The sequence below is a fragment of the Cinclus cinclus genome, chromosome 15, assembly GCF_963662255.1.
Source record: "Cinclus cinclus chromosome 15, bCinCin1.1, whole genome shotgun sequence".
Lineage (NCBI taxonomy): Eukaryota > Metazoa > Chordata > Aves > Passeriformes > Cinclidae > Cinclus > Cinclus cinclus.
The window spans coordinates 14091271-14232439 of NC_085060.1; the positions used below are offsets into that span (position 1 = coordinate 14091271).

Here is a 141169-nt window from a genome sequence, read left to right on the forward strand (position 1 = left end):
CAAAATGATTTATTTTTAAAGAGGGAACAAAGAGGGGGTTCTGGCTTGGCTGCGGGGCATGGTGAGGAGGGACAGGGAAGGAAGGATTGAAAGCTCCCATTGAGTGCTCCGACCTCGGGAGAGTTCTCAGCTGTGGGGAAGCTCAAGGAGCACGTCTGGGCACTCTGTGCCTCCCCCTGCCCTGCTGGCTCCCAGGCTGGAGGGCTCCTGCCCCCCACAGCAGCTGCTTTTTCCCAAGAGAGCAGCATCCTGCAGCATCCTGGGGCAGATCCCACTGCTCCCACCCATCCCAGGACCACCACATTCCTGTTGTGGACCCTGCAGAGGGAGAGGCAGCCCAGCCCCGCAGTGGGAGCTCAGCCCCATCCCCTGCCCCACACGGGGGTGTCACAGTGGTGGGATGAAGGGACAGGAGAGCAGTTCCAAGGTGACAGAGGTGGCTGTGGGGCACTGGGAATGTCATCCCTCCAGGGATCCATGCAGGTGTTGCTGGAGCCAGTGGTCCGTGCTTCAAAGCATCCATGTGATCCCAACAGCACGGAAAAAGCTGCTCCCACACCTGCTCCCAGCCCTGATTTATCTGCTGAGGTTTCCCCTCAAGCCTGGCAGGAAAACAAAGAGGGAAATATGAGCACGATCACTGAAATAACAATCGCTTTAATGCATTATCAGGCACAATGATTTCCTGGTGGCAAAAGCATGATGGAGTGAGGCCGGCAGGGATTGTGGGAAGGCAGCATGCAGCATTCCAAGAGGTAACAGCATGGCTGGAACAGCCTTGGAAAGACCTTGAGGATGGGAACTACCTTGGGACTGACTCTGGAGAAGGTGCTGCAGCAGGGGCTGAGCCAGCTTTTGGGAAAGAAATGCAAGGAAAAGCAGTAATGTGAATTCCACTTGGAAAGCAGGAACATGGGTGGAGAGGGAGACTCGCTCCCTTGGTCTCCATGCAGAAGATTCCCAGAGCCAGCTGAGCACTCGGGAGCAGCAGCAGCTCACCAGCAGGTGAAGGCAAAACCGTGGAAAGAGGAACAAACTCCCCAAAAGCCTGGAGTGCAGAGCTCCCAGCGCTCCTGCAGCAGGCTGCCAGAGCCCGGGGATTCCCCTTCCTGTCTCCAAGCCAGCTCCTCAAAGAGCTGATCCCTGCCCTGGTGTCTGCTGCTAGGGAAAAGCTGGATGCTCTGCACTGGTTGTTGGCAAGAAGGATGGGCAGCCTGGGAAGGGCTGGGCATGTGGAGAGGGGAACTTGCCGCTCTCTTCCTGTTCCTTACTGGGACCAGCAGCACAAAAAGGATGGAATCAGGGATTGGAGATGCCTGAACCTGCCTGCGGGCAGGATCTATCCCAGTCCCTGTGGCTCATTCAGCATCTGGAAGCTCCTGCTGGGAGTCAGGATAGGAGCTGGAGAGGTAAAATAGGAGCAGAGAGGGCAGCCCCAGGGAGTGCCAAGCTGGGAGGTGACCCCAGGGGGAGGACACAAGGTGACCAACAGCACACTGCTCTGGGTGCCACTGCCAGCATTACCCCATCCGTGGGGATGCTGCACCAGGACACTGGAACTGTTTCCAGCAGCTCAGGATGGAAGGAGGTGGGATCCAGGCTTCATCCCAGAAAAGGGTTTGGATGTGGTTGTGAATAAGTTGAGTGTCCCAGAGAAGCTGTGGCTGCCCCTGGATCACTGGAAGTGTCCAAGGCCGGGTTGGATGGGGCTTGGATCAGCCTGGGGTAGTGGCAGATGTCCCTGCCCATGGCAGGGGATGGAACAAGACGAGCTTTAAAGTCCATCCCAACCCAAACCATTCTGGGTTCTGTGACTTCTCCCATCCTGCTCCCCCATGGATGGGTCCCTGGATCCCATCCCTCCCCACATCCTTGCCAAGGCTGATTTGCCCCTCTGTGGTGCCATTGCCCCCCCCTGTGACCCTCACACACCTCCCTCCACCTTCCCACCTTGGCATCTCCCCTGTCAGCTCTGTCCCCTGTCACCGGGTCACATTGCACTGACTCCCTGCCCCATGGAGATGCTGCATTCCCAGCCTAGAGTAAAGATCACGGAGCTGCTCTCCAAGTCACCATGTTTTCAGCGTGGATTCCTTTTTTCCCTGAATCCAGCCCTGAGAGTCTGTTGGCAGGTCAGGCCCAGGCCATGCCAGCCCTGCCAGCCCCTTGCCAGCTGCCTGCTTGCCACCGGCTGCTCCTGCTTTGAGTAACCCAGCTGGGCACATTCCAGTGGAAAATGCTTTTCTTCCCCTTCCCCCTCCCAGGAGCCTCCTTTGATTTAGTGCTTGTGAAAAGCTGCAGGACACAGCCCCGAGCCACAGTTCAGGTCCAGAGCAGCCGAGCACAGCACAGATTGCTCGGGATTAACCTGCCTGGGAAAGGTGCCCGAGCATCCCAGCCATGCCAAGTGCTGCTCCTGTCCGGTACCCAATGGAGAGCCAGGCTGGGAGCAGGAGCATCTGCTTCAAATCCCATGGAAAAGGGTCTTGGATGCCCCAAATGCAAGGGAGTTCCAGGGATCCATGTGGGGAGAGGGGCTCTTCCTGTTCCAGTGTTGCAGTTGGATCAGGACCATGAGCACCAGGGAATATCTCCCTGTTTTGAGTCTCATTTTCCCAATTTCCCGAAGTTTTTTCATTGAGGAAAATCTTCCCAGAGCCTGTTCAAATTCAGGAAGGGAATGAAAATCAAATCAGCTACACCTGCAGAGACAGAGGAGGGGACCAACTGTCTGGCCTTAACACAGGCTCTCATCTGGAATTCAGTGGGATCAGATCTGGATTTGGAACAAAAGCCAGGAAAGCTGTTCTGAGTGTGTCCCCAACATTGTGAAGGCTGCAGATGCCCCACAGCTGGGAGGTCCCATACCCAACTGCTGGGATGGGCAGCAGGGCAGGGAAGGATGTAGGGCAGGAGCATCCCTGCCTTTCCATCTCCTGCTCCATCCCTGCTGCTCCATCCCTGCTGCTCCATTCCTGCAGCTCCATCCCTGCCATTCCATCTCCTGCTCCATCCCTGCAGCTCCATCCCTGCCATTCCATCTCCTGCTCCACTGCTGCTGCTCCATCTCTCGGCCTTCATTCCTGCCAGCCCATCCCCATCCCTGTGTCCCTGCAGCTTTATCCTTGCCATCCATCCCTGGGATTCCATCCTTGCCTCTCCACCCCCATGTTTTCATCCCTGTGCAATCTCCAGCCCAGCTCTGCAGCTTGGAGGGCTCAGGATACTCCTGAAACAAAGCCACACATCGAGATGATGCTTCAGAGCGTTTGAAATTTGACCACCGTGAAGGAAAAGATGAGGGAACCAAAAAAAAAAGAAAAAAAAAAAAAAGGTTAATGTGAAAATAATAAATTGCAAACATTCCTGTGGTGGAAGTGGATTCTCTCCTCCTTTTATCCCTGCATATTGTCCTCGCAGCAGCCGTCTGTGAAATTGCACTGTTATTGAAGTAATTCTGGGGGTAATTAGAGTTAATAATTCAGTATTTTATTTCTATTCTCCAGTTACTGCAGGGGGAAAAACACACAGATCCATAATCCAAGGAGCAAAGGCGCAGTTCTCCTTTTCATGGCAAAAATAGCTTTGGTTAGGTCCAATCCTTCCCTCTACCCACCCACCGCCCACAGCACCCGCTTCCTGCTGCTCCCTGCCTGGGGAATTCCTATCCCATGGACATTCCACAGCCTTTGGAGCATCTCTGGGTGGGATTGGGGTTACGTATGGAGCTGGGAAAGAGGGTGATTCAAGCACTTACAGAGCACAGCCCCAGCGAGTTGGGGTCCCTGTGAAGAGCTGTGTGATCCCAACATCCCTGGGAAAAGTTGCCTGATCCAGAAGTTCCTGGAAGGTGCTGCCTGATCCCGGGATCTCTGTGGGGGAATGCATAGGATCCTTGTGATTGGATGCCTGATCCCAGAATTCCTGCAATGGGCTGTGCCCCATCCCAAGATCCCTGTGAGGGAATGCCTGATCCCAGGATCCCTGTGAAGGAATGCCCAATCCCAGGATCTCTGTGAGGGAATGCCCGATCCCAGGATCCCTGTGAGCGAATGCCTGATCCCAGGATCCCTGTGAGCGAATGCCTGATCCCAGGATCACTATGAGGGAATGCCTGATCCCAGGATCCCTGTGAGGGAATGCCTGATCCCAGGATCCCTGTGAGGGAATGCCTGATCCCAGGATCACTATGAGGGAATGCCCGATCCCAGGATCTCTGTGAGGGAATGCCCGATCCCAGGATCCCTGTGAGGGAATGCCTGATCCCAGGATCACTATGAGGGAATGCCCGATCCCAGGATCCCTGTGAGGGAATGCCCGATCCCAGGATCACTATGAGGGAATGCCCGATCCCAGGATCCCTGTGAGGGAATGCCCGATCCCAGGATCACTATGAGGGAATGCCCGATCCCAGGATCCCTGTGAGGGAATGCCCGATTCCGGGATCACTATGAGGGAATGCCCGATCCCAGGATCCCTGTGAGGGAATGCCCGATCCCAGGATCACTATGAGGGAATGCCCGATCCCAGGATCCCTGTGAGGGAATGCCCGATCCCAGGATCACTATGAGGGAATGCCTGATCCCAGGATCCCTGTGAGGGAATGCCCGATCCCAGGATCACTATGAGGGAATGCCTGATCCCAGGATCACTATGAGGGAATGCCCGATCCCAGGATCCCTGTGAGGGAATGCCCGATCCCAGGATCACTATGAGGGAATGCCCATTCCTGGTGCGCATCCACAGGGTGCCGGGGCCCGGTCACCACCTCCTCACATTTCCCCCTTTGAAACATTAAAGGAGTTTCCCATTCAATTATTTGGAATGAAGTTTGGCAGCGGAGCCCTTTGGGAGGGATCAGATTGATTTCCTCAGTGAAATGACTTTGGAGAGGACTCGGGCTGGTTCCTCGTGCTAATTATCCCAGGCAATAATTAAGCCGTCAGCAGCTGGGGGGCTGGGGGTTTATCTGGGGAGGGAAGGGGAAGGTGAGCCCACCCCAGGGGCTCAGCCCGGCCCAGGGCTGGGCTCAGCCTCTCCAAACAGGATTAGGGCAGGAGACAGACCCAGCGCAGGAGTTATTAGAGCAGGAAATTTCAAATTATATGGAAATAATCTTCGGAGTGTGAGTTTATTTTGGAACTTTAGACTTAATAATTCAGCACTTCTGGGATTTGGCATGTGAAGTGACAAAGATTAAAGGCATATTGTCAGGTTCACAATTCCGGGTTTTCCAGCATCCCAGGCTTTACCTGGGTTACGAACACAGCGGGATGGGATAATCCTCATGGATTCCCTGTATTCCTGGGCTCCCTGTGGAGCTTCAGGGATTTCAGAGCCTGGACAGTGCTGGAGCAAGGACTCAGATTACCAAAATGAAAATATTCCTCAGAACATGTGCGAGCACATTATGAAGTCTAATCATAAATAATTAAAACTTAGCTACACTTGTCAAATAAATGAACAAAGTACAGTTTGTGCTGCATTATCCTCGCCTTCCCCCGCCGCTGTTTGTCACCAGCTCCTCGAACCAGGCAGGCTATTTATAGCAAACAACTTATTCCAAGTGTTTTGCCCTTTTTTTTTTTTTTTTTTTTCCTTTCTTCCTGCCTGGGAATTGTTCAGGAACAGCCTCTGATTCTTTACTAATTTCTCTGGTCTCCATAATTGCTCCAAATCCATTTCATGTGCATTGACTCCAGTGCTGGGGTTGATTGCAAACAGCTCCCTGCACATCCCAGCACTGGGTTTGCTGCTTCCAGCTTTGGAATTGCTGTTTCAACCCCCAGTGCCACAGGGAGGGACCAGAGTCATGGTTTACCTGGAAGCTGGAGCACGCTGCAGGGGATTGAATGCTTTGGTCTTAGAGATGTTTTCATTTTGTAGAACTGGCCCTGCTGTGACCCCACGAATATTGGAGATGGGAAGGAGGGGAAAGATGACATAAAGAGATATCCTGGTTTATTGCTGAGGTGTGTGAGGGAAGAGAGATGCAAATTCATGCATTTATTTTTTAATAGCGGTGGAGATTGGGAGAACAAATTCCCACTTCGTGTCATGTTTTGTAACAGGGAGGAAGGGAATTCATATTTCAGTGTTTGGTACGGAGGAGGAGTTGGAGGGTAAATAAGTCTGTTGATATTTTAGACTTTGTAAGGAAGATTTCAGAAGGGTTTGTTTATAGAGAACCATGGAATCATAAAATGAATCACAAAATCCTAGAATGAATCACAGGAGAGGTTTGGTTGGAAGGGACCTAAAAGCCCATTCAGGGGCACCCCCTGCCATGGGCAGCGACATCTCCCACTGGACCAGATTGTTCCAAACCCCATCCAATCCATCCTGGACCACTTCCAGAATATAAACCTTGTACCTTACAGGTCATAGTTGCCTCCACTTGCTGTTGGGGAGGTGGGCAGGGCTTTCAATTCCCACCAGAATGGCCAGGGATAGAACTCCAACACAAATCCCTGTCCCAGCTGCACCAAGCTCAGCCTCTCCATGAGAAGCAGCATCTCCAGGGACAGGTGTCCCTTGTCCACTGGGCAGGTTCAGCCCCCCCAGCCCACTCCCCATCCCTCTGGATTCTGCAGGCTGTGAGGCAGCTCCCGCTGTGCCGTGCCGGGAAGCGGTGCCAGCTGGGATAACACAGCTCAGGGCATGGCTGCTGTGGGCTGTGGCCACTGGGGCAGGATTTTACATGACCCAACAGCTCCTTGTGGCTGCTTTTATGGTAAATATGCACAACGAGATGCTGGAGTTGGGGAGAAAAGGAGCTCAGAGCCAGCGTGAGCCTTCAGGTGGTTCCTCGTTCCCGGGCTGGGTTATTTTCCTACGGAATTACATTGTTTTGGTTGGGGATTTTTTAATAAAGGAGAAATCACCTTCAAAGAAGTGTTTCCGTTAACCCCTTGTTCCCTGTGAGCCAGAGCCTAGGGTGGTTCCAGCATGGAATAAGGCACTGGGGCAACAGGGATGGTTTTGGTAGGAAAAGATGAGGAAGTATCCCTGAAAAAATCATCCACCTCCAAAAAACTCAAATGAATACCCTAAAACTCCACACTGGTTTCTGCTGCTGAGGGACCATTGGAGCATCCAAGACAAGGACAACGAGAATCTTGGCCAGCCGGGGTGGAATGGGACCATGGAGAATCGCTGCAGTTTTAGCATCAGTTTTCAGTTTTACAAAAAAAAAAAAAAAACAAAAAAAAACAACAACAACAACAAAAAACCCTGTAAATATAATTTAATAAAAGAAAACACAATTAAACCAATTCAAGGCACTCTTCTGGGAAGCCAGAAGATGAGCAAGGCAGTAGGCAGGGGAGAAACCTCTTCCACTGCCGTGTTCCAGATACTTCCCCGGCGGCAGGACCAGGCGATGTCGGATGAGGTGGCACTGCCAGCTCTGCCCTGGCTGCTGCCAGCGCCGCGTGAGCCTGGAGTGACTCAGGGGATGGGAGCCAGGTGAGCCGGGCTCACCTTGCCCGGCGGGAATGTCTGGGAGCTCAGCTCCTGCAGGGAAGTGTGGAGCCCAGCACCCCCAACCCGCGGCCCCGAGAGCGGCGCTGGGGGTGGGGGAGATGAAAGCGGGGCACGGGTGGCACCCCCAGACAGAGGGGACCCCACCCCTGCCCTCCCTTCCGGCCCGGGGCCACACCCAGCCGAAGACAAAGAGCCCGAGCAGGAATTTGTCCCGGGGCTGGTGTCTCGTCAGGGCTTCGTCATTCCTGCCTTGTCTGGGATGTGCTCGGGAAATTTCCAGCCGGGTCTCGGGAGGAACGTGGCACCTCGCAGCTGCCCCGTACCTCCCTCATCCCATCATCCTGCGGGATGCTCCGTGCCCGCTCTGCAGCCCCCGCTCCCCCTCCGCAGCAGCTCCCCCGCTCCTTCCCAGCTCCAGACAGGCAGCTCCTGGAATTCTCCTGGTATTTCTGACGTGTCGCTGCCCCGAGGGAGCTGGGGACCTTCCAGCTCTCCGGTTCCTGGGGTGCTTGGTCAGGAATCGCAGCCCCATCAGTGCTGGGAGTCACGAACCATCCCCGGGAGTGCCAGCTCCAGGCTCAGCCATGCCAAGGGATTTGGGAGGATTTTAGGCCTTTCTGTGTCTTTCCTAAACGCAGAAAATGAAGAGGCACTTAAGAATCTGCTGTTTATATTGAAAGCCAAAATCCCTTTAGAATTTAATCTCCTGGTGATGGATTTAATACTGTTACAGACAGGCGAGTTCTTTTTATATCACAGGGGTGCTGGGAACTCTTTGAAGCAGGATTTTGTTGCAAACAGGGTATTTGTCCCCAAGGCCCTGTCACGGTGATGTCTGGATCTGTGGGTGACAAGAGTGGCCAGGGAGGGGAGGTCCCACAGGGGACATTCCTGCACGGAGGTCACGCTGTGGTTCCCTGGGGTACAAGGTGACACCTCAGAGTGTGTGGTGTCACCTTGGGGTACACGCCAGAGACCATCACTGCCAGGACCAGACCTTTGCTCTGCCCGAGGCCTCCTGGAATTCCAGTTTTCCCGGGGAGGCTGGTGATGCTCTGGGCTCAGCAGATGCAGCACTGGCACACGGAACTGCCCAGAGCTCCCAGGGCTGTGCTGGATGTGTGGCTGCTGCTCTGGGATTCTCACTCCCTCTCTAACATAAAAGCAATCCTTTAAACTATAAAATATACCCCATTCTTTACATTTCCAGCAAAAAGGGGATGGCCCAAAGGCCGGACCTGCAGCAGCAGAGCTCCCCAGCGCTGCTGAATCAGCCCTGGCTCAGAGGGAGCAGCCGGCACCCTCTGAATCACCGGCCCGGTGCCGCGAGTGCCGGCCCGGGTCCCATCGCCCCCACCGCTCCCACCGCTCCCATAGCTCCCATCGCTCCCATCGCTCCCATCGCTCCCATCGCTCCCATCGCTCCCATGGCTCCCATCGCCCCCACCGCTCCCATCGCTCCCATCGCTCCCATCGCTCCCATCGCTCCCATCGCTCCCATGGCTCCCATCGCCCCCACCGCTCCCATCGCTCCCATCGCTCCCATCGTCCCGGCTGACCCAGTTCCCACCTGAGGAGCCGCGGAGATTTTTCCACCCCGGCCACCGCTGCTGACAGAGCGCTCACGGGCGAGGGAGGGCTGGGCTCATCCTGACGCAATGAGAGGCGAAGGATGAGGGAGAAGGAAGGGGACAGAGCCACGGGATGGTCCCCGACCTTGCTGCACGCGCCGGGGGATGCTCCCCGCCACAACAACGGCACAGCGGCCACGAGGGTGGAGAAAAACCAACACAGAATGGATGGAGGGAATAAAGGCATATCCAGCCCTCCATCCCAAACCAGACCCGTGTCCTTACAGTGGAACACTGCTCCCCCTCGTCCTGGAGCATCCCCGAGCCGGGGAAGTGCAGGGCTGGCTCTGTGTGTGCTGCGGGAACCTCGGGAGCGTCCCTGGCAGCTGAACCTGGAGCAGAGCTCCCGGCCCTCCTCGGCAATAAACCTGCCGGCAGGAGCCACTGACCTTGTCCCCATCTTTCAGCTGCTGTTCCAGGAGACCGAGAGGGGACACACAAGGTCACTGTCTCTCGCCGGCAGCGGCTGAGTGGCCGTTTCATCACCGAGGAATAGGCTGGTGCTGAAGAACGCCCGGGCCGGGGAAAAGAGCTGACAGACGGGCGGGGGGCTGGGACAGCGGGGAGGGGGCTGCGGGAAAGCTGAGACACTTTGTTTAAGCTCCTGCCCCGTGGAGGGCCCTGACGCAGCCCGGCCGTGGGGCACAAGGGCTCCATCCCCGCACAGCTCCTTCCCCTGCCCGAGAAAAGCAGTTTCAGCCTCAAATCCCTCCTGACGTTTCCCTGAGCGTCGGAGCTTCCCATCGGAAGCTGCCTCGCTACCATGCATCTGTCTCGCTGGAGACTTTCTGGAATGACGTGCTCGAAAGAGCTGTCAGATTTGGTTAAAATTAGGCAGCAGACTCCAAGTTATTATTGGAGGACAGATGGACACTCTGGGGGTGCGGCGTGTGCCCAGCAGTGCTGGAAAACCGAGCCCCAGCCACCGCCGAGAGACGGGGCTGGGAGGGGCCGGGGGGCGAGGGGGTCTGTGAGACACGCCGGGCCGGCCCTGGCAGATGGTGTCTGTGGCACAGGGGCTGGAAATTGGGCTAAAACCTGTCCTGGGGGGAGCTGGCCCCGCGCCGGCCCAACAGAGCCTTGGGTTGCTGCTTTCCCCAGCCGGGGGAGCCGAGAGCTCCAGCGAGAAGGATGCTCCTGAAATCCTTCAGAGAGGAGCAGGAGAGGGACAGTGGCCACCACCCAGCCTGGCAGCCCTTCAGCAGCCGCCCTCAAGGAGAGAACAAGCTGCTCAGCAGAAAAGCTGTCATTTGAGAAGGGGACTATGACCTCCTCCTGTTCCTTCCCGGGACGGGAAGGACAAATCCCATGTCCGGCAATGCCCTTGGACAGGCAGCGTGTCCCGACCGTCCTCTCCAGGGCCTGAGCCAAGCTGCTCAGGAGGCACAAAGGAAGAACCAGGGGAGCGTCGTGACAGCCCAGCCTCAGCTGGAAAATCCTTCCCTGTGCTGGAGCTGCCGAAATTCCCGAAATTCCCCTCATGGGAGACTGTAGAGGTTCAGGGTGGGGGGGAGGCTCTACCTCAGGGCTCTACCTCAGGCAGGCTCTACCTCCCTTCTCCCAGTCCCTGAGGTCTCCCCCGATGCTGGGCTGTCCCTGAGCCTGTATCCATCCCGGTGAGCATTCCCAGGGCCGGCGGTGCCGCTCTCCCTCGCAGGCAGGTAATTACCATGTCCCCGACTCGGCTGTAATGAGCCCAGGTGCTCGTTTGCCATCCAAGCAATTTACTGGCAGCTCCTCCAGCAAGAGCCGAGTCCCAGGGAAGGGCCGGGAGAGCGGCTGTGCCGGTGATGGATGCACAGGACACGGGAGCAAAATTACCTCCTCCAGGGGGAAGAGAAACAGCTGATGAGGAGAAGAAGAGACAAAGGAAGGAAAGGAGTAGCGAAGGGGACAGGTGGTGGTGAAGGAGTAGGGAGGGCCAGGGAGCATCTCTGGGACAGCAAAAAGAGAACCAGGATCCACAGCTGGTACACGGATGCTCCACGCCTCGGGGCTGAGGGATGTTCTGATATTCCTGTGGGTGACATTCTCTGTGTGTGACATTCCCTGCTGTCCCATGCAGACAGCAAACCCTGGCTCCCTGCCCTGGAAGGTCAGAGCTCTGTTCACTGATTCCAGGGGTGAAGGAATAAAACCCCACCATAATTCATACAAAAATTAATCACCTCCCTTCCCTGTGTTTGATGTTTTCATGTCCAGCAGCACAAATGCCTCCATAAAATTCCAGTTCTTAAAGGAGACATGTAGGAGAAGTGGGGACAGTGATTTGGACAGGGACTGTGGTGACAGGCCAAGGGAAGGTGGTTTAAAAATAAAAAGGGAAGATTTAGACTGGAGATAAGGAAATCAATTTTTTTACTATGAGGATGGTGAGAGCACAGGGCGCCCAGAGAAGCTGTGGCTGCCCCATCCATGGAAATGTCCAAGGCCAGGCTGGATGGGGCTTGGAGCAACCTGGGATACTGGAAGGTGTCCCTGCCCATGGCAGTGGGCAGAATGAAAGGACCTTTAAAGTCCTATTTCAACCCAAACCATTCCGTGATTTCTTTGAAATCAACTGAGCTCCTTTCCACACCCTGCCAGGCTCTTTTCCCCAGGGACTGCTGCAAACTTCCACCCATCTCCTGGTTAGAACCTTTCCCTAATTCCCACCCTAAATTAATTCTTCACCAATTTAGAACTATTTGATCTTGCACTGATATAACCACTGGGGTTAAATTCCTTCCCTCCCTATTTGTCTTTTTCTTCCCCAAATTTCCAGGGAGTCATTCCACCTCTTCCCAAGCTCCATTTTGTGGAGCTGAGCAAACCTCTGTCCCTGTGTCCCCTGTCACCAGGCAGATCCGGTGACACAGAGCCTGGAATCAGCTCCCAGAGCCACAGGCAGGTGCCTGCAGCAGCCCAGGCTCAGCAGGGTCAGGTCCGAAGTTGCTCTGAGCATTTACTGCCCTAGTTCTGCTCTGCACATTTATCTCATTTGCAGCTGGGCAGCTGATCCAAATGTGAATGTACCCAAAACGGCCAGTTCAGCATCCCTGCTCGCTGGAATGGGGCTTTTCCTTGTGCCTGTGCTGCAGAACAAGGGATTGGAGCTAACAGAGGGCTGGGGAAGGCCCAGGCAGAGATAAAACACCATTAAAAAAACCAAATTATCTAAATGTTAAGGGAGGAAAAACTTAATATATTAAATGTAAATCTATTTTTGTTACATCTGTTCAGATCCTTTAAGGAGCTTTAGGACAGCTGTTCCTATATCCCATTTAATCTTGATGTTATTGTAATGAGCTAAGGCTTGGGGGCTGAGCTGATTGTCTCTCCAGGCGAATTCCTGAGCACCAGTGAAAACGCTGCTCCCAGCCTGGAGCCACTTCCCCAGCTCCCATCCCAGGGATGGTTGGGTTTTTCCAGGCCAGGAGGGGCTTTGTCAGCCAGCAGCCCCTCAAAGCCCAGGGGACACAGTGGGAACACACCAGCCCCGGCTGATGGAAGTGGGGACCCCCCCCCTGTGCCCGGGGCTGAGCTCCAGCCCCACTCCCGCTCCTGCAGGCAGGGAGGGAAGGGCAGGGAAGAGCTGCACCAGGTGCCTGTCCCAGCCTGCACACCCAGCACGCCCTGGGGGCCAGGGCTGAGCCCCCCACCCTCCAGGCTCCCCTCCTTCCATCCCTCCTTCCATCCCTCCCTTGTTCCGTCACCCCTCCTGGGAGCGAGGAGCTGTGGCTTCTCCTCTGATTTCCCAAGTTGTCACGTCCCCCTTTGCTCCTCAGCTCTTCCCCCACTTTGCTGGCAGAGTTATTCCCCTGACATGAGAGGCTTTGTTTTTAATTTCCTAAATTACAGCATAATTTAAGCTAATTATTGCTTTGTCCCTCTGATCTTATTAAACCTTTAATCCCTCGGTGATTCCCCACCCAGAGCAAAGTCTGCTTTTCTCACATTCATTCCTGCTCAGGGTCTGCTCTTGCCTCTTGCCCGGGGCAGCCTCACCTCCCAAACCAGCTGCTAATGCCCTGGATATTCCCTCCCTGGCTCCCTGTCCTTCCAATGCCATGGGATGCCCTTCCACAGGCAGAGAGAAGCTTGGAATGAGGGCAGGAACCCCTGGGGAAGGATGTGCCACCCTAGGCCGGCCAATATTCCTGTCACTGGAATTTTAAACCTCCCTGTTTTTTTCCTGCAGGACGATGTCCAGCCGCCTTTCGATCCCAGGCCCTCTGGAGTGGCACATCCTGCTGAGCACCATGGAGACCTCGCTCCTCCTTTCTCCAACTGGGTCGAGGCCAGGCTGCACAGGGCTTGGTCCAGTGGAAGGGGTCCCATGGCAGGGGGGTGCAATGAGATGAGTTTTAAGGTCCCTTCAAACCCAAACCATTCTGGGATTCTGTGATGGCAGCCTCTGTCAGGAATCAACCCCCTTCCCTCCTTGCCAAGTCTACAAACAACTTTTAATAACCCCTTCCTGCCCCCCACCCAATTATTATTGACTTCCCAAAGTCTGGAAGGTTCCTGTGGGCTGCATCTTCTCAAGCTACCCAAGGTTTTCCATGCTGGGATGTGCAGAGAGTTTCACCCACCCGTGGGCACCCAGGGCCACCAGAGCCACTGATTCCCAAGGAACAGACCACAGGATGAGCGGAAGCAGCCTTAAGCTGTCCCAGGGGAGGTTTTGCTGGATATTGAGAAAATGTTGTCATGGAAAGTGTTGTCAAGGCCTGCCACAGGCTACCGAGGGCACTGGGGGATTTAAGAGACCTGGGGATGTGGCACTTGGGGACACAATCAGTGGTGGCCTTGGCAGCACTGGGGAATAGTTGGTCTTGAGGATCTCAGAGAGCTTTTCCCTCAGGTGACCCCCAGATGGATCCAGCCAAAGCGCCAGCATGGAATGCTCACCTTCATTTGCTTGGGCAAAACAGATGATGGAAATTTACTTTTTATAGCAACAAAGTTGAAGGATTTTCTGACCACAGGCTGCAAAAATCCCCTTAATGAAGCCCCAGAGCTCTCCAGGGCTTTGGGAAGAGCTCTGGCCCCTGGCCCCCCTTCTCCACTTGAAGTATTGTTTCTGTCTTGAGTCTCCTGCCAAGAATCTCTTCAGCTCTGCAGCTGGATTTGATACAGGAGTGGGGAGAGGAGCTTAATCACAGCACTAAAGAGAGAAGCAGTTCTGGGGGAGTCTTTCAAAGAGCAGAGTTGAAAGAGCCCCTGAGAGTGAAGGGGCTCCCACTTTGCACTGCCCAAACAGGGGGAAAAAATCCACCCCAGAAAGACCAAACAAAACCTCATCCAGGCTGTGCTGCCTCTAATTCATCACAGGCCCTGGATTAAAAGTAGGTCATTAAAGCAGCTGCAGGAAGGGCTGAGGGCAGCCCTGCCCGTGGCACTGAGATGATAGTGGTAAATCACAGCCCCACAGAGGCTCCTGTGCCTGGACAGCAGCCCAGCTCCCAGCTGGATGTGAGAGGCACCACAGCAGCCCCAGGAGAAGGCACAGAGTGGGTACAGCCACAGCAACCTTCCAGCATCCACGGCCTGAGAGGATCAGGAGGAGGGTGGGGAGATGCAGGGACCAGCTGGGATTGAAGTGGAAGCAGGACAAGGATGCTGTGACCTGGTTTTGAGGACTGAGCTGGAGGTCCAGAGAGAGCCAGAACACTGCTGGCTTCCCATCTCCTGCTCACCTGCATGGGGCTTGCAGCTACCTGGGATAGTGGGAGGGGTCCCTGTCATGGCAGGGTGTGGAATGGGATGAGCTTTAAATCCCTCCCAATCCAAACTGTTCCAGGATTCTACAATTCTATGCCCTGGTATTGCTGAGTGCTGGACAAAAGCTGCTGCCCAGAGTTAAAGGCTGGGATGAGGAGTGTTGGTCCCTCCTCACAGGATACCTGGCATTGGTAATGATTTCCAGCTCAAATGAATTCCAACTTTGGTGCTGCCATCATCCTGGGCCAGCAGAACCCAAAACCCAGAGAATCTGGAACAGAATTCATTTTCCTGTCTCCAAAATCACTAGAAGGCCAGGGCTGCCTTTCCCACAGCCTCTGTCCCAGCTCTGTGCATCCCCTTCTGAGGCTTCCCCATGTTCATCCTGCTCTGAGGGTACCAGGAGGGATCCATGCCATAATCCTGCCCCAGCACCTTCCATCCCGGGAGCAGGACCCCAGTACCAGCAGGAGGGCAGGCTCAGAGGGTGACAACACAGCAGCACATGGCTCTCCCATGTCTATTATTGCTGTCAAAATTTTTGTGTTCCAGGAAGGACTGCGACAACTTTGCAGCTTGAAAAAGCCTGGGGGAATGTATGTCCTGTGGTCCCTGTGATGGCGCTGGCACCTTTCCCTTCAGGGGATGTCGGGGCTCAGTGGCCACACACCAAGAACGTCACAGTTCCTCTTCTCCCAGGATGAGCAGAAGCTCAGGGAGCCCCAAGGGAGAGGAGAGTGGGGGGTGGGAGACAACAGTGGGGGGCTAAGCCCCAGATCAATACTAATACTAATACTAATACTAATACTAATACTAATACTAATACTAATACTAATACTAATACTAATACTAATAAACTGTTTGCCTCAGCCATAGAAGGAAGAGCCTGTTGGATGCCATCAGCTGAGGCTCCCGATTCAAGACTCGCTCTGTGGAGCTGCAGGGATCAGAGGAGAGGCTGAGATTCCCAGTAACACTGAATACAGTGAGCACGGAGCTGTGGGAGGTGCAGGAGCTGCCACATTTCCCAGGGCTGCTCCAGGTCTCTCACCCTCCTCACCCCCCACATGCTGCAGCCCTGGGCTCTTGGTGAGCTCTGAGATTTGCCATGAGAGCTCCTGGCTGGATCTTCCCAGGGCTCAAGAACCCACAGGAGTGGTGTGATGCTCCAGCTGAGAGCTGGACCCACTGACAGATGGATGAGACCCCATGGCACAGATGGGAACCACGGCACAAGATGTCCACGTGGGAGCATCCTGCTCTTCACCTCACCCAGGGATGTCAGCAAAGGGGGGGGTGACCTTGTCCTGGGACATGATTACTCCCCAAATCCCTCTTGCCAGTGCCAAGAGGACCCAGCCCCCTCCTCCACCATCCGTGCACGTGCAAGACATCCCAAGTGGGGAGACAGGATCCAACCCGCTCCAAACCAGGCTGATTCCCATCATCTTCCAGGTGGCCAAGCCACCAGCCAAGGAGGATGCTGAGATCTGCAGGACCCTTCTGCTCTTCCCGGAAGGAACCCGCAGCCTCCCACCAGGCCCGAGCATTTGGAGGCCGTGGAGGAGGAGGGCTGTGGCGGCTCTCCATGCCTGGTGCCATCCCCCTGTCCCCACCATGGGGGACATAGCCCCTTCCCGTCCCCTGCCAGCTGATGTCTTGTCCCGTGGCCAGCGGGATGGGGCTGCCTCCGATGAATATTTCATGCCAAGTCTAACCAGGCATTGAGGATCTTCGGCTGGCCATGGACACCCCCCTCACCATTCCAGCTCCCTGCTCCCCACCCCGCGCCTGCCGCCAGCCTGGGGCGGGAGGATGAGGGGACAGGGAGGATGGAAATGGCTACAAACGCCTCCCTGAACCCGGGTTGGTTTGGAGGTGTCTTTACCCCAGTCTTGGGGGGTGATCCCTGGCTGGCTCGGGGGTCTCTCCAGACCGGAGCTGTGCCCGCGTTCCAACATTCCAGGAGCACGGACAATAGCGAGGAAGAGCCGGCTCCGCTGGCGCCGCGGATCCTGGGCTGACGGACTCGCCACCCACGGCACAAAAGCAATTAAAAGTTGCACACAGAGGCCACAGTGAAGAATGAGGACACGTAGCTGTGTCACCACCACTCCGTTCACGCCTGTCACACCAGCCCAGCCGGTCCCGGGGGAGCAGGCGGCACAGGGATGCCGGGGAGCTGCTGCTCCAGCAGGGCCAGTATCTGGGAAGCAGTGAGAAGCAGGGAAAAGGAGTCTTTGGACAAGCAAAATTTCCTCCCCCACCATCCTCTCCGTCAGCCACGGCTCGCTGCTCGCAGCCCACAAGGCCAGTGACCGGCAGAGCATCCGCAGTGACCGGCACAGCATCCCCACGGAAAACCCCACGGAGCGGAGCGGGAAGCGGAGCAGCCGCCCCGGACGAGGCACGGCGGTGTCCGTGGGGGGGTCCCGGTCCCCGCAGCCCCTCCCCAGCACAGCCCATTGTGTAACGTGGCCAGGCCGTCAGGACTCATCTCGTCACTCGAACGGCCGCGCTCCCGAGGAGCCGGAGGCGGCGGCTGCCAGGACACATCAGGCAGAGCGGGCACGGAGTGGGCAGGGACGCACAGGGGGAAGGGGAGCAGGGGATAAGGCTCAGCTCACACAGGAACCCCCCGTTTGCTCCCCAGAGAGCATCACCAGCCGTCCAGCTCACAATCGACACGGAATCCTGGAATTACTTAGCTTGGAAAACACCTTGGGGATCTTCCAGTGCGCCCTGAGGAGAGAGTGAGCAGGTGGTAGAGCAGGACAGATCCCTAGAGATTTGCTTTCCACGGCTCCCATGGCGTCCTCTTGGCTTTGCTGCTACAAAATCCTCCCGGCCCTGGCACAGTCGCACACTAAAAAATCCTAAAGCACGCACCCCAGAAACAGCCAACCACCCCACAAGGGTCCATCCATGGCAAGCAACGCCCCAAATCCCTCTTCCTGCTGGTGGGTAATGGGAAAGTGCTGGAGAAAAACTTATGGCAACAAGAAGCGTGAAAATAATGGATTTGGGGTTTCCTTCAGAGAGCAAATAATAACAAAATCCAAATCATTTCAAGGATCCCAGAACAAACAAGAAACACCACAAAAGCAAACGCCGTGGTCTGCAGGAGAATAAACAAACAATCCTATGTTAAATACAGCCAGAGAAAAGGCCAAGTTTGTTTAGGAAGGCAGAGTTAGGTTGGAAAAAATGTTTTTAAAAGTGCTCCCTATGGCTTCACCTGATCTCCCAGTTCTGACTCCAAAGGCAAAGCCAAAACATTTGATTTTTAAAATGTTGAAGTGAGACATTTTTATATTTTTAAAAATCCGAGTTTTTTGGCCATGAACCCAGAACGAATGAATAGTCCAGGCCAGTCCAAAACTGCATATTTTTGTTGAGCACAGCATTAATCGGACACATTTCACCCCACTCTGGTAGAAACAAAGCGAGCACGGCAGAGCCAGTTCCAGGTTTTTTGTTGGAACTGCATGCCCAGAGGACATGGTGAAGTGGGAAATGTTAATTATGTGACTTCTAGGGCAAAACCATTCCTTTAAATACCTGCTGGAGGGGAAGGAATGGTTTCCCCACTTTGCTGATGGAGGGTGAGGGCCAAGCTCCCCCAGGGCCCTTCACTGAGGCTGTCCCAGCACCCCCCAACTCCAGGGTGAGCTGAGACCACTCGCTGGAGCATTCCTGCTCCTGGTGGGATGAATCCCATGCAGCTGAGGAGCCTTTTGCTCCACCAGAATCCCCTGATGCTGGAGACAGGAGGGGCTCCAAAGCCGAGGTGCCCATCCTGGCTGGAAAACCCCACCTGCAGTGGGAGCAGCCCCAGTGCCAGGTCAGGATGATCCAAGGGGTCCAGCTGCAAGGCCTGATTTCCCAGAAAGCCTCCACCTTCCCTTCCCCCAGAGATTTTCCTCGCCCTGGGGCTCAGCAGATCCCGCCATGCTCCAGCTCCGTCCTCCTCACCCATCCTGCCAGGGCCGTGGGGCCTCCCCGCTCCGGCCGCACTCCGTGCTTGGCTGCACTCCCTGAAAGAGCCTTTCTCTCGCATTCAGGGCAGGATTCGCCCGCCTGTCCCTCCCCGCCTCTCTCCTGCAGCCAGCGGTGGTGCAGGGAAGAGCAGAGGGAGCGCAGGATGCAGTGGAGATGGAGCATCTCACGGAGCATCTCACGGAGCATCTCATGCAGGATCCCATGGATCATCCATCTCATGGAGCATCTCATGGAGCAACCTGTGGAGCATCTCATGGAGCATCCCATGGAGCAACCCATGGAATAAACCATGGAGCATCTCATGAATCATCCATCCCATGGAGCATCCCATGGAGGATCTCATGGAGCATCTCATGGAGCATCCATCCCATGGAGCATCTCCAAGCAGGGCAGACCCACCGCCGCTCCTAGAGAGCCTTTTTGGCTCCTGCCAAGCCCCCTGCCCATCCCCAGCTGCATGAGGGGGTTCCAACAGACAAATTGCATTCCTGGTGAGAATTCCTGCATCCCCCTCATATGCACAGGGGTTCTGTACCTGGCAATCCACCTCCAGCAGCTGGGATCATGGGGAAGGTGCAAAACTGACTCTGGAAAACCCTGCAGGATTTTCTTTGCTGAAAGGGTGGTCAGGCCCTGGAACAGGTTGCCTAGGGAAGTGATGGAATCACCATCCCTGGAAGTGTTCAAAAAACACGTGGAAGTGACACCTGGGGACACAGAAGCCCCGGGAGAATGGTTGGATTCCATGATCTCATTTCCCACTTTAATGATTCTGTGATCCTATGATAAGACAAGGAATAAAACACCCAGCCCCAGGCTTCACTGCCTCTGCCTGAGCTGTGAGTGAGGTGTTCATAGCCTGGGATTTCCTGGGATTCGGGATGAGCCCCCTCGGCCTCGCTGCCCCTGCACGCACACCCCACCCCAGCCCTCTGCACCCCCCAAGGACACCCCGGCTCATCTTTCCCGTTTATTAGGAGCTAATGACCCCTCTGCTGGTTTTGAGAAGGATCGAGGGATGTTTGGAGGCTCAGCCTTCTTTAACCCTTTTCCCCCAGGCTGGGACGGGTTTCCGGGTGATCCGGGGGGCCGCAGACACTGCGCCTTTGTTCGGCTGCTCCGGCTGCCGGGATTTCGGGATATCGCCTTACGAGCCGAGCGCTCCGGCCCCACTCCCGCGTCCAAGAGCAGCAAAGCCCAGCCGGCACCGGGATTATTGTTGGAAGGCCAGGGAGGGTGAGGAAAGGTGTCAGGCTGTGGCCGGGGTGCGGCCAGGGAGGGGTGGGATGGACACCCCAACAGGACCCACCTCTGCCTGCTCAGAGCTGCCTGCTCAGAGCTGCCTTCTCCAGCTGGGATGAAGCTCAGCCCTTTCCCCTGGGAAACCTTTCCCCGGTCCCCTCAACGCTCACTGTCATCCAGTCCCTGCAGGTCCCCCTAGCCCAGCCCTGTAATGTCCATAATTAATGGCCAATCCCATTTTACATCAAACAGTTGGAAGCCACAGCTCATCCCACATCCACCTCACAAGCTTCTCTCTCATTTCCAGCCAGGACAAAGTGATGGATGCAGGATGGGAGCTGCCATCCTTCCAAGTTCCTGCAGCCCCAGCACTGGAGTGAGCAGGCACAGCTGCAGCTGGGGGGACTCCAGGGGGTCCCACGGGGAGACCTCCAACCCATTTTTCCAAGGGCAGTTTTCCCTGCTGGCACAGCAGGAAAGCTCCTCCATTGATGAAAAGATAAATAACCCCACAGGCAGCTATCTCTGTGTTCTGGCTGTGGGTTCACCCACCAGTTCATCTCCGCAGATCCCTCCCCACCTCCATCTGCACTAGGAGAAGCCGATCTCCAGCTGGGGCACCTCCTGGGCACCCAGGGAAGCCCTTTGCTGGTGCTGGGCATGGCTGGCACCTCACAGCGCCCCATCTCCTGCCCCCTGCTGCAGGGATGATCCCACCCCAGCTCTCAGCAGGATTCAGGGCTTTTGCCACCTGTCTCCAGACACCAGCTGGGCCACGTCCCCACATGAGCTCCTCCAACCCCCAGGTGAAGGGGAGTGGAACCCCCCCAAGCCCTTTGGAGTCTCCAGCTCACTTTTCCTTCTGGCTCAGCTTCTCTACAAAGACCCCAGAGCCACAGCCAGAGCCAATTTCCAGCAGGAGCCTGGTGCTGGGCTCGCTGGGGAGGATTACACCAGGCTGCAGGAATTAGGGGGGAGCTCAGCTGAAACCAAAGCCTCGCTCAGCCCTTCCCAGCCCAGGGCAGGCCCAAGACTGGAGGCGATCACTGGGATAGGAGCAGGAGCTGCAGGATGGGAACCGGAGCCCAGTTTGTCCTGGCTCTGCCCAAATCCCATCCCTGAGCTCTGCTTGCCTTGGGACACAGCTCAGCCACATCCCTCCATGGGGCAGGGTGAAGCAATGGGAGCCTGGATCACACCTCCTGGATCACACCTCCTGGACATGTCCACCCTGCAGTCATGGTGTCCTTATTCCCTGTCTCCTGGGGAACAGGGGAGAAGCACAGAGAGACCATTGAAATGGGGCAACCTCCCAGGAGGACCCTGGGGTGGCTCAGAGGAGGGAGAAGCCCCTCCACAGGGTCCCAGGATTAGTGAGAGGTAAAATAAGCTCCTTCAGGACCCCAGGCTTGCTGAAAAGCAAGACAAGCCCCTGTCAGGATCCCAGGATTGCAGAGAGGCAGAACACCCCAACACTAGTGGGATCCTGGGCTGGCTCAACAGCAGCTCTCAGGGTGGCCACAGCACTGATATTTCCCATTTTTCTCTCATTCTCCATCAAAAACAAAAGGAAAAGCTCTGTGTTTCCTTCAGACCCCTTTCCAGCAGCTGGGGGACCCTCTCCAAGGGTTGTGTTTCAGGAACATTAAAACCTTGCACATAATTAACTGATGTTTGCTGTAGAGCTGTGTTCATTCCTTCTTAACGAACCAAAACCTACAGGATTTATCCTGAAGCTCCCTGTTTCACTGGGACAAAGTTTCCTCCTTGCTCCCCCATGGCTTCCCAGCACACTCCTTTGCCTTTTCCAGCCCTGTGAACCCTCCAGCCCAGCCCTTTCCTCAGGGTTATCCCACTGGGTTGCTGGCAAACCCAGGGAGGTCATTCACGGGAGCCCCTGCACATCCCGGCTGGCTGGGATATGACCAGGGAAGAGCTTTTTCAGGATGTTGGAAGCGCTGCCAGGGGAAAAAGGCTGCAACCATCCCTGCTGGCTCCAGGCCTGCCTGTGGAGGAAAAACCTTGGCAGCGTGTGACGCTTTTCTCCAAGCACTTGAGCTCCGCTGGGTCCAACTGCGGGGCCTTTGTGCGAGCGGCGCCGGGCCCGCTCTGCCCGGATCTGCTCCGCCTCGGGCACAGATGGCTGTCCTGGCACAGAGACGGGGCTGGCAGTGGCACAGAAACACAGGGAGAGCGCTGGAGCCCGACCCGCCACTTGCCAGCACCAGCTGTGCTCTTTTCCTCCTCTTCCTCACCCTTCTCCTCCCATCTCATTCAGAGTATAACACCATCCACATTCCCATCTCCATCCCATCCCCTACCCGTCACCATCCCCATCCCATCCCATCCCATCCCATCCCATCCCATCCCATCCCATCCCATCCCATCCCATCCCATCCCATCCCATCCCATCCCTGTGACAAAACGGCCCCCCAGTGCATTCCCGTTATTGCTGTTATTACAGAGCCTGTGGGACTCGTTGCATTCCACGACAGCCTAATGGATCTTCCAGGCTCCTCTCCTTGGAAACCAGGTGCAGGACAGCCAGTGGATGAGGCAGAAAGCCTGGCTGTGGGAAAAGCCCGGTGCCTCAACCAGGAAAACCTGTTAGTTATTTTGGATATACTGTAGGGAAAACAAGGATAAACTTTCCAATCTTAGTGGCCACAGCTGGTCCAGCCAAGGTTTATGAACAGGAATTGCTGTTATCAAGTCCCTTCCAGGCTGGGGGGTTCAGATGTTCCCCTTGGAGTGGGAATGCTGGAGGAAGAGGTAATACCAGAGGGGAAGGGCAGATGAGGCCATGAATGGGCTGCAGCAATGGGAGAATGGGATGTGATACTGGAAATGAAATCTGGGTTACATTGTCCTATTCACCCTCAGCCCTGCTGAGATGCAAGGAACAGAGCCAAGGCTGGGAAGAGCAGGGGCTGGAGGCACTGGTGCTTCAGCTCCATCCCTGCTGCCTCCCAGGGCCAGCTCATCCATGGATGGCCCCTGCTGCTCAGGGCCTTGAGGGGAGTGGGAAGCTCCAGGGATGGCAATGCCTTGGCAACACTGGGATTAGGAGGGAGAGGATGGTTGGAACAGGGAGAGCACCCTGTCAGCACCGGTGCCACCAGCACAGCCCCAGCACACAGCCCCAGCACACAGACCTGATGCCCTGAGAATCCTGGGGGTGTCCCTGCCTTGTGCTCCCCCACACCAGAGGTCATCCTGAGCCCCACAGCAGCCCTGATGTCCCATCTCCAGCTGACCCTGGTCTCAAACTGGAGCTGGAAGTGCTACAGATCCATCATTCCTTGCTCATCTTCCTGCAAGGGGCTTTGAACTTCCATCCCTTAACGAGGCCATACAGGTGCTTCCCATATGGGCTCCCCTCCCATGGGGGCTCCATCCTGGCCATGACACAGAGTGGCACCACTCCTGCACCTGGGGTGACCCTGCCATCCTGATCCCCCAAATGTTCCTGCACCAAGAACACGATGCCCTCCAGTACACCAATCGCCCCAAATGTTCCTGCACCAGGGACATGGTAACCCCCAGTACCCCAATCCCCTCCAAACATCCCTGCACCAAGAGCATAATGCCCTCCAGTGCCCCAATCCCCCCAGATGTTCCTGCACCAGGGACATGGTTACCCCCAGCATCCCCTCAAATGCTCCAGCTCTGCCGGCCTGGCAGAGGCCCCACTCCTGAATGGGATCCAGCCAAGGGCGAGTTAATAAACTCGACAAAAAGCTCCTTTATGTGAAATAATTAAAATAACTCCTCCAGTCCTGATGGACATCCAAAACCATCAGCAGCTCTGCAGCTTTAATGAACTTTCCAGATCCAGAGGCTCCCGGGTAGGATCCTGCTGATCCCTCACTGCCAGCCAGCCCCTGGGAGTGGAGCGGGGCCACCGCATGGCCTCGGCTCCCATGTCACCGTGGACACTGGCACCAGGGTTTGATGTCCTCTCCCAGCACAGACACGGACAAGAGTGCTCCCAGCCAAACCTTTCCCAGCACATGGACTTCTGCAGGATCTCGCACTGGGGTGGGATCAGGAGGAGAAGCAGCTCCAGCACGTCCCTGCCCTATGGGAACCTCTCTGCAGCTGCCTCGGGACACACAAGGAGCACCAGGAGTGACTCCGTGGGGCTGGCAGGCCCTGCAGCCCCCAGCCCATGCTGGTCCCACCCAGAGCAGCCCCAGAGCTGGGGGGACCCTCCCGCACTCCTGCTCCAGGCCGGGGGTGGGTTCCAGGAACCTGTTAAAGCACTTTTCCCTCTGCTGGCAGGTCCCAGCATGTTTGGCACTTCCAGCTCTCCCTGAAGGCATCAGGGCCCAGTGAAGCTGTTTAGAATTAAAAGCCTTATTTCATTCCCACTGGGATCAAAGCACACAGAGAGGGAGGATTTTCAAACCAGCAAACCACATTTGAGCCCGGCTGGTGCACCCCAGGGTCCCCCCCCCCATTCCTGACCCCATCCCTGCATTCCCTGCTCACTCCAGCAGGCTCTTGGCATGGTCCTGGAGGTTTTGGTTGTGCCCAAGCAGCTCTGAACTATCCTGCTGTGTTCCATCTCCAAGGCTCACCTCATCCCTCTGGTCTGGATGGGTTTTCTCCAGCCTCTCTTGGTTGATGCCTCAGCCCTATTTTAACCCTGAGATCCCATAAACCAGACCCATTCCCCCACATACCCCCATGGTGACCCCAGAATCCAGCACCCACAATTCCTGACAGGACAACCTGGACTGGAGAAGGTGTGCTTTGCACCAGGCAGGAACTTCCATGACTCCATCCTCTCCTAAAGCAACTCCAGGGTGAGGAGGACCTGGCCTTACTCCCATCTTGCTTTTCCCTGTGCCTGTCTGGAGCAGCCTCATTCCTGCCAGGAATGGGACATCCCTGTCCCGTGCCATCCACCAGCAGCTCCCAACAGGCTCTGCCTACTCTGGAGCACAGGAGCAGCTCAAGCCTGAGGGGAATCCAGTGGCCCCCAGGAGCCTCCAGCTGCAGGGATAGAGTGATGGAAACACAGAATCATTTGGATTGGAAAAGATCTTCCAGACCCCCAGGTCCAACCATATCCATGGAGTGCCCAACCATATCCATCCATATCCAAGCCTGAGTTCATGTAATCCTGAGTCCACGCTGTAAATAATGGACAAAAATCTCCAACCTTTTCCCGCCAGGTGCCTCTAGGACTAGCCAGTGAGGATCTGTCCCAGCCAGCTCTTCCCAGATCTCCAGCTCAGGCTGCAGTTTCAAACCTGGGGCAGGAAGAAAGCACACGGGAGACAGCCAGGATTCCATAGGAAAAAAACCCTTTTATTTAACAATATATCAGGTTCCATCACGGCTCCATGGAATTCAGCTGCCACAGAGCTGTTACCGATGCCGATGATATGCTACTGGGCGGGAGAGCTGGGAGAAGGTGAAAGGAATCAAAACCAGGAACATGACACGAAGAAAGAAAATCTGCGGCGCCGGGAGCGCGGCCGAGGGGATCCCGGCACCGCCGGAGCCCCACCGGGAGCCGAGGAGGATCAACCAGCACAGGGATGCCGAGGCCAGAGCCAGGACGTGCCCCTGCAGCCGAGGAGGTGCCAGCACAGAGAGGCCTCGTTCCCTCCGTGCCCAGTTCCCTGCACGGTTCCCAACCGTTCCCGCTCGGCCCCAGCCCCATCCCGCGTGCCCCGCACCGGGAGCACACCCGGGCTGCAGCTCCTTATCCACCTCTGGGCTAAGGGCAGCGGAGGGCGGACAGGGAAAATCCGGCAGCCCGGCTGCTCCGGCGGTGGCACAGGGGTGGGGCAGAGGCAGCCCCGGCTGGTTGATGGCAGGGCCGGGCCCCTCGGGACAGGGGACGGCGCGGATGTGACGCTGTGGGATGTGGAGGTGGCACAGCTCTGAAATGTGGGAGCGCAGTGAGGACGCGCAGGGGCGCGGTGCTGCCGGGATAGGATGGAGAGAGGGATGTCCATCCCTGCTCCAGCACCTCTGGAACCTCCCAGGAACCCTCTGTCGATATAATGCAGGTTCACAGCCCAGCTCCTGGGAGCAACTGGGAGAACTGGGGGCTCCCTGATGCCTTCCAGCTGCCCATGACAAGTTCCACGTGACACTGGAGATGGCTCCAGGGATGGTCACCACCCCTGGGCAGGCACCAAGAAGAGATGGGGTCATGGTGAGCTGACTTGGAAACCAAAATAGGCAACCAGAAAACAGGTACAACTGGGAAAGGGATCTGCACCAGGAGCAGCTCCACAGGCCCAGAAAAGCGGAGCAGGATCTCAGGATGTTGCAATGAGTTCTGCATCCCCAAGTCAGGGATTTTTTGGCTAAAAATAAGAAAGCAAATAAATTTGATGCTCTTTTAGGTCACCGTGTGTCCCCAAGTCTCTGCCTGTGGCCAGGGCAGGGCTCAGAGCTCTGGGACTCACTGGGAATGAGCCACAGATTCTGGGATGGAATAGAATCCCAGATTCCTGCCTCATTGTCTGCTTGGAGCCCATCTGATCCTGCATTATGTCGAGGGCAGGTCCCCAGACCCGATCCCAGCAGTTCCCACACTCCAGCACAGCCCACAGGCTCCGGGCTGAGCTCTATGACAATGTTTTACACCCGTTCTTGTGGTTAAAATTTCTTTTTTTTTTCTTTTTTTTTTTTTTAAGTTCTCATTTGTTTTTCTAAGAAAAAGCAACCAGAAAATAATTCGGAGTTTATACAAAACATCTTTACATTATTTCTTCCAAAAAAGACTAGTATTTACACAAACAAAAGGGGGGGGGGGAACAAAAAAATAAAAAATAAAAAAAAAGGAAAAATCAACCAAATTTCAATTCTTTCCAAGAAAAGAACCCAAGGGACACACTCTGATCCAGGACCCAGCAGCCCGAGGTGCTCAGCAAAAACCAAGAGTTCTGATTTCACCCTTTCTTCACATATTTACAATGTTTTGCAGCTGTACCCAGCAGCAGGAGTGGGACTGATGGAGACCTCAGCTGGGGATGGCCACCATGAGAAACCACCAGCACTGTCAGATCACTTTTGGTACAACCTGTGGCCAGACTCTGTCCCTTCTCCACCAAAACCAAACCAAAACTACATTGTCCCCCCACTTCCCCCTCCACTCCGGTCACTATTCCTAATGGATTCCACTGTCACCATCACCACTGCCACCACCACCCAGCCAGGGCTCTGCCCACTGCGGGAAACACAGGCTAAGGTTTGGCAGAGGGAAGAGGGAAAGGGGATTTTTTTTAAGACACGATTCTCTGGGATTCCCCCATTGGGGAATGGGGGTCCTGGTGGGGGCAGCTCCCAGGCCAGGATGGGCAGTGGATCCCACAGAGGAGAGAGGGATGGAAGGTGCTATACGGGGAAGCAGTGATGGGATGGGGAAGCGAGGGAAGCACCTGTTGGGGTGCATCTCTCCCGAGGGGAGCAGCTGGTTTGGGGCCCTGGAAGCAGAACCACCTCAGGATGCCAAGGGCAGGAGGGGAGCTGGGACACCCTGCTCTGCTCCAGCCCAAATTCCTGCCCTAAACGACAAACCAAACAATGTGACACCACAGGATGCTCCCATCCCACTCAGGGCCAAACCCCAGTACAGTGGCCGGGCCACCGGATCCCCCCGGGGCCACCGGACTCCCCCAAGTCACCAGATCCTCCCAGGCCACAGTCCCCTGTCCCTGCTCTGCCCCTGCCCCCACCCGCTCCTTGTCAAGGCACTTTAGCAGAGCAGCTCCCTCGCTCTTTGGGCACTTCCTAATGCGGGATTCGGGGCCCTGGGGACAGGCGGGAACAGCCCGGGCAGGAACAGCCCCGCTGGCCCCACTCCTGCTCCCTGAGCAAAAGCAGCTACTGCTGGAAGGAAAAGAAAGTGAGGAAGGGGGGACAGCCCCAGGACAGGGCCCTGCCAGCCCCGCCGGGCTCACTGACATCAGCCGCGGTGCTGGCGGCTCCTCCCAGGAAGAGAAAGCCTGGAATGATCCCACCAGCCAGGCTCAACCCCTTCCAGTTTTGGGCAGGAGATGGGCAAGGCAAGGGCGGGGGAGGCCAGACCGTGGGACCCCTGGGAGGTGGCAGGACAGGGAATGCTCCTGTGCCAGAAGCAGGGCAGGGGACGGCACAGCAGGGGCTGGTCCCCAAAGCACTGAGCGGCACTGGATTCTTCAGGTAAAGCAGGAGGGTGGAAAAGCCTTTGGCTCAGTTCCCAACCAAGCCAAGCCTGGTGCTCCATCCTCTTGGGGGCTTCCAGCCCCGAGCACCAGCCTCCTCCTGACACACCAGCACAAGCTGCAAGGGAACCTTTGTTTTCCAGCTTTCCTTTCCAAGGACAACCACCTGCAGTATGCCTGGCTTGGGAGGGGCGGCAGCTTCCCCCTGCCACCCCCTACTTTGCTTCCAGCAGGCTCAGCCCCTGCCCAATAGAAAGCCAAAGGCTTTTTTTGCACAGTGGGATGCTCCAGAGGGGTCGGGAAGAACTGCCAGGCCACAGCTGCTCTGCGTGGGGCAGGAGCAGTGTCCAGCCCCTCGCGCACTGAACGCTTGAGACAGGGTGGAGATAGAATTTTTTTTTTTTTATAAAGAGACTAAAACAAGAGTCAACAGCTACGAACACAAAAGTTTCCAGGGGCAGTTGGGGGAACAGGATCTGCCCCGTGGCCGGCAGGATGATGTGCTGAAGGAGGTGACAGCATGTGCCCGGAGGCGGCGGGCTGGAGTCCCGCCCAGAATTCACAAAAATAAAAATGTTACAAAAAATTAAAATAATTATAATAATAATAATAGTAGTAGTAGTAAATCGGGTTTGCCAGCTTCCTCCCTGCACAGTTGTCTGCATCTTGGCACCTTGGCAAAGCATCCTCCTCCTCCTCATCCCCCTGCGCGCTCGCTGCTCCTGGGACCGAGGCCCCGGCGTCGCTCCAGGCTCCGGGACCCCACAGCGCTGGCGGGCACTTCCTGCAGGGCCCGAGAGGTGACGCGGGGAAATCCCAAACCACAAAGGGGAGGTGGAGTCTCCGGGTTTGCCAGCGGTGTCCCGAGCACGGTAAAGGCACGGCGCCCGCCCCCCTCGGCCGGCCACAGTCTGGAGAAGAAGAGGAGGAGGCTGAAGGCTCACCCTCAGAGTCTCGGGATTACAAAAGCTGAGAACTACAAAACTAAATACAAAGGGGAGAATCAGCACGTGAGCGTTGAGCCCTCCGCTCCCCGGCGCCGCTCCCGGCGCTGCCCGCACCGTGCCGGGGGTGGGGACGTTTCGCTTCCTCCCTTGCGGTGCCAGCCCCGCGCCCGGCGCTCCCGCGCTGCTGCATCGGCCGTTCCCAGGCTGCTCCTCACACCTTGTAGTAAATGTTGGCTGGGCTCTGCGGGGGCATCTCCTGCACGATGTAGACGGGGTGCCCGTAGTCCCCGCTCACCTTCTCGTAGTGCGGGCAGTAGTTGTTCTCTGTAGTCCGTAAGGGGATGATGATGTCGCTGGGCTCCGAGCCCGCGTTCCCGCTGCATTTGGGGCTGGCCAAGGTGCTGAGGGACAAAGCTGCGGCTCGCTGCTGCGTGTGCTTCCGGTGCCGCTTGCGGATCTTGATCAGAAGCACGACGAGGAAGATGATGATGAGGATGAAGATGACGCAACCGGCGCCGATGGCGGCAAACACGGCCACCTTGGAGCTCAGAAAGCCATCGCTGGGACCCTGGGTCTCCTGGCCATCCTGGTTGACGGAACCTGCAAGGCAAGGGGAGATGGGGGTCAGAGGCAGCCAGATCCGTGCTCTGTCCATGCATGGTTCACACCTGCGGAGCAGGGGGATGAGTTGCCCATTGAAGCCCCTCTCTGCCCCCCAAACTCAGCACAACATTCTCGCGCCATGATCCCAAGGAGAGGAGCCCTCCACCTCCAAGGGGACGGCACTTGCTCCCCACCTTTCCATCCCAGTCAGACCCACCCATCCCTGGGAAGGACTGGGCAGGGCAGGCAGGAGCCCCAGGCATCCACAGAGGGGATACCACATGCCCTGTCCCCCATCAAGCGCCATTGCTCCCCTTCCCATCTCCCAGCCTAGGGAACAGTGTTCATCATGTCCAGGTGACACCACTCCAGACCTGGGGAGCCTTTGCTCCCCACAGGAGACCAGGATGCCCTGATGAATGTGGGCTCTGACATCCAGATCCCCCCAGTCACCAATTACTGCCCCCTGGGCCAGGGCAGCCACAGCCCCTGCAGGGGCACCACTCAGGGGCCAATCCAGGCAGGAAGAAAAGAGAGACTCTTTCCAGCTTCATCTGATTCCACTTTGCTCTCAGACGGGTCAGGAACTCAGGAAACTACCTTCAAAGGGCTCTCACACCAGAGAACCTCACCTCCTCCAAGCTCTCTCAGACAGACATACTGTGAGGAACACATGGGACAAGGAGGAGGAAGAAGACTGCTGAAACAGCACTTCCCTGCCAGGAGCTGGGAAAATAAACCTGAGCTGCTCTGCATGCTGGGCTTGGGACAGCAGCGGGACAGCAGAGATGGACGCAACACTGAGGGCAAACCCATCCAGATCCCAGATCTGGAGAGTCTGGTATCCCTGGCATCCAAACAACAAGCTCAGCTTGGAGGGACTTCACTGGCCCCAGAGCAAGCAGAGTCCCATCCCTCTCCTGGGGATCCCTGGAATACCCACCTGGCTTGCCAGGTTCCTCCACCGCTGGAACCTTGCTGCGTGGGCTCTGCGTGACAACCTTCATGGTGTCATCCGACTCCTTGCTCGGCCGACTCGTCGTCAGCTGCTCTGGGATCACTGCATTTGGATCTGGGAAAGGGGAGGGAGGGATGGATGAGAAGCCTTGATCCAACCTGGAAGGCAGCAGTTTGTTCCCCCACTTAAAGAAGTGCCCCCAGTTGTCAGCCACTCCCATGGGGCATAGGAGCACTGGGAGATGCCGAGAGCAACAGAGCAAGGCTGAGATGCTCCAGGGCTTGTGGGAAGCAGGTCCCCACCCTAATTCCCTGGTTTGCTGCTTTCAGAGCTCCCGTGCGTGGGCTGGGACAGGTTTCTTGCTCTGGCAGCAGGAGGAAGAGAATGGAAGGGCAGGCAGGAGGCCAAGGCTGCAGCACAGCTTTGCCTGTTTATTATAAATATTGGCCCTGAAGTGCAAACACAATAATGAGAAGCAGAATCAGGAGCTGCGCATCCAAGTCAGGGCCAAAACGAGCCGAGGCCATTACTGGGGCTGGGAAGCAGCTCAGGATGGAGGTGGTGGGGAGAAGGAGCTCCAGAATAAAAGCCCATTGGTGATATCCCCGGTGTCCCACTGCCACTGGAGTCCCCACAGCCTGGTGACTTCCACAGCTTAGAGCCACCAAGCCAAATCCCTGATGCCTGGCTAGTTAAATGCCCCCTTGGACACCTGGGAAGTCACAGGGGCACTGCCTGTGCCAGCCCCCCGAGGCACTCGCAGGGTTCATGGGTCTTGTGCCAAGCTCGCTTCCAGCCGGGATATGGCCCACAAGGTAACTGGGAACAATCGCTCCCTTCCAACCCCAGTGCTCTGCACATGCCCCATGTTGGCAAGAGAAAACAGGCAGGAAGAAAGATCCTAAAAATGAAACTCTGCTGAACTAACCCAGGAGTGCTCCCAGGAGCAGCTGGCCTGGCCTCAGTTTCCCTGCAATCTTGAACTCCCACATCCCCCAGAGGAACAGGGATCGTGGTTCAGGGGAAAGCAGGAGACCCCAAGGAACAGGAGGACTCACCCTGCCCCACTTTCATGACAATCTTCATGGAGCGTGTCTGGCAGACCCCTCCCTCCCGGTTCTCCAGGCCATCCAGTGTGCCGTTGGAAGTGGCTGCAAGAAAAGAGAGGGAATGTTAGACAGGTTCCTAGGAGCTGGAGGGGCACTGCTGGGCAGTTCTTTGCATTTACTGTGCAGGTCTCCACTGTCCCCTGGCACTGCCAAGCAGGTTCCATCTATCCCGTGGCACCTCCTAACCCAAGGATTCACTCCTGACCCCCCATTACAGACGCATCTTCACACCCCAATCTGGAGTCCACCAAATTCCCAGCTCCTGCCCCCTCCAAAGCTGCCTGCAGCAGTGAGGACGTGATCCCTGCAGCTTCCTCTCACTGCCACATCCACACAAGTGAGCCATTCTCCATGCCTGCACCCTCCTCCCCCTTTAATTCCTGGATAATTTCCTTTGCTCCTGGTGCAGAATGGGAACACTTGCATATGCACAGTTTAAATTATACATCTCTAATTACACCCTGTGCCTCGGCGAAGAATGTAAACTCAGAGCCCCAGTGGGCTCTGGGGGCTCTAATTGCAGGGCAGAAGTCACTTAAATTCACATTAACTTTTTGCTGGAGCCAACATGGAGTTTTCAGCCCTTGGATCCCACGGGAGCACTGGGAAGGTCCCCCATCCTCCAGCCCTCTGCGGGGCTCAGGGCAGGGGGACACAAGAGAGAATAAACCTGAACATGAGGATTTCAGGATTAAGCACCTAAATGATAGATGCTGCCAAACAGACTCAAAAAACTGGTGTGACCCCACCAGGGCCCTGGATGTGGCCATTGTGCCTGACATGGAGCTGGATCTGCCCAGGGACCGGGATGGTTCCCAACTCACCACCTCCTTCCATTGCAGCAAACACAAATCATCCCAGTGCTCCAACAAATTCAACCACAGGGATCAATTCACCCAAGGAAGCAGGGAAACCTGGGAGGAGCTCCGCAACAGCTTGGGAAAGGTAATGTGATGGAGAATCACAGAGTCCAGGGATAATTTTCCAGACACAAGGCAGGACTTGGCCAGCACAGCACAGCCAACACCTCCCTGAGCCTCGAGGCCAGAGCTCAGCTCTGGGGTTTCAGGTTCCCTGTGCAGCCCAATTCCTGCCTCCATCATGCAGAAAAGCAGGTCTGGGAGGACCTGCCTGGACTGACAGAAATTTGGGATGAATCCACTGGACCCTGCTGGGTGTTGATGAGGGGACAGGAAGACGCTGGAGTACAGAGCAAGGTCATCTTTCCACATTCTCCTGGGTGCCTCCATGAGCCTCCATGCTGGGATACTCTGGAAAGCACACCCAGATCCTGCTGGGAAGCAGGCTCCAAGTCCATCAGCTCTTTCCAAACACCTCTGTGCAATCAAGTCTCTCGCCTGAAACCCCAGCAAATGTTTTCCTAATCAAAAAGTCCTCGGGCCATTTGCTGAGTTATCACCTCACCCGCAGCGGGGTCCCCCCTGCCAGCGGCTCCCGGGATGGAGCCGTGCATGCAGCTGGGATGGTGCATCCAGCTGGGATGGTGCATCCAGCTGGGAGCTGCTGGCGGCCGTTCCGACAGCAGCACTGTCAGCACCAAGCCCCACGCAAACGCCTGGGAATGTGGAGAAACGCCCCCGACAGCCTGCACGAGTTCTCTGGAATCCAAACAGGATGGACCTGAGCTCAGACTCCCCATAAAAACACATCGGGAGTGAACTCCAGCACAAAGCTCGGCAGCCCAGTTCTCCCAGGCTGGAGGCGCCGGTTTGGGGGTGAAATCAGCAGATACATCCCAGCTCACAGCCCTGAAGCAGCTCCTTGAACAGTTTCCCAGCTCCATGCCATGGGTTGTTGCATCTTGAAGACACTCATCCGTCGAGGGAGAAGGCAGCAGTCTGTAAAAACCAGTCCCTGTGAGGCCTCACGAGGTCTGATTTATAAATAATTAACTAATTATAACAAAATGAGGTAACAAGCAAGCGTGGTTCAAGTGGGGGAAACCAGAAGATCCCACAAAGGCAGTGGTTCCTCCAAATAACTACGGAGACATTCCATCCACATACAACAAAAATACTAAAGGTCCAAAGAGGACAGAGGGAGGAGCTGGAGCCACAGGGATGGACCAAGGGACACAGCTGAGTATCCTTCTTCCCAACCCACACTTGGACATAAAGTTTCTTCTTCTTGTTCTGGCCATAGAAATGATGAGGGAGAAAATAGCTTTGAGAAGGAACCAAGCGAAAAAATGAAGCAGTTGCTTGAGGGAACAAAAAAAAAAGGAAAAACGTTTGTAAAACCCACAGTGATGGTCTTGGAGTGGCCTCTGGAAATAAGAACATGAGCTTCCACATTCTGTGTAAATCCACAATGGGCCAGAAAGTAGTTGGATGCTCCACACAGCTGGCTGGACTTCCAAAAGTCAAAATCCTAAATCCCCAAATCCATGCAAATGGTGCAGAGTCCAGAGAGTTTGATGTGAACATGTAGGGCAGAGTGATGTCAGAGCAGCAGGTCCTTGATCCATCAGGAAAGGCTCCTCCAGCACAATTCCCTGTGAAGCTGAGCGATGAAGAGCTGCTCCTCCTGCTCTGTTTCCTGCTTTCCTAGCAGAAGGCTCCAGGCTCAGCTCAGCCCAGCTCCAGTGGATCCAGACTGGGATCCAGGTGGCACTTGATGGATCCCCCAGGTGCCTGTGCCACTCACTGCCAGGGTTAGGGTGAGCCATGGTGACACCACCAATCCTCAGCTGCCGATGGAATCCAGAGTCAGCAACCCACGGATGAAAATGTTAAATCCACAGGCACGGCAGCGGCTGCAGGAGAGGTGGGGGAGCTCCGAGCTGCAGAAAGGCAGCTGCAGGGCAGCAGCAGGAGGCAGAGCTGTGACACAACAAAGGAAGCCAGGCAGGGAGCTCGGAATACCCACGGAATAGGAAGTGGCAAGTCTCAAACAACACAGTCACCTCCCCATGCCATACCAGCAAGGCTCAATCCAGCCAGCCCCAGCAACACTGAGCATACAGGAGCATTTCCCTGCCTTATTCCATTTTGGATGGATTCGAAGGGTTGCTGTAGTAGGAGAGCAAAAATAACCTCTGGCCAGTGACTTCCAAAGGCTGACTTCCAAAGGCCACTCCCAGCCCAGAGAGCCATCAGATGCCTCTGCCCTAATGGAGCATTAAGCCCCGGGCTGCTGAGTGATGAGGATTTAACAGTGATACCATTAACCATGTAATTGCTTGTCAATTTAGAGGAGATGCTCAGCCACCATGGAAGCCAGGCAGGACCTCCACTCCTGGAATTCCACAAGCCCAGTGACACACACCACAGAGCTGGGACAGATGGCTGAGACCCCCAGCAACCCCATGGTCCCATCTCCAAGCCAGAAATGCCATGTGCTGTCCCTGCTGCCTCCCCAGTGCCAGCACTCAGTGTCACCAGAGCTTTTCTCCCTCCCCTAAAAATATTTCAAAGCAGAACTCGGGTTTTGGCAGATGGGAGACGCTGGAAGCAATACCTGGCAAAAGATGAAGGCAAGGGTCTCTTAAATGGTCAGCCTTGGCCAAAGCGAGATGTTTGGTTTCTCTGCTGGATTCCCTCTAGCAGGGCTGCGTTATGATTTGGGCCCCAAAGCACAATTAATGTGCTGAGACTGTAGCGAATCCAAGTCTCTTTCCTTTTATTGCTCTTAATCACTCTTCCATCTGTGCAGCTCAGCCCTGCTCCAGCCCCAGCCAGGCACGCCGTGGCCACGGCCCGGCCGCCGTCCCCACCACCCCCCTCGCCCCCAGACCTGCACAAGGTTCCTGTTTCCATCACTTCAGGAGAGGTGGCAGCATCCCACCGGTGCCCCACAGCCTGACCCCGATCCTGCTGGAGCCTCAGGACTGACCCTGGCAAGGGCCAGCTGGTGCAGAGCAGCCTCAGCCCAGCCTGGACAGCCCTGGGCTGAAAGCCCCTCCTAGCACAGGTCAAGTCCCTACAGGTCACCCTGGAGATCTCCCACATCTGTGACATGATCGGACACTGCCAGAGATCCCTGCAGGAATCCACAAGCAGACTGCAGTTCAAATAAAATCCCAGCTCCTGCCACCTCCCCTCTCCAGATCTTCCAAGCTGTTTTATGCCCCCTCGGTACGGACACAGAGGTGCTGCCCTGGAGCCCAGCACGGGCACTGAGCTCTGGCCCCCCCATCCCAAACAGGGCTGGCACCCCAGGGGACACACAGCCACTTCCAGGCCACAGAGCAAAGGCACCTGCCTGCTCCACTGCACACCAACTCCCTGGGGCCTCCGGGAAGCACAGCTTGGTTACAGCTCCAGCTCCTCCCTCCTCCTGCTCCTCCCAGGTATCAGGGCCACGCAGCTCCAGCTATCCCATTATTGGTACTGTTAACATTAATATTGGTGTCGCTTCCTAGCCAGCCCCACTGCGGGGACACGAGGTCCCCACCCCACACATATCCCCCAGCCCCTTCCCTGAGCTCCAGCACATCGGCTGGGGCTGCTGCCAGCGCCGGGGCAGGGGCTGTGCAGAAGGAGCCCACCCCACGCTGTCACACTGCCAGCGGGGCCGGCAGCCGCCTTCCAGCCTTCTCCCAGCCTTCTCCCAGCCTTCCCGAGGCAGCTGCGCCGGGAAGGGGCCCTGCAGCCCCTGAAATGCCTGTGCGAGCCAGCCCGGCCCTGTCCCGTCCCTGCACAGCACAGGAGGTGCAAGGCTTGAGTTTCACAGCCACTCCTGCCAGCTCCGGAGTTGCTCCAGAGCTGCTCCAGACACATGGTCCGGCATGGAAAGAGAAGGGCCATGGGGGCTGCTCCACCTTCTGCTCTTCTCCCTGGTATCAAGGCACTGCCAGGCCCATGCCATGAAACCAGCTGGGACTGCTGTGTCCCTCCCCTCAGCTGTACAGGGCAGGTGAGGAGCCTGTCGCTGCAGGCGGCCCATGGAGCACTGGGAATCTGGCCATGCCACCCCACACTCCAGCAAACACAGCGGGAAAATCCCCAGTTCAAATGCACTGCTGGAAATAGGAATGAAAACCATCACATGGGATATGGCTGGGATGGGGTTTGGCTTTCTCTGGCCAGGGGCAACACCCCCAAAATCAAATTAAAGGGTTAAATGAGCCCCATTCCTTACAGAGAGCAGAGGGACACTCACAGTTACAGCTGGAATAAGGGAGGACACCACCCACCACACTCATCCTCACCACCTACAGCTCCACTCTCCCATTCTTTCCCGGGGCAAAAGGAGAACAGGCTAACACTTAAGTATCCACTGGAAAAAGACACTTTAACCCAAGTAATGCTTAAGTGAAAAGCTAATTTCCCATTAAAGCAGCTTTCTGGTGGAAAATTATACCCAACCCTAATTAGTATCATAATTAAGAGTCACTGCTGGATTGCAGGGAACCTCATCCAGGCTGGAAAGCACATCTTGGCTGCAGGACCACAGCATGGTGACTCACTCAAGCCCTTTATCATCAACACTGTCCGTGTGGATGAGCTGTGGAAACTCCCAGTGTCCTCATCCTGCTTCCTGCCCAGCTCAGGGGGACCATGGCCCTAAATAAACACTTTGTCTTCAGGTTTGTCCACCCCTTCCAAAGAAAGAGCACATCATTGGGAGAGGAAGGTGATTTGTGCAGTCTCTGTGGTCGCCCCAAGCAACTGGAGACAGGTCAGGATGAACGTGCCACATAATTCCCCACCTGATGCTCTGCCAGAACCATTTGTGGGCCCCGATGGGAGCAGGAGGGGAGGAAAGCACTTATTGCCTTTTAACAGGGTGTAAATCTCTCCTGTTAGGTAGCAAAACATCTGGGAGATGACTGAGAAATCCTTCGGGAAGTGGATGGAGACAGACAGTGCCATCCCCCAGCTGCATGGCCGATGCCAGCTGCCCACCTAAGCTCAGATTCCATCTGCACTCCCAGGGGCTCAGAGAAAACTTCAGGTTATCAGGGACAGAGAGGCTGACAGATTCATGTGCAGATCTTCTGGAAGCTCCAGGTGCCTGGAAGAGCTCAGGGAGACAAGGAGGTGCCAGGCAGTGGCGAAGGAGACAGCAGCTTTGGCTGCTGTGGGACAGCCAGGAGGAAACCCCACTGCCAAGTACAGGCAAACTTTGCATTACCACATCTGGAACTGGGGAGGTGACATCGGTGAAACTCCTGGCCCAGAATTGCAAATAATTCCCTGCCTGCAAGAGGAGCCAGCCCAGGCACTTCTCCCAGAGTGGCCATGCACTCACCAGAGCCCAGCCTGGTCAGGATCACCTGGGGTTCCCAGTGCTGCTCCCCACAACAACTGGAGCAGGAGATGATCCATTGCTCCTGGGGATTGCATGGTCTGTGCTCCAGGCAGACACCAGTGCATGGACCAAGTAGTCTCCAGCAACACCCTGAGTTACAGGGTTTGGAAATTTCCAGTAGATGCCAGGCAAACTCCTGACTCCCCAGACAAGGATTTGCCTCCTTGCTGAGTAATAAATGAAGGGGACTCTACCCAAAAATTAGAGTTGATCCCACTGCAGCTGCTCCCAAATTCCACTGCTCCTGCAGCCCTCTGTCCATGAGGTGGGTAACTCCCACTCCACACTGCCAGGTGGGATCAAAGAGTTCAGGCATTACACAATAGCAGAGAAAACATGAATCCCAGGGCAAAGAGACTTTGAATAGAGGATGATACCAATCCTCCCCAGAAAGGTGACCTGCTAAACGCGCCACACACCACCTGGGGTGGCCTGGCTGAGGGGTGGATAGACACAGAGCCCTAGAAATTAGGGATGGAAAAGGGTGGTGGTGCTTCCTGGAGCCCCCAGTGAGCTCTTGCTCTGACACAGAACACCCACCATCACCAGCATCCACCACCACATCCCAGCATCCACCACCACATCCCAGCATCCACCACCATGTCCCAGAACGTATCACACACCCGGCACCCACCATTACAGACCCCTCCACACCAGTTCAGAGCTGCAGTGATACCAACAAGCCTCTTCCCAGCACTACAGGAGCAGGGGATTGCAATAGGGATCCCAGGAGAAAAGTCTGGGGAAAGGGTCTTGATGTTATGGTTATTTTAAAAAAATATACCAAGGAGGTAGCTGCCTGCACTTATCCATGCACAGCTTCCCAGACACACCAGTATTCCAGGATTTGTTTCAGCTCCTCATCAAGCTGAAAGCTCCTTCTGCCTTGAGAGTCTCCTACTCAACATTTAATCCAAAAGCAGCCAATTTAATTCTCTTCCAGCGTCCTAGAGGAAGTCCTAGGAGGTGACCATCACTGAAGAGTCAGATCACCACAATCCATGCATCTGCAGCTCCAAGAGATGCCCTGGGATTTGCTGCAGACATGGCAGGAAGAGCAGGGTTTGGAAGAGCCAGGATGAGGAAAAGGAAGATTGGATGCACCAAGAATCCTGCTTTATTGTAAGCCTCCCACCACAGCCACCAAGAGAGCCCTTTTGAGGGGGACAGGAGGATTCCCGGTGTCCCAGGAACAGGGGGCAGAGCAGAATCAGGCAGGTGATGCAGAGGGAGATGTCACCTCTTCACTGCTATCACCCCTGCACAGCATCTCTACTAATAGTCACCACAGCATTCAGGAGCACTGAGGAGTTAAACACGTTTTGTTTTCTCCTAATGGGTCATAACAATGCTAAAGGGGTAGTGACAATGCTAGAGATGCTCTTGGAAATAATTTCTCCTGGGGAAGAGCATCCTGGGATGCAGCCAGCCCAATTTCCCAGGAAGACAGCACCCAGTGCCCAGCTCCAGAGCCCTATGCTGTGCCAGGGCCACAGGCAGAGCTGGACTGCCCAGCAGCCAGGGAGCTGAGCAGGCACGGGGGACCCCTGGGTGGGTGGTTATGACAAGCAGGGACCCCTGGGCGGGGGTTTGTGGCAGGCAGGGCCTCCTTGGCCCCAGAGCAGATCAAAGCACGAGGTATTTACCTCCCGGTCGGGCGCAGGACACCGGCCCTTTCTGAGGGGGCTTTTCATCCCTATTAGGGCCGTGAAAGGCTGAGCCATGAGATCAGCTGCCAGGGGCTGTCCGGGGACAGCACTGAGCCGAAAAGGTCAGGAGGGAGGAGGAGAAGAGAAAAGAGGCAGAGGCTTAAGGGACAGGGCTCAACAAAATCACATTTACTGTGGTCACGCTCTTCAGACAAGCCTGCAAGACAAGGAACCGCGTGTTGTCTAAGGGCCATTATTTGGGTTTGACATGGCCAGGGCCTGGGCTTTGAAGTCGGGAGCAGGACACCGTTAGAGCCGTTTGTGTTCGGCCACCGGCTCCCATGTGGCATCACCATTCTCCGCCAGCAGCTCCCAGTGGGATGGGCATGGAGGAGCAAAGCCCCAAAACCAGATGGATGCCACCAGGCATCTGCTTGGCCCGGGTGTGTCACAAGCCAGGCCCCTTTGAGTGAAGAACGAGGAAGCCGCTTAATTGGAGTTTTATCAGCAGAAGTTCACAGCTCCCATGATGGCATCAAACGGCCCTTGGGCTTTCAACTCCCCTCCACCAAACAAGTTGTGGGAAGGAGGATGAGGAGCACATGAAAGTGGCCACATTCAAATGGCATCAGCAAAGAGCTGGCAGGCTGACAAAGCCCCCCCCGGCACAGCCCCCAGCCCAAGGAACCAGGGAGGGAATTATCAAATCCCAAGGAATGCAGGAAGGAGCGCGAGCGGCTCCGCACACACGCGCTGGCACGGGCTGAAGGCTTCCCAAACCAACGGAAGCTGGAGGAGCACAGCCAGAAAAGCGAGTATGGCAACGTGTCCCAAAAAAGCTTCCGAGGAGGAAGGATGATTCTGGCAGGCAGCTGGCAGGGTATAGGTGACCCCCTTCCCCACGCTGAGCTGCAGGAAAATGCTGACAGAGCGTGGCCCAGGGACGAAGCTGCATCGCAGCAGCAGCGATGGTTTACAACAAATAACTCTTGCCAGGTTAAGACTAATTGCATCTAAAAACAGAAATGCAAGACAAGGGCTTTAACACAACACTCAGGGTAATAGATCCGCTCTCACTGCATCCCACTGCCAAAAAGCGTTGGATTGGATTACGGACGTTGTTACATCAAAAATGGATTGAAGGGCTTAAGGACTCACAATAAACAGCAAACATCTCGGATTTATGAGGAAACATCCACTAGGACCTTGCTTTTCCTTCAGCATTGTCATCAAACAAGGGCTCTGTGCTTTAAAGAGGCTCGTGGGACAGGCTGGGCAGTGAGGAAGAAGACCTGGAAGAATACCTCAGCACCACTACCACATCTGCAAACAGCTGCCTGGAGTGCACCCCAACGCTGAGCTGCCAAGGGGTTCTCCACACCCTACTGAACACAGAAGGGGCTACCAGGACCACCACCAGCCCCAAAAACAGAGAAGAAACTGGGAACTATGAGAGTCCATCCAGTTCATCCCCTGCCATGGGCAATGACACCTTCCACTAAACCAGGTTGCTCCAAGCCCCACCCAACCTGGCCTTAAACACTTCCAGGGACGGGACATTCCAGGGATGGACTAGGTGACATTTAACAGTTCCTTCTAACCCAAACTACTCTTTGATTCGCTGATCCAGAGCTCTGGGATAGCAGGGAGCCACTCCAGGAGCTCCTTCTCACGTCACCCTGCTGCCAGGACACGGGGATTAATGGATCTCTATCCAGGCACCTCATTACCAGAGATAGTAAAACTGGAGCAAGTTCAAAGAGCAGCAGCAAACGTAATTAGGAGCTGGAGTGAATTAGGAGGAGAGGTGGAAGGAGCTGAACCTGCAGGGCTGGATAAGCCGTGGTGGGGCCGGAGCTGCCCACGATATCCCGGACTGCAGGCAGCAGGCAGGGGAGAGGCTGTTCTGGTGGGAAGTATTTTGTAGGGAGGGGACAGGACACTGGGGACAGGGAATCCCACCGAAGTACCAAAGGCAGGCAGGGAAACACCTGGGAGACCAGGGATGGCAGAAACCACAGCACATCATGATATAAAACACACAGTTCCCAAATTCACAGCTCCTTCACCCTTTCAGTACTTCATCCTGGGGATGGTGCCCACATCCTGCTGCAGTCACACATGTCCCCCCAGCCTCTGTCTCCAGTGTAGACCTGCAGGCAGATGCTGCTGCATCTTGTTCTTTATGGAAAGCCTTAGGAATAAGCATCACCATTCCTCATCCACCTCCAGGAGCAAAGATGCTTTTAAGGAAAGCCTGGAGGTTCTGTGGACGGAGTCGGTGTGAGGCTCTGGAGAGGACGGTGACAGGGAACAGCAGCTTTCAAAAGCCTTTTCATTGCTAAGCTGAGGGCTGGGGCCATGTCCCTCCATGATAAAAGTGTTCCTAAACAAGGCTTGGCATATCCAAAGCGATGGCAAGGAGCGGTCCTGAATAGGAGGGGCCCTGGGAAGCCCCCCAGCTCCGGTGAGGAGGTTTTCCAGCTACTGGGGAAGGTGGGGGATGAGCGGCACACACCCTGCTCCCCTCGGCTCCAGTGTTGCTTCCCCGGCTTAGAAATGAAAAGGGAGGAAAAAAAAACCTTTTGTGTGTCCAGGCAAAGCTTGGGGAAAGGGAGGGGAGAAAAATTGGGGTGGTTGTAGGGGAGGGGGGGGGGGGGGGAAAGACAACATGTGGGTGGTCTGCTCAGGAGACTTTTGACTTTGTTTTTTTGGCTATTTTATTTCTTGGCAGAAAGAACTCCTGGAGCTGCTCAGCAGAGGGTACGGCCAGATCACAGGAGCATCCTCAGCCCACCCAGGGGCCAAAGTTCAGCTGGCAGCTCCCAGCTCCGAGGGGTTTCGCATCAAAGCTTGGAGGAGTCAAGAGAAATTAAAGTCAGAAACGGTCCAAGGCAGGGGCAGAGGGCACTGCCGGCCCCCTGAGGAGAGGGGGGCATCCCACAGGGATGCTCCAAGCACTCCGCTCACTGCATCCCTACACAGCCCGAAAATGGGAACAAGAGGATAAATAGGATTTTATATTAAAAAATGAGCTTAAAAGGCTCAGCCCAACATCCGACGGGACGCGCAGCCGGGATTTCCCAAGCTGGGCTGTGCTGTCTGTGCAAAATCCCGGCTGCGCGTCCCGTCGGATCCGCAGCGAGCTGGAGCCGGTCACCTGCAGTGACCCAGGTGTGCTGGCAGCCTTGCAGGGGAGCTGGCATCGGCTCAAAGCCACGGGGGCCCCGCGGGAGCCGCGTTTGGAGTCGGCAATGCACCGGCAGCCGCTTGTGAAAGCACCTCCCAAAGCTCCAGGAGGTTGATTTTCACTTCATTTTTTGTGTGAAATGCAAAACAGCTCCTTAAAATTTGGGTAATTCAGAAGCTGGTAAATCTTTCTGCCTCCACCTTCCTCATGGGCTTGGTTACCATAAGAGGGATCCTTTATTTCTTCTCCTCTGTGCTTTGCTCACTTCCTGAGCTCGTTTAGGGGAACCTATTTGTCTTTGAGGGCTCTTTGCAGCCTGAGAATCCCACAGGAGGACCCCAATTTCAGCCCTCATTAGCTTGATGACCATGTCAGTGCTTGAACTTGACCATCAAACACAGAGGAGCCACTGACCGAGTGCTTCAAGATGTTTGCCTGACCCAAACCTGGCACTTTGGCCTCTCCTCCAATTTTTTGCCCACTTCAGGCAAAGCTTGTATTCAATCAAGCTTTCCATCAGCTGAAGGACAGAAGGGCTGAACTCTGTGGTCCCAGAGCCACCAGGCTGGTGCCAGCTGTGGTAACGAAGATGGGAGCCTACATGGGAGTTGTGCCAGGACTTTTGGCATCCCCAGCCCATCTGGGACATCTGGGCTGGAACCAGGGTGTCCTGCCCCCAATGGCTCCAAAGCTGGTGCCCCTCAAGTGACACGGGACACACATCCCCACATCTGCACAGTAACAGTGACCACTGCTCTGGAAGAGCCTGGCCCAGCCACAGTGACTCAACCCTGCAGAGCTCACGGTCGTGGCCAGCACGGAGCCAAGCTGGCTCTGCAGGTTGTGGCACCAGGTCGTCCCTGCTGTCACCCCTCCTGTTAGGGAAACTTCCCTGGCTGACCATCCAGGAGCCACCTTGGCATGAACACAGCCACACAGGGAACAGAGCCTGCAGTGAGCCCTTGTCACCACCTGGCAAAATTTGCCATGACAGAAGTGATGAGGGCTGAAGGCTGACCTGCCAGAGTCAGGCCCAGCTCCTTCTTCCACATCAGGTTTATTCCAAATTATTCTGCAGCAAGATTCCAACAGCCCCATCCAGGCTCGCTGGGGATATCCAGACCAGCCTCACCACAGCACTACGCTGCAGCACAGCCCCCCCCGTCCCCACTGCCCGCCACATCCTTGCCACCCCCTCCCAAAGATTCCAGGCTAAAAATACCCTGCTTCCAGCCGGGAACACACGGCTCCCACGGCCGGGCGCTCGCTCCCACAGCGGCAGTGACCGCTGTGCTGGCCGCTCGCCGCAGAGCCCACGGCACGCAGCGAGGGCCGCTGAGCCAGGGCCACCATGCCCTTTGCAGTGCACCCAGCCAGCTGGGGACAGCCAGGCTGAGGAGGAGGGGAGGGGACAAAGAGAGAGCTGGCAGCACTGCCCAGACACGGCTGAGCTCCCCCTCCATCCACACCAGAGCAGGCACAAGCGGATACATTTTTGTGCAGCAATGCCCTGCATGCACAGACCACAGGCTCTGAGAAAATTCCAGCCTCCTTCTCTCTCCCCTGCATAAAATGTCATGGTGCACCAAGACACAAACAGAAAAGCCAGTGTGCAGAATTTTTCAGCCACTTTGACCACATCACACACTAGACACCCCCAGCACTTCCCAATACTGGGGCTGCTCTAGGAGGCGACACCCAGGAATAAGAACAAGCATCACCATTCCTCTTTCTCCCCAGCTCCAAAGCAAAACCCCGCAACACTTCCAGCAAAGATGGCAGCAAAAAATAGGCTCCACTCAAGACAGCACTCCAGGGCCGACCCCAGATGGAGATGTGCTCCTGCTCCCAGCCATGAGCAGGGCAGGGGACACAGCACAGCAGCCAGATAGGGACTGGTGACCCACTCGGCCAGTGACACATTCCTCCCCCTGCTCCCATCCAGCGAGACATATTTTCCATCCATGTCAGCTCTCTGCACCGGCCAAGTCACACACAAGCGCCTGGTGACACTCTCCAGGCGCTCGAGCCCTCCCAAGCCAGGGCTGGCAGCGAGGAAGAGGAGGGCGACTCACATGTGATGAAGTAATCCTGCTGCCGCTTGAATTCCAGGCCCATGTAGTTGGGGCTGAACTCCTGGAACTTGATGGTGAAGCGGATCTCCTGCTCGGGCCGGTTGCACGTCACCAGCACGTTGGGGTCCATGACAGTGCTGCAGGCATCCGCCTGCTCCTTCCTCACCAGGTACAGCTTGTAGTACTCGTAAGGCTTGGACGGCTCCGCCTTGGGGCAGATAATGTCCAGTTTATCCCCAATCTCTGGGTAGATGACCAGCCCCTTCCCAGTCATGAACCTGCAAGAGAGGAGGGTAAGAGGTTACCATATGCTGGAACAGAGGACACACCAGCCCGGCTCACCCCACTCTGACACCATTTATTTTGTGCTTTGTAACCCTCTGTAAGAAGGGCTTTGACACCAAAAACAACTTCTCCTCTTCCCTCACCATCCCAGTCTGAGCATGGAGACAGGAGAGGCTCCTGCTGACAAAACCAGGGCTGGTTTGGGTCAGTCCCCCGCACCAGCCATGATGAGGGAGGGCACCCTTCTCAGTCCCAAGCCTGGCATCCAACTGGGAATGAGTCTTCCCACAAAGGGCTGGGAGACGCTGCGGCTCTGCCCGACGGCCAGGCAAGGAGCTTCCTGCAGGGACAGGCAATAATTAGGCGTAGGGAGAAGTCCTGACAATGGGGCGCAGGGAGGGATCCCGTCCACACCCTGGCTCCCTGAGGAATTCCTGCCCTTAAATGGAAGGGAAGGAAGCATCCTGCAGGACAACTTCTACCAAGCCAGGCTCAACAGCGTGCCCAGGAGCGTGGGAGGACCGGATGGAGAGGAGCAAGGAGGGAGGAAAGCTATTCGGGGCTGGAAGGCAGGGCATTGGGAAAGGTAGGAAGGCAAGATGCTGTTAATTAACATTCGGATCTCGTTATGGTGGGGGCAAGGCACTGATTAGTTTTTTTCAGCGTGAAGGAGAGGATTAGGGCAGCAAGGAGGGAAGTAGCAGATCATCTACTTTGATGTAGGCAACTAAACGCGTTCCTGATGGGAGATAAGGTGGGAATGGATTTTCCTGCAGAGTTATCTCTGCTGCAACTCTCTCACGTAATCTGGGCACGGCAAAACACAACGCGAGCGCTCTGCCAAGGCTGCATGGCCATGCTTCCCCTTCCACTGTCGGACACAGCCCATCCCTGCCCCAGCCCACCCCAGAGATTGGACGGGGGCCGGGATACTTTCTCCTCCAGAGAGCTGCTCCAGCTGGAGCTGCAGGCTCCATGGAAGGAAGATCAAACACACAAGACCAACCTGCTCCGTGGCTCCATGCAAGTCTTAGCAAGAAGCCACAGAGCTGGAACCAGCACCAGGCCTTTGGCTGCAGGAGCCCAGTAGATCCACAGGCTGGGCTGGGAGCAGGCAGGTGGAGCTGGAGCCCACGCACCCCCAGTGCCCTTGGCATGGGCTCTGGAGCTCAGTGCCAGCTGCAGCAGCAGGGCAGACACACAGACATCATCTGCACCTCACTTGCAGCTTGCCAGGGCACAGGAGCATCCCAGCCACAGGCACAGCCCCATCACAGAGCCGGATTTAGAGGGGTTATGGGTCCGTCCTCCCTGCCTGGCTGCAGCTCCACCACATCAGCTCCAGTAGCACTCAAAGCAGCACAATGGGGCAGTTGGGATCATCCCAGCCCCAGCAGCACCTTGGCCACATGAGGCTGCAGGGAGCTTTGTACAAGTCATGATTCGGGCAGAAGGTGACCAGGAATGGGAAGCTTGGCCCCTGGAGGGTCTTTAGGGACGCAGCTGGGATGCAGAGCCCGCTCCATCCCAGCGCTGCAGGCAGATGAGCCATGCTTTGCTTCACACTACCAAGTAGGTCACCTGGCCAGTGGCCAGCACACACTTCCAAAGACTGGGGAGCGATAAAGGCTTCCCCACCCACGGCCGGAGCCCTGACGCAAGGCCGGAGCAGGAGCAGGAGGCAGGAGCAGCCCCTGTCCCTGCCTCCCCGCCCGGCCGCAGACACGCAGCGCAAGTGAACACTTGCATGGGTTCCCACCCCGAGAGGCAGCTGGATCCCACACTCCTTTCTCCACGGTTGGGCTGAGTCAGAGGCTTCCTGGCACAGGACTCTGGAGTGACTCAAGCTCCCTCCTCCATCCCCTGCCAGCTCTCTCCTGCCCAGAAGATGCCAAACAGGAAGCCACAAACAAGTCAAGCAGATGTCTTGCACTGCCAGAGCAGGAGGAGAAGGCTCCTATCCACCCTCATCTCCATACCAGGAGGACCTATCACACCTCTGTGGCCAAAACCTTGGCCAACACCTGCAAACCAACCAGTCCCTGGGCCACCAACCTGCTGGGATCAGGCCAAATGGATTTGTAAGCGGGGGAGGGGCCATAAAGTAACCGAGGGAGCCGAGAACCTCCCAGCACCACATCCTGCTGGCACCTCTTCATCTCAGGAACTTCAGGACCAAGGCCTACCTTTGGTTTATGTAAGGATAAAACAAGGAGGCAAATCCCTTCCATGAACACTCAGCCTCAGCTCCAGAAGCACACAGCTGCTGTCTGGGAATTAACCCAGGAACATGTTCCAGATCCACACAAACACGGAGCAAGACAGAGCCACTTCCCTGTGCATGGAGCCTTTGTGCTGCTCCTTCCAACCGCTGCTCCCCACCAGCCACATTCCCACCTGCACACAGACCGCTTTCCCTTTGTCCTCCAATTTTCCCAATTCTTTTCTCCTCCATTTCCCCTCTACTCCAACAGCAGGGCTGTTTCCAGATGACAGCCTGGGCAGAACCAGAGAGGAGATAAACGTGAGGCAAACTCCTCACACAGCTCTTCCAGCTTTTCACCACACACAGAGACCCTTATTTCCCAAAAAAATTCTGCTTTGTCAGAAGAACAGCTTGTGATGATCGTCCTAGAGAAGATCAACAATAGCTCCCACCATGCCAGAGGCTGGTTCTCAGGGAAATTCTCCTTTAAAACACACAGCGAAAAGCAACATTTATCACAAGAAAAAGAGAGGAAAAAAACATCCAAAAATTGTCACATGTTGCCTGAATGCAGGATTTCAGCCAGTTCTGGAGACGAGGAATTTTACTTCCAAGGGATGGTTGAAGACAAAAAGGAATTACACTCTTGACTTGTCTTCACAAGGACATGGCTTCAGATTTATCTCAACCCGAGGAGAGAACAGACCAACTCTTAAATTAATAGGGAAATTCATCGTGCCCTCAGAGCACCCGCTGTAATTTCAGGGAGGGAAGAGGGAATCTGCTGTTCCTCTGGAAAATACAACTTGATTTCCCTTTTTTAAGGCGGGAAGGGGGAAAAAAAAAGAGGAAAACTAAAACTTAGCTTAACCTTAAGGCTGAAACAACTCTCAGCATTAAGAATCACTCTACCTTTCCCACTATGCAGGAGGAGGAAGAGAATGGCCCCAGCTTTATTCCTGCCCCATCCTTGGAAGTGTCAAAGGCCAGGTTGGATGACACTTGGAGCAACCTGAGATAGTGAAAGACATCCCTGTCCATGGCAGGGGGTTGAACTGGACGAGCTTTAAGGTCCCTTCCAACCCAAACCATTCTGGGATCCTGCGACTGACACCAGATCACAGGTAACATCCCAGCATTCTTTCTCCTGGTGTCCAAGAGGGTGGAAACTATTAACTACAACCATTAAAGCTTTTTTTTTTTTTTTTTGCCAGCTGAGCAGGTGGTGAGTGTTGGCAGCTTCATCCCTTAAAGCCCCTGAGGTGATCTTTGGGTGGCACCCGTGGCTGCCAACTGGCAGAGCCAATCCTGGCCATCCCAGCCAGGCATCCCCATCCCCAGCGCCACTCCAGGCCCCCAGCTCCCGGCCCCGCAGGTTCCTTGGGAGCGATCAGGTGGCAGCGTCCAATTTCCTCATTGTTTCGGGAGGTGTTTTCTGATGGGAAAGGTGAAAAGGGGATTTGTGAGCCTTGTAAACCGATTCCTCTGAGTTGGGTAAACAACGGGAGCTCTGTTGGCAGCAGGATGCCGGGATGCCGGAGCAGGGAGATGGGATTAAAGTGCAGCCTCTCTCATGCCCTGAGCTGGGGGGCTGCTAGTGGGGCCCCCAATCCCTTGCAGATCCCCCCCCTCCCCCTTGGGGGTCCAAAATGCAGGATGTGATGGAGTGACCGGAGGCTACAGGTGGGACCTGCTGCAAGAGTCAAGGGCCCAGTGTCGGAGGCATCCCACAGAGGATTTTCTGGGAGAGGAGGAAAAACATAAGCTAAGGAGGAAAACCGAGCAAGTTTGGCCACAGAATCACTGGGAATGATACCCCACTCCTCCATACCTCCCTCCCATGCAGGCACCTCTCCTCCATGTAGGCACACATGGACAGACAGGGATGAGCCAATACATTCCCAGCAATCCTGCAGACACAAGTGTCCTGCAGACAAGTCATCCAGAGCCTTAAAATCCAACAGTCCTTCAGCTCTTTGTTAGGGAAGACCAAAAAATGGCTTAAAAATACCATTTTTTAAAATAATGGGTTAACACATTTTCCAACTTCTCTCCCCCTGGATCCAGACATTCCTTGCACCATATCAACCACAAAATCTCTGGGGCAGCATCACCTTTCCCCACATCCACGACATACAATGCCCCTCACCTGATTTCAGGCTTGACAAAAACAGAACAACATCTCCCAAGAACCTTCTCCTTGGAGAAGATGTTCTAAAGCTGATGTTGACATACATACAAGATGACATATGCTAAATGCTGTTTGTTTCAAAGAAATCCAAAAATAACTGGATCTTACATGGAGGACGTGTATCTCTGGCAGGGAAGGCTGACAATGCCCAGCAGAGCGAGACCTGCAGGAGCTGGGAGTTTTTACTGGTGTCTGGGCAGCTGAAGCCCCCATGGGCCCAGCTCTCCACACCAACAGAGCATGTGAGTCCTTCCAGATGGATCACAGCACCCATCCACTGGGAATCTCTTCAAGGAAGGGATGGGAAAAGGCCAGATCCAGTAAAAAAGCCAAAGCTCTGTGTTCAAACTCGGTGACGGATCCTGAAAAACGCTCCTGAACTCTGTGATTTGCTGGTGCCCAGCCACACACAGATCCAATCCTGTCCTCTCCACCTCACTCATCCAAGCTTCCCTGGGACACAGCAGCCATGCCCAGGCACTGGGGACTCTTTGCTACCGGCCAGAAGAATCAGTCCTGTCCCCAGAGCTGCTTTCCAGACCCTGATGTCACAGAGCCACATCACACTCCTGCCACTGGATGGTCCCTGCACAGCTCATCCAAAGCTCCCTTGGTGACACGCAGCCACCTCTGCCCTTGCCAAAATCTGTATTTTCACCAAGAAAGAAAACTGAGAGGTCAGTAGTAAAAACTGGAACCTAACTCAGGTGAAGTGGGATGTCACAGGTCAAACAGCATTACCAGACAGGGACAACTACATGTCTTCAGGGAGCTTGAGCTGAGAACAGCAGACACCCCTTGTCATAGGGAAAGGTTCTCCTGCTGACACCAGGAGGTATCAGTGAGACAGTGCAGCTCCCACCTACCTCACTTCACCTCTCCAGAGATGAGGATAATCAAACCAAAGCAATTACACCCTAATCCCAAAGGCCCACCTGATCCTAGCACGCCACCAACATCCACAGCCCTTCCCCAAAGTGGTGCCAGTATGCAGAGGCACAGCCCCTTTCTATTTGACTCCCATTCAGCTATTGGGAACAAAGATACTCCGTGGAAGGAAGTTAATTACAAGTGGAATGAAAAGGTTCCTCCCTCTGTATCTGTCGCCTTCTCGCTCGTCCATCGCGCCGCTCATCACCACAAGAGGGTAAATAGGAGCACACGAACCCCCACACTGTCAGATCCCACTCCTTTCATGTGCTCCTCTATTATTAGTCTCCTTTAGAAGAGCCTGCCATCTTTTTTCCCCCTGCTAATCTATGGATAATTATTTTCCTTGCCCTTCGGCAGCCCTCTTCTATTTCTGCTCTATCCTTTGGAGCTGAGGTGGCCACACAGAGCCTGCAATTCCAGGTATCTGAAAGCAGCTCATATCTCCTCCACTCCTTTGGTCTCTGCAGTTCAAGGAGGTATTTTTCACCTTCCAGCCCCCCCCAGCTCCTCACCAACCCTGGGAGAGGGAACAGCCTGTGCTGAGCCCCCCTGGGGCCGTCCCGTCCAGTCCCCCTCCCAGATATACTCTAAGGCCCTTTTTTTTCCTCATCTCGTGTTTAATGAGGCCCATTCAACTCTCCCAAAGACAAAAGGCCCTTCTCGTTTCCAAACGGATTTACACGACGCATCAGTGAGGCATAAACGGGTCTCCATGGCAACACTCACCGACCCCCCCCCCCCAGCCCTGGGATGCCATTTTCCAGCTCTGCTGCTCCCCAAAACCCTTTTGTTGCTTCCCTGCCAGCTGGGAGGCTCCTCAAAAGCTGGTAGCCCCCCTACCCCACACCCCCAGGGTGCCAGGGGTGAGATTTTTTGAGGTGAAGTTACAAGATGCCCCAGCCAGCATCCCCTTGGCACAGACACCTCGGAAAGTTCCACACAGGTCATGGTCAAGGCAAGGTTGGGATTGAGCAGAAGGGACAGAAAACACCAAGTGCAGGGGAAAATGAACCCCAAGTGCCCCTCTCTGCCCAGAAAGGGGTGTGATGTCCAAGGCAGTGTAGCCTGTCCATGCTCAAACACCAGCCCCAAATCACAGCATGGCTCCCAGCACCTCTCCACAGGCAAACCAGTGGCTCTGGGGATTCCCATGGCTTTGGCAATGGCCAAGAGGCCACTCCAATGCTTCACAAAAAGGTTTGGCAAACAGGAGCCTCGTGTTCAACAGTCTGGACTGCAATTCTCCTCAAGCAGGCTCAAACACTGAAGGCTGAGAGAGCTCCTTGCTTACCCTGAGCAGCCCTGGAAGCAGGGAAGTTGGGATGCAAGGAATGTGGGACACAGGGAAAGTCTCACTATAGCTCCTTGAGCTTTGTTCACATGTTGCAGTCACTGCCATAGCTCTGAAGACCAAGCCCTTACCCAACATCTGGGGGACACAGCAGAGAGCCCACTTTTCCAGGAAAATACCCACCACTTCTGGGCTTCTCAAACAGCAAGTCAGGAGCAGAATCCTGGTTTCAACTGCAAACCTGCAGCTTGTGGATTGCTCCTGCAGTCCAGACCCCTTGTCCTAAGGAAGAGTCACACCAAGGTTACCACCTGCCAAGAGCAGAGGAGGGTTCCAGCCATGAGGATACTGGGAGAACAGGTCAGCAGGCATCAGGAAAGCTGGCATGGATACTGTAGGATGCCAGCCACACCTCAGCACCCACAGCCAGCAGCTGCCACCACAGCTGGTGACATCCCTGGCCCCACTGACTCAGCCCTCCTGTGCCACAGCAGGGCTGCAGGAAGGGCTTTCTCCCTGAGCTATCCCCATAATTACAGCATGGCCAGGGAGAGTATTCAAATGCCAGACTCCCCACCCGCCCCAAGGAGGATGACAGATCACCACCACTAAAGGCAGCACTCACAAAAGGAGAACGTTCTCCTTTGTCCCATTGTGGGCTCTGCCAGGATGCATCCTGATGCCAGTCCACCACTTCCAGGGACGGCTGCTGACCACCATCATGCCCCAAGGAGGAGGAAGAAGAGAAGAGGGAGGAGAGGAAAGGCTCCCAGCCCTCAAAGCAGCCGGGCCTGCCAGGAGCAGCCATGTGCTGCTCCTTCCTCCCAGGTCCATGCACAATCCCTGCACTCGGACGCTGCAACCGAACAATCTCAATGCAAACCTAGCGAGGGGGGGAAACAAAACCTGCTGCTAATTGAGGGATTTTGGAGTGATTTAATTAGGGCCAGAGCACTGGCGCAGGCTGCTGCTGCCACCTGCAGCACTCTCTGCAGCCGCTGGCGTGGGCTCGGGGGACCCCAGGCTCCCGTCCGTGCCCGCCTGGGGTCCGGACAGGGAATGAGGAACACCGGGAGTTCCGCACGCTCAGCCCCATCGCGCACTCGCCCCCCAAACCCGTTATTTCCCAACACAATAAGCACCTCCAGCAGCGACGGAACCAAGGGCTTGGCCAAAAAATAAAGAGGAAGAAAAGCCATATTTTCTCCCCGGAGTTGGATCGTCCCAATCTCCCCTCGGAGGAATCAAGAGGGGCCGAGTTATCTAATTAATGCTGGCAGAAGCGGGAGGCCGAGGGCCGGGGGGCGGCGGCGGCCCACAAAGGCGGCGTGGGGAGCGGTCTCCCCGCTGCCGCCGCCGGCATCCCCCGGCAATGGGGCCCCACGCTGGGAGTGAGGTAAGAGGGGATTCAAAGGGGGGTTTGTCAGGGGTTTTGTTTTTGGAAACGGGGGAGGGGAAGGGGACAGGGCTTGACAAGAGCTGACAGACAACTGAACAAAACCATAAGGGCCATGAATGGCAACACGGCGCTTTAATTGGCGTAGGAATGGAGAGAGAAGTGAGACAATGAGGCTGGGCGGTGGTGACAGCCGAGGTGTGGGCAGTGGGCACTCACCTTTTCCTACCCGCACCCCAATCCCTACCCCAAAAGACGTTGGCAGCTGGATGCTGCACCGTGACCCCATCCCAAAAAATACCATCTAAAACCCACAGGGAGAACATGGAGGCAGAACGACAGAGCCCAGCACACATCAGGCATCAGAAAACCCTGACGGCACCAGGAGCAGCACAATCCCGGCCTCGGGATGCTGCAGATATTAAATGATCCATCGGAAACAGCTCGTGTTCCCGCTCGGCTCCGTGTGTTTTCCGGCTTTGGTTTGGCCACTCGTGCCCTGGCTACAGCCCCGCTCATCCGGAGGACGGGGGGCCAGGACGGGGAGAGAAGGAGAGGCAGGTTAAAAGGGAACACGGTTGAATCAGCGGGGTTCCCACTCCTTCCCTGACCCCTCCGAAATAAAACGGAGGAGATTTCATCTCCCGGTTCCAAAGCAAAGAATTACTTTGGCAGGGGCTGCGGCGGCGGCCGGGCGCCCACTTGGAAGGGAAAGCAGGAGGAATATGCCCAAGGAGCCCAAGACAAGCCCTCCCCGCCAAGCCCCGCTCATTCTCATGCAGATCAACCCCAGTCGGGACAGAACGAGGTAAATTGCAGCACCCCCCTCCCCAGAGCAGGGCGGGTGGGGTCTCAGCACACCAGACCTGACACATACCCCAGTGTTTTCCAAGATCCTCCCCTTGTCCCACCTCTCACTTTTCCAGCTCGGTTTAAAAAAAAAAGAACTGAAAGCTAAGAGCCAAGAGCTGAAGTTACAGCTGGTAGTTGGGCCTTAGAAGAGAGGGAGCCCCTTCCTTCCTGAACCCCAGCACCTGACACCCCACTTAACCCTGCACCCCACAAACACAGTTTGCAGCCAGGAGTCTCAAATCTCCTCATGGGACAGTGACTGTGTGCGCATGCTGCAGCATTCCAAGGGGTACAGGAAGACTCCCCAAATCCCTCAGCTTCCCACTTCACTAGCCACCTCCAAAGCAAGGGAAAGGGGACACCAGCCTCCTCCATTATTTTTCAGAAAAATAGCAGAAAAATAAGGCCCACACATGCCCTGGGGAGCAGCAGAAACCACAGGGTCTCCTGGATTTCCCCTGGCTCCCAGAAGCCCCTCGCTGCATCCCAGGGCTTGGGTTTCCATCCCCGGAGATCCCACTGAGGGCTGGGTGACAGCTCCAGAGCACCCACCCAGGTCCCTGGGGCTCTGGCTCAGCCCAGGGATGCAATGCTGCGGTTTTGAAGGATTAATCCCAACGTTAGGAACTGGGCAGGGAGGAGCAAACCCTGCGGAGGGTTCCCCATCCCAGCTGTGGGATGCCCTGCCCTGCCCCGACAGGTCTCCCGGGTTTCGCCAGCCCTGCCAGCCCCTGGTCCCAGGGGAGCAGCGTCACCCCCACCGCGCCGCCCTGACTCACACCAGGCCCTTTGATCCCCCGGCTCCCGCAGTGGCCAAACAAGTTCTGGCATTCCAGCTCTGCCTTCTGTCTGGAAGCGCCATCTTCCCAGGCAGCTGCAAATCACCAGCCCTCAGCCCTGGCGTCATTACTGGGAACTTGTTCGGCTGCCACTGGCACTGGGGGTTATTAAGAGCTTCCCAATCCCCCATCCCAACACAGGCCATGTGCACATCTGCCCACAGCTGCCCAACCCCAGCTAGAAGGGACCTTGATGACCATGCAGTTTCCACCCCTGCCATGGGCAGGGACACCTTCCCCTATCTCAGGTTGCTCCAAGCCCCATCCAACCTGGCCTTGGACACTTCCAGGGATCCAGGGGCAGCCACAGCTTCTCTGGGCAACCTGTGCCAGGGCCTCACAGTTCTCACAGGGAAGAATTTCTTCCCAATATCCCATCCACCCCTGCCCTCTGGCAGTGAGAAGCCATTCTCCTATGTCCTGTCCCTCATACAAAGTCCCTCTCCAGCTCTCCTAGAGCTCCTTTATCACTGGAAGGGGTTCCAAGGTCTCCCTGAAGCCTTCCCTTCTCCAGGCTGAACCAGGTTCCTCACTCCCACACCAGTCCCACCATTGGATTGCTGCACTCAGCTGCCCAGGTCCTTTGGCCCCGCTCCACGGGGGTGTGTGCGGTCTGGGAGAAAAAGCTAAAGATGAGTCACAGGTCCTCAAAAGTTTATTTGTTCTCTCCCCCCTTGTCCTCCTGCATAGAACTGAGCCATCACCAAAGCCTGGAGAGCCAGCTCTGTAGGAAAGCTGGATCCAGCGTCCCCCTCTGGTCCTGCTCTGGATGCCACTCAGCAGGGCAAAAACTGCCCCTTTATCCCCAGAACCTCTTCCCAGTGCTGCCCACACCCCTTCTCTACTGTGAGGTGCTCTTCTGGCACAACAGCACAAATTTTCTCCGTATCTACACCAAAAAGATCTTCCTAAAAGTTTCACCGCTGGAAGGAGTTGGGACACTCTTGTGCCCACCCTCAGCAGCCGTTCCAGTGCTCCCAGTTTACCCAGCTGAAGCTGATGGGAAGAGCAGCAGCTGAGGGAGGGGCCAGGAGAGAGAGCACAGCAGTGTCAGGTTTTAATCCCTCCTCCAGTACGAAGAGATCTGGCTTGTACTTGCTTTTATTTTTAGGCCAGATTTACAGCTGAACTTCAATCCAACATACAACTTCCAGCTGGAAATGGGAGAGAAGAGGAACCAGAACCCAACACTGGCTCTGGTGTCATGGGCGCTGCCAGAGCTGGAGATCTCGGGACCGGTGCTTCTTTCCATCTCCAAGGATGTCACCAGACTCCACCGGGACACATGGCTCACAATCCCAGAGGGAGCTTTCACAAGGCACTAAGTAAAGCTCGTGTTTAAACCTAAAAATAACCCAGCCCTGGGGCCTGGGGAGGAGGAGGAGGACGGCAGAGCACCCAGCCTGTCCCGCTCCAGCGCCAGCAGTTTCCAATTGCCTGCGGACGGGGAGTGTTCCCAATCCTCCCCCCGAGATGAAATCCTCTGCCTTGCCACCCACACTCATGGAAGAAAACTGGTGAGAGCCGCAGGAGAGACCGAAGTCTCCCCCAACCACATCCTGCCCCCCTGCTCTGCTGCCAGATGCTCCCCCAGAGCCTTGTCCCAAGATCCCGCTAGCTCCAGCATTCCCAGCAGCAGTCCTTGCCCCACTCGGTGCGTGACGCAGGCTGGGGCCATGTCCCAGCCGTGCCACCACGCTGGGAGCCTCAGAGGGCTGATGCCACCAATCCAACAGGAGCTTATTCCAAGGCTGGGGTCTGTCTGTCTGTCTGTCCCACTGACTCCTCAAGCAGAGCCGGTCCCCAATCCCCACAGAGCAGTCCTCAAACCCAGCGGAGCTGTGAGAGCAGAGACCAACCCTCACCTCGGAGCGATGCTTTTGGGGTGCCCCCTAGAAAAGGGGGTCCTTTATCCTGGCTTGGGAAAACATCAGGTGAGCAGCACACTGGTGCTGTCATGGGACCTCCCCATCCTGCCCTGCAGCCCCTTGCAGGACTCACCCACGCAAATCCCTCACCAGACTCCAAGTCTCCTCCCTGATTCTCAGCTCCTCCATCCTGCCCTGCAGCTGCCAGCCGCTGGCAGGATTCACCCCACAAACCCCTCGCTCGACCCCAAATATCCTCCCTGACCTCCAGCTCCTCCATCCTTTTGCTGCTTCCCTCTCCCAGAAAAGCCCTTCATGGGGCTCTAGCTTCCAGCTATCCCATTTCACTCCAACTCCCTCAATCCATTTACATCTTTCTTTGCATGTAAGGTGGTTTTTTTCTTTGCCTTTCTCTTTTTTTAACTTATTAAGGAGAAAGTTCAAACCGTTGGCAGTGTCTGCGACACACTAATTTGGAACTTAGTGCGGTGTCGACATTGCATTAAGTATTTCTGTCAACCATGAGGACACACCATGTCTGTGTAAGAAATTACACCAGCAATTATAGCTAAAGAGGCATGTAAAATTTTTAAAAAAAAATTAATGTATTCAGAAATGATAACTGACATTCTTATTAGGATTAATCTAATTTTAGTAGACTCATTTATATCCTGCCTCTGGATAAAAAATGAGTTTCAATTTTAAAACCTGGATAAAAAGTGGCATTTTTTAAAAAAGTACTTTTAGAAGTCACCCTGCATGATTAAGCGGGATGATAATGTGAGGAAGCTTAACAAAAAGCTGTGCCATTAAAGGAGATATTTGTTAAACAAAACAGAAGCAGAGATATTTATCAGGCCCAGCAGATTATTCCACGCTAACTCTGGACCTGGCACTGCTGGGTGTTGCTTGTGGTCGCAAGTTAATGGAGAGAAAATGGGAATGGCAGATAACGGGGAAGGGGCAGGAGTTTTGCTGGGCGAATCCTGCACCAGAGAGCCAGGGAATGGCAGCACTGATGAGACTGCAGTACTGATCCAGGCTACTCATCATAGCCTGGATGAATCCATGCCCCATTGGACATGGACAGGCATAAGGCAAAGCACAGGAGTCACTCACAGACTGGGAAGAAAATCCCCAAAGGGTGAGTCAGTTCAACACATCCAAAAAAGAAAGAACATGAGATGGAACATCAAGGTCCCTCCCGAGGTTTGCCAAACACCAAGTGGGGCTCGCCCTCCCCCCTCCATAGCACTGCCTCAGATTGGCTGCTGGTACAAAATGTGCCCTTGGCCTGAAGCTCTGGTGTTGGCACATTTTAACACCATGACAATGGATGCTTTGATTGACACTGGTTCTGGCAGGACACAGGAGTGTCTCCTCTCCCTCTGCCAGCCCACTGTACACTTCCTGCTACGTTCATGTCCAGCAACACCTCACCAACACACACATCTCCTCATCCATCGAACTGGCCACCCCAGGTGAGGAACAGCCAAGAGGCCTCCTCTAGGCTCACCTGTTGCTCCATGTCCCCACATCCACATCCCCCACATGCCCATGACCACATCCTGTGGGACACTGATGAGATCCCAGCCATCCCAAGGCACAGGAGGGCACGGGGAGCCTGCACGGATGGGAGCCAGGGCACCCACAGGGATGGGCTCCCTTCTCTCACCCACATCCCCCCATTACAAGGGAATTAAGCATGCAAGCAAAGCACCGGAAGACTTAAGAATATGTGGAAAGAGTCAAAAGCTGAAGAGGAAAAAAAAATCCCAGGCTGATTATTTTATTTTCTCCTGACAGTTTGAGCCACAATGGCCAATAAATCCCAATTACGGATTTTAAAAATGCTTCCTGCAGACACTTGGACCATCAAGGCAATTCTGGGCTCACATAACTCCTGGTTTATGATGGTCATACATGTCAGTTTTCCACAGAGCCCGGCATTTCAATAAAATGACCATAAACCTAGATTAGAGATTAAAGGACTGACTCAGAAGTTGTCAGAGGAAGAAACAAGTTTCCCTGCAATTGCTTTGCCATTTTTACCGACCAACAGTTTGGCTTTTTGATGGGTTTATGCCAGTGGTAAATTTTGGGCTGCTGACAGCTCGGTGTGTGAGACGACTGAAGGCAGCAGCGGGGAGGTGCGGGGAGGACACGAGCCCAGCTCTGGGCTCAGGCAACAACTCCGAGATGAGAAGTGACAGAGCTGCTCCTGGGCTCCCCAGCGCCGGCACGGGGACACGGATGCCTGCTCCGAACGACCTTCCCGGCCCCCCCTCCCAGCCCCCCGACCTGTCAGACTTCTCTCCATAGAGCAGCTCTGTCCTCGTTTCTCCTCCTCCCACCTTGGCAGGGTCAGGAGCTGCCAGCACATGGGAAAGTGACCCCCCGAGGGCTCCCCGTGGCCAGGCAGGACCAGGGACCCCAGGGAGGATGCACGGGGGAGCATCCCCGGGCCCCCCACCAGCAGCTGCTTCTCTCCCCAGCCTGTCACAGCAGCAGCAACAGCTCAAGGGAGACGCCTTTGAAAGGATAAACGGCAGGCGTTTGTTGTGCTCCCGTTTCCTGGATGAATGCGCTGCTTCCTTTTACTAAGTGCTCTCTCAGGAGAAGGAAAAGGGAAAAATAAAACAGCAGCAGAAAGGAAGGAGGATGACTCACAGTGAGGCCACATCTCCACCGACACGCGAGAGCTTCGAGACGGTGCCAAGGACAAAGGCAGGGATCAAAAGCACGGCAGCGGATCAAACACGAGCCCTCCCCGGGGAGGGGGAAGGTTTCAGGGAGCTGCCCGGGGGGAGGAAGGTGGGATAGAGCCGGGCCCTCCGGGCTGCAAGCAGCCATCTCCCTTTCCTGAGCTTCAGCCACTGCTTTCACCATCCGAACAGGAGCTCCGGTTGTTAGAGGTCATTAAGACACGCACACAGGGCTCTACACCAGGACACGGGGGGAGATGGAGAGCACCAGGAGGAACCGTGGCTGCACCCAACAGGAGGTAAAAAAAATGCCCTTTTCCTGAGGAAATGAAAGAGCTGAGCCGGGAGCTCAGCGCGCCGAAGGGGGCCGGTGCCCTTTCTGCCGGTGTCTCTCAAAGTCTATCAAAAAGTCCCATTTACATCAAAATGCCCTTCCAGACATGCTTCGATTTTACTTTTCCCCTTTCATCTCCGTCCCCCTCCCGCCCCACCTCGCAGCCCCATTGTCCTCGCAGCACCAGGAGAGGGCCGAGCGCGCTGCCAGCGGGAAAGGAACAGGAGAGAAAGAAAAGAGCTGGAAACTAAGAGAGAAGCCGGAATCGCTCCTGGTCCCGCTCCAGCGGGAGCTCTGACCCCATCTCCTCCCGCCTGCTGCTTGGCGGCCGCTCCGGGGGAGGGTGCTGGCCGTGTCCCCTCCGCGGGGACAGCGACTCTCTGCCCCAGCCTCCGCTGTCGCCCGGGGGTCTGCTCAGGCTCCGGTGGCCACAGATGGTTTCAGTGAGCATTAACAAAAGCCTCGGGCAAGGGCTGCAGGACCCACCATCCTGCTCTGCAGCCCCCAGCCAAGCAGCACCGTGCACACCCTGCTCCCAGAACGGAGGCCGCTGGTGGCACTGGGAGACCCCGACAAAGCACCTTGGGCTCGGTCATGACTGCACATCCCAATTGGCAACAAAGTGGATGGAGGGTAAGTGCTTCACTCCGCAGATGAGCCTTTAAAATGCCAGGGGAGCTGGAACACTTCCACAGGTGCCAGTGCCAGACTCTACTCTGCCCCAGCCCTGTCCCACCTGTCCCCCTCCAGCAATTTGGATTCACTGAGCTATTTCCTTCCCCAGCCCTGGCCCCAGCAGTGCCATGTCCTTCCCTCACTTCTCCAAGCCCCTTAAAAGCAGAAGAGCTTTCCCCAGGCTGCCGGATGGACACGCAAGCTCAAGACAGAAATCCGCTTCAGGTTCCGAGCGCAAATGATGTTTAACTCCAGTTTAACCCAGTAAAGCCCAGCTCTAGCAGTGGACAATTCCAATGCTGTTCACCAGGCTCTGTCCACCTTGCCTGACACGGAGCTTTTCCAGTCCTCCCTTCCTATTGTCAGCGTCTATTTTTAACCCCCACCATTATTTCTCCCTGCGTGACTTCAGACACTCTCTGGGGACAAAGTGGAATTGCTGAGCTGGTTCCAGGCAAAGTGACTCAACTCTCACCTTCAGAAGCCACACAGGAATCAGAGGAGAAGTAAATTTTCCTCCATTCACATTTTCCTTTCTCTTTCCCTCCAAGCTCTGTCTGGGGCTGAAAGCAGGGAAAGCTGCAGGGGAGCAAAGCCTGTGTCCATCAGCAAGAACATGCAGCAAAGCCATTTTCCTCCCTTCTCTTCCCTGGTACCTTTATAATCAGCTGGATTTACCTCTGTTCCAGTTACCTTGGGAAAAATCCTGCATCGACTGCTGGTGTATATGAAGGTTAGAACGTTAACTTTAACACAGGTGTTATGAGTGGAGCTCTGAGCTGCCAGGCACAGGGAATCTCATGGAGAGAGGCACCATCCCAGCAGAAGGGAGGGAGCAGCATTCCCCTCGCAGGATCCTGGGCCGAGCGCTGGTGCCGACGCTTCATTGCTCCCTTTGAGCTGGTCTTGCCGGCGCCGCAGAGCAGCAATTAAGGAGAAGGTCAGCAGCGAAGCCCTTCAAGAATCTGTCCCTTCAGGGGAGTATCCAAACAACCCCACCATTTGCTACCTTCTAATTCCTGAAGCGCACAAGCCCAACGCCAATCCAACGCCAACCCAACGCCGAGCACTCGGAGATGCCTCATGGAATGAGGAACGCGTGTGCTGCGTCAGCCAGATGTTGACATTATTTGGCATTAAGAGCCAATAAATAATCATTAAAGCTGCCGCAGCAACCAGGCTCTCTGCAAGAAAGCCCAGATGCCAAAAACACCGTGTTTATGGCACAAGGGGAGGCAGGATCCGGGAGAGCCGCCTGCTGTGCACAATGCAGCCAATGCTGCCAACTCCAGAGCATATCCCAGTCCTGCAGCACTCGGCACTCCTCCTTCAGTTCTCCCAGTTCCCCAGGAGCAACTGGGAGAGCCCCTGCGAGCCGACCTGCTTCCAACAGCCACACAGGATCACACTGGCCACCAGAAGCTGGGGTGACATCAGGAGTCGCTGCATTCCGAGCTGTCTGACACAGCTCCAGCCAGCCTTGTTTTTTGGGATGACTCCCTGCTTTTGCTCACTGGAGCTGGCAGGACGCTGGAACACACACAGCCCCGGAGACAAGGGGAGTCAGCATCTGGAAGCAATTATCCCAGCGCTCTTGTATCTGTCACCCACTCCTTTTGTAAGGAACCATTCTTAGTATCAGCAATCTCTCTGTCATAAACCAGGAAAGGGATTTTTCCCTTTCATCCCAACAAGACAGCGGAGACTTTCCTGATGGAGGGCAGGGTGGGCAAGGTTCCTCCTGCCAGATCACAGGAGAACTGGGCACAGCAGGGATGGGCACCTGTAGGCACCTTAAGGAAGAATCCCATTCAGATAATGAATACAGCAATTTTTCTCCTTCACCTGTGCCCTGGTGTGATGCTGCAGCACTTCCAACACTGTATTTCCAAGTTTGATGCCCCAAAAACCTCCAACTGTTTTACAGGCATGGATGAACTTCTGGGAGCTCTGTGACATGGTCCCCATGCCTCCAACGCACTCCATGTAATTCCATCCTCAAACCATGTGCTCCATCCTAAACCAACACGCCTCCAGCCTCAAACCATGTGCTTCAATCCTCAACCCACGTGCCTCCATCCTCAAAGAGGAAAAACAAGGAGGAACAGGCCTTGTCTAGCAGAGCAGGAGCCACGAGGATCCCACAGCCCTTCCCCACCATCCTGAACACCCCTTCCCCAGGGTAGGTAGTCCCTGCATTCTCCCTGGTATTGTTTTCATACCACACCGTGCTCAGGGACAACATGCAGCTTGCATCCCAAAAGGAAAACCCAGCCAAGAAAGGCTGGCTGATGGGAACCAGGACTTTTTCAGCTGGCTGGCACATCCAGAAAACCCCCAGCACCTAAAACAGGGGCACCCCCACCCACCTTCCCAAGCCCACAAACTCCACACGCAGCTGAGGGAGGTGGCTCACGAAGACTTTCGTGCCTCTCTTGGATGTTATGAAACCAGGCAGGGAGCATGAAACTGCCTGCCGTGGGTGGGAGCACCCAGGGCTATATGGAGAGCCTGGAGGATTCCTCCGTGGTCTGAAAAAGCACGTGGGCTCCCCCGCCTCACACACGCCCTCGCAGGGTGGGTTTTTCTTCTGGAGAGACTGGGTGAATACAAATACCCAGCACAGCCCCACATGAAGGGGCTAATTAGGGAACAGCATCCAGTGTTCACCAAGTCAGGGCAGAGATCAAAAGCAGAACTGAGTATGAAACTTCACCAGGATCAGGAACTGCTCCTGGGAATGGACTCCTGTGGGACCCCCTCCTCCCCCGACATTCCCGCATCCCAGAACCGCTCACTGCAAGTAGGGAATGCCAAGCCAAGGCAATACAAGCTTTCCTCTATCCCCTTCTCCCAGCAAGTCTTCCTGTTGATCAGGGAAGGAAAAAAAAAAAGAAGGAAAATAGGAAAAAGCCTTTCTACTGCCATTACATGAGTAGCATGCATGAAGTTGCAAAGGACAGAGGGGCGGGAGAGGGCTGGGGGTCCAGGAAGCACAGGGGACCCTCCCCTCCATTCCCCTCCCTCCACTGCTTTGCCAGGATGTTGCAGCCTCAATTATTTCAGTAATTAGTTGAGCAGAGGCACTGCTAATGGGGGGCAAGGAAAGGGGGTTGCAGGAGAAGGGGAGCACAAACCAGCTGGGATGCACAGCCAGATCTCGGCCTCACAAAATTCCGTGGATGAAGAATAATACAAATCTTAAACCCAAACACAGCTGAAGGGGAAATTCCAGCTGCCTCCAGCCCTTCACACCTCCAAGCCCCTTCCTGAAACTCCAATCCAGCCAGGCCTCCTTGGCCCAGTGAGAGGGAAGGGGGCTGTGCATCCCCAGTGGCACTGGGACAGCCCTTCCCACCTCCTGGGGACACATGTCCTCCTCCTCACATGCTGAGAAGGAAGCTGGAACAATGGGATGCACCAGTGCCAGCTCCGGCTGGGATGGACACTCATGGACCACCCACCTGGATGCCCTGGGACAAGGGACAGGCTGGGAGGAACAGCCTGGTGCAGGGGGCACAGGAGCTGCCAAGATCCCCTCCCTTGCTTGGTGTGAGGAGCAGCTCCCTGTCCTGGTGACGTGGGGGACACGACAGGGACACAGGAATTCAGCGGGCTGTGGTCACTGAAGGAGAGGCTTTGCAGAGATCCCTCATCTTCCCCACCCCAGCTCTTCCCATAGGAGAGGGGCTGCTGCCTGAGCCATGGGCCAGACCTTGCCTTACAAAAATGTCTCTTTTTTCTTTTTTTTTTTCTAATTTTTTCTTTTGAAATAATTGACTAATTGGCCAAGCCCCAGGTCCGTGCTGGGAGTGGATCCCAGGTCTGCTCTTGCATAAAGTGTTTATTAAAGACATCACAGGAGGACAGAAGAGGAGGGGAGGGGGGCCAGGCAGAGCCCAGCAGGCCAGGGCGGTGCCCAGAGCACGCTGGAAATTTCCCATCGCACCCAGAGGGAGGAAGCCCAAAATTTAATCCTGATCATCCCCCGCAGCACAGCTCTGCCCCGAGCAGGGCCTGACTCAGCCGGGATGGGCAGCACCCGGGGCGGGCATCACCCAGGACAGGCAGCACCCAGGGAGGGCATCCCAGTCCCAGCGCCCTCAGAGTGGGGCTGCGAGTATGTGAAAGGGAAGGGGTCCCCCTCCTCTCCTCCTTTTAATCCCCAGCCCCAAAGCAGAGCCCTTTCAGGGGAAAGTGTAATGCAATACCTGGAAAATTTCTCCCACCCGTTCTCCGCTGTCGGCTGCCAAATTTAAAACATATTTGCTGCCTGGCCTTGAAGAAACGTAACCTGCTGCCTAATTCCAACACGTTCGTTCTTTGGGGGGCAACGAAAAAATTCACAGAGCCGCTGGTGGCTCCTCTCCTTACACCCTGCAGCCCTCGGGGCTGGGAGCTGCCAAAAAGCTGCCTGGGAGCCTTGGCCAGCACACACCGGAACGCCAGGAAAGAACGGGATGGAGGGAGCCCTTGCCCGGCAAGAGGTTTTTGAGAAGCCCCAAGATTCAGCTAGGGGTGCCACCAGCCAAAAGCCCTTGGAATATGCAACATCCAGGACAGTAGAAAACACTGAAGCATGGGACCTGCAGGGAGAGGATCCCCATTCGGAAATGGAGCCACCTCATCTACCCTCATAAGTGGAGAACCGAGGAGCAGGTGGATGCACACACAGCCCCATCCCTCATCCCACCACCTCAGCTCCTCACCAGGAGGAATTTTCTGGCAGGCTGGGGTTTCGAAGGGGAGGCTGGAACAGTGGGAAGGGGCTGGGGGAGGGCACAATGTGTTTAGCAGACTAAGCGATCCGACAGGGCCCATTAAAGGAAACAATTTGTAATACAATAATTATTATGTCGTTTCTCTGGCCTCTTTCCTAAGCCTCCCTTTAAACAGTTTGAGGCTTGAAGGGCCTCTAGAAAGCAGAAACCAATGGGGCTGAGGGTGCTCCAGTGTCCACATGTGCCAGGATGAGGAAGATGGGATGGACACACAGAGCAGACATTTGCTTGAAGCTCTCCATGCAATGGGAGCTCATCCTGGTTTGCTCACAATCCTTGAGGGAACAAAGAGGAACTGCAGAGGATCATCAGCAGATAAGGGTTCTCTCGGAGAACACCACTGGATGTGGATCCATGCTTGCTCCAACCTGGAGCGAGGCCGGGCCCTGCGGCCACTCCAGCTCGGCTTTTCTGCTCTGAAGTCCTCGGCCACACATCTGAAGAAAGCGGCAGTAGCGAACAACAGAGCGAGAGCAAGCAACACAAATCCCCGGGATAATGAGTCCGGAGGAGGGAGACGGTGGGCTCTGTCTGAGGAGGGAGCCGTGCTTTTATTGGAGAGGCCTAAAAGGGCTATAAATCCTCAGATTCAAAGGCAAACTCAAGCTCTTTTAAGTTGGAGGAAGGCCTGGGATGTGTCAGCTGGGAGGACTAACCACGCCGCGTCCCCTGCTGAAGTGGCCTCTTCAGCAAAGCCGCAGAGCAGCGCGGGATATTACACCCAGATCCTTTCCATATGCTCCCGGCCGGCCGCAGGCAGGGCACGCCGGCGTCCCTGGGAGCCGCCCGGCCCCCCGCACAGGAACATCGGCCATCCTGCCTCAATGGGGGATTGCCTTTGTACCCATTCCCCTTCCAAAGCCCACTGAGGATTTGCCCCCCGAAATCCAAGTGGTAGCAGGGGGCTGCGTCCCTCCCTCTCGCGTTTGGCTGCGATACTACAGCAAGCCCAGACAAAGAGCACGGAGCCCAGCACCAGCACATCCCTGCATCCCTCCACATCCCGAGGCTGCCGGCCCTGCCCACCAGCCCGCACACCAGGCTGTGCTCCCTCGTTTCAGAAATCCATTAAAAGGGAAAAATCGGTGGCAAAGAGGAGACGGCGCCGAGCCTCAACCCCGCACGAGCAACCGCAGACGCTTCTCAGCCTAATGATAAGGAAAACATGGACACGCTCTGGGATCAATGGGAATGGTGAAAGGTGGTTTGCAGCTCACAAGCCATGAAAAAGCAGTTTGCTTTACCTGAAGTACCTACTTGGAAGAGGTGGGATGGCAAAAGCGAGGGAGGGCAGCTGCTACACAGGGCTGGGCTCATCCTGGCAGGATGCCAGGGGCAAGGAACAGGATTGCTGATTAGTGGGATGTTCCTGTCCCATCACCAGCAGCGATGCAGGCCTGGGTGCCACCAAAATCAGCCAGGACCCCCAACTAGGGAGGGCACTCACTGCAAGGCTTTGAACTTCCCAAACTCTGCCCTGAAGGTGCTGGGACAGAAGGAGCTGGGACAGCTTGTGTGCCATCTCCCAAGTATCCCACCCGGGCACCTCCACATTAGCCCATGTCAAACCAGGTGACTCCAAGCTTCTCACCACAGCCCAGCCCTAGCAGACATGGCACACACGGACCTCTGTGCAGGCACAGCACCAGAGAGCGACCGAGCCTTTGAAAAACACAGAGGGGAGCTCACGGCTGGACACCAACCAAATCCCCAGCTCTGCCTTCACACAGCCCCCCTGGAAAAGCCCAGTCCCACGGCCTCAGAAAGGGCAAGCAGCCCACCTGGGAAGGGCCGGCTGCGGGTAGGAAAAGGTTATTCCCGAGCAGCCGAGCCAGGGTTATAAATAGCTGGCATTTTTGAAGTGCAGCTGCTCAGTTCAGCTCAGCTCGGCTGGGGCAGCACTGCCACGCCGGCACCTGAGCCGGCTCGGATCCTGCCCGGGGGCTCCGGCAGGGAGAGCTTACAGAGAAGCCACTGCTCACTGGAACACCATGAGGAACCCCCCAAACCTGTCCCCTCATTCTCCCGGGAGGAAGGACTGGAGGCCCTCGAGCTGCACTCCAGGGATTGCCCGCAGCCTCCACTCCAGCTCCAGCAAAACCTGCTCCATGGAAGGGCAGGGGCCAGGAAAACCCCACTGTGCACAAATCCAGCCTCACCGAGCAGGTCATTTAGCCCCGGCTTGTCCAACTCTGCTGGCACCAAGCCTGGACAGGATGGGGGAGCCAGGAGCGCCAGGATTCCAAAGCTCAGCCATGAGCAGAGCATTGGGACTCCAACCAGAGATGGGATCCTGAGACTCCATGAGCCCAGCACCTCTGCTCCAACCAGAGACAGGATCCCAAGGCTCTGGCACAGCCACGAGCTGAGCTCTGTTGCTCCAACTGGAGATGGAATCCAGAGGTTCCAGCTCTGAGCAGATCAGCAGGGCTCCAACCACAGATTGGATCCCTAAGCTCCAGCACAGCCATGAGCTGGTGATCAAGCAAGAGACAACCCACAAGGGGTAAGAAAACCCCTCGCTGTGCACCAACCCTCTTCACAAGCAGGAGAACCATCACCACCATCCCTCCTGCTCTCCAGAGCAGGATTCTCTGCCACACCACCCGACCAAGAGCAAGGGATGGGAAGGGAAAAAGCATCGGGAAACAGCAGCAAGGAGGTGGGCTGTCCCTCAGCCCCGCACAACAAAAGCCCCACAGCCGGACCGCACATTCCTGCCCAGATGTGACGCCGAGATAGCGCCGAGCGAGTCCTGCTCCTGCTCCCCGATCCCAGCAATCATTAATTAGAGACAGAACGGAATCAGCTTTGTTTCTCCCCACCCTATTCCAGCTGCCAGACTCCAAGTAGCATGTGCTACTGATCGCTCCAAGATGTTTTCCCACCAGAGTCCAGCACTCCTTGGGCAGACAGGCTTCCCAGCAGCACGGCCACTGCTGTGCCGAGGACAGGGTGCCCTGCCGCAGGGGCAGCAAGCACAAAGCTATGGGAGAGCCAGGGGGAAGCTGGGACACGCAAATTCTACACGGAAGCAAGGGATCATCCCCACTGCTAAGCCATTGGTTTCCAGGGGACAATCCCAACAGCTCCTGATGAACATCATGCACGGCACTACTTGTACGCTCCAACTCTTTGCGACCCCCATGATCCCTAAAAACACAGACATGCTTGAAGAGCCCTCACTGAAGCTGCTTGGAAGAACCCCTAAACACCTCGTGAAGCTGCTCAGAGGGACCCCCAGCACACCTGGCTGCACTACCAAGGACACAGGCACATCCCACCCTGCCACATCCAGCCCGTTTTTTGGGATAAGGATTCAAGGGGACAGCTTAGACCCCAAAGAGACATAAGAGCGCAGGAGCAGTGGAGGGAAGCACCCCCCACCAGCCCCTCCCAGTCAGAAATGGCATGGAAGCCCCATCCAGCCCTACTGCCAGGCAGATCCAAGGAGCTGCAGCAGCTGTTTTGCTCCAGAGAAAGCTCCAGCTCCTTTTACAATCAATCAGCCACCCCATCACGGCTCTTTTTTTCTTTTAAAGGAAGCAGTTAAATCCATTTTATGGAATCCAGTGGTATTTACCCGGCTACTGCAAGAGCCGCAGCCCTGCCTTCCCTTTTTTTTTAATTTAAGTTAATGAAGTCATTCCCAAACGACCCGCAAGGAGCCCTGGGTGCTCCTTTCCCCCGGCACAGGGAGAGGGAGAACGCCTCTGGTGAAACATGGGCTGGGCATTGAGGGATTCTGCCTTGTGAGGAGCAGGAGCTGGGAGGGCTCCCAAAGGCCTGGCACCCAGCAAAGGGTCCCCCCCATTCCAAAGGGAAACCCCAACTGGAAAGTAGAATGTCCAGGCTCGCTTTGCCTGATCCAGTCTTCGGAGATGAAGCAAAGCCCTGGAAAGGCCAAGGTGCACATGGGGCCATGGGATTCTTGATGGGAACACAGAATCATAAATCCTGGAATGGTCTGGGTTGGGAGTGGAACTTAAAGCCCATCCAACCCCACCCCATGGGCAGGGACACCTCCCACTGTCCCAGGCTGCTCCAAGCCCTGTCCAACCTGGCCTCGGACACTTTCAGGTACGGGGCAGCCACAGCTTCTCTGGGCAACTTGTACCAGGGCCTCCCCACCTTCACAGCCAAGAATTTCTCTCCAATATCCAACCTAAACTTCCCATCGTTTTAGTTTAAAGCCATTCCCTACCTCTCAGCCTCAGGAGGGGGGAGTCTCTACAAGCCAGAAATTACTTTCAATTAAAAATAAGCAATGAGTTTTCCCTATTGCCTAAATGCTGACACTCCCGCGCCCACGGCTCCCGTAATTTCATTCCATCTGCTCCGACAAGTGCGAGCCCCCTGCTCTGGAGCTCCAGGCCAGCCCTTCCCCTCGGAAACAGCCTTCCCACAAGCACTTTGTCCCTCGTAAAACGGCATTAAAAGAGGCAAAGATCTGCCAGGCTTCAACCCCAGTGCTGACAGAATTCCACGGGACACCATCATGTCATTAAAGGCAGAATAAAAATACCATGAAGGATTAGACTTTTGTCTGGGTTTTTTTTTCCCCTCTTCCCTTCACCTTTTTTTTATTTCTTAAATAAATGCATTTATTTGGTTTTTAACAAGTTCAGAGCTGAGCAAAACTTTCTGGAAGGGGAAGAGGGAAAAAGAGAGGCGAAAGGAACCATTCTCCGGAGCCGCGTGGATGATGTGTCCCATTTCCCCCACCTCCTTATTAAAATACTTTCTGGGGAGGCGAATTCCAGCCTGAAATGAATTTTCCAAACCATATTTTATTAGGAATGCTTCCCTTTAACAGTCAGTACAGGAGCCCACCAGGGTCAATATTTCTCCCAAATTACAGCCGAGGGAGTTGAGAAAGGATTTAGCCAGAATTCCTCCGGCAATTCCCGGCTGTCCAAGGAGAGCACGCTCCCACTGCCCCCCGGCTGTACAGTAAAGGGGATGAGTAAATCCCAAAAGCACTTTCCCCAAAGCCCCCCTTGGACACGATGGAATAAATTAAAGCCGTATTGCCTTTCCAAGCCCCCTTCCAAAGGGTTCTGCAGGCATCCCAGGGAAAGCTCACTGAGAGGGTGAGCTCATCCCAAGCACAGGTTTGAGACAATTATCACTTTTTCCAACAAAACCATTCCTAGGCCTACTTTTTTCCCTTTCAAAACCCAGCATCCTTACGATGGGAAGTGGGTGATGATTTCACTGCTGGCTTTGGGACACACACCCAGGAGCCGACCTGGGCTTCCCAACTCAGCACACAGCTTAAGCCTGACTTAACTCAATTAGGAAATCGTTCCATCTATCGGATGTGTTATCAGCATCCCTCTGATAACACCAGGAGCCCCAGAGTCGCTGGTGGAACTGGAGCCCACAGCTCCCAGCTGCCCAGAAAGGGCAGGAAAATATTTTCCTTATTTACAGCAATCGCACTGAGGCCGGCCGGGCCCGGAGCACCACGCTTGCTCCTCAGATCCGTTGGAAAATTCCACTTAGCCTTGTTATTTTAAAAGGCTTTAGCTCTCTTTTCTCTAAAAACAAGAGTTAAAGCTCAGCAGAGTGGGACAGGGGCTGGCACAGCCCCGGCATTGCCCCAGGAAGGGGCTTGGAAGCCCAAATACGATGGTGAAGGGTTTTTATGGATCCATCTGGAAGACAATCCAAATCCAACCAAGAGCGTGAATTTTCCTCCAGCTGTTGCCGGACTTTGCCTAACACATCAATCCCCAGACTGGTTTCCTCAACTGGGTTTGCTGGGAGCGGCCGTGAGGAAGCTCTGCCCAATGCCACGCAGCCGGCAAAACTCGGAGCTGGGAAGGAAAGCGACAGATCCCAAAGACAGATCCCGCACATGAGGATCCGGGATCCCTCCACAGAGGCACAGACTGAAGGGATCTGAGTGGAATCACAGCCGGGGCCCAAAAGTCTCCACAGAGGCAAAACACTTCCATGGGTTTTGCCCATGCATGTCCTGGCAGAGCCATTCCTGGGTGGAAACGCTGACGTTTCGGGCGCTTCCCACTCTCTCCTGTCGCTGTGGGGATACAGGGATGGGGAAGCACCCATAGGAGCAGCCCCACATGGGATGGCACATTGCCAGAAAGCTGTGTCCAGGGCAGACAACCTTCAAGCTCCAAATCCATGGACGACCGAGAATAGACAACCCCCAAACTTGAAATTCCCTGAGAATGGAGAGTGGGCAACCACTGAGCTCCAAAGTGGGGGAGAAGTGAGGATGGAAAAGCACTGAAATCCAAAGTGGGGGAGAACTGAGGATGGAAAAGCACTGAAATCCAAACAGGGGGAGAAGTGAGGAAGGAAAAGCACTGAAAGCCAAACAGGGGGAGAACTGAGGGAGGAAAAGCACTGAAATCCAAACTGAGGGAAGAAAAGCACTAAGCTCCAAACTGAGGGCAGACAAACACTAAGATCTGAATCTGGGGAGAAGAGAGAGTGGGCAACCAACAAGCTCCAAACTGGGAGAAAACTGGAAGCAGACAAACTCCAAGCTCTGAACTGGGGAAAATGAAGGGTAGACAACCCCAATCCCCGAATTCAGGAAGAACTGAGAGTGGGCAACCACCAAGATCCGAACTCGGGGAAAACTGAATCCGGACAACCTCTGAGCTCTGAACCAGGAGTGAACCAAAGGCAGAAACTGCTGAGCTCCAAAAACTGGGAGCAGAAAACCACCAAGCTCTGAGTTTGGGAAAACCAAGGAACCCCTCAATCTCTTACCGGACACCCCACCAGGGAGGGACATCTCCAAGGCCACCATTCCTGGGCTCAGTGGGAAGTCCTGGAATGTCACACCTGTGCCGGCCGATGGCCACAGCCTCCTCCCAACTTGCCAGTCCTCAGCAGCTTAAGGAAAACCCAGGATAAGGAAGGGAAGGGAAGAGAGGTGACATGGCATCCTCTACCACCAAGCCGGACCTGCCTCCACCTCCAGCTGCTTTTTCCCAAATAAAAACTCTATTTTCTGGAACCAATTTGCCTGCCCCTCGCCAAGCTCACGAATCCAGCAGGGCAGTTCCTGAGGGAAAAAGTTCTCTCTGCTCCCAGCCAAGTGACACAACTCCCAAGGAAAGGAAAGGAAAAACACACCGACGAGAACGAAGCCACGGAGCCGCCGTCCCAGCACTTCCAGAGCTGGGGGCATACAAAGTGTGCCTGCAAAGTTCCTTTTTCCCCACCAAGAAACCAAGGAAATAAACATTTGGTTGGAATACGTGTCCAGGCAGGAAGGTTCTCCAAATTGTTTCGGTTCTTTCCAACCCTCAAAAACTCTTTGGATTATATTTGGGTTATTTTTTTGCCTTGAGAAAGGTGGTTGGGGAAAAAAAAAAAAAAGCAGGCTAAAAGCAGGAATTTTCTGAAGGGAGAAAGGAGTAAGATAAATAAACATTCCATGATCTACAAGATAAAGCTGAGCAAGGGCCACCGACCCATCCTGACCACCAGCTCTGGCGTAGGGGCGACCAAACACCCCCACTCCTGCTCCTCCTGGCCCTTCACATTGCTCCTGCATGGCAGCCGCGTCCACATCCACGGATTTATATTAAAAATATACAAATTTATAGAATTCAGGTGTCTGCACAGGCAGAGCAGCCCCACCGCCCGCTTTGTTCGGACCCAGCCCGAGGTGGGGGCGGAACGAATCCCCTCGCCTTCCTCCGCGGCTGATTTCGAATGAGAAAACCCAGAAAAAAATAATAACGATAATTTTTAAAAAAAGGTAATAAATCCAAACGCTGGAGGAAAGCGGCGATCCGCGGGTGGGGGGGGGAGGGGGAGGGGGGAAGAGGCGTGAAAAATGAAAAAAAAAATCAAACATCAAGAAACAAATCGTGGCTTTCAAAAACAAAAACTGATTTCAAGAGAGTAAAAGCTGCGAGAAATAAAAGCATAGTTAAAAACGGGGGGGGAAAGCAAAGGAGGATTTTTTTTTTTTTGGTACGAAATGCAGCGCGGCGCCGCGGGTCCGTCCTCAGCCGGGGGTCGCTCCGTCCGCCGCCCGCAGCCTCCAGGAGCGATTTTACCTTTAAAACCTCGTAGTTTTCGTTAAATTCGCATTTAGAACAAGGTTTCGGTGCCTTTTTCCCCACGGGGGGTGCGAGGCGCGTCCCTCCCGACCCTCCCCCTTCTCTCGCCGCACGTACTTGGGGTTCGCGGAGCTCCACGACACCGGCTCCAGGCTCTTGGCGAGCGGCGCGGCGAGGCGGCACAGGGCCAGCAGGACACCCAGCAGCCACCGCCCGCCGCGGGGCCGCGCCATCGTCCCTCGGCGGCGGGACGGGCCGGGCGTCAGGCGCCCATCACGCTCCGCCGCCGCCTCCTCCCGCTCCGCTTCCCACCCGCCGCCTCCGCCCGCCCCGCACCGACTGAGGCGCCGCCCGCCGCGGCAGCCGCTCTACCCTTCCGCGCAGGCAGCGGCGCGGACAGCCCGAACGGACGACCAATGGCTGAGCAGAGCTGGGGGGGCCTTGCAGGAAGGCACGCCCATTGTGGGTTCTTAAGGGGAGCGCGGAGGATTTTGGAGTTTTTTTATTTCCCCCCCCCCTCCCCCCCCCCTTCCTCCCCCCCTCCCCCCCGGTTACCGGTCGTCGCTACCGGGTTACCGGGGGAAAGGTGAAGATGCGACAACGCTGGGGACGAGCTGGAAAAGCGCCGGTATGGGCGCCCCGCGGGTTCGTCCCCATCGCCGTCGAGCCCGTCACCCCCCCCACCCCCCCCCCCCCCCCCCCCCAGCTTGGGCATTGGCCTCGCCCTCCGTTCAGCCGCGATCCTACAGCGCCCCCTAGCGGGTGCCGCCAGCTCCGCCCGAAGCGGCGGCGGGGCCGGGACGGAACGGAACGGAACGGAAATATTCCCAAAAAAAAAAAATCCCTGGATTGGGAGGGGTCTAAAGGGCTTTGACCCGTCCGGGATTTTTTTTTTTTTTTGGTATTTTTTTTTACAAGTGGATTGAGGGGTATTTCAATTTTTTATTAAAAATATTCAGTTTTTCCAAATTTTTTTCTTTTTTTTTTTTTTTTTCTTCGAGGGGTTTTCCAAAGGTTTTGCTCATTTTTTCCTATTTTCAAAAAAAAAAAAAAAGTATATATATATTTTCCACTTCTTTGACGTTCTGGAGGGTCTCTTAAAGATTTTTAAAAATATTTTTTTTTTTCCGAAGGTTGTTTTAAAGATACTTCAATTTTTTTTTTTTCAAGGGTTTTAAAACTATTTTACTTTTGGGGGGATTCTTTTAAGGGGTTTTCATTTTTTGAAAAAACTTTTTTCGCGTTTTTAAAAGATTTTTCAATTATTTTTGGGTTTTTTAGGGTCTTTAAGTAATTTCTGATTTTTTTGAACTTTGTTTAAAGATTCTTTGAACCTTCTGGACTTTTGAAAGCATATAAAAATATTTTCCCTTTACCAGATTTTTTAAAGATTTGGGGTTTTTTTTAGTTTTTTACCGTGTTTTAAATTTTTTTCCCAAATATTTTTTAAACTCTTTTTAAGTTTTCCCCCTTTTTTTTAGTATTTTTTTCATTTGCAGAATTTTTTTAGTATTTTGAAGTTTTTCGCCATTTTTAATTTTCTTTTTTTTTTAAGGTTTTTTATTTTTTGAAGTTTTCCCATTTCTTAAAGCCTCTTAAATCTTCTTGAGTTTTAATTTTTTTTCCCTTTGGTGTTTTTAGGGTTTTTGTTTTTTTGGGTTTGGGTTGTTGGTTTTGGGTTTTTTTGGTTTTTTTGGATTTTTTTTAGGTTTTGGAGGTTTGGGGTGGTTTTTAGGACTTTTTTTTTAATTTTAATTTTTTTCAAAGATTTCTTGATTTTTTTAAGTCTTCTGAAGTTTTCTTTTAGTTTTTGAATTTTTTTTTATTATTTTCAGAATTGTTTGGAGCTTTTCTTCCTTAATTGTTTTTATTAACTTTTAAAAATTTATGTTTGAGAGGTTGTGAAGTTCTTTTAAATTTTTGTTTGAAATGGGCTTTTTGTTTCTGTGGCAATTTTTTAATGTGTTCTGGACTTTTTGGAATTTTTGTAATTTTTTAATTGTTTTTTTAGTTGGGCCATTGGGAAGGAGAAGCCAAAATCCAGAATTAATTTTCTTCCTATTAAGAAAATCTTTGGAGACACTTCGCTTTCTGTTACAAAAACAATAATAGACCCCTTTGGAGTTGGTTTAATTTCTATTAATAAAATAAAAAGCAAACAAAACCCCCTCCCGAGTCAGTTCACTTTTTATTAAGGAATTTTTTTAAAAAACCTCAAGTCAGTTCCTTTCTGTTATAAAAATAAACCAACAAATTTTGGCGTCACTTTCACTTGCGTTGAGAAAATTGAAAAACAAACCAAAAAAAGTCACTTTGGAGTGCAAAAATAAACCAAAAACCCCCGAGTCCCTTGGCTTTTTATTAAAATAATTCAAATTAAAGTTCAAAAATTCAAAGAATGGCAGAGTCAGTTCGGTTTCTATTGAGAAAATTTTAGAAATATTTACAATCAGTGTCAAAACTGCTCCATATTAATAAAATTGATTTAATATTTATTGTTTTCAAGGTGATTTTTGTGTCTTGTCCATGAAAACCCCAAGTTGGGGGTGGCACGTGAGGTGTGGGGGCTCCCTGGGCACAGGGGACAGCAGGATTTGGGCACTTTGGAGCCATCCTGATCCACAGGAGAGGGGAATACCTGAGGAAGGAGGAGGAAAAAACATCCAAAAATGTGATTATTTTTAAAAAAAAAATACTGAAGTGCCTGGCTGTGTCCTGGGAGAGGGGCCTTGGATCTCTGCTGGTTCCCAACTCATTTCGGTCCCGTTCCCTGATCATTCCTGGCTCCTTCTTCCCATTCCAGCCCATTCCCTGTCCATTCCTGGGTCCCCTGTCCATTCCTGGGTCCCTTGTCCATTCCCTGTCCATTCCCTGTCCATTCCTGGGTCCCCTGTCCATTCCCTGTCCATTCTCTGTCCATTCCCTGCCCATTCCCTGTCCATTCTCTGCCCATTCCCTGTCCATCCCTGTCCATTCCCTGTCCATCCCTGTCCATTCCCTGTCCATTCTCTGTCCATTCCCTGCCCAACCCTGCCCATTCCTGGCTCTCCCTGCCCATTCTTTGCCATTTCTTCTTTCCCTGCCCATTCCTGCCTTTTCCTATCTCTTCCCTGCTCTCTCCATACCCGCTCCCTGCCCTTTCCTGGGTATCCCTGCCTTTTCCCTGCCCATTCCTAGATATCCTTGCCCGTTTTCCCTTCACTCACCCTGCTCATTCCTGGCTCTCCCTGCCCATTCTCTGCCTGTTTCTGGCTCTTTCTGCCCCCTCGTGTCCCATTCCCTGCCCATTCCTTGCCATTCCTTCTTTCCCTGCCCATTCCTACTTTTCCCTGCCTTTTCCCTGCCCATTTTCCACACCCACTCCCTGCCCCTTCCCGGATATCTCTGCCCATTCCTAGGTCTCCCTGCCCATTCCAAATCTGTTCCTTCTGTCCCTGCCCATTTTTCCTGCCCTCCCCATGTTCATTCCTGGATATCTCTGCCCATTCCCTGCCCATTCCTAGGTCTCTGTGCTCATTCCCTGCCTATTCCCTGCCAGTTCCTCCTCTCCCTGTCCATTCCCAGCCAGTTCCCTTTCTCCCTGCCCATTCCCTGCCAGTTCCTTCTCTCCCTGTCCATTCCCAGCCAGTTCCTTCTCTCCCTGCCCTGTCCCAGCCAGTTCCTTCTCTCCCTGCCCGTTCCCTGCCAGCTCCTTCTCTCCCTGCCCGTTCCCTGCCAGTTCCCTTTCTCCCTGCCCGTTCCCTGCCAGTTCCTTCTCTCCCTGCCCGTTCCCTGCCAGTTCCCTTTCTCCCTGCCCGTTCCCTGCCAGTTCCCTTTCTCCCTGCCCATTCCCTGCCAGTTCCTTCTCTCCCTGTCCATTCCCAGCCAGTTCCCTTTCTCCCTGTCCATTCCCTGCCAGTTCCCTTTCTCCCTGTCCATTCCCTTCCAGTTCCCTTTCTCCCTGTCCATTCCCTGCCAGTTCCTTCTCTCCCTGCCCTGTCCCTTCCAGTTCCCTTTCTCCCTGCCCATTCCCTGCCAGTTCCCTTTCTCCCTGTCCATTCCCTGCCAGTTCCCTTTCTCCCTGCCCGTTCCCTGCCAGTTCCCTTTCTCCCTGTCCATTCCCTGCCAGTTCCCTTTCTCCCTGTCCATTCCCTTCCAGTTCCCTTTCTCCCTGCCCGTTCCCTGCCAGTTCCCTTTCTCCTTGCCCGTTCCCTGCCAGTTCCCTTTCTCCCTGCCCGTTCCCGCTCTCCTGCCCCTCCATCCCTGCCGGTGACATCAGGTCCTGTTGCCATGGCGATGTCGCTCTCCCGGCACAGGCTCGGGTGGGGATCCGGAGCCCGGGAATCCTTTGGAAAGGAGGGGACTGATGTGCCCACAGCTCCCTTGTGCCAAACCACCCCCACCCCGAGCAGGAGGGCACAGGATCCCTCCAGGATCACTTTGGGAACACTTTGGGATCAGACCCCGTGGCCTCGCCCCAGCGGGGACCAGTTTGGTGCTGTGGGGATGTGGATCCTTGGGATCAGGGGAAGGAGCAGGTGAGCCAGACACAGGCGAGCCAGGCACGAGTTTCCAAAGGTCACCACTTTATGGAGAGTTCCTCGGCACAGCCACACCTGGCACGCCGGGAAAATCCCGGATTGTGGCCTCTGCCCACTCTGGAATGTGTCAGCGACACCAAACCAAACACTCGGAAGGTGGGAGAGGCCCCGTGGAACGAGAACAGGTCTCATCCAGGGCAGTGGGACACCTTGGAGAGGTGAGAGTCAGCTCTGGAGAATGGGAAAACTCCTTGCCATCCCTCCTGGTGTTATCCCTCAGCAGGAAACACCTGCCCAGGGAAGTAGAGCACCTGATTTTGACACTCAGCCATGGAAAGGAATCAGTGGTGGCTAACCAGGGCAATTCCTTGGATGATTCAGGAAAAAAAAAAAAAAAACAACAAAACAAATCTATAAATTAAATGGGAAATGGTTCCCTGCCTCAGGTGCACTGGTGACACTGGAATCTGGGCTGGGCTTCAGGTGGGAGGAGGAAGGGATCCATGTCCTGGAGGGGCCAAACCGGGAGGCTCTGAGCAGCTCCAGGGGACAACAAACCCCATCCATGCCCAAAATCCCAGGCATGGTGGGTGACCCTGGTGTTTCCATACAGAGTTACTGGGATTTTCATCTCCCTTCCCTTTTCCTGCCCTGCTCCTGGGGCTGGCATGAACATTCCCATGTGGATGTCACGAGTTTTGGGGGGTTCATCTCCCACACAGCTCCACCCTGGGGTGCTGCTCCAGGCTCCCATTCCATGAGGGATCCAAGAGCCACCCGCAGACCTGGTGCTCCCCGGAGTTCTCACCTGCAAATGGTGAGGAACAAGAAAGGGCATTATTGAATTCCCAAATTCTTCACCTTTTGGGAGCCCGGGAGATGCCTCGTGCCCCACCCATGCCCCCTTCCCGCATATCCCACTGTGCCCTTCCCATCCCATGTGGATTCCAGACTCTTGGCTTCTCTTTCCTCCCTCTTCACCTCCCTTGAAACTTCATTAAAACTGTATTTTTGGGGATGAACCGATTCCCAAAAAATGTGATTTTCTCCCACCTGCTTCATTCTAAAAAGACTGGACTGGTAATACCCAGCATCATTCCCAAAATTCCCAGCTCTCCCACTCCCTCCCTGCTGGCAGAGTCTCTCCCAGCCCAATCAGACCCTCATCAAGTGATGAATTGCAGCCCAATGTATTCCACAGCCATTTCACATTTAAATTACCTGAGAAATCTCAGACCGAAAAAAAAAAAGAAAAAAAAAGGGGGGGGAGGTGGGAAAGGATAAAACAGAGGGAAAAATGAAAAAAAAAATAAAAAAGGAAAAATTCGGCTGAACACCAGAAAAAAAATGCTTAGTGCAGAAATCCGGGGGATGGTTCCCCCAGGAAAGCGCTGGAGTTATTTAAAACTCACCTAAATAAAACATCGGTGGGGAATGAACTCCTCTCATCCCACAGGCACCGTGGGACCAGGGAGATATTCCCCCTAAGTGTTTTCTAGGATGAAAGGGATGAGATCCCACCCGGCTGGCACGTGTATCCCCAACACCCTGGCAGTGACACAGGCCCTCTCCGTGGAAAATACTTTTCCAAGGAGCCCTGCACAGATGGGACCAAAATTCGTGATTAGCCCAAATTTCTATTAAAAAAAAAAAAATACCACAGGGATTTTTTTTTTTTTTTGGAAGATATGGGACGCACGGAGACATCCAAAGAGCCTCGTAGCCAGCCAGGCAGGATGGGTGCCAAGGAAGCAGAGAAATCAGAGCATCAAAACCAGCAATGAAGGTGATGTCAAGGATTCGCCTTTCCCGTGATTTATCCCATCATTCCCGCGCTCAGGCTCCGGGAATCTTGCACCTTCTGCAGATGTGCTGCCTGATTAAAATGATGCAACATTTTTTGTTGGCTGTGTCATAGGATTTCAATTTTTTAAAAAAGCCCTATTTTCTACCTGGAAATGCGGGCGCTTCCCACCTGCACCAAGGGGAGAGGGAAAGGGGGAGCTGAGAGTGTTTAATCCATCGGGAAAGGATAGAGCAGGGAAATGCAGCAGCACGAGGCCGTGGGGCTCCAGAGGAACATTTTATGGGGCTGAGAAGTCGCTGCATAATAGGCTGGGGAAGGAAGTATTAAAATCTTTAACCGGTTTTCAGAGCCGCGATAATTAAGGTGTTGCAAGCTACAATTGCCTGGAAAAAAAAAAATCCAAAGGCAGGGAATAAGATTTTTATCGCTTGCAGAAGTGGCCACTCATGGATTTGGGTTTAAAAAAAAAAATAAAGAAAAATAATAAAGCCCTGCAAGAAAGGGAAAAATTCAAAGGTGGCTGAAAAGGGGTTGGGCTGGAGATGGAAAGTGGGAGCTGGGGGAGCAGCTGTAGGGGCTGGGAAGTCAGGGAAGCATTGTCTGGAGTCCAGCACTTTAATCTGGAGCTTTAATGGAACTGGAGTAGAGGTTTAATCCTAAATATCCTCACTGGATCAGCTCCCTTTCCTGCGGACCTCTGGGAAGGGAGGAATGTTGGCTTCGATGAATGAGGCCACAGAAATGGGTGAGAGAGGCTGAATTCCCTCCTGGCTCTGCCTTCCCGCTGCTCTCTGGGACGGGACACATCATTCCCCATCTCCAGCAAATCCGTGACTTTGGCTGTGCCCTGGGAAAGAGCAGAGTGGGGCTGAGGGCTGACAAAAGGAAAGGGAAGGGACAACAAAAACCACAAGAAAAATCCCTGGCAGGTATCTGGTGCCACCCTAAACATGGACAGAGGGCAACAGAGGGGTCCTGAGCATCCAAATATTCCCAGAAAACAAAGCCATACATCCTACAAACCCCATCAGAATAGATTCGCCTCACTCTTGTAAGAACAAAGGTAAAACGTGCTGGTGAGCTGCCTTTACATCTTTGACCATTATTGTTGAAAATATCAGGAAAATACCTCAAATTGGATGGAGAAGGAGCAGCCCTGAACGGCACAGTGGGAGATTACACGAGGAAAATAAACATCTAGAGATATATATTCATGCGTATACATATCTATATATATATATAGATATTTCTATGAAATTTTGTAGCTAGATATGTGGAAATATATGTATTAGTGTCTATATATATATTTTTATCTATTTATATGCGGGTATATATGTATTTCATATATTTATATATGATATAGGAATTTTTGAGGTTTTAATAAATTGCATTTATATATTTAATTATATATATATATTTATGAATATATATATATATGAAGTAGCAATGTACCCACTCACGCAGAGCTTGCTGGAGGAGGCGGGAATATCTAAGGGGACACTGCCGAGGTCGTTCCTTAACATCCCTCTTAATGACCTGCAAAAGGCACCGCCAGCTCGTTAATGACCTGGCAGAGAAGATAAGCAGCTTGTCGCTGGAATTCCCGCTGAATCCCCGCCGCTATCCCGGTGTGCGGGGCCGGCCGTCCTTCCACCGGCAGGGAGACATGAAAGTGGCCTAAACAGCCAGAAAGGAGCACAGGAAACGCCGTGATTTTGTTAGAGGGGGATAAAAAAATAAATCTAATCGGGTCTATCTGGGGCGAGTGATTAAAAGTGATTGTTGGAGCGGGAGAGCGGCAGCGGCACCTCGGGAAAATCCGTGGGGTTTAATATGCAGCTATGCCGGAGCTCTCCTCATCCACCTCTCCCAGGGAAAACACAAAGTGCATTTTCAGGTCAGCGAGCCAGAGAAAGAAGAAGAAGCCCCAAAAAGGAGCAGAAGCTGGAGGAATGCTGTGTAAACTGAGATTTTCAAACACACGGATCTGTTTTCTTTGGAGCGGCAGCGGCCGGGGGAAGTCGCAACTGCAGACGAAGCTCCCGCAGGGTTTGAACACCAAAGGAAAAGAGGTGGAGGGTGGCAGAGGAGCAGGAGGTGACCCTGGGCTGTGTCCTACCCCAGGGGAAGTGCCGGGAGCCCGAGGCTGCTCCGGGACACGCGGCTGCCGAGGGATGCGCCCGAGGCATCGCCGCTCCCTGGGCTGTTCCCTCGCCTGCCGTGGCCTCCGCTCCTTGGCCGGGATGGGAAATCCAGCCCAGGGCCGGGTCTTCCATTCCCAGTGCCACACTTGCCATCCTCAGGGCCAGACCTACTATTCCCTTCCACCCCTATGACGTGACCATCCACTTCCAGTGTCGCAATTTCCATTCCCAGTGTCACAACTTCCATCTCCAGGGTTAAATCCACCATTCCTAGGGTCAGACCAGCCATTCCCAGTGCCAGACCTGCCATCCTCAGGATCAGACCAACCATTCCCAGTGCCAGACCTGCCATCCTCAGGGTCAGACCAGCCATTCCCAGTGCCAGACCTCCATATCCAGGATCAGACTTTCCATGTCCAAGGTCAAACCTGCCATTCTCAGTGTCACACCTGCCTTCTCCAAAGTCCCATCTTCCATCCCAAGGGTCACACCTGATACCCAGTGCCAGACCTTCCATCTCCAGTGTCACACCTGATCCCCAGTGTCCCACGTGCCATCCCCAGGATCAGAGCCAGCATCCTGGCGTGATGGCAGGTTCCTGCCAGCTGGCTGCAGGGGGTTGGGGAATGCTTTGTGTGGCCACACGGGAACCGTGCTGCTGTAAGAGGGACCTGGAGGGAGAGGGGTTGGATGGGCTGAGCTCTTCTCCCAGCTCCCAAGCGGCGGGCAGCCCCCCGGGGCAGGGTCCCGCGGAGCTCCCGGCACGTCCCCACCCGCGTGCCCCGGACGAGCCGGTGATCTCACGTGAATGAGCTCAGAGCTGGCTGCGTCCTGCCAGGATTTACATGGGAGGCTCCAGAGAGTCTGTGTGTATTCACAAGCCTCACGCCGAGAGCCACAGCTCTCCCCGAGGGGAGGAGGAGCGGGGCTCCCTTTCCTGCTTCCCCACCCTGCCCTGCCAGCTCCTGCTCCTGGCATCCAGCCTGCTCCGAGCGGCCCACGCTGCTTCCCGGGCGGCTGCGGGAGCCGGGACAGGGAGATCCAGCCCCCCTGGACTCGTCACTGCTGCACCCCTGTACCCTGCACTCCTGCAGTCCTATAGCCCTACACTCCTGTATCCCTGTGGTCCTGAATCCACGTGGCTCTGCATCCCTGCACTTCTGCATCCCTGCGCCACTGCAATCCCACATCCCTTCACCACTGCAATCCTACATCCCTTCACCACTGCAATCCTACATCCCTGCACCACTGCATTCCCACATCCCTGTGCCACTGCATTCCCACATCCCTGTGCCACTGCAATCCTACATCCCTTCACCACTGCATTCCCACATCCCTGCATCACTGCATTCCTACATCCCTGCACCACTGCATTCCCACATCCCTGCACCACTGCAATCCTACATCCCTGCACCACTGCATTCCCACATCCCTGTGCCACTGCATTCCCACATCCCTGCACCACTGCATTCCTACATCCCTGCACCACTGCATTCCCACATCCCTGTGCCACTGCATTCCCACATCCCTGCACCACTGCATTCCTACATCCCTGCGCCACTGCATTCCCACATCCCTGCACCACTGCATTCCTACATCCCTGCATCACTGCATTCCCATATCCCTTCACCACTGCATTCCTACATCCCTTCACCACTGCATTCCTACATCCCTGTGCCACTGCATTCCCACATCCCTGCACCACTGCATTCCCACATCCCTGTGCCACTGCATTCCTACATCCCTGCACCACTGCAATCCTACATCCCTGTGCCACTGCATTCCCACATCCCTGCATCACTGCATTCCTACATCCCTGCACCACTGCATTCCCACATCCCTGTGCCACTGCATTCCCACATCCCTGCACCACTGTATTCCCACATCCCTGCACCACTGCATTCCTACATCCCTTCACCACTGCATTCCTACATCCCTGCACCACTGCATTCCTACATCCCTGTGCCACTGCATCCTGTCTCCCCTCTAATCCCGTACATCCCCACACCCTGCACATCTGCACCCCTGCACTTGTCCTTCCCATCATCCCTGTGTCCCTACATCCTTGCCTCCTTGAATGCCGTCATCCCCTGCATCCCCTCACCCCACTCCTCTGCATTCCCTGCCACCCTGCACCCCTACCTCCCAACACCACCGGATCCCTGCATCCTCACATCCCGACACCCCAGCCCCCCGCACCCTACACCCCATCCCGACCCCCCAGGAGCCCGAAGAGGATCCCAGTTTCCTACAGAGCACAAGGCTCTATAATCCTCCCATTTAGGGGGATCATGGCTCCATGATTCCCACTCGGATATCGCTCCATGCCCCACTGCAGGTTTTAGGGATGCAGTCCCGTGCTGCCGCTGCTTTTCCAACCCCGCTGGCTCCCTATGCAGAGCAGGATGTGCTGAAAGGAAGAGGAAAGTGGAGAAATTCGGTTTTATCTCTCAGCAATCATAAAAAGGGATAAACTGAACATCCTGAGCAGTTGCAGCACTGCTTTTGTGGGGCTGGTAATTTGTGACAGTGAAAATCGCTGGAAATATCTTAATTAATGTTTATTTTGATGGCTGTGTAGGTTTGGGGTGACGTGTCCCTGAGTCTGGAATGGGGAGGGGGGCAGGGTGGCAGGGGGAAAAAAAAAACAGATTTTTTTTTTTTTTGACTTGCTGCCCAGAACCACAAAAATGCCTTTTAAAGCGTCCCTCCCTCGCCCGAACAGGCTCGTCGGGAGCAGAGCAGAGCTCATGGAAAGAGGAGAGATAGAGAGATAGAGACTGGGAGGAAGGAGGTGAGGGGCAAAGACATGGGAAGGAGACAGACAAACACACACGGAGCAATTTGCATGGTTTATGAGTCTTTGATTCCAGCCTATTTACAACCTGGGCGCTCACACCCCGGTGGGAAGTTGGGAGATTACTGTACTTACCCTCGATTTCTCTTCACATCTTTATCGAGGGATCTCTCTCGCCTCCAGCCAGACTTTAACGAGCTGCAGCTACGGCAGGGACCGGCCCCGTGCGGCCGAGCCCCTTCCCCGCCTGCTCCCGCTGCCATTCCTGGCTCCGGCTGCCATTCCCGGCTCCACAGGGACACCCCGAGCGCCCAGGAACACCCTGGCGAGCCAAGGGACCCCTCCGTGGGCCAAGCGACATCTCTGAGAGCCAAGGGACACCCCTGTTTTCCTTTTATCCCCCAGCCTCAGACACGGGTATAAGAATTTCTGGGATCAAACCAGGCAGTTTGGGGTTCGGCACACAAAGGAAAGAGACCCCAAACCCAGAGCATTTGGTTCCAGAGGTGCAGGAGCTCCTGCCCTGCCAGCAGCCCATTCTCCCATTTCCTTGTCATTTACCTTCTCTTTCTTTCATTCTTTTATTCTTCTCCCCACTCCACCCCCACCCCCCCCACACACACCTTTTTTTTATTATTATTTTTTTTCCATTTTCCTCCTCTTTGAGCCATTTTCCTACTGCATTTCCACTGAAAAAAAATGAATTCCAGGGAAAGGGGATGGCTGGTGGAATAACCGGATACAGTGGAAAAAAAAACCACGCGTGACCCATTGCTTTTTGTTCCTTTGATATTTGAAATCCCAACACACAGGTCTAGAGTAACTTCTAGAAAATTCGTTGGGGGAAAGGTCTTTTCTAATAAGAAACGATGAGGCAATTTGGGGCGAATTCCAAGCCCTGAGTGAATCCTTCATCCCATCAAGAACCCCCAGACGCGCCAGGAGCCACCGGCCCGTGCCGAGCACCCTCTTCCCACCTCGATCCCAGTGAGGAGACACGAAGAGTCCCTTTCCTAACACAATTCCCGGGATGAATCCTATGATCTGCCTCCATCACTCAGGGCGAGCCTGGGATCCTTCTCCCATTCCCCGACCCCTGAGCACACCAAGGGCTGATCAAGAGAAGTTTTCCCGCGGTGTTTCGGCTCCTTTTCGCTGTTGAATTCCCCCCGGGTGCTCGGGATGAGTTTTTTCTCTCCGAGTTCGACACCCACACGCGCGGGGCTGTGCCAGGAGGGGCAGGGACAGCTCTCCCTGCCTGGCAGGGGCGCCGTGCCCGGGCTGGGCCGGCGGAGCCCCGGGAGCCGCTCCCTCCCTTGGCTGCGACCCCCGGGATCGTTTCCATTCCATAATTGGGCAAATCTTTTCCTATCAGATCTCAGCGCAAGTGCCTACAAGCCTCGCCCGAATAATAAGGAATATTCAAGGAAAACCTGGTGCTTTTTCTCATCTCCTTTTTGCCAGGAATCTGGTTTTTTGGGGGTAGCGGCTGGAGCACAAGCAAGGGCAGCTCCCGCATGACTATTCATGGGCAATCTTCGGGGATTTGTTTAAACTCAAAGCAGATTTGGAGGGAAAATAGGAAACCTGGAAGCCTTTGCTGACGACTCCTCGCTGTAACTCCGCTCGGCACCACGGGAAGATTCTCCGCTCCCTCCTTCAGCTTGTTTTTATTGAGGTGTTGTTTTTTTTTTTTCCTTCCTCCCCCTGACGTTATTTAAATCTTGTTCTTTAATAAGTCTACAACTAAAAGCAATTAAGGAGCTCAGTGAGCAGCATCCATTTCAGCGCTGCCTCCAAGGCATGTCCAGTAGCTGTGAGCCCTGCCTGGAGGCACGGAGAGCATCGGGAGAGCCGGGATGGATCCATCCATCGGGGATGGATGCCCGGCTGTGTGGGGGGCACTGGGGGTCCCTGCCGCCCCCTTGCCGAGCCATCCCATCCTTCCAGGGGATTCCAAGCCTTTTCCTCAGAGGGTGGATGGTTTGGGGGCCCTGCTCGCACGCCCCTTCACCTAAAGGTGTTGCTACACTGATAAACGATGCTTGAAATATAATAAAGAGAGAAAACGCGTGTTTTCCTTTTCCGGGAGCAACAGATCAAAGCAGTTCTGAGGCAGACGATGATAATTCCTGGCAGTAACCACCCACAGGAGATAAGAGGGATGGAGGAGTCCTCGGAGAGATGCGCTCAGAAATGCAGGTGGCACACACAGCGAGGGCTTTGGCCATTAAAAGGGACACCGAGCTTTGCCATCGGGGCGGCCCAAATCAAACCCACACTGTCCAAAAATCCCCCGCCCCGTCCTCTCCCTCTCAAAGCTTCGGTACCTCCGTGGGCAGCGGCCACAGCCACGGCCGGTGCCCACTCGCCCTCCCTCCCATTCTCCCTGACAAAGGGCTCTGGCTTCCAGCTCAGGAACAGCAAGCACGGAGGCAGGCGAGGCAACCTCTTCCCATAGCATTTTAATGAAGAAAACACCCACGGAGATGCAAACGCGGCCGCAGCTCGCTGCCTGCCCATCCTTCTTCCACCTGGGCTCGTCCTCCTTCCAGCTGGGATCGTGCAGGGATGCGCTCCACCTCCCGCTGCCTCCGCTCCGGCATCCCGGGGTGGGTTTGGCATCCCAAATCCCGCGGCGTGGGATGCTCAGGAACAGGGCACGGCCAAGGGTGGGCAGCGGGCACGGCCCGGAGTGGAATGGGCAGCAGGAGGAGGGGAGGGAATCTGCCTAAATTAGCAGGAGGAAATGTTGCCCTCATGGAATCCCTCGCACGGTGCCCCCAGAGGAGAATGGCAAAGAAGGACGGGCTTAGTCCATCAAAGAGGAGAATGGAGGAGAGACAGCGCTGAGGGCAACACATCCCGAATTCCCAGTAGGAATCAGTATCCTGGGTCGGGATAAGCCAATGCCAAGATGGCAGCAGCAGGGCTGGGCACACCCAGCAGGACCAGCCCGTGGCTGGAACCTGTTCTACCCCGGGCACCCCAGAACCCCTCCAGGCCTGGGCTGATCCCAGCGTGGGAAGCAGGGAGGGGGGAATTCTGCCCTGCTCAGGTGAGACCCCACCTGCAGAGCTGCCTCCAGCCCTGGGTTCCCAACACAGGAAAGATGTGGAGCTGCTGGAGAGAGCCCAGAGAAGGCCACAGAGCTTCTCCCAGGGCTGGAGCCCCTTTGGAGCTGGGCTGAGGGAGTTGGGGATGTTCAACTGGAGAAGACAAGGCTCCAGGGAGATCTCAGAACCCATTCCAGTGCCTGAGGGTTGCCCAGAGAAGCTGTGGCTGCCCCTGGATCCCTGGAAGTGTCCCAGGCCAGGTTGGATGGGGGCTTGGAGCAGCCTGGGATAGTGGAAAGTGTCCCTGCCCATGGCAGGGGGTGGGATGAGATGGAATTTAAGGTGACTTCCAACCCAGACCATGCTGTGATTCCATGATTATTTCCTGTGTGGATCCAGCTGCTGTGGACTCTGAGATGGAGACCTGGATGGAAGGACTGTAAACAGGAGGTGGGGAAGGTGCTGCCTCTGATGAAATCCTGCTGATCCCTGGGAACCTTCGGCATCTTTCCACATCTCCTTGGCCTTGGGAGCCCAGCTGAACTCACCCCACCACCCCTCCGGAAGGGTACATCTGATTTGTCCTCAAATCCAGCCAGCAGCTCCAAGTATTGTCCATAAAAAAAACCCAAAAAACAAACAAACAAACAAACAAACAAAAAACTTAAAAAGAACCCAATAATGATTTATGGAAATGTTCCCATTTTCACTGGAAACACAAAGGAATGATCCTCCCAGAAATGTGGTTTGCAGCTGGGAATTTTTTAACTAAAACTACAAAATGTGTGCAAACGAGAGAGAGTTTTGGGGGAAAACCCAAAAACGCAACTTGAGAGCCCAAACATCTGTTGAAAAACCATTTCCAAAGTTCAGAAAGGCTCTACCAGCAAACCCCACAAAGGCTGCAAGCAGAGGGAAGGGCCATGAGCAAGTCAAGTCTTTCCAGGTGGACGTGGGTGCCACATCCTCAGAATGGGCATCATCTCCCCCCTGGAACTCTGGAATTTTGGTTTTTTTATGGAAAAGCTGGGCTGTGGGAGCACTGGCCCGGGACTCCCAGCAGAGTAACCCAGACGGGTGAGGCTCGTGCCTGTCAAAACATTTCAGAATAATCATCATAAAGCACGGCCAGATCAAAACAAGTTAAAACGGAGCCGCCAAGGTCTGGTCACCTCATAAACCACAGATAAAGCCAGCAAGGCTTCACCAGAGCAGGTTTGATCTTCCTCCCTTCCTGTATCTCTTCCATAAACATTTTGGGGAGCCGCAGGAGAGGAGCCTTATTGATGAAGTCCGAAAACTAACATCCTATGGATGCTGGGAATTATCCCACGCCTCATCTTCCCTGTCCGGGGCAGCGCCAACCCCGGCAGGTCCTGCCAGCCCTGCAGAGCCTGCCCCAAGGACTCCTCTGTTTACTTTAAACCAATTCCCATCAAACTCCTCACTCAAGAAGGGAGAAAAATTGGATCAAAAGAAGCCCTTTGGCCGCCCTCTTCCTCCCAGTTGTCTGACCTTGGTGGGTGTTGGCCAGAGGAGCCAGGACCATCAGCAGTATCTCAAGAGTTTTGCAGGTCCAAAGAGCTTTTCCCAAATCCCTCTCTACTTTCTGCTGTTCTTGTGTTGCTGCATTGAGGGGCTGGAGGATGTCCAGGGAAGGGAATGGAGCTGGGGAAGTGTCTGGAGCACCAGACGTGGCTGAAGGACCTGGGAAAAGGACTCACCCTGGAGAAAAGGAGGCTCAGGGGGGACCTTCTGGCTCTGCACAACTCCCTGACAGGAGAGGGAAGCCAGCAGGGATCAGGCTCTGCTCCCAGGGAATAAGGGACAGGATGAGAGGAAATGGCCTCAAACTCTTCCAGGGGAAATTCAGTTGGATATTAGGGAAAATTTCTTATGGAAAGTGGTATTCAGCCCTGGCACAGGGGTGGACTCCTCATTCCTGGAGGGATTTAAAAGCTATGTGGATGTGGCACTTGGGGACGTGGTCGGTGGTGGTCTTCATAGGGCTGGGTTATGGTTGGAATCCAGAGTCCCAGAGGGCTTCTGTGATCCTAAGGGTCATCCCTCCTGCCCCAGCAGCTGAAGATGTCCATGAATTTCCAGGTCACTCAGCTCATGCACTGCTTGGGATAGAGACCTGCCAGGCCTCCAGCTTCAGGTGCTCCAGGAGAAAAGTGGGATGAGCACTGAGCCCTGGCAGTCCTGGGGCTGGTCTGTCCACACTGGCCATGCTGTAACATGAACTTAATTAGAGTAATTGAGCTCTTGGACGAGGCTTGGAGCAGAGAAGTTGCAATATTTGGGGTTTCTAAAAGGTCTCTGCAAGGTCGCTCAGCCCAGGCTGGTGAGGCAAGAGCAGCCGAGGGATACATGGGAATGTTAATCTCTGGTTAAGGATGGCAGAATTTGGGGAACAGCCTGCTTGTTCAGGAGAGAGGGCTTTTCACAAGGTCCCACAGGAATTTGGCCAGAAGCCTCCTCTGGTGCCCCCCAAAATCATCCAGGAGAGGGAAGAGCACAGCCAAGCACTTTGGAGCAGCTCCAAATTACTCCTGGCACTGAGGAATTGCAGGGGAATGGAATGATCGTATGGAACAGAGCAATAAAATGGCAGATGAACTTCCCTGCTCGTAACTGCAGAGTAATGAACATGAAAAGCTTTTCCCCCTATCCTGACACACACAGAGGTTCCGTATCAGCAATTATTGGGATTTAAAGAGATCTTGGAGACGCCTTTGAAGGCCTCCTTTCAATGATTAGCAAGAGTCAAAAAAGGCAAGTGGAATATTAAGAACTCTTGGAACAAGGAAAGAGAACAAAAGGGGAAATATCCTTTTTTTTCCCCTTCATCTGTTGCCTCTCAGCTCTGACAGATCCATGCCAGGGAATGAGGAGATGGGGGGAAAGCATCACGTTGATGCAGGGTTTGGGATAACACCTGTGTGGAGAGAGTTAAAATGAACCAGGGAAAAGGAGATAAAGAGACAAATAACTTAAAGTTACAGAGGTTTGGAATGGGAAAACCGACAACACAACCCTTGGATAGTGGATTTGATGCTTTGCCCACCAAGTGGCTTCATGGAGCTGTGGGAATTGTCACCAGTGGAGATTTCCCACCACCCTGAAATCCGATCTGCAGGGTCAGCACTGCATCCGTGAGAAAAAACAGGATCAGCTCCAGGCAGATCCTGCTGGATCTGGGACAGAAAGTAAAGAGGATTGGGAGCACCACATCTGAGTCTTCACCCGGAACCTCCTGGGAAATTTCTGGAGCTTTCTAGGGAACCACAGCACAACAGTTCCTACAGGGTTTTGTCCTTTGAATCTGGGGAGGGCATGTTCCTCTTAAATCCTTCAGACTTTCTTGCAACACCAAGGCTTCCTAGGAATTTCCTGATTTGTGTCTAGAACATTTCCAGGAATGTTCAAGGGCTTCATAAAGCCTTTCTCCAATCTGAAATATTTCAAGGAATGCCATAGAGCTTCCCTGATTTTCCTCCACCTAGAAACTTCCCCAGAATCTTCCATTTTTCCCATGAGTTTTCTCTCTTTCAGCAGTTTTCTGGCATTTCCTTATTGGCAACCTGTCTAGGAGCATCCCAACGAATACCAAGACTTCCACAAGGGCTCTCAAGAAATTCTTCAGTCTAGAATATCTGTATGAACTTCTCCAAATACTTTTGAGAAACTTCATCCAGGAAACCTCAGCCAAGGATTTTGTCAGACTCTTTCACCGTTTTCTAGAAATGCCTCAGATGAGGAATTCTAGGAATTTTCCTAGTGATTTTAAAAAGAAAATTCATTGTGCTTTGCAGGACTTCTTCCTTTGCACTTCATGATTCTTCAAGTTATTTCCAAAATGATTTGTTTGTTTGTTTGTTTGGGTTTCTTTTAGGAATTCAGCCTTGTTTTGTGAGAGTTTTCCCAAGTGCTCAGATTTTTGCAGTATGTCCATGGAATACTGACCTCTCCAGGCAGCCCAAACCAGGATGGAGGAAGGGAAGTGTCCCTTTGCTGTGTCACACCCTGGAGCCATCCCAATGGAGTGTGGAGGTGCAGCACCCCAGGATGTTGCTGTGGTGGAGCAGAGTCACTCTGTGGATGTGACAGCTTGGTGAGAACTGTGTCAGTGACAGAGCTGGGGAGGAGCAGGAGAAGCAGCTCTGCTGCATCCAAACCTCTCCTGGCAAAGAGGAGTGGTCCCTCACCAGCCCTGAGAAGAACCATGGGGCAGCTCAGGCTCTCCCAGGATCTCTGCACATCCCTGGAGACTGTGCCAGCGTGAACAGCCCATTCCAAGCTCCCTGCTGGATCTAGGGATCTGTCACTGCCACATCAAGGGCTGGATTTGGGATGTGAACCACGCTTCCAGCCCTCCCCTCATCCATCACCACCAGCCAGCAGGGAACACACGGTCTGCAGGCTCAGGGTGTGGCAGCTGACACAGCCACATGTGGCCAGATGTGAGGAGAGAAGGAAAAGACAAAGCTGGGAGCAAGGCAGGATAAACCCAGATTGCTCCAGGACATCTCCTGCTGTGGGTTCACCAGGGTCAGAGGAGGTCCCTCCTGAAGATGCTCCTCAACCTCCTGGATGTTCTGGAAGCTCATTTCCTGCTTCAAAGGACTCAAAGAATCTTTAAACCAAACATCACCTTGCACTGGGGGCTCCAGAAGGAGCATCAGGAAGTGTCCAAGGCCAGGCTGTATGGGGCTTGGAGAAACCTGGGATAGTGGAATGTGTCCCTGTCCATGGCATGGGTTTGGAACAAAATCATCTGTAAGGTTCCTTCCAACCCAGACCATTCAGTGATTCCGTGATGTCCCAGGGAATCCTCAGGGTACTGTGGGGCCCCAAATTTTCCTGACATCCACCCTGGTGCAGGTGATGCATGGAAAGGATGAGTGGGGTCTGCTGAGGAGAAGAGCTGGGAAATCAGGGGCTGCACCCCCAGCAGAGCTTTGGAGGACCCCCAGGGCACCATCCCCCCCAGCCACACCCTGCCCAGGGTGACTCAGGTGGGTGGGGTGGACACACCTGGTCTGCAAATATTGTCTGAAATGCAGCAGCCCGGGCAGTGTTTGCTCTGTTTATCACCTGACATTATTTATTTCCTACCTGTCCATGGGCTGCTGGGGACTGTCACCACTGGGCTGTGGCTGGGGTTGTGTTGGCTTTGGCACAGGGAAGGAGAGGAAGAACTGGGAGAATCCAGGGCAGGGAGAGTTGGGTCTGCTGGGTTATGGGGAGGGCACCTGGGCACGTGCAAGGAGCAAGATGTGGAAATCAATCCTGGAAATTGGTCCTGCAGCTCCATCTTGCAGGAATTTGGGGTGCGATGCCCCAGGAGCACCAGAGGATTTCTCTGGGTAAAGCAGCCCCTGTGCCCACCTTCCTTCTCCTCCTCCTCTTCTGCCTCTGGATCTGCAGTCTGGGCTTTCTGCAATGTCCTCGATTGCAAAATAGCCCAAAAGTTCCCAAAAGAAGCATCAGCTCTCTGATGCCACAGAAAAGCCACCCTCCCCTGCTCCAGCTGTCACCTGACACAGGGACACAGGAGAGGGACAGGATCAGGCACAGGGACCGTCCTGGAGGCACCCAATTGTGTAAGAGGTGGCTTAGAGAGGAACTGGAGGATTTGGATCCTGTTTCTTGCTTAACTCCCTGATATCTGATCCCTGGGGAGGAAGAGAGGATTCTTCTGCCCTCGTCAGAAGGGACTTAAGAAGGGCCACTAAGAAAAGCTTCTGAAGCACCATGAGAGGACTCTGAGCCCTTCCCTCGGGCTGTGGGTGCCGGATGAGGAGGGAATCCTAGGACTGTGCATGGTCCCAGTGCTGCCTGGGTGACCAGGGACAGGGGGGACAGTTCCTGGTGGCCTCCCAGCCCTGCTGCTGTGAGGCAGCACCAGCCCTTTAGGAAGGGGATTTCTGACAAAACTGAGATCACGTTGCTGTTTGACTTAATCTCAGGTCATTCTGTCTCCAAATCCCTCCTAATTCTTCTGATATTAATTACAGTGTATCCGACCCAGGCCTGGGGCATGGGAGCTATTCCCGACATCCCAAGCAGAGCGTTTCCCCGGGATCCTGCTCGCAGCCAACAATCCCTGAGCCAAATAATCCCTGGCCTAATGCACCGACTTAAATTAGATTTGAGCCCTCTGTCCCTGCTCCGCCACTTTCTGCTCGTTCGCCACAGCTGCAGCAGAGACAAAACAGAAGGGATTTGGAGGGAGGAGCTGGCTGTCTCCTCCAGCACTCCTGGATCACGGGATTTGGGCTTTGGCCGCCTCTCTCTCCCCGGACCAGCCACTCGCTGCCTGCAGAGGAGTGCGGTGGCAGCAGCTCTGGTGTCACCATCAGACTCTTTGGTCCTGGCTGCAGGGCTGCAGCCAAGACACAGAGTGAAGTCAAGGTTTTGTGGTGACCTTTGAGCTGAAAACTGCTTTAATGGAACCATGGATACAAGGGAAAATTGCCCTTGCTCGGCACCTGCAAAAGCAGCTGGTGCCTCACCAGCCCTGCCTGACAGGGTGGAGAGCACCCCACATGAATGGAGGGAAATTCCTGACAGGAGAGCATCCCACACCTTCAGCAGAGCATCCCCATGCAGGCACCCCAGGCAGGGAAGCTCCCCCTGGCTGGTCCGTGGCTCCTGGGACATGGAGTGTTGGGAATGCCGTGGCGTGAGTGCCCAGCGGGGTTGACATGAGCGACACCCGGGGCTGTCCCACCCCCACGACACCCGGACACGCCGCCTGTTCCCTGCAGGTGGGATGAGCCGAGCAGGAGCTGTTATTCCAGAGCCGCTTCCCAGAGCAAAGCCGGAGGCCCCGGGCAGAGCCCTTTGGCCGCAGGCGGTGACTCGTGGGCAGCACATCGTCGGAGCCGCGGCTGCCGAGCCCTCCCGGGGCACTGATTGATGGTGGTCCCTGTCCCCGGAGCCACAGAGCGGCTGTCCCCAGCCCTGCGGGGACGGGCTGGCCCGAGGGGCTGCTCCGGCCAGGAGTCAAAGCTCTGGGAGCTCCCGAGCCTTCCAGTCAGGCAGGATCCACGATCCTGCAGTAGGGCTGGGGTCAGCCAGGGGCTGCCTTGCCCCGCTCCTGCCCTGGATTTGGCAGGGATTTGGGATGCTCCAGGCACGAGGGCGCAGGCACAGCCATTCCCTGCGGCGCCTTCCCAAGGCATTGCCGGTTTGGCTCAGCTTCCCATTTCCCTCCCTCCCTGCCATGGGGTTCACTGATGGGATTTTTCATCTGCTAATGTTTGTGCCGCACTCTGTGGGGAAGGGCAGGCAAAGCCCCGAGGGCACGGGGTGCAGGGAATCCTCTTGTTCCGTCCTAACTCTTCCAGGACCCCTCTGGGAATGATATCCCCTCACCGGCCAGGAATCGCCGGCTGTTTGTGGGCGAGGAGTGAAGCAGAGCTGCCTCCCTCTCTTCCAGGTTTTATTATAATCCAGCTGGTTCTGGCCCAGTTTGGGAGACGAGTGTTTCCTGCGCCCGTCCACGCCATTCCAGACAAATTGATGGAGTCAGCAGGATGGGAAGTGTTATCACGTACTACAAAAACATGGAATAAGTCCAAGTCCCAGATTATCAGATAAATGAGCTCCTGATAGTGGCATGATTGGAAAGTAATGGGGAAACAGCTCAACGTGTTGGCAGGGGGTGTGTAAAACATGAAAAAGACCCAGGAATTCCTTGCCCTGTCTCGGAGCTCAGGGGGCTGGGAATGGTCTTCCCCTTCCTCCCCGGTGCTGTTCGCTGCTCCCCTCCCGGGGTGAGCTGGGGGAGAAGCCCCTTCCCCACGGGAATGCCCCGCAATTGCCCCCTTCCCCCGTGCCCCACCAACCCCTGATTGCTCATTAACCAGCCCTTGCACCAGAGAATAATGAGTCGTAAATCACCCTGCAATCGCCTGGACTTTAAACTCCAGCCCTCCTGGAGTGCGCGGCCATCCTGCCTGGGGAAGGGGGAGAAGCCCCCGATCATCCCAGCCCAGCCTTGCTTTTCCTTGGACTTTCGCATCTTGCAGGCTCGGGTTAATCTTGAAGCAAACAGTGCGGGAGATAAGGAGCCGGCCGACCCGGCGAGGCCCTCGCCCTCCATCCCACACCTCACCTTTGTTTTCCCTGGCCCAGCCCCGCAGGTGTTCGCTGACAAAGCAGCTCCATCGTCCCAGGATGCCAAAGTCTCCGCAAAGTGGGACCAGCGCCATCCAGCAGCACCCCAAATCCATACTGGTTATCCCCTCTGGATCCCCCTTTCCTTTTGTTTTTCCTCTCCACAGAATCCTTGGGTGAGGTGAAGCATGTTAACAACCACCCCGAGAGATAAAACTACTTTAATGTCCTCCTTTTTCTCACTCTTGGTGTGGGTTCTGCCACCTCGGGCCAATGTCACCGTGATAAGGTGGTGGCACCGTGACTCAAGAAAAATAAGACCAGGCAAAACAGGGAGTGAGACTGGTCAGAAAACGGCCAACACTTCCCCTACACATAGAAAATGTGTGGGAAACTGTGTTTTCAGAGCCTTTAATCGAAATCAGGAGGGCAAGGAATCGCACATTGGATTTGCAGTGAAATAGGGAAAAATAAAAATTCCTCCAAAACGTTCATATTTGAATTTTTCTCCACCCAAGCTCTTCCTCTGCATAAAGGAGGTTCCAACGTCTGGCTAGCACAAGGCGTGAGGAGGGACTCGTGTCACGTTTTTCCCTGTCCCCCCGCAGCCCCCCGGCCCTGCTGCACCCCTGGGCTCGCTCAGGAGCCCCTGCTCTCCCTTTGAACCTCTCCCTTTGAACCTCCCTCCGCCCGATTCCCGGTGGGACACCTGAAAGCCATTACCCGGCAGATGCCGGTGGGAAGGGAGCTCTGGGGGGCTCGGGGGTGCTCGCAGGAGTGACCCGTCTTTGATCAAGACCTTTGCTGCTCCTCCCAGCCTCACTTGCAGCCTCCCCGGGTCAGCGCACGAGGGCAGCGCTCGGCACAACTGTCCTCATGCAGAAAAATGTGTAGAAATCCCAGCCTCCCAAAGTCACCTCGATGTAGGGACCCCCCACCCCCTAAAGCCATCCCAGTGTCGGGACATCCCAGCCTTCAGTTAAATGCAGGGCATCCGACCCCTCCTTTCCTCAGGTCTCCTGTCCTGGGACGCGTCACGGGGCTTTTCCAGGACAGTGGAGCCCCAGGAGCAGCCACACCTTCACCAGCTGCTTCCACCAGCTCAGGAACAAAATCCCGTCATAGGAACATCCCCCAGCTCTGCACCAAAATAACCCCAGACTCTTGTACGGGTGCCTGGGGCCAGGGTATGGCCACCCCGCCACCTCCCCCGGAGGTGCGAGGGATCTTTGATGGGCTTTGCAGCCGTAGGAATCTCCGGGACACCGGGATCTCCCCCGCGGGCCGGTCCTGTGAGGGAAAGCGGCCGCACTAAATCGTGCGTCCCCAGCACACGAACGGCTCCACTCATCGCCCGTCCCTCCCCATCCTCCGGGCTCCGGCTGAGCAAGTGCTTCCAGGCACGGGCCGGGCCTTTGGGAGCTTCCCTGGGACCCCGGCTGTGCTGTGGAGATGGGAAAACAAGACCTGGGGCTGCACCGGTGCTGCTGAGCAAGCAGGTTGGGGAGGCAGGATGCTGCCCACTGTCCTGCCAGCCCTGCCAACCCTGCCCATCCTGCCATTCCTGCCAGCCCTGCCAACCCTGCCCGTCCTGCCATTCCTGCCGTTCCTACCAGCCCTGCCCGTCCTGCCATTCCTGCCAGCCCTGCTAACCCTGCCCGTCCTGCCATTCCTGCCGTTCCTACCAGCCCTGCCCGTCCTGCCATTCCTGCCAGCCCTGCCAACCCTGCCCGTCCTGCCATTCCTGCCGTTCCTACCAGCCCTGCCCGTCCTGCCATTCCTGCCAGCCCTGCTAACCCTGCCCGTCCTGCCATTCCTGCCGTTCCTACCAGCCCTGCCCGTCCTGCCATTCCTGCCAGCCCTGCCAACCCTGCCCGTCCTGCCATTCCTGCCGTTCCTACCAGCCCTGCCCGTCCTGCCATTCCTGCCATCCCTGCCAGCCCTGCCCGTCCTGCCATTCCTGCCAGCCCTGCCAGCCCTGCCCGTCCTGCCATTCCTGCCATCCCTACCAGCCCTGCTCAATTCCCAGTGCAGGCTCATGGTACTTAGGTGTCCCCATCCTGCTCCCCCAGCTCTCCACGCACCCTCAGCTCCCTGAAGAGGCTGATTTGGCACTGCTGGATTAAGGGTTGTACTCGATGGTCTCAGACATATTTTCCAACCTAAACGATTCTAGGATTTCCCAGCAGGTTCCCACTGGAGTTTCCTGCCCCTCTCCCTGCCCTCAGCTCCCCAGAACACCCCTGTCCCCAGCTGAGGTTCTACAGGGATGTGCCCTCCCTCGCTTGGGACAGAAGGATGAGGAATTCATGTCCTGCTGTCAGGGATGTCCCACAGCCCTGTGGTCACCCTGCATGGCCAATGGAGCATCCACCAGCTCCCCAAATCCTGAACTCACTGCTCCAGCCCACAAGACGGTGAGTTCCATTCGGGATCTCCCCGTAGGAGCAGCACTTCCCCACAGCAGCCAGGAAATGCCACCCTAGCCATTCCTTGGGGCCACCGTGGCCACCCAGAGCAGCTGGGAGCTGCTCCAACCCCTTCCTCTCCCCTGCAAAAATCCCTTTTCCAGAGAAGCCTCCGGTCTTTGGGTTCACCTCTCTATGTTTATAATGAATTTCTCCCATGATTAATCATTCCAAGAATTCCCTGCAGATCTGCTTGGCACTGGGGAGGGGACATTGTGCCTATGGCTCCAAATTCCTCTGGATTAGCAATTAAGACATCTTTTCTCACTTTCTATCCAAGGGAGAGCCCTTCTGGTAGAGCCATTACAGGTCTTGCACAACCTTGTTCTTTGTAGGGCTGAGATTCCCTTGTCGAGATTTTCTCCCATCTTTCACCAAGGTCTTTTTTGGGGACCATAAGCTTAATTAAAACCTTATTCATTTTAACCTTAGCACCTCGTTGCACCTCAAGGACTTTGCAATCCCTCTCTGGGAATACTGGGAGCAGAACACAAAATGGGTTCAATATTGGCTTGAAGTGAGTCAAGAAGTGCAGGTAAAATTCCCAGCTCACAGCTCCATCCACCCCTCCCAAAATTCCAGGATCCTTTGTGGATTCCTGCCACCCCATCTTGTCCTCATCATCCTCTTGGATGGGCTCCTCTCCATCCAAATCCATCCCCAGCTGCAACACTGGGCACTGGAGATGTGACATCTCCAAGAAAAAACAGCTAAAAGATGATGTGGGGGAAGGGAAAATATCTGCAAAGAGGAGCTCAGGACAACCCAAATGTGTTCCCCCCAAGATTTTCCCAAGCTTTTGTTTCGGTCACGACAGTCATTTATTTTTAATATGTTTTCCTGTCATTAAGTTTAATTTCAGGATTTTCGAAGCAGGAAAACATGTTCAGTAATTTGGGGAGGTTTTCTCTCTCTTTTTTTGTAGTGAAAAAGGCAAATAGTGCTGATCTGCTCCTGGCAGAGTTGATGAATCAGCATTTCTAACAATCGTGTTTTTCTTTGGCCACTTCCCAGCCCGATCTCTTTGCTCTGCCAGCGGAGCTGCTCCATCCTCCTGCACTCCCGGAGAGGCTGGTGGTCCTTGGGGCCGGTGATTTCGGGATTCTCCTCAACATTGGCAGCCCTTCACCCGCAGCATTGCTGCCACAGGGACTCTGAAGAAATCTGTCACAGAAAATCCTCCCTCTCCTCTGCAGTGTCCTTCCCACCTTCATTTCCCTTTTCTTGCCTGTGGGTTTCTCGTGGAGGCACAAATTCCCTGGCAGAGCTTCTCCCTCTGAAGTGCTGGAGGACTTTGTTCCCTACCCTTGCCTCAGCCTACTCTGTTTCCTGTCCTTTCTCCTGCCTCCAGGCAAGTTCGGCTCCTCAGGGCTGAAAGGAACCTTTGCAGCTCCCATTCCGCAGGCTCCTGCCCTCGGCCTCGCCTTTCCCGTTCCCACTCCGATCCCTTCTCTGCTGGAAAGGTTCCAGGGCTGTGCCCCCTGCAGGGCTTGGGCTTCCCATGTCCTCCCCAAAGGAAGGATGCTGGCTTTCCCAAAATGTTGTGGCTCTTGGCATCCCTGCCTATTCCCTGCCTGTTCCCTGCCTGTTCCTTGTTTATTCCCTGCCTGTTCCCTGATCCATGCTTTCTCTCTGCCTGATCCCTGCTTGTTCCTTGCCTGCTCCTTGCCCCGCCACCAAAAGCCACTCCCTGGTCCTGCCTGGGACATTCCTGCTCCCTGGGATGCTCACAGCTCATCCACCATGCCTGCAGAATGCTGGCAAGTGGAAAAGGGTTCCAAGGGGATCCTGTCCTTCAGCACTGCGGGGACAGGACCCACAGCCCCCCGAGGGCTCGCTGGCACCACATTCCAAATCCAGGGGCTCAGGAGGGCCAGCTGCCTCCAGCAAAGAATTTGGAAAATTAGGTCACTGCTGACCACATCAGATGTGGGGACATGGAGCTTTTCCTGCCTTGCTGGGAATTCATCCCTAAGGACACACTGCGCCTAATGAGGGGGGCACAAGGACCAAGAGCAGGGGGACACCTTTATTTTACCTTAACACAGATCCCCAGTGAGACCCAGGAAGGTGCCCCCATCCCATCCCCAGGTGGAGAGGGGCTGACACTGGATGGGATTGGAACACACAGCCTTAATTTATCAGGAGAAGGCAAGAGATTCCCCCAGGCCCCCGACCTTTCAACAGCCACATGCAGTCCCCTCCCGCTCCTGTTCCGCAGGTACTCCCTCGTTTCCACTTGACTGAAACCCAAATAATGTCCTCAGCCTGATGGATCGCTGCTGCTCCACCGGCATCCACCTTCCAGGGGGAGTGGGAAGGAGAGGAAATGGTTCCTGTGTGCTTCCCACCCAGCCCAGTGCATGGAGAGAGCACAGAGCACATGGAAAACATCATTGCTCCATGGATAAGAATTGATTCACCCTCTGGAGCTGCTGGTGCAGCCTGAGGAAAGGCATGGATTTCATCCCTTCCTCAGCTCTCCTCTCCACCATTTATCCTTTCTACTTAGCATTTGGACACTTGTGGCTGCTTTTAACTATTTCCTGATGGTTGGAGAATCTTAAATAGCCCTTGTGCCAAGGGAAACATTGTAGGAAATCCCAACTGGGAAGCAGAACCACCAGGATCCTCATCCAGAACCCTTCTCCTCCCTATTTCCCACATACTCCTGCCCCAAAGCTGTCCCACACCTCTGTGCCACGTCAACATCCAGTGACCCTGGGGTGGGGGGAGGTAACAGTCCTGGAGTGCTCCAGGGTGATGAGTGGGACACTGGCAGGGGAGGGCACAGCTCAGCCCTTTGCAGGGTCATGATAGCCAGGCAGGATTCCCAGATAACCCCCGGCAGAGCCAGGAGGAATTCCCAGATAACCTCTGGCAGAAATACGGCTGCTGCCAGGACCTGCCCTGCCTCATCTGGTGAATTAAGGCAGCCAGAGCCCTGGGACATAAATTAGTGATGGGAATCAGTGATAGGAGCCAGCCCTTGGCCCAGAGGGGCCTGGAGCAGAGGGATCCAGAGCTGCAGTGCCCATCTCGGGATGCTCTGATTCCACAAAAGCTGTGAATTCCTGAGCGGGCTGGGGGCTCCTTTCCCCCAGGCATGGGGGGGGGGGTTGTTAATACCTGCTGACCTTGAGGTCACAGGTCAGGGACAACCATCCCAGCGAGCCACGGGAAGTGGCCTTTGCAGTGACACGTGGCTGCTCCAGGCATCGTCACCATTCCCGAGATGGGGCCCCGGCACCCCAGGGCTTGGGGGGCCCTGGGTGCCAGGAAGGCTCCAGCAAAGGGATGTGGGAACACGGAACAGCAAACCCGTGGCTGCTTTTGCATAGAGACCAGGCAGGAGGCAAAGATTTCCTCCACACTTTCTTTTGCTCATCTTCTCCTTGCTCACACAAAGAAAACTTTAACGTTCCGGCCAAAATTTCCTACTACAAGAAAGTGTAGAAAAAAAAATACAACAGAAAAAAAACCCAATTGAAAAGTATTTATGCGCTCTGCCGAGACACAAGCACAGGTACTCCAGGGATGTCAGCTGCAGCTGCTCAGGTCACCCCACAAATGATGCTTCCCTGAAGGGATTGGGGCACTTCTACCCCCAGATCCATGCAGAGATACATCTGGCAAAGGGATCCTCATGGACTGGGACAAGGTAAGGGCACAGCTCCTGGGTAAGGTCTGTGAAACCCCTCCCAGTGCTGGGATGTCCCCACACCCTTTGTGTCACCCCGACTGGCAGCGCCTTAATAACCCCTGGCGCCAAGAGCCAGGCCCTGAGCACCTGGGGCACTAATTAGCCCTGTGCTCATTAGCCCAGGCATGGGGGCTGGGCTGTCAATGGATTTGGGGGTGATTAGAGCATCACAGGGCTGGGACTCCCCCCTTTGCCACCCCCACCCAAAAGAGGTGGTGATTCAGTGCTGCAGGGGGGGCAGGATCCCACAGTTATCCACAGTATCCCCAGTTCTCCCGGCGGTGGCAGGGACCAGAATTCTTTACCTGGCCGGAGTGATGGATGTCCCTGGAATGAACCCAAAATGGAAGAGGCCAAAGATTAAAACCACACCCCCCCCCCCATCAAGAGCCCCCCCAGCGTTAACATTTGGTTGAGTGCAGAAGATAAGAACAAGTTAAATCTATCTTCAAAGAACCCCCAAATGTGACTCTCCTTTAACCCCCCTCTCTCCGGAATAAATCTTCCCCTTATCTGAATTTCCAAGGAGCAGGGCTGGCAGGGGACAGAGTGGGAATGCTGAAGACTGGGTTAAGCCAAACCCCTCTCTGGTTCAGATTAAAGAGGAGGATAAAAGAGCGTGGGGTCCCGGCGGGAGCATAAATAACACGGGATGGGCCCTGAGCAGGGATTTACACCCGGGATTGCTCCAAACCCAACACAACGACAAAAAAACCCCAGAGGGGTTGGGCCCTGCCAAAGGGTGATGATGGCTGTGGAGAGGGTGGAAAGGGCAGGAGGTTCTGAGTGGGAAGAAGGGAAAAGATGGGATGCAGGAAGGATGGCAGCCTGTGGAACAGGCATGGTGTGATGTGGGATCCTGCAGCAGGAGGGAGGGGAAAAGGGGAAAGAAAAGGAGAGAGAAAAGGAAAAGAGAAAAAGAGGGAGGAGAAGGGGAAGGGAATAGGGGAAGGGAGATGTAAAAGGGGAAGTGGAAGAGGAAGGAGAAGAGCAGGAGGAAGGAGCATGAAAAAGGGAGAAGGGGAAAAGCTAAAGGGAAAGGAGTAGAGGAAGACAAATGGGGAAGGGAAAAGGGAAAAGGGAGAAGGGAAAGGGGAAAAGAGGGGAAAGGGGAAAGGGGAAAAGAGGGGAAAAGAGAGGAGAAAGGAAAGTGGAAGAGGGGAAAAAGGGAAGCAGATCCCTGCCCTGCAGCATCCATGCCGCAGTGTCCCACATCTCACATGCCAGCACATCCACGTCCCTGTGGATCGGACAGAGGAAATCGGGCAGACACAGCCAAATTCCAGAAAATTATTTTTTCATTTTCTCCTTTATTAGTTTTTTATTAGAGGGAAAAACAAGCGAGAGCTGTCTCTGCCCCAGCACAACCTTCCCCAGCCACAGTGGCTCCGTTTGGGCCCCAAGCACTGCCCTGGATGGCTGGGAAGAGCCTGGATTTAGGAGCTGATGGAACCTCCCTGATCTGGTGTGTGGGCAGGGGGTCAGAGAGGCTTCACCCACCCACCCACACACCCACACACTGTGGATGCTCCAGCAAGAGGTGTCCTGGAGGGCAGATCCATAGGAAATCCCCCCAGGATCCATGTGATGTGGGACCAGTAGAGGGGTGAATAAATCCACCTGGGATGGGAACATCCCGGCCAAGGAATGAGCTCACCATGGGGTCGGATGTGGGGGATAACGAGGACTCTCTGGCCTTGATGCAATCCGGGGAAGACACAGCCCAGTGAGAACCATCGGAAAAAGTCTTTGACCTTCCTGAACCTTTGGAAAGATTGAAACTGCACCTCCGGCCTGGATTGCAGGGGGGAGGGAAGAGCAGGAGCAGATGTCCCTGCGGTGGGGGACACGTGCAGCAGCCAGGAAGGATGAGCTGGATCAGGAGGTGGGATGCATGGAATGGCCACCCACAGCCATTCCAGCTTGGATCTGAGCCCTGCAGCATCCCAGGAAGTCGATGCCCTTCCCACCATCCCTCCCTCAGTAGGAGCTGTGCCATGATCCCACTGCAGCTGCAGGTTCCCGTGCTGGAGGTGGGAAGGGCTGCCAAGATCCATCGCCCTCCTGCAAAACTGCTCCGGGGTCTGGAATCAATTATTGTGTGGGCCCCGGGAATTAGCACATTACAAAGGCACAGTGACTTCAGAAACATGGAATGGGATCAGTTTTTGCTCAAATTGTCACCTGCTGCCCCTGCCCGTGCCCTGGGTGCAGGAAGGGCCATGACACGGATCCTTGGGAGGGCAGGAACACCCTCTCCAGCAATCCACAGCTCCAGTCCCTGGCCAAGGAGAGGTGTCAAGACTCACTCCCCATGTCACAGGGAATTTTCTCATTCCTGGGTGAAGCTCTCCAGAGCTCTGCCCAAGGTGAGAAGTTACCCTGGGACTGCTGTGTGTCCTCCAGCATGGGATGAAGGATCCGGGCACCTCCCACCCGAGGCATCTCCCAGTTATCAGCAATGCCTCCCCCTTCCCCTGGCCAGGAGGAAACATCCCGCCGGGATTAGTGGAGTAACCCGAGGAGATACCGGTGGGGATGCTCCAGGGCTGAGGAATTAATTTGTTTGGAAAAGCAGATCCTGCCTCCAGTGGCTGCGGGTGCTTGTGAGGGGCTGCCTGTGCCAACTCTCAGAGCTTCCCTTCAGGAATCACCAACCATCCCATATTCCTACCTAAACCTGCAAGGAGAAAAGCTCCTCTAAGAGGGGTGAACAGAGTAGAGGAGTGCAGGTAGTGGAGGCCCCTGGGTGGGACACACCTCACAAAGCCCCCAGAGCTCAGGCAGTGCGGGCTCTTTCCCGGGAATCAGGGTGGGTGTTCATCCCCTGCCATCGTGGGTATAAACAACAGCCACAGCATCTGCCAAAAATGTTGGGAGTATAATCCCAAAAGCTCAGAAAATACCCCAGAGGGATGTCCAGGGATCGTCAGGAGACTCTGGTGGGCTCCTCCCTGCAGTGCCCAGGGCAGATCATGGAACTGGGCATCTCAATGCCCTCTTCTTCCTCCTCCTCTTTCTCCTCCTCCTCCTTCCCTCCTGCCCTGGCTGCTGGCTCCAGCTGGAGAAATCCTGCCTTTTTGCCTCGCACCCGCGCTAAGTGAGCTGGAGCGAATCACCCCGGGATTTGCATTAACAGCAGTCGCTACAACAAGATCCCAGCCAAACACAATACTGGAAACTCGGCTTTCCCCCCATCCTTAGTGCTTCCAGATGGAGCCCCTCGCTCCCACCGAAGGGTAGGGGCCAGCCCCCCTTTCTGCTCCCAGCACGGACCTTTCCTTCAGCCCCAGGCTCCAGAGGGGGTGAGGAGGGACAGATCTGCCCTTTGTCCCAACTCCATGCCCGGTGCCAGAGCAGGGAAGGGCCCGGCAGCTTTCCCTGTTTCCAAAGCAGCGGATTTATTTCCGCTTACATCAGAGAAAGTTGACCAAAAAAAAAAAAACCTAATAAAAGACAAAGAGACCAGGATATTCTGCAAGTCCCTTGGGATCTGTATAGGGGAAGACATCCTTGGAATAACATCAGCAACCCCAGCACCTCCTTTGGAGGCAGCCAGGAATGGCCTCTCCGGGCACTAAAAGCACTCTAGCAGAGTGCTAAAAATATTCATTATCCAGGCGGGAATCGTCAGCACGGCACAGGCCCCAGGTATTAAGTAGGTAGCAGGACCTGGCACGGGCTCCTTGGCTTACACCTCCTCACACACATTTGGCTTTGTCATTAAAGGCTCTAGGCAGAGATGTTCCCGAGGAGTGGCCAGGAGCAGAGGGGCTGGCTCGTCCCTTGCCTCCCTGTGCCAGGAGACCCCCATCCCATGGAGCTGACAGCTCCTTCATTGGAGCTGGAGCAGCTGGGTCTCTGCCAGGTGCTTCTGATAAGAAAATCCATTGCTTGGTGGGGATGTGGGGTGTTGGGGAGCACCTGGATCCCCTGCACCCACCAGTGCTGCTGTGTCCCTTCCATGGATTGGAATTCCTCCATCCAGGTCATCGCCCTGTGGGAAGCTCATTAAAAAATCAGGCTAATTTTTGGCCAGACTTTGCATGAGCCCAGTACTGCTTTAGGCAGAGATTCCTGCTCTTCCCAGCCATTCCAATAGGAAATGGGTTCCACTGCTTTCTCCAGGTGGTTTTGCTCTTCCTCTCTTTTGTTGGGACTAAACCTCCTGCAGAACTGCCATTAAATCCTCCCGGAATCACAGCATCCCATCAGGATCACCAGCTCCAAGACTGCACAAAGAACCTTCACACAGATAAAAAACCCCAAATTTAAGTCACAGGTTCTTGTTTTTCACCAAAATTTTTGCAGCTGCTGCTTCCAAATCTTCCTTTGCAATTGTGAGGAAAGGGAGGCAAAGCATCCCAGCTGCATGGGAAGTGAACATGGAGCCTCTGCACAGGGAATCATGGAACCACAGGCTGCTCTGGGTTGGAAAGAGCTGTACAGACCAGGGCATCCTTCCATCCCGTTCCATGGCCAGACGCACCTTCCAGTAGCCCAGGTCGTTCCAAGCACCATCCAGCCTGGCCTTGGAAACTTCCAGGGATCCAGGAGCAGCCACACCTCTGGGCACCCTGTGCCAGGGCCTCCCCACCCTCACAGGGAAGAATTCCTTCCCAATATCCCATCTAGCCCTGACTTCTGGCAGTGGGAAGCCATTCCCTATGTCCTGTCCCTCCATCCCTTGTCCCAAGTCCCTCTGCAGCTCTCCTGGAGCCCCTTTAGGCACTGGAAAGGGCTCTAAGGTCTCTTCGCCAGATGAGCACCCCCAGCTCTCCCAGCCTGTCTTGTGTCACACAGTGCAGGGGACATTTGGAATAGCAGGATCAGGATGCTCCTTATGCAATCCCCATCACCCCCAGCACTGCTGGCTGCCAGCCCGCTCCCCTGCTCCCCCAGGAGCACTGTGTCCATGCCCCAGCACGGCTGGACAGATGCTCCTGCTCACGTCCTGTTTAGCTCAGGCTGTTTCCAGGTTTCCCAGCCCCCTGGACCCTCTGCAAACCAGAGGCAGCTGCAGCTGGAGGAGGGATGAGAGAGGGGAGTCAGAGTCGCTCCCCAGAGCTGGATGTGGGACAGCCCAAGGATCTCATCCTTGTTTATCCTGCTGTGGTTTCCCTACAGGGAACATACGTGTGTTCCTACAGGGACACGCAGAGCATTCCAGATTTCTCCCTGACACGACCTCTGTGCATGTGAGGTCTCCAGTCCCTTCCGTGTGAGAAGGACAGATGGAAGAGCTGCTAAATCACAGAATCATGGAATGGCTTGGGTTGGAAGAGACCTTAAAGCTCATCCAGTGCCACTCCCTGCCATGGGCAGGGACATCTTCCCCCATCTGAGGTTGCTCCAAGCCCTGTCTAACCTGGTCTGGGAAACTTCCAGGGATCCAGGGGCAGCCACAGCTTCTCTGGGTACCCTGTACTAGGGCCTGCCCACCTTTACAAAGAAGAATTTCCTCCTAATAGCCAATGTAAATCTCCCGTCTTTTAATTTCAATCTGTTTCCCTTTTTCCTGTCACTGACTGTCATGTAAAAAGCCACTCACTACTTTTTCCACAAGCTCCCTTTAGACACTGAGAGGAAAGGCAGGAACTTTTCTCAAATCCTTCATCCAGCAACCCCAGGAATGTTTTCTCTGGCAGCTGTTTCCAATGTCACATTTGAGGCTGGCAGCATCAGGGAGGGGACCCCAGAGCTGTGTCCCCAGGCAGGGCTGGCCCTGCAGCATTCCAGGCTCCGCTTTTATACCTGTCAGATTTGCTCTGTGCTTTAAAGGAAAGCCCCTTGTAAAATCTGTCAGCCCTGAGGAGAGATAAGGGGGGTCTCAAGGAGGCTTTGGCTTGGGAATGTGATATGGAAGGAGCTGCTGTGATGGAGAGCCAAGCATGGGGGTAGCTGGAGCAGGGGGAGGCTCTGGGGCTACTGCAGAGCATCTGCCAGCCTCGATCCCACCCCTGGAGCTTGGAAATCTGCGTGGTGGGATCTAGGCCAGCACCGGGAGCACAGAGCTCCTGCCTCCCCATCACAAAGCTCATGGGTGGGGCTGTGGCCATGGAGGATCCTGGAGTTCCACAGCATCAAAGACTCCCTGGAGTGGCACAGCAACTGCTTGACTGCTGGATCCAGAGTGGGACCCATGGGCCTGTTTGGGTGGGAATTGGGACGAGTGGGATCCATTCCTGGGAGATACTGGGCTGCTGCAAGTGATGACTTGGGGAAACAGCCACAACACTCTGTTTTGGCAAACATCTGTGACCAGGATTCATTGATCAGGATGAATTTTTTCGTGAAAAGGGTGGTCAGGCATTGGAAGGGGCTGCCCAGGGAGGTGGTGGAGTCCCCATCCCTGGAGGTGTCCAAGGAACAACTGGACATGGCACTCAGTGCTCTGGGCTGGGATCGGTCACAGGTTGGGCTCAGTCCTGGAGGGCTTTTCCAACCTCCATGATTCCAAGATTCTGTGTTATTTAGGGATGCTCTGCTTCTTTCTGACTCATTGAGCAGGGCAGAAGGAGCTGGACTGGGTGCCCGGTGTGGCACAGCCCAGGAATGGGGGAGGGAGAAGGTGGGAGCAAAGGGCAGTGTGGAGAGGAGGCAGCAATCCCCGCATGGATAAGGGGGATATAATCCCTCATTTCACACACATGGAGACACCAAAAGCCAAATAATGGAGGATAATTGCTCCAAAAAACAAAGGGGTGCTTCATATTCTTTGGCTCCCTGACAGAATTAGCACAGCAAGTGTTCCCTGGCTTTCCTTTCATTCTCCTCCAAAAACATCACTTTCCTGGGGGTGGATTTGGGAATGGGAGTGGGAAAGCCATGAGCATTGCTGGGTCTTGGCAGGGCGGGGCGGGCAGCTGCCCACAGGAGCAGGGATTTGCCAACATCCCTTTCCTGCTGCTTCCCCATTCCCTCAGCTCCTTAGACTCCCCCAGACCCACATCCTGGGGAGTAGCGGTGGCCCCCATCCCATCCCATCCCATCCCATCCCATCCCATCCCATCCCATCCCATCCCATCCCACCCCTGGGGCTGCGTTCCTGGCAGAGGTGGCACTGATTGTGGCAGAGGAGCCAGCAGCACAGCCTCATCCATGGGAGGCAAGAACAGCTGGGAAAGAAGAACCTGGGAGGTTTTTTCCCAAGCTGGGAGAGCTCTGTGAAGCTGCTCGCCCCCGGAGCCAGGTGGTCTTTGAACAGGAGCAGCTCTCAGCAAGCCCCGGCATGGGTGGCACTGGGAGTGCCCAAAGCCAGGAAGGGCCATTCCTGATGGAGTTTCGGGATGGAACTCAGCTGCTCACCTCAAACTGAGTGTTTATGAACTGCAGGAGGGTAGGTTAAAAGCTTTGGTGGAAGACAAAAAGGGCACAAAAGGAGGGTGGTTGGGGAGGAAGGAGAGGAATGGGATGGGGGAGGTGGTGCTGGCCCAGCCATGGGTGACAGGCCTGGGGCCACCACAGTGGACTCGGCCCTTGGACACCAGGGTGCCAGGGAATCCTTGAGCTCTGTTTAACTTAATAAAAATATACAATGTGAAAACATTTTCCTGCTTTTGAGGTCTCATTTGAGGCCACCCAGTGCCACCCTCCCCATGTCCCTGCCACCCACAAGCCTCGTGGGCATCTGCCCCATTGTTTCTCCAGCTCCCTTCTCCCCAGGTCCCTGTGGGTATCAGGGCACACAGTGGGGGCTCCTCCAGTGTCCCCACCACCACCTGTGCCCCCCCAGCTCTGCAGCTCTCCAGGCCTCCCCATCCAGACAGTTCTTCAAGGCTGGAATGAAAAGGCTGAAGTGTAAAAGAACACTGAAGGGAGCAGTGGAAGAACCGGATTTTCTTTTATTTGATTTTTTTTTTCTTTTCTGAAGGATGCTGTATTGAGCTGAACATGACAAATATGCCAGGAATGTTTGCCCTCAGGGCCTGGGAGAGCAGGGAAAGGCACTGCTGGCACCTTATCAGTGCAGCAGCCCTGGTGTTTGTGCAAAAACAAGTGCCAGGGGCAGGTCCTGGAGCAGCAGCTGCCCATGCCTGGAGCAGGATGCCAGCAGGAACCTGCTGTGACAAGGGGAGATGTCACCTTGGCACGATGGGGACCTGCCCTCAGCATGCACATGGGGCAGAAGAAGCAGGTCTGGCTCTGTTCCAAGGAACAAGGGACAGGACAAGAGGAAACAGCCTCATGATGCCGCAGGAGAGGCTGAGGTTGGATATTAGGGAACGTTTCGTGTAAAGAGCTGTCCAGTGGAGTCCCCATCCCTGGAGGGGGTGAAAAGCTGTGTGGATGTGGTACCTGGGGACATAGCTAGTCGTGGCCTTGGCAGTGCTGGGGGACAGTGGCACTGGATGATCTCAGAGGGCTTTTCCAGCCTCAGCAATTCCATGATTCTCGGAATGAGCCGCCGGCAGCTCCAGAGAGCCCCGGCCCAGCTCCAAGGAAGCCATGTGCAGCAGTCTGGGGCCGGGGCTAATTAACAGGCCTCATTAAAAATATATTGTGTTTGCTTTAAACAAGGTTTCCCCAAGCCAGAGGAAGCTGGTGAGGGACTGAGGAGAGATAGCGAGGGAGAGAGAGGCGGCAGGGAGGGGGAGGTGATGCCTGGGTGCATTTATTCCTTCCCTTCCTTCAATTTCTAACCCAAACCAAAGTGTCTCTGTGGCTGGAGGCGCCCTCTCGTCTCATAAAGTCCCACATAGGAAATTGTAAAGTACAGGAAAACAACCCAAACCCCCTGACCCCTTAACAAACTCCAGCCACAGCCGAAGTTGCAGGGTAAACAAAGCCAAGCCGCAGTTGCCAAACTCTCCTGGGTGCTGGGGCTGCGTTCCCGGTCCCAACGGAGCCTGGATGGCCCTATTGGAGTCTGGATGCCCCCACCCAAGGCTGGATGTCCCCACAGCCCTCACCCCAGTCCCCAGAACTGCCCCTCAACCTGAGGTTGCTGATTCTTTCAAGTCAGATGCTTCCTCTCCCCACCAAGGGGGATGATGATGCTTTGAGCCAGCAGTTGTCTTCCCTCTCCCGTTCAGAGCAGGACTGATGTCCCTTGGAGCCTCGGGGTTTGTCCCCCGAGTCTGTCTGACACCCACAGAGAGACACCAGCCCTGCTGCAACGCCATTAGCATCGGTGCCACCGAGGGAATGCTCCGTTTCCCTGGACACCGGTAATTCAGCCAGAACCTGCACAATTTTCTGTGCATAATAGTCCCAAATGTGCTCTCTGGCAGGCTCAGGAATCAGCAGCCCAGCGGAGGCAGCCCGGATTAATCAGGCTGGCCACGACTCGGAACAAACCTGCTGATGAAGCCTTGGCAGCAGCAGCGTGTGTGAGGGCTGTCCCTCCCCTCCTGCTCCCACACAGCGTGAGGGACTGGGAATCTTAATGGAGTGATTGACCACGTTCTTGCAGAGCCCTCTGCCACCAGCACCGTGCCTCCCGCTCCATGTGCCTGTGTCATCCGTGCCCCCCACACCAGCAGTGACAGGAGCTGGGCAGGCAGGTGATGTGGAGATGCTGCTGCAGAGGGCATGACGGGATCAGGGATCCCTTCAAATCATTGGGATTCCAATCACAGGACTCTGGACACTGCCTGGGACACTCCGCTGGTTAATTCAGCCACACACCCCACCTGGAGGTGCCTGTGGTCCTGCCTGGAGCATGGGACAGGAAAGCCTTGTGGGATGCTCACGGCAAGCCCACAGTTTCATTGTGATCCCAAACCCTGGCGTTTCTCCTGTCTCCTCCCAGCCTCCCATCCTCTCTGCCTCCCACGCACTCTCAGGCTGAGATTCCATTGTCCACAGGACACAGGTTGGGAGCTTTCCTGGGGTATCCCAACCCACTGACCCCAGGACATCCCCTTCTCTCTTCCCCCCAGCTGGCACCACCTCCTGTCCCTCTGAAGGGACAGCAAGAGGCATTTTTGGCAGATATTTGTCTGTTGGATGCTGAACTCAGGCCTGGCACTGGCAGTAGTCCGCAGCCATGATGTCTCCTGTGTTCCTGGGGATTCCTGGGGATCCTTGGGGTAACCAGCCAGGTCACAGGGACCATGCTGAGCTGGTGGGGTTTTGGCACTCTCCTGTGCCCCCTATGATAAGTGGGGGGTGGGCAAGAGGGACAGCCCTGCAGACTGGGAGGCCAGACACCTCCCCCCTCCTAAAGACAGAGCAGGATGTTTACATGATGGATTCTGGCTGGTGAAGAACACACAAAGCCTCGAAAAAATAAAATTAATAACAAAAAAAAAAAAAAAAAATCCCCTGTTGTTCCCTGCAACAGATGGAAAATAAACACAGCTGCTCTTCTGCCCTGAGCAGTGGCTGCACACCCCAGGCCTGCTGGTCCCCATGCCCAGGACACACTGCCCAGGCAGCCAAATGCCCATGGGAATGATCCTGCAGGAATCCTGAGCATTCAGGAGGGTGACAGCGTGGCCCTGATGCTGCATGAGGGGTGTGGGAACTGAGGTGGCACTGCCAACGAGAGGGATGTCCATGAGAAAAGGGATTGCACACCCTGAGGAGCCATCCCAAGGTGGTGCCAATCCTGCCAGTCCAACCTCTGCTCTCTCTGTGTCAGATGGGCTGGATAAACTGATTCCCTGGAAGGAGAATCCCCTGAGGGGATGTGAGTGAGGCAAGAGACCATCCCCCGTCCAGCTGGAGCAGCAGAGGAGCGGGGACACCACGGGTGTGTGGGGACAGGACAGGCTGTGAGGCCACGGCTGCCCCCATCCACGTGGAGCACGGGGTGAAGTGGAGGTTAAACATCAGGAAATATTTTCTGGCTCTAGATGGGATCTGAGAGGCAGAGCCAGCTCCCAGCTGGGAGCCCCCTCTGCGGGGACAGGAGTGGGGGCTGCAGGGACCCCCAGGGAGGGCTGTGTGTCTGTCACACTGCCACAGCTGGCATGCCCTGTATCCCTTCGTTCCTCCTGAATTTTAATGGCAGCAGCAGCTCCTGGCAGCCCCCCAGTGCACAGAGCCCCAACCCCATCTGTCCTGAAACTGGGGAAAAAGGGAACATTTCCCATATTTACTGCAGAACCACAATAGCTCCCACAGAGGCAGCTGCTCCCTGCAAAGTAACACTCCAGGTTCTGGGTTTAAATAAAGTACAAGAATATATAAATCCCATGGACAAGCAGAAGTACCAAACACCCCCCAGCCCAAAACCTCTCATTCTCCAGGTCCAGGAGGCCTGAGAGTCCTGAGTGAGGTTGGGCTGTGCTCCAGGCTGGGGGATGATCCAGAAAATCTTTTAGGAATGCAGTCAGGGATGCCCGGGGCTGCAGAGATGTTTCCAGGGATACAAAGATGCAGCCAGGGGTGTTGGGGACTGCAGGGATGCTTCTAGGGACTCCCAGGGATGCCAGAGGCTCTCTGGACTACAGGTCTGCTCGGGGCTGGAAGAGTGCTTAAGGCTGTCAGGGATATTCGGGATTGGCAGGGGACTCAGGACCGGCAGGGATGCTCCAGGCTGTGCGGATGCTCCGAGCTGGGGAATGCTCCGGGCTATGCTCCGAGCTGTGGGGATGATCCGGGATGTGGGATGCTCGGGGGTGACCATGGACAGGAATCTAGAGCGGGAGGTGCTGGCGAGCAGGGCAGGAGCTCCTCCCGGGCCGCTCGCGTGGAGCTCGGCTGTCCTCTAGTGCACGCCCGGCTCCATGACACGGAGCCGCGGGTTGGGAAGGGCAGAGAAGGGCTGGGAAAGGCAGGGAAAAGCAGGCGGGGAGCGCAGGGAGCAGCACCAAGCCCCACCTTCCACTCCCTTCCAACCTCGACATTTTTTGGGGCTCCTCTATTTATTCACCATCCCTTTGTCCCTCACTTCTTTTTTTCCCACGTTCCAATCCACCTTGGCCTTTCACCCCTTTTGGCCACAGCTTTGTATTAAGTCTCCAATTAATTTAATGATCTCCAGTTATTCCTTAGGGTCCTTCTGCTCATTTTCAGTCTCCCGTTTTTTTTTCAGCGGCCTCCCCTCTTCATCAGCGTCTCAGTCTCCGTTTCCCACTACATTTTTATCGTCCTCGCACCTCTCTATGGCCTCCCCCTCTTTTTCAGCCCCTCAGTTTTTCCTGGTCTCTTCTTGCCCTCAATCATCCCACACCTCTTTGGACTCCCACCCCATTTCGATACAGGGGAAGACACCACAGGCACACGGCGTGGGGAAAGGAGGCAAAGAACGAGGGAACAGGGTGAGGAAAGAGAGATGAAGTGCAGGTCCCTGAGCACTTGGGGAGCCTGAGCAGCCTCCCCACACACCTGCCCGTGGCTCTGTTAAGCTTGAGATGAGCTCGCCATCGAGGTGACCTCTGCCCTGTCCCCGCCGGGGCCGGGGACACAGGGGAGGCTCCCTGACTTCTGCCAGCGCTGCACAGAGGGACACCTGTCCTTACGCCACGGGGGTGGGTGGTAGCCCCTGTTCCCTCCAAGGGCTGGGTGCTTTGGGGGTCTTTTGAGGTTCTTTGGGGACCCGGGTGGCGCTGTCCCCGCGCTGTCCCCGCGCTGCAGTGGCGGTGGTGGCCGCGCGAGGGCAGCAGAGCGCCGGGAGCGACACCGAGAGGGACCGGGACCGGGACCGGGACCGAGGCACGGCAGGGATCGGGTACAGGGATCCGAAACACGGGCAGCGACAGCTTCCGTCAGACCAGACTGCTCCCACCGCCGTCTACCCCGGCCTCGGACACTTCCAAGGGTCCAGGGGCAGCCGCAGCTTCTCTGGACACCCTGCGCCAGGTCTCGCAGGATGCTCTGATGGAGCCAGGTGTTGGCTCCTCCCTCCTACTCGGGCAGACCTGGCATTGCTCACAAGGGCTTCTTCATCTTCAACCACAGAATAACAGGGGACTGAGGAGCCACCTGTGTCTGCGTGCGCTACCTTCGCCTCTGCTCTGAGTCATTAATCTCTCCTGGCCCAGCCCTGGCTGAGGAGCAGGTTTGAGGCTCATCACTCCAGGGCTCAATTGCTCCAGCAGGATGAGGCTCCCAGCAGTTGCTGGTGCAGACCCGGGTCTATCAGCCTGGCCTCGGGCTCTGTGCCCAATCAGATATCCAAGCACCAACCCCCCTCACCAGCCCCCTCTCCCAGCCCCACCATCTTCAAAGCCAGGGACCTGGCAGTGGTTCTGAAAGCCGGGCAGAGCCTCCATGCCATGGCTTGGCATGGAACTCAAAGGCTCAATTAGCAACATCTGCTCTTGTGGGCTGTAAAACCCTCTCGCTGCTCCCCTCCCTTGCTCCGAGCGCTCACAGCTGGGAGCAGCATGAGGCTGCAGCCAGCCCGGCCAGGGGAGCTGTGCCCCTGGCTCACAGCTGTCATAGCTTGCTGTGCCACCTCTGCTGCCGTGCCACCTCTGCCACCACTCTCCAGACCCCTTAGATCCATGGTCTGATGGCAGCTGAGGGTGAGGGACAAGGAGTGAGCTCTTCTCTCTGGTGACCAGGAAATGGCTGGAGCTGTGTCAGGATTTTAGGAAAAAGCTCTTCCCCTAGAGTGTGGTCAGGCACTGAACAGAGGGAAGGGTCTGGAGAACCAGGAGTAGCTGGGAAAGAGGCTCATCCTGGAGAAAAGGAGGCTTGGGGGGGACATTCTCCACAGCTCCCTGACAGGAGGGGGCAGCTGGAGGGGGGTCAGGCTCTGCTTCCAGGGAGCAGGGACAGGAGGAGGGGAAACAGCCTCAAGCTGTGCCAGGGGAGATTCAGATTGGACATCAGGAGGAATTTCTTCATGGAAACGGTGGTCAGGCATTTGAAGGAACTGCCCAGGGATGTGGCGGATTCCTCATCCCTGGATGTGTCTAAGGAAGGACTGGATGTGACGCTCAGTGCTCTGGTCTTGGTGACCAGATGGAGATCGGTCAAAGGTTGGACTTGATGACCTTGGAAGTCCTTTCCAACCTCAGTGATCCCATGATTCTATGAAAACCAGCCCCTGCCCTGGAGGCTGGCTGAGAGCCCCCGCCAGCACCCATTGTTTGGGAGCTGAAGCAATCAGAGCCCTTTCCCGAGGAGCCTGGCGGGCCAGGCTGTCCCGGGAGGGCCATATAGCAGCAGGGCTGGACACTGCTGTCATCATTCCACAGATGCCTCCAAACACAGCCAAGCGGCGCCACACGAGGCCACCAAGGTCAGGAGGGCATGGAGCCAGCTGGAAATGGGATTTATGAATGGGAGCGGGATGGGCAGTGCCGACAGGGTGAGACTTTGTGGTACCCCCTGGAAAGGGGGTCCCTGAGCCCTCACTTGGAGGCAGCCATCCCCTCACAGCCTGGTGCCAGGAGGGGACAAGGGACAGCACTGCCAGGGGACTACTGATATCTGGCACTAGGCACCAAGTGCTTCGCCGCCTTTCCCAGCATCATTCCAAGAATGTCCAGTATGTCCACTCTTTCTCCACATTTTGGCCATTAGATCTGATTATCCTTGATTTACTCACTGTCTAGGGAGCTCTCAGTGCCTCTCCCTCTGAAGCAACCTCAGCTGCATTCTGGCTGCAGCAAAACATCCCACACTGGGAACATCCCTTGGGAGAGTCCCCAAAACCCCCGTGCCCTCCTCAGCTGGGGGTGGCCCTTAACTCCTGTCTGGGAGCTGGGGGGGAGAGCAGGGCTTGCCGGGATTGTCACCTTGTGACAAACTAGGGTAAATCCAATCCCATAAAAACACACCAGGCCAAGCCTTGGCCTTGAGAAAACACCTTGTGCTGATGGTGACTTCCTCCTTAGTTATCCCCACCAAGGATCTGTCTCATGGAAATGAGACAGACGATCATGGAAACTCCAAATTCCCCAGGGAATCCTCCTGGAGGCAGAGCTGCCTCTCCCACCTGAGAACCAGGACTTCAGCCCCAGCCTGTCCATGTCTGCTTAGAGTAAGAAAAACATCTATAAACTGTATTTCCCTTGGAATACTAGCAGTAAAACATCCATACAATGCTGCCTTTAGTGCAGCAGCAGTAGAGGGAGAGAAGCCGGAGGAAGGCTGAGCAAAGCTGTTCTCTCCTGAAGGGTCATGTGTGAGCCGCTGGTTTTGCAGGGAGTGGGAGGAGCAGATAATGTTTTCCCAGGCAGAGGAAACTCCTGCGTGGAAATAGCGCTGTGCCCTGGAAACAGAGCCATCAGCAAACAGGGCTGGTGCAGCCTCATCTCAGCAGGTGATGCTGAGCTGGGCACAGGCTCTGTGGTGGAAGAACTGCTCCTGGTGGGAATAGGAGCAATCAGCTCCCAGTCGTGGCCCTGTGGGAGGGGAGCAGAAGTCAGGGATGGGCAGAGGGTTCCTGCCTGGTGGTTCTCTGGGACACCCTCTCCATGCCCTCCCTCCTGGTTTCATTCAGCCCCAGGGACACAAATGGACCAGGAGTTGGGGGACAGGAAGAAAGCTGAGTCCTCAGGCTGGGAAAAATGCTGAAAAAGGATAGGAATGAGTGGGGTTTTGTGGGGACAGACAGGAAATAAGAAAGTAAGGACAACAGGGTTCAGTCCCACAACTCATGGGGTGCACAAGGCTTGGAGGGGCTCTATTACTGTCTCAGCTCTTCCTAGACCTGGACAGGACTGGACAGGACAGGACAGGACAGGACTGGACAGTGCTTTCAGCACTCCCCCTGAGACATGGAGTGATGGGACAAGGGGGAATGGCTTTAAACTGAAGAGAAGGGAAGTTTAGATGGGGTATTGGGAAGAATTTCTTCCCTATGAGGCTGGTGAGGTGGTGAGGCCCTGACACAGGTTGCCCAGAGAAGCTGGTGCTGCCCTGGATCCCTGGAAGTGCCCAAGGCCGGGTTGGACAGGGCTTGGAGCACTCTGGGCTAGTGGAAGCTGTCCCTGGCCATGGCAGAGGGATGGACAAGGTGATGTTTAAAAGTCCCTTCCACCCCAAAGCATGGGTTTCTTCAAACATTGGTCTGATCCTGCATGCACAGAGCAGGCAGAGACAGTCCTGGGAAAGAAAGCCACCACAGGGGCCATGGGCATGCTGGAGAAGCAGGAAGAGATGGGGCAGAAAAGCCAGAGGGAAGCAGCCCTGAGGGAGTCACAGGTGTCTGTGCCATGGCTCAGAAGAGCTGAGCCTCCAGCCTGGGTTGCAGATCCTTACATCACTCCCGGTGATGTTCAACATTTGCTCGTTCCACCTGTAAAACCTCTCCTGGCTCCGCACCAGGTGTTTCCCTCCCTCAGTGCCTCAGCCAGGGCTGAGCTGTTGGAGCGTGAGCAGCTCACGCATGGTGGCCTTTGTGACTAATGGCATCAGCTGAGGTGACAGCCCCTCCATGAGAGCCCCTTTCCCATGGCACCTGCTGTCCTCACACGTTAGGGTGATAAAGAGGAGAAGGAAAAAGCCTCCGGTGTCTTTCCCTGTGCTTGCAGGATCCCACTCTCCTGAGGGAGCTTGGGTAACCAGCTCCAGCACCTCATCATGGTCTTGAAGGAACTGGTTCATTTTGGGACAGAGCTTGAGGAAAACCCCAGGAATAGGCACATCTGAACCAATTTCCACAGCCAGGGTAGCGCCTGAGGCTGAGGATGGCTTTGTGGATGGAGAAGCCTCCAAGCAGGCTCTGCCATCTCTTCCTGTACACTGGGGTTTCATGTCCCTAAAACTGTGGAATCATTTAAGTTAGAGTAGCTCTGAGGGACCATTGAGACCAACCATCACCCTCAGCGCCACCAATAATCCATATTTCCAAGTGTCACATTCACATGATTTTGACCACTTCCAGGGACAGTGACTTCACTGCTTCCCTTGGTGTCTGTTGCAATGCCTGACCCCCTTTTCAGTGAAGAAATTTTCCCTAATATCCCACCTAAACCTCCACCGATGCAACTTGTGGCTATTTCCTCTTGTCCTGTCCTTTGTTCCCTGGGAGCAGAGCCTGACCCCCCCGGCTGTCCCTTCCTGTCAAGGAGTTGTGCAGAGCCAGAAGATTCCCTGAACCTCCTTTTCTCCAGGCTGATACCCTTTCCTAGCTCCCTCAGCTGGTCTTTGCTTTCCATTCTCAGGGAGCTGATGGTCTCTCAGGGTTTAGCCATGCCAACAACCCCCTAACAGGGATTTAGGGACATGAATAAGGGATGTCCCTTAAAGCAGCTTTTGTTGTTTGGTGATATCCCTCTCCTAGTTCTCCGGAAAAGGAATCATGGGGGCTCTCTGTGGGTGTGTGAGCAGTGAGGGGACACCCCCTCACGGGACAGCACCCTGTGTGTAGCTGCTGTGGGATCCCCCACGGCTCTTCTCTGCCGGGACCAGTTGAAATCAGCAATGGGGATGGGGATGGGACCAATGAGTGGGGGTGAGGATGGAGGTGAGGTGAGGGTTAGGATAAGGAAGAGTGTGAAGATGATGGCAAAGGCGAGGTGAGGATGAGGATGACCATGGGGGTGAAGTGGCGGTGAGGATGAGGGAAAGGATGAGGAAGAGGTTGAAGATGAGGTGCTGGTGAGGGTGCAGGTGACGGTCAGGGAGGGGGTGAGGACGAGCACGAGGTTGAGCGCGGAGCTGCCCGCCGGGGAAGCGGCAGTGTGCGGGGCAGGGGTGGCCCGGCCCGGCCCGGCCGAGCGGAGCGGAGCGGAGAGGAGCAGAGAGGAGCAGAGAGGAGAGGAGCGGAGCAGAGCACAGTGGAGCGGAGTAGAGAGGAGCAGAGCACAGCAGAGCAGAGCGGAGCGGAGCACAGCGGAGCAGAGAGGAGCGGAGCAGAGAGGAGCGGAGCAGAGCAGAGCACAGCAGAGCAGAGCAGAGCAGAGCAGAGCAGAGCAGAGCACAGCGGAGCGGAGCAGAGCAGAGCAGAGAGGAGCAGAGCAGAGAGGAGCAGAGCAGAGAGGAGCAGAGCAGAGAGGAGCAGAGCAGAGCACAGCGGAGCGGAGCTGTCCTTCAGCACCTCGGCAGCGCCGGCCGGGCCGGTGCCGGCGGAGCGGAGGCAGCGCGCAGGCGCAGCGCTCGCGGCTCCTCAAGGTGTTGGCGGCGCGGCCGAAGATGGCGACAGACTGAGGGCGATGGGGCCGGGCGGCGGCGGCGGCGGGCGCGGCGCGGCCCCGGCACCGCGCCGGGGCAAGCGGAAAGCCGAGTGAGGGCGGCCGGGGTATGCCCGGGGCCGGGGCCGGGGTTGGGGCCGGGGTTGGGGCCGGGGCGGGCGGCGGCGGGGCGCGGCGGGGGCGGCGCGGGCATGGCGGCGGCGCGGGGCAGGTGACAGCGGCGGCAGCGCGGCGCTGCCCGCCCGCCGCCCGCGCGCCCCCGGCATGATCCGCGGCGCCTGGATGTCCCCCCGCGGGGGCGCCGCCGGCGGGGCCGTGTGCTGCGCGCCGCGCCGCAGCGACAAGCCGGTGGCCGACCCCGAGCGGGCGCAGAAATGGCGCCTGTCGCTCGCCTCGCTCCTCTTCTTCACCGTGCTCCTCTCCGACCATCTGTGGCTCTGCGCCGGGGCCAAGCTGCGGGCGCGGGAGCGGCCGCGGGGCCGCGGGCCGCGGGCGCTGCTGGCGGCCGAGCCGGCGGGCGGCGGCGGCGGCGGCGGCGGCAGCTGCGAGGCCCTGCTGGGCAACCTGAGCCGCGGCCCCGGCGGGCCCTGCCCCGCCGCCCGCGGGGACCTGGACTCGGCGTGCGCCCGGCTGCTCGCCCCGCAGCGCCCGCGGGCCCCCGGAGCGCCCCTGCGCTCGCCCCCCGCCGCCGCCGCCGCCGCCGCCGCGCCCTTCTTCGCCTCGCCCTCCTCCAAAAGGACCTTCCTGCAGGCTTACTTCAGGAACTTCAACCTCTCCTTTTGTGATACTTACACGATCTGGGACCTGCTGCGGGAGATGGCCGGCCCCGACGGCCTGGACTGCAGCCTGGACAACCTGATGGTAGACCTGGTGGTGGCGGCGGCCGGGGCGCTGGGAGGGGAGGCCTGTAGCAGCTGCGTCCAGGCGTACCAGCGGCTGGACCAACACGCTCAGGAAAAATACGAGGAGTTCGACCTCTTGCTGGAGAAGTACTTGCAATCGGAAGAGTACTCGGTCAGATCCTGCCTGACGGACTGCAAGGTATGAGCCGGGCCACAGAGGGCTTGGTGGTGTGGGGGCACCGTGGTCCTCCTGCTCTCACACCTGCCTGCAGGCTGGGGTCTCCCTCTGCTCCCCAGACCTCTCCTGGCAGTGGTGGTGGAACAGGTCCGGAGCCCTTGGGAAGGTTGGGACAGGGTGGTGGGACAGAGAAGGCAAAGCAGGACTTGGCCTGAATGAGCACTCGTGTATCCGTTCGCGCTTGTGCATACACGGGCAGCTCCTGACATCCCACTCCCAATACCCTGCCCCCATGACCTCAGTATGAATACCCAACTCACGACACCCCACTCCCAGCAGCCCAATTCTGACACCCCACTCTCAACAGCCCTCTCCTAACACCCCAGTCCTGACATACCACCTCAATCCACTCCTAATGCCCCAGTCCCCACCAGCCTCACCCACACCCCTTTCCATGTGCACCCCTGTGCACACAGGCTGAACTCGGGCCCCTCACCTTTGCCTCAGACCTGCTGCTGCTCCTGGGACAGCCCAGGGTTCTGCCTGGCTGTCATTAGATGACCTGAGATGAACCATGGTTTCAGGGCCCCTTCCCTGTATGCAGCACCAGCTCTTACACCCTTTCTGCCCAGGGAGCTGGCCCAGGGGTGCTGGGATGTGCCTCCCACCTTGGTGATCTGTGTCACTGACTGTCCCCAGCCCTGGGGCACGGTCCCTGTTCTGAAAGCTGATGGGTTGGTTGTGTTACCCAGCATCAATGGGATCGAGGTTCAGGATGGGGGTCATCTGCTCTCCCAGATGAGAGCTGTGGTCAGATGTCCATTGGACCCCAGTGTGGTTCTGCTGGATGCTCCATTCTTACAAGCCCATGGTGCCTCCAGCTTCCACCTGCTCCAAGCTGCCTGGCTCACCTCTGCATGCTCCCTCCAGACATCACCTTTGGGAAGTGCAATGGTCTCCAGAAGTAAACCTGCTTCCCTTTCCCAGAGCTGTGTCTTGGGGTGTATGATAGCGCTGTCCCCACAGGGATGGTGGCAGAGTTTCCTCCCTGGGTTGGCTGCTCCTCTTCTGGGACAGGAGTTTTGAGGGACACTTGGAGTTGCAGGGCAGCTCTTGAAGTGATGTTCATGCCCTGGGAAAGTGCAGGAGCAGCACCAAGAGCAGCGCTGGGACACTGAGGTGGTGTCTTTTACCAAGGGCACAGTGGTGACATCCTGGTCACTACTCCAAGGGTTGCTTTTTTGAGAAGCTGAGTTTGAGCAGGAGTTGTGCTTGCGTTCTTGGCCCAGGCCAAGGCAGGTAATTACAGTCTGTTTTGCAAATTCCCCCTGTGGTTTCCAAGGGATGTAGTATTCTGCCTGCTCTGAGTAGTTTGGTCCTGCTGCTCCACTTCCACAGGGAGTTTGGTGCTGTCCATTGTGCTGCTCCTGCTTCCAGGTGCCCAGCAGGATCAGGATCTCCCTGTGCCATGTCTGGTGGAGCATAAACATTCCAACTTCAGGCTTAGCTTCCTCTCTGCTGGGAGAACCAGAGAGAGAAGCGAAGGAGGTGAGAAGATAATCATTGTGTTGGAACTCCAAAGTATATAGAAACTGAGCCATGCTTTGATGAGTCTCCATTAAGTGTCCCTGGATTTAACATCCTTGATGGGAGGAAATGTGCTGGGGAGATGCAGAGCTGGAGGTAGTGGCAGGACTCATCCCTCTGAACTGGTTCTGTGTTGTGTCAGTGAATCCTTAGAGCATATGTGAGCTCCAGCCTTACATTCCACAGGCAGCACTTGGGAAGCAACAGGAGGCAGGAGCAGCAGGGACAACCTGTGCACACTCTGGGCCAAACCCTGGGAAATTCCCATGGGAATGCCCAAGTCTAGCTGCTCCCACTAGAGCCCTCACAGCTCCCATCCTTTTGGTTGCTCCTCAAAATCAGGCTGCTTTGTTTAAGGACATTATGTGTCCTCAGTATTTATATGTCTTACTCCAGCCTTTCACATCCATGAGACTCAGCTTTTCCCTCTCAGTGGCTGTTCCCCATCTGTGAATTGAGGCTAATGCCAGACCCCTCCAGCATTGTGGTGACAAGTGAGTTTTGGCCGATTTTGAGTCCTCTGGACTTGAGCAGGGACTGCAGTTACTCATTGCCTTGGAAAAAATGTGGCTGGCGGGGTTTTTGAAGCAGTTTGAATTTGTAATTCCCATCCAGATGCTGGATAATACCTGTTTGTGAGGGATGGCAGAGCTATTGCTTGATGGTGATAACATCTGAGAGCAAATAACAGGAAAACAGGAGAGGAGTGGAGGAAAACAGAGTGGAATGTGCAGCTCGGCCAGTGTGAGAGCTCCTGCAGAGCCCTCACAGCAGGATTCTGGCTGCAGGAGCTCTGGAGCTGGAGAAGCAGGATTTAAATGATATTTCTGGGACACGGGACCGTGGGAGCAGGGCTGTGCATGGAGCATTAGTGCTGCTTCCCATTCACACCCCTGCCATGCTGTAACAGCAGCATGGAAAAATGAAGATGAGGAAGCACAGCAGATCCAGCTCACCTGCACATAGCCTCCCTCTGCAGAGCCACAGATCCCTCTGGAATTTGGTGCCAAAGAAGTGTGGCTCAGTATACAGCTCACAGGGAGTTCTGTGGAAGCCAAACCACTCCAGTGATTTTGGCTCTTTATTCCACCTGATTTCAAACAACAGCAACACCAAATCCCAACTGGAGCTGCCAGTTCCTTTCTATGGCAGTGGGTTTCACCCCCAGCTAAAAATTTGGAAGCATGTGAGTATTGTGGATTGGTTTAGGAGGACATATAAATCCTTGTTAATAAATCATCTTGAGAGCTGCCCTTGGATTTGGGGAGAAAAGGCAGGTGCTGCTGGGAGGGGAAACAGCATCCTAGGCATCTAGACCCCGGATCTGTCTGTGCCTGGAGGTTGGGGAAGACTGGACCAAAGTCTCCCTGGGAGATAGGAATCCCATGAAATGTTAGGGTGTGTGTGTAATTCAGCTGCTGAGATTACTCAGTGCTGTAATACTCTCACGTTTTATTTTCCCCTTGGGGATCATTCCTGGACAGATCCCACTTTTTGTATATGTTTGTATTCCCATGCAGCACTGTCAACTTCCAAATCACTCCCTGGAAGTGTTTTATCTGTTATTCTTACAACTAACCCCAGAAGTCCCTGTGGCTGAGAGACGGTAAACCATGAGAATGCACTTCTGGGGTTTATTGTTTTTATATAATAAATTTTTGAATTTTTAATAATTATTTATTTATTTCCCCATTTGGTGGGATTTGGGGGTCTGGCTCCCACAGAGATGCTCATGGACAGGGGCACTGGCGTCTTGTGGACAGGAGGAAGAGGGAAGTGGTTTTACAAGGTCCATCCATCTTCTCAAATACATTTCACCTCATACTGCAAGGATGTGCCTGCCTGCTGCTGGGTGATGGTGCTAGGCAGGGATGATGTGGATAAAAGGTGGAAAACTTTGGTTTTTTTCTGAACATAAGAGGGAAAAGTCATTGACTGAGTCAGGAGCATCTGCTGGCCGCCTCCATGTCGCCTGTTGCTGTGTGACTTGTACCCTTTGTCACTGCAAGACACAATGAACTTGGTGCACTGAGCAGTTCTGGGGCATCTTTGGAGCATCCTCCAAAGGGGCTTGAGGAGGTCATGGCTTGGGGATGTGGATACTGGACTCGAATGTCCATCAGGAAGTGTGGGGCAGCAGCAGCACTCAAACTGTCAGCCCAGGCTTTGCAGGACTTAGTGCAGGATGAAATCGCTGTCCCTCCAAAGCATTGCCCTGAGGGATGCTTAGGGCTCCTTTGTGCCTTTTTCTCATCTTTCCAGACAGGAAAAGAGCAGTGTTGCTCCAGCTCAGACACCAGATGAGAGCTTTGCTCGTGCCAAGGCTGAGCTCTGCGTGCTGGCTCCCACCCCAACAGCTCCCAGAAGTGCCCCCTCCCACCCGTCCTGGGGCAAATCAAGATCTATGGGACAAAGTGTGCGGAATTAAGGAGTCATTAGGCTGCAAGAAACAAAGCTGTGGCGAGAGAAGGGCTGACAGGCAGGAGGGGGCTGGCAGCAGAGCTGGGCAGGCTGGGCTGGACAGGACCTGTAGCATCTCAGATGTGATTAGATTATCAAGATTCTTTACGTGGCTGTGAGATCTGGTTCTGCACCTCTGGTTTCCCTGGTACCCCTAGCAGGGCAGGATTTCACTCCCAAGGTTTTGCTGGTGTTTCTTGTGTGGCGTGTGTGCAGTGATGTGAGAAATGGAGGCTGTTCCTGCTCTGGCATCATCCCTGGCACAGCCCACATGGAGCAGGGAGCAAATCCCCAGTGCTCAGGTTCAGCACCCTCTGGGGTCCTGTTTTCTGGTTCTTGTTTAACCAGGAATAGCATCAGCAACTGGCATCCCTACAGAGCATCCTTCCCTGTGGAACATGCTCTGGAAACCCAAGCCCGCTGGCACCAGGAGCTTTGGGAACACCATGTCTTGGGTTATCCCAGTGCCAGGGTCACCTCTTGGGGGAACCAAAGCAGCATTTTACCTTCACAAAAGTAGTTAAAGTTGAGGTTTTTTGGGCTGGGCTAATCCAAAATGCTGCTCAACCTGGTGCACTCCTGCTCCGAGCCTGGGTGGCTCCTTGCACAGTGGGGAAGTCCCTTGAGAACCACAGCAGAAGTGGTTACACCAAAACCTTGTGCTTTTTTAAAGGAGTTACTTCAGCAGTGAGGCTTCCAGAGAATCTGTGCACGGGTGACTGCAGAGTTGCACCCTGGACCTGTTCCCCTGTGGAGCATTTAGTGCACCAGGAGCAGCAGCACCTGGGAGGGGAGAGGCTGCTCCCAACACACCTGTGTCAGCTCCAGAGCTTCTCCTCCAGAACCAGCCTGGCCAGTGAGGCATTCCATGAGGTGGAAAAAGGTTCCAGAGTGAATTCCAAAGTCATCTCAGGAGATTAGTATAGTCATTTGGAAGCTTGAGCAGGAGCACAGGCATGAGCTTAGCCGAGTGTTTGGCTCAGTGTTCCCCACTCATTCCATGGGAGCACAGGGAATTTTTTTTGCAGTCCCACTGAGATGTGATTCAGTTATATAAAGAACCATGGTGGGTTTGGTCTGCAGGTGCTGTGGCTGCAGTCTCCGGCACAGCCCAATTCTAGTGCCTTGTGTCTGGTACTTCCTCGATGCTTGAAAACTGAGATCAAAGCTTGGAAAACAGGAGAAACACAAACAGAACGGATGGAAGGAGTTTGCCCCATGGAATAAAAGATGTAGAGGTGTCAGGAATGCACCAGTGGTACCTGGGACTTGGGAGGGCTGCAAGCCAGGCAGGAGTGGGGATGCTCAGATGGTGCTTGGACAGTCCTGAGTTTTGCTTGGGGTTGAGACATCTCAAGCTGCCCGAGTGTGGTGGGCTGGTGGCCAAACGTGCACAGGTGCTGTGGGGTGAAGCAGCCTGGAGTGGGGTCAGGGTGTGATGTGAGTAGGAGGGATTTAAGGGGGGACTGGGTGGTGTTTGGATGCCTCCTTTGCGCTCGTTGTCTGTCAGTCTTTGTTGAATGCCTCTCCTCACCTCTGTCTGTCACTGTTGCTCTGGGGACAACCCACAAGTGTCCCAAGGCAGCAGCAGGTCTCCATGGAGCAACAGGCAATGGTGCAGGGACAGCGAGGGAGGGTGACATCTGTCTCCATCAAACTGTCACCAGTAGCTCCAAGTGCCTCAGGCTCCATGTGCTCCCGGCTGTGCCTGCTGCTGTCAGTGCCGGGTGCAAGCCCAGGTTCTCCATGTGTGCCCATCCCTGTGAGCATGGCAGGCACAGGGGCTTCACCAGCAGGGTGGGATGAGCTCCTCAGAGATGCCACCTCAGCAGCTGGAGATGGAAAGTATCCAGCTGCTCTGTGTGGTGAGGGAAGGCTCTGGGAATCAGGAGCCCAGCAGCATGTGTGGTGATAGCGGCAAAATGTCAGAAAAACAACACAACCCCCAGCCCCCTTGCTGTGCACATCCATTGTCACAGTCTGCCTGTGGTCCTCCAGATCAGGGCTGTCTTGCCATACTGCTTTTCTACCAGACAGTGATCTGTGCTCCCCAAGGACAAAGGGATCTGCTGGTGCCACGATGACTTCCAGCCCTGCAGGCATCCCAGGGAGAGGAGGCAGCACCTCCCACACCAGCACGGGGAGGTGAGAGAGTATGCACAACGTGTCTACTTGAACCCAGCTGGACCTGTCCTCACAACAAGCCTCACCTGGTCTCTGCCTGACGACAAGATTCTTTTCCATCAGGAACGGAGCCATTCGTGCCCAGCAGGGATCACACATGGCCTAGCCTGACCCCGGTGCTGGGCAGTGCCAAGGATCACACATAGAGAGGGTTTGTCAGCACATCCCACAGCCCCAGGCCTGTCTCTAGGGATGCCCCGCAGGCTTTTCCTCTGCTGCGGGCTCCAGAGCTGCTTTCCCTCCAGGGTGGGAGGCAGGCAGGGCAGAGGCAGGATGTACTTGGCTGCCGGGGGCTATTCCCGCTGTCACTGGGATGCCATTAGGATGCGACTCATGCCTGGCTCCACACAGGAGCTCAACTCTGCTGTCCTTTGAAGGGCAATGACTCAGGGACAGCAAATCTGTGAATGAGACACGGAGGCTGCCTGGGCAAGAAGTAGCCATCTGTCCACGCTGCTCCAGCCCCATTCCCGTGGGCAGAGCTGGCAGCTGTCTGCTCGGAATGGCTTGCCTGCTTCAGCCTCGCTCCACTTCCCAGCTCCTGGCTTTTCCCTGAGGCCTCTCCCAGTCCTGCTCCTGGGGTGTCACAGGAAGAGCAGTGCTGGCAGCGTTGGCTCCCCCAGATGCTGCCAGTGTGGCCGCTCTGTTAAAAAAGCATGAAATGGCCTCACCTGGCAAGGATTTGGTTTTCCAGAGTGCTGCCTGTGCCAGCATCCTGGTGTTCCTGGTCCTGGCTGGAGAAGGAAATGCTACCTGCCCTGTTCATATTCTTGGGAGTAACAGATACACGTTTGACATCTTGGCTGGAATCTTACCCCTGCACAACAGCTCTGCCACGCTGCTGGTGGGTGGAGGCTGCAGATGGACAGGAGAGTGAAGGTAGAGCTGGAGAGGGGGCCTGGAAGTGGCTGGGATGGGGGGTTTCCTGGTGAGGGCTGTCCAGCACCTGGATTTCCCCACATCAGGGAGCCTGGAACACCTTGTGCCCACAGGCACCAGTCCCAAGCTTTCCCTACTGCTGGTGGTTACAGAGGGAGAGGAGGCAGGTGGAATTTTCTTTGAATTTTCTGAACAGCCACAGTGTGGGAAGGAGCGAGCAGTGCTGGCAGGGCAGGAGCTGTGCTTTTGTCTTTAATGTAATGGTTCAACCCTCTTCAGACCTGGGCATCTCCCTTGACCTGCTCTTGATCTTCAGTGTCCTGTTCCTTGAAGCTTGTTGTTTTTGGTGTCATTTTCCACGGAGCTGGATGTGGAGGGGAGGAATCCACAGGGGTCTCTGCCTGTGTGTGCAGGGAGCGGTGTTTTCCTGCCATGTTGTGTTGCTTGTCATCATTCTTTGCTCTCCCATTCAAATGAAACTGTCAGGAAGCATCAGGAGCTTTGGGGTGGCAGCCTGGTTCAGAGCGTGGTTCTGGGACAGCTGTCTAAAAAACCCCTTGTTCATAGGAACACAAGGGAAGCACTTTCACTCTGCAGAGCATAAAGAGGGATGGGGAGAGCCCCAGCCTGTCCTGGGCTTGCTGCAGGGGAGAGCAGCAGGAATGGGGCTTTCCTGCAGTAGTGCATCCCTTGGGATTCGCTGCTTGAGGAGTGATGCCAGCTGGGAGCACCTGCCTTCTGTTCACCACAGAGACTCAGAGTTATCCTGGGGCTTTCCTCCCCTGGAAGGGAGAGGGAGATTTCTGCAAGTGGTGTTCAGACAGGGATAGGAAACCAGAGGTTGTAGCTCTCAGGTCTGACATGAGCCATGGCCTGTTGTCTCTCCAGCAGTAGGAGCTGCCAGGAGTGCTGATAACCATCTCAAAATCATCTTTGCTTGCATTTAAGGGACCTGCAGGCACAAGTTGAGGTGACTGCAAGGCCCAGCATTATCATGGAAAACTGCACTTCCTTGTGACCATGGAAGGTGCCGCAGAGCCAGGATGCTCCTGTCTCCCCACTGTTTGCTCCATGAAGGAGCAGGGATGGGCCAGATCCTGTTTGACCATCTCCGTGGGGTGCACAAGGATGACATGAGGGACAGCAGGATCCTCCTGCTGCTTTGTGCCCTGTCCCATTCCCACTCAAGCCAAGGGGGACCTCACAGGATGTTGTGCAAGGGGCACAGTACAGGATTGGGCCCTTCCATAGGCACTGGATGCAAGACAGCCCTGCAGTGACAAGCCCTTGCTGGGCTGGACACTCATACCATCCTGAGAACAATTTTCCAGCCTCACCACTTCCTTGGAAGGGGGATGAACAGAGAAACTTCTCCCTCACCCCCATCACTGGTGGGTAATTTATGGCTCGTGGCACTGAAGTGTCTCGCCTTTATTTTTTTATATCCTGTCTAATGTAACAGGATGTTCTCATTAGCTGCATAAATGTTTAATCCACTTTTGAATCCTGCTAAGCCCCTAGCTGCAGCAGGATCTAATGGGAGTGAATTCCTCAAGCCATCCTAATGGATTGCAAGGACCTCACTTTCCCTCTGTCTCCAAGTCCCCAAGTGTTCAGGTTCAGTTTTGCAGAGGTCTTTAATTACTTTTTAAGTCATTGGGCTGGTAGGATAGGCTGGTATCTGACCCACTGGGGGCTAGCAGATGAGGGACTGTACAGGATGGAGCTGCTGGAGAGAGTCCCAAGCAGGCCATGGAGCTGCTCCGAGGGCTGGAGCCCCTGTAGGGCCAGGCTGGGAGAACTGGGGTTGTTCACCTGGAGAAGAGGAGGCTCCAGAGAGACCTTAGAACCCCTTCTAGTGCCTAAAGGGGCTCCAGGAGAGGTGGAGAGGGGCTTGGGACAAGGGCCTGGACACACAGGACACAGGGAATGTCTTCCCACTGCTAGAGGATAGATGAGGTATTGTGAAGAACTTTCCTCAGAGTGTGATGAAGCCCTGGAACTGGAGGCCTAGTCTCCCCTCTTCCACCTTGGGGCATGGCCATGTGGTGTAAAAAGGATAGAGCCCTCCAGATGCCAATGAGAGCTGCTCTCTCCCTGGCCACCAGCTGTTTGTCCCTGTCTCCTGGTGTCCACCCCCTTCCCACAGAAACCCCCATACTCCATCTGGCCTCGCCTTCCTGACAAGCTGCTAGTCTCTTCTCTAAAGCCCAGCCAAGACCTTTTTTGAAAGGGGAGCACAGAGCAGCAGCCTGGATTAACTGCAGCCTGAGAATGCTGGTCCCTCTGGCCTCACCATGCTCCCAGGCTGGGATTTTGGGACAGGGACTGTCTGCGCCTGGGGTCTGGCAGCAGTGCCCACAGGCAGCCCACCATGGCTGGGCCACCCTGTCCCAGACACTGCCAGGGACACACCCAGGATGTGAGGAGGGGGCGCTGAACAGGAGACTGACATCAGGAATGCTGGGACAAGAGTTCACATCCATGAGCAGAGCACTGTGACCCTGTGCTCACCCCCCTTGGAGAGAGGATGCATCTACCCCGAGGTGGGGTTTGATAATGAAATGGAAATATTCCAGGGGAATTGGGATGTATTGTAGCAATGATCTGGGATCAAGAGCCTCCTGCAAAGGGCTGGGGTTCTAGGAGTGGTCAGGCAGGGCTGGGTGGGTGGAGAGGGAGTAACCTCCAGCCAGATCCCAGCCTGCACTGGGAAAAGTGGGAGCTGTGGTGGGAGGGAAAGGGCTGCAGATACTGCTGGGCAGGGACATGGAGTGACCTGTGACATGCATGGACACAGGCTTTGGCTGTGAGAAGCAGGAGGGCCTGGCAGTGGTCAGTGCCTTCCTGTTCATCCAGCTGTGCCACTAATTACTGTGATTAATCAATAGGCACAGGCACGTGGCCGTGTTGGGATTCCATGTGTTCTGTCCCCTCAGCACAGGAACTGCCAGAGGTGTACAAAGCAACTCCACAAGCTCTGCTCTTCCAGGGAATGCTTCCTGCTTTGCTACAACCACGAGCACAAGCTCTTCCTCCTGGGCTTGTTCCAAGGGCAGTGTGGCATCTGCTGGGATGAGACCAGGCTTTTCTCTGGGCTCTGCACACAGCAGCCCTCGGTGCCATGAACAGATGAGCAAAGCCAGGAGGCTGTGAGTATGGTGTCTGTCCCCTGAGAGCATTCCCAGGGCTGGGAGCTGGCACTGCCACCCCCCAGCCCATCAGCTGTGGGTGCTGGGGTTGTGTGTGTGTGGTTGCAGAGACAGGCAGGGGTGCTGGTTCGCCCATCCTTTCCCACTCCAGTCCTTCCCAAAGCATGTGTTGAGCTGCCTGATGTCATGACATAGTGGGACAGTTGTTACCTCAGCCTTGAGTGTGTCAGGTGTGTGGGGGTCACACTTGAAAGCTATTTTCTCTTAGTTTTGACCAAGGAGCATCTGGGGCGTTGTGTGTCTCAGACTGGATTTGAGTGGCTTGGAGGGGGAAATTTGGGGCTTTTCCCTCTAAAAGAAGGAGTATTCAGACAGTCTCTTTAATCCAAAAACTGGGAATTAAAGCTAAAATGCTTTACTTTTAAAATGAAAACTAAAGTTTTAAACTTTAAAAGTATCAGCTGCTTCATGAGGTGATTGAGTGGTGAGTGAGCAGCTCTGTCAAGTTGCTTCCAGGTAATCTGGAAGTGACTTCATCACTCAGGTCAAAGGGATATGGTCTGGTCCTGTGGGATGTAGGTGGGAGGCCACAGTTTGGGAGCACAGGGGACATTCCACTGCCCAGGACCTTCCCTGAGGATGAGCCTGGTCAGTGCCAGACCCAGATCCCCCCCGTGCCCAGAATGACACACAACAAGCAGGGTGCAGACTGGTGTCACGGATGGCATGGCTGGGGGAGAACTTCTGGGGAAAACAATCCTGGAGAGGGGTGGGCTGCAGGAGAGCCTGGAATGGGCACCTACCAGCCAGCCCAGCATCTCCATATGGAGTTCCCAGTAGTGTTTGAGGAGCACCCATTCCATTGGGATTGCCAGCAGTGCTGTTCCCTGCAGGCTGCATGCATCCATCCTCACTCCCCCATCCCCATGCGTGTCCCAGGCATTCCTGCTGGCAGCCCCATCCTGGTGCCCACCACAGCCACCACTCCATGCCCTCTGGAGCTGGCTACAATGGGCACAGGCTCCCCTGGTTGGGAAACGGAGGAGCTGCGGCTCCAGTGCTGTCATCACCAGGCAAAAGGCAACTTCATATGAAAAATGAAGGAAAAACAATACAAATCTCATAATCCTGTCCAGTTGTTGGGGTTTAGGGTTGGGTTGGTGTTTTTTCTCCCCCCCCCCCCCCCAACCCAGAGCATGTGAATGTGTCAAGGCAAGGATAACAACTCCAGAACTATCAAAGAAACAAAAAATCAGCTGTTCCAGAGATGATGTTGGAAAAGCCCAAAGCAAGAATATATTTTTTTAAAGTCTAAAATAAGTTGGTTTAAAGTTCCACATTGTTACTGTCTGAGTAAATTGAACACAGTGGTAATTGGACATTGCAGATGTGTTTGTGACTCCTCCTGACTGGCCCTGGACCTGAGTATTCCCTTAATCCTCTGCCATCCAAGGGGGCTTTTCTCTCCCCCGCCAGCCTGTCCTGCTTCCCTCGCTGCATCCTGATGTGCCAGAGCTTGGAGAGCTGCCCGAGCAGCTCATTAGCAGTGCTCATTTCCCTGTGTCCAAGATTAATGAGGCACTGCCACTCCAGATGCTCCTCTCAGGCCAGGATGGAAATGTGAGTCTCAGGAACTGCTCTGAGAGAGGAGGGGGCTGCTCCAGGCTGAAAGTCTGGCAGGGACAGGCAGGGATTTTTCTTCTCATCCCTGCTTGGAGCTGGGTGCACCCAGTGAGAAGAGGGAAAGGAGGAGAGTCATGATGGCAGAGCCCAGCTTCCAGAGTGATCCTCACCTCTGGTCCAAGCACACTCCCAGGTCTCCTTCTGGGGTTATTTTGTAGGGAAAAGCTCCCTGTTTCCTTCCCTGCCTTCCAGTCAGAATCTCCCCCTTCCAGAGAAGTGGATTTTGGGGATGCTGCCCCAACCCCTGCCTCTAATTAACGAGAAGGGTTTGTTAAAATTGTGCCATTAGCAGGATTTTCTTTGGGGAAACTTCCCGAGCATTTGATTCCTGTTCAAATGGGAAAACAACAGTTTGTTGTGTTAACAACAGCTGGCATTCCCAGTGGGCATCCAGACTATCTCAAGCACTGCATCCTGTGCAGTCGTGGTGCATCCTGAGAATGCTGCTCCAATCCTGCTCCTGGGTTCTCCCAAAATGTAGCTGGGATGGTTCCACAGGCAGGGCCAGTGTTTCCAACATACTGGACTGGCCTGCAAGTGGCCAAATTTTGCAGAAATCCCAAGGACACAGAAAGACTTTGGAAAAGCTGTTTGGTGGGGAATGCTGTCCTGGTACTTCCAGGAGACAGAGGGAATAGTGCAGGCAGGGAAGAGCTCCCATTTGGCACAGAATTCCCTGTGAAAGCACCATTCCTCTGACTGCTGCTTCCAGATCCCACTGGAGGTGTGAGCAGACAGGGAGCCGAATTCACTGTTGGAAATCCAATTCATTTTGGGGTTTTTTTAATGTGTTTTATGATGAGTTTTTTTCATCCTACCTGCAGAATTCCAATGTGAACAGATAGCCTGTCCTTCTCCTTCCATATAAACTGGGTGTCTGAAGCTGGCTCCTTTCCTAGGCAGCCAAATTCCATGTGCTTTCTCAGAGTCATGCAGCCAGTCCTCCAGAGCTAAAAATGCAGGAAGAGGGCACCAAACTGGAGCTATTTTGGAGTTGAGGTCACTTATATTTATTTGACCAGGCTGGAGATCTGCCAAGAGCCAAACCAGAATGGCAGGAACACTGATTGCAACCCAACCTGCTTCCTGAAGAATCCAGAGAGAGCAGGGATGGAAAATGGGGAGCTTTCCTAGTTGATCTAAGCAGGGAATAAATTTCTTCCTGTCCTAAATTCTCACATGTTCTTTTTAACAGCAAAACTAATGAGGTTTTGTGGGGTAAGCTTGGAGATACCAAAACCTTGGGCATCCCAGGGAATTTGCTCCTTATCTGTGGCATGGATCTCTGTGGGTGAGTGACAGGAGGACACTGGGATCTCCTGAAGATACACCCGTGTCTCAGCCTGATCCCAGTGGAGTGGGAGAGCCCTGTTGGATCAGCGGGTCTTGGATGTTTCTGTTTTTGAGTACACACAGGCAGTTTCCATCCTGCAGAGCTGCAGGAATTCCTGCTGCAGCAGCTGGAGGATGTGCCACAAGGGAATGGCAAGGGCTGGCTGTGGTCAGTGCTTCCCTCAGGGAAGGCAGGTGGTCTGGAAAGGGAAGGAAGAATGGAAGGCAGCCAGAAAATCCTGGTTCAGGTTCTGGATGAGTGCTCCAACTCTGCCCTCCCCGGTGGTATCACCAGCTCTTTACAATCTCTCTTTCCATATTTTCATTAAATTCATGGAATGTCCCTGTGTATGACCACAACCCTCTGCAAGACTTCCCTGATGGGAATCATCACAAACATTTTAGGGGGGGGATTGTGTGTGGATCCATGCAGAATCAGCTCTGTTTCCACATGACAGCAGGATGAACCCAAATTCCTGTAGAATTCCTACAAGGCTCTGAGAAATCTCCTGTTTCGGCTGCGTTTTCCACGCAAATCTGGAGCTGGGACAGCTCAGGTGACGCCCACAATCCTCTGCTGGAGCACTCAGTGTACTCTCCATGCCAGGCTGCATGTGAGCCCAGGTGGGAGCTGAGATGTGACTGGGATCTGGGAAGCAGCGTGGGAGAGAGTCGGAGCTGGGAAGAAGACTGGCAGGAAATGGGAGTGAGTAAATCAGCCGAGCTCGCCTGAGTTGTGACTAAAGGGAGTGTGTGAGACATCTGCAAATATTAGAGATGTGTAAACACGGAGCAGGGAGAGGGAATGGTGGAGGGAATGATTGAAAGGCGTGAACTTTTGGATGGAAAAATGTAGGTCAAATATGAAGGAAAACTTGTAGGCAGTGAAATAAGTGCTGCAAAACAAGGGAAACACAAGGAAGTCCCACTGATGGAGATGTTTATCCTAAGGCAGATAAGGGATGGAAAAGAGGCTGAGCTGGAGGGATGGATTCTGGGTGTCCATCCCAGATGGGGCTGGGTACACCAGTGATGTCCATCCAGCTCCTTGTATGTTCATAATTCCCCTTTAAACTACAGACTGGTTGTGGTTTAGTTAATCCATCTGGATTTTAATCTTGAAAACTTCATGGCTTTGTGGGGAACTCACCCACCTGACTTCAGCCAGTTCAAATTCAAGCAGGTCATCCACACCAGCTGTCCAAAATCCTGGATGGTGACCAGGGGAAGGAGAAGCTTCTCCAGCCCCTTGCTGCCAGATGCTCCAAGGATCAGGGTGTTCTCAGGAAATCCTCTCCTTGTTTTTCTATAGGCAGCCCAAATAATTAAGTTAATTAATAAGGCCTCTCTTTGTTTTGCTCCAGATTACCCTGGAGTGTGTCTGGAGCATGTGGAAACAACAGCGTCATGTCCAGGCAGGGATCTGTTGAGTCCTCAGGTTGGAATAAGGATATGGCCTGTCTGGATAAATCCTGGGCAGTCAGTGGGTGCTTTGGAGCCCATTTTACACCCCCTGGTGCTGTGTCTCATCAGTGTAAGGTGTCTCTGTCCCCGAGCTCTCTCACCATCCTTTACATCCTCTTGAGGTTCCATAGCAGCAGTGATAGGTCCTGCTTTCCTAAAGAAGAAAAACACATAGTGCTTGCAGAGGGCCATGTGCCACCCACTGAGAGGTCCTTGCTGTGTCCTCCTTGCTGTCCCTGTGTCTCCTTGATCCTGACACTGTCCCCAAGGGAGCAGAGGCCATCAGGGAGGGCATGTGTTGCAGTGGGGGTTGTGACCCCTCCGGAGCATGGCTTCTTCTTCCTTAGCTCTAGGGAATCAGCTCAGGCAGATCATGGAGTCATGGAATGGTTTGGGTTGGAAGGGACCTCAAACCCGTCCCATCCCATCCCATCCCATCCCATCCCATCCCATCCCATCCCATCCCATCCCATCCCATCCCATCCCATCCCATCCCATCCCATCCCTTCCCATCTCATCCTACCTCCTGCCACAGGCAGGGACACCTTCCACTATCCCAGAGTGCTCCAAGCTCCATCCAGCCTGGCCCTGGATGCTCCAGGGACAACATGTTCAGAGATGCAGACCCAAACCTGGAAACTCTCCTGCTTGTCTCTTCACACTCTACAGCAGAGTCATTCCCTCCTCTGGAGCTGTTCCACTGTGTCCCAGTAATTAACATCCAACAGGACAAGGAGAACAGCACCTGCATTCCCACACCCCAGGGGAAAGCCCTGGCCACAGTACTGGGGACTGCTCCAAAATGTTCACTCCATAAATTGTGTCCTGGTGCCCATTAAACTTTTTGGGATAAAAGTTGCACCAAAGCTGACACAATTCTGTGAAAATTCTGGGTTTCATGATTTGGCATTTTCCAGGAAAAAAAAACAAAAAACAAACTAAAATAACTTGCCAAGAATTTCTCAACCAGCTTTAATCCTGAGACACCACCATGGTCCAAACAAAGGAAACATGGGGAAACAAAGAAGTGATGGGTTTAAAGCCTCCAGAAAATGAAAATGCAGCTGGAAGGAGGAGCACGGGGTTTCTCTAAGTATGCTGAGGAGGGAAACTCATTCCCTTTGAATCACAGGGAGCCCTTTCTAGCTGGTTTCAAAGGAAGTTGGATGTGGTCCTGAAATGACCGTGGTGCTGTCACTTGTACCCACATGAGTTCATGGATGAGCTGGAAGTACCACAGTTCCTTACAGCCTGAGGAATGATGCCCACCAGGAGAAATGGGAGCTCTCCTTCCCTCTGCTACAGGCAGTGGAGACAAACAACTTCTCCTATGCCTGATGCTGGGGAGATAAGGGGAATTTGGGAATATGGTTGTAACTGAGGCCGTATGCCCCAATGACTGCCATGGGGGCACATGGAGGCTGGAAGAGAAGAGGGAAACCCCAGGACTGGATGGATAGGCTGGAGAGGCAGGGAATGTGGCACAGCCTTGCAGTCGCAGCTGAACCCTCAGGGTGCTCTTCCTTCTGGAAATGTTGCCAAGCACAGCTTGAAGTATCAGGAAGGTGTACAGAGCACATGGAGACACCTGTACTGCTGGTACATCCCAGTGCCAGAACATCCATGGAAAATGAGCAAGTTTCTCCCTTGAGCCAAAAGAAATGGCACAGCAGAAGTTCCAGATGACAGGGAATCAGGAATCTCTCCCAGGACCTGGTGAGGAAGGTGAGGAAGGTGTTATTTGGTGGCAGAGAGGTGCAGTGGCTGCGTGTGCTGCATCTTGTGTCCAGCAGCTTTTCCAGCAGGAAATTTCCAGTAAAGACCAGCCCATGATGTGTTTTGCTGTGCCATGTCCAGAGCTGATGGGGGCCAAGGCACTTTAGAGGGGGTGAGAATCCCTCCTTTTCCCTGGAGAGTAGTGGGATATCTTGGGGATGAGGAGGATGCTCTGGGACAGATGATTAGCAGAGTTTGAATTTTTGTGTGACAGACTGAGGTCTTGGGTCACTGATGGGTCACACTTGGGTCACTGGCAGAATCTGTCATGGTGCCTGTCTGTAGGGGACATTATTCCATGTGGTAATTAGCTTTATTTTTGTGGTGGATTTAGCTGGATAAACGAGTTCCACCATTGTTACACTCCAGTGGGTTGTTTGAATCCATCAGCCATTCAACAAATGACTCCAACACACATTTCCCACAAGAGCTGGGAGCTCTCCCATCCCCTTTCACAGTGCGATGCTCCAGCTATCCCAGTGCTTGGGAAGTGAAGTGTCCCTCTCCGTGATTTCCCCCAGGCTGTCTACAAGGCATGGCTGTGCTCGGAGTACTTCAACGTGACCCAGCAGCAGTGCCGGCAGCGGATCCCATGCAAGCAATACTGCCTGGAGGTGCAGACCAGGTGCCCCTTCGTGTTACCGGACAATGACGAGCTGATCTATGGAGGTTTGCCTGGCTTCATCTGTACGGGTAAGGAGGGCCGGGCTCACACCGGGCACGGGGGGTGATGGTGAGCCTTGGGGAATTTCCAAGCCACTTCCCGGGTTTGGAAGGCTTGTTGGGGTGGAGTGGATGTGGAAAGATTGCCTAATGCCAAAACGTGGCCATGGCACGGGTACGGGATGAGGGGTTAATGGGGACACAGCAACATCTCGGCCCAGGAGGTGAAAGTCCTGCCTCTCACTGAAAGCATGGAAGGAGCTACAGGTGATGGATTAAAGCAGGGTGGGGATATTCAACCGCTGTGAGCAGGATTTGGGGAGCCCTGAGCTCACCTTGCTGGTGTGTGCAGGCTTGCAGATGCGCTGGGGTCAGTCCCAGGGGGTGTGTGGGTGTCCCGGTTCTCAGGTGTGCCCATCCCACAGCTGGTGGGCACGAGGGCTCATTCTCAGTGTCCCGCTGACCCCTCCTCCTGCTTCCTTCCTTCCTGTAGGGCTGCTGGAGAACCAGCTGCCCGACGAGGAGGCCAAGTGCTGCGAGGTGCAATGGGACTCCTGCGAGCACCCCCCAGACAGCAACGAGGACACATCCCCCAAAAACACGGCGTCAGAGTCGCTCCATTTCCACCGCCACGACCCCCACCTCCATCACCAGAGGCAGAACCACTACCACCTCTACCACCACCACCACCACCAGTACCACCAGTACCACCAGCCCCGCTCCCCGTCCTTGCTGCCTGTCTCCGCGGGGTCTCGCCTCGGCAGCAGCAGGATCAGACTGTGCGTGCTGGTCCTGATGCTCCTCCACACCATGGTGTCCTTCTCGAGCGTGCACGGCGGCGGCACCGGGGGGCTCGGCCTGGAGGCCCCACCCGCCCTGGAGGAGAGCGTGGCACGGGACGAGTGACACAGAGGGCAGAGCCGACCTCCAAGGAGAACGCCAGATCTTTTTCCAGAAGGGGGGCACATGCTATTCCTCCAATGGGAGGCACGGGAATGGGGGTGGCGCACACCCCCCGCACATCCCCCAAGAGCTGCTCGCGGGGCATCCCCGTGGTGAAGAGTCTCTAACGCGCACAGGGCTGCGGGACCCGGCGCCAGAAGGGTTCGGGCAGGGGCAGCATTCCCGGCCCCGCAGGAACGGCACGGGGGCGGGGGGACCGAAGGGAGGGGTCCCTTGGGATCGAAGGGTGTCCCCATGGGACTGCCGAGTGTTTCCCCCGGCCGCTGCCGCGAGTGCCTTGGGCGCCCGCGCCTCCCCCGCCCGCGCCGTGCCGAGGTTTGACGGTCGGTCCAGCCCTCGTTCCTTTTCTCCTGGGTCTGTGAATCCCGAGGGAGCAGGCGGAGGGGCAGCACGTCCCGGCACAGCCCGGCCCACTCCTGTCCCAGGGAAAAGCCACCGGCTCGGGGCAGAACCAGCCTGGTGGGGCGCAGTGTCCTCAGCGTGGCGCTGCCTCACTGATGGCGTTTGGGGACAGGAGTGGGACGCTGTGACACTGCACTGTGCTACTGCTCGGGGTTGGTCTCACTGCATCCCAACCTGCTCCTCCAGCCTGGCCTTTCTTGCTCCTCTATGTGAGGAGGAGGAGAAGGAGGAGGCACAAAGCAGGAGGGATGTCCCCAGCATTCCCACATCCCACTTTGCCAAGTGTCCTGATGATTTGGTGTAACTTTTTTTGTTGTCCTCTCTGGCTGGTGGGACTGGTCTCAGTGAGGAGTTGGGGAGATGTGACTCCAGCAGCGCACAGGCTGTGAGGGAGAGGGTTCCCATGTGGCAACAGTTGGATGCAGGGAATCCCAAAGGCATCCTTCCATGCTTCCCAGCTACAAATCATTGACTGGATGGCAGGAGGACTGGGCAAGCAGGCTGGAGAAATCTGGCTTGGAGGGAGAGTCTCCCACACAAAGAGGCACTAATAAAGCCCAGCCAGGGAGGAGCATTTTTGTGAATAGTTTCAATCCATGGATGCCCCCAGATCCGGAAATTTCTGGGAGCCCAGCTGGACTTGGCCGGGCAAGGTGCTGACTGGTGCAGCCTCATTCGGCTCACTTGGGGTGGTTTTTTAACCTGAGCTCAGCATATCCAGGGATTCAACCCCAAACAAATATCAGATCCTTAGGATCTGATCCCCAGGTCATTTCCTAGGAAACTCCCAATTCTCCACCCACCCACCAGAACTGTTCCCAGCATGGACACTGCGAGGTGGTGCCTCCAGGCCGGGCACCAGGGGCTTTAATTTGTCCTGGGTGTGGGCAGGGAAGGAGGAGAGGGTGTTTTAGCTCAAGGTCACGAGTTGGGTGTGAACCCACTCCCTGCTCCCAGAGGGATTGGGATGGTCCTTCTGTTTCCAGACTGGCTCTTGACAGGAACCTACAGCAGAGCCCTGTGTGGGTTGCTGCAGGAGACAGGGATGAAGCAGAAGGAATGTCCTGCTGCATCCCAGATTAATCCCAGATCCCTGTGAGGGTGCAAGAAGTCCAAGAGTTGATGACCTGTAGGAGTTTTGTGGTTTCTGGTCTGTTAAGGTGAAGCAAAACCAAGCAGAGCCCCGTGAGCAGAGCCCCATGAGCAAAGCTACTTCCTGCCCGGCTGGAAGAAGGAAGTACCGGGCATCTCGTGGGAAGCGCAGGTTTCCTGACATTTCCAGCCCATTTCCAGACCAAAGAGGCTCTGAGAAGCAGCTGAATGTTTGATTTCTGCTTTGACTTGAATCTCAGAGCTTTGGGGTGATGTTTACACAGCACCAGTTGCCTGTTCCCAAAGTCCTGCAGAGACAAGGCCTGTGATCCCATTGCCCCATGGTGTTTGGGGTGGGAGAGGTGGTGCTCATGGAAGATGGAGAATGTTTCCCGAGCAGATTCCCTTGCTGTTGCCACCCAAAAAGTAGGATGTCTCTCATT

At 55.0% G+C, this 141169-nt stretch overlaps 2 protein-coding genes across 2 annotated transcripts; one reads left to right on the forward strand and one right to left on the reverse strand.

Moving 5' to 3' along the window:
* Positions 1–27807: 27807 nt before the first annotated feature.
* EFNB1 (ephrin B1) lies at positions 27808–73707 on the reverse strand. Its single transcript, XM_062502745.1, has 5 exons — positions 73578–73707; positions 45048–45325; positions 31807–31899; positions 30734–30862; positions 27808–29787 (listed from the first exon to the last, which is right to left on the reverse strand). The coding sequence occupies exons 1-5, from the start codon at positions 73691–73693 to the stop codon at positions 29399–29401; spliced, it is 1005 nt and encodes a 334-aa protein (XP_062358729.1). The 5' UTR covers positions 73694–73707; the 3' UTR covers positions 27808–29398.
* A 46626-nt stretch (positions 73708–120333) lies between these two features.
* Positions 120334–139175, forward strand: NALF2 (NALCN channel auxiliary factor 2). Its single transcript, XM_062503111.1, has 3 exons — positions 120334–121110; positions 138128–138299; positions 138763–139175. The coding sequence occupies exons 1-3, from the start codon at positions 120334–120336 to the stop codon at positions 139173–139175; spliced, it is 1362 nt and encodes a 453-aa protein (XP_062359095.1).
* Positions 139176–141169: the final 1994 nt, after the last annotated feature.

What these genes read in the sequence shown, in the direction of transcription:
- NALF2 (XM_062503111.1), top strand. Translation starts at nt 120,334, where the DNA reads ATGATCCGCGGCGCCTGGATGTCCCCCCGCGGGGGCGCCGCCGGCGGG. An exon ending in CCTGCCTGACGGACTGCAAG is followed by an intron (nt 121,111 to 138,127) that starts GTATGAGCCGGG and finishes GATTTCCCCCAG; the next exon opens with GCTGTCTACAAGGCATGGCT. An exon ending in GCCTGGCTTCATCTGTACGG is followed by an intron (nt 138,300 to 138,762) that starts GTAAGGAGGGCC and finishes TCCTTCCTGTAG; the next exon opens with GGCTGCTGGAGAACCAGCTG.
- EFNB1 (XM_062502745.1), bottom strand. Translation starts at nt 73,693, where the DNA reads ATGGCGCGGCCCCGCGGCGGGCGGTGGCTGCTGGGTGTCCTGCTGGCC. An exon ending in TGGAGCTCCGCGAACCCCAA is followed by an intron (nt 45,326 to 73,577) that starts GTACGTGCGGCG and finishes CCTCTCTTGCAG; the next exon opens with GTTCATGACTGGGAAGGGGC. An exon ending in GCAGGATTACTTCATCACAT is followed by an intron (nt 31,900 to 45,047) that starts GTGAGTCGCCCT and finishes CTTTTCTTGCAG; the next exon opens with CCACTTCCAACGGCACACTG.